The sequence below is a fragment of the Apodemus sylvaticus genome, chromosome 4, assembly GCF_947179515.1.
Source record: "Apodemus sylvaticus chromosome 4, mApoSyl1.1, whole genome shotgun sequence".
In the NCBI taxonomy this organism is placed as follows: Eukaryota; Metazoa; Chordata; class Mammalia; order Rodentia; family Muridae; genus Apodemus; species Apodemus sylvaticus.
In genome coordinates, this window is record NC_067475.1 from 131,031,581 (window position 1) to 131,175,759 (window position 144,179).

Consider the following 144,179-nt stretch of genomic DNA (forward strand, 5'->3'; position numbering starts at 1 on the left):
CCTACTTGGCCTTACGGGGCATGAGGACAGACACAGTGTAGGTAGGGCACAGTATAGCTTTAGACCCAAGGCCCCAGTGAAGTCACATCATGTGGCAGGGGCCAGCACTGCCAGAAATAGTCCAGATTCATTTTGCCTTTGGTTTTGAACCAACAGTGATTCTGTGATCATAGATCTTTTGCTGCTTGACAATTTTTTTTGTGAACCCTAAATTCAGCTCCATGACACCACAGTCTAGGAAGTTGTTACCGTTGTCATCTCCAGGTGAGGAAGTGGCTGACTTTCTTTTCCAAGGAGACTGATTCTCTTTGTGAGTCATTGTGTATTGCTAAGGGAGTCAGAGGGCAGCAGCAATGCAGCCCTCACCAAATTCCTCTCACTCCCAAGTGCCCAGGACTCTGTGTGGTCTGAGGTGTGCATTTCTCTGCAACCTTTGTTGTCAAATGTCTGAATTCCTTCTCTCTTGTTCCCAAACCCTAGGACACATTTATTGATAAAACAATGAATTAGAATTAGATAAGACAGAGATTTACTGATAAGACTAAACAAATCTTGTCTTGTGTGGCATTGGTGATCAAAGTCAGGGGTCGAAAATTGCAAGGTAAAAATTATACAAAGCTACACCCACAACCTCACTCCCCCTTTTAAAGTCTGTTTAATGCTAGGAACCCAACACTTCAGTTCTGTTCCTTATATGTTCTGCCGACAGCTTAACATCCTCTGATTTCCCAGATTAGTCTGTGGACAGCCAGACGCCAGTCACAGGCTGGGTTGGAGGGCCCACCCTCGGTAGATACTTGGTGCTGGTAGAGAATCAGCCTGAGTGCTCACTGTATTATGCACATGAATGTCCAGCACAGATGGAGAAGCTGTTAGATGTGGCGCCCGGTTAGATGATTCTGGTTGTACCTTGAAGGAGACTGGGACTTTGGCCCCTTCCTATAGCCCTTGTCTTTGCTTCCTAGCTACCATAATGTGAAGGCTCATTCTCGTCCATGTGCGTGCTGCCACCATAATAACATGTAGACACAAGCCCAAAGCAGTAGGGCTCAACAACAAGGGCCCCAAACCTTTTCCCTTGTTAAGTTGATTATCCCATATGTTTGTCACATGGTAGAGAGCAGGCTGATGCAGCCCTTTGCAACTTCCCTTTATAGTCTGGCATTATTGTGACCTTTCACAGATGGCTCTTGTGTGTGTGTGTGTGTGTGTGTGTGTGTGATAGAGAGAGAGAGAGAGAGAGAGAGAGAGAGAACGATGCGGTGAACAATTACCGTAAATGGAAGAGAATTTTAAGCCTGTCCTGCAGAATGGTTTATATTGATCCAATGCAATAAACTTATAAACTTGGCAGGCTTGTCTGCTTCAAGGCTACATATGTCTGTTCTGCTACATGTAAAGTTTCCTTGGTAGGACAACTAACTGACAGAGAGCCCTGAGGGACAGGGTGGCAGCTGCAGGTTCTTGAGGAAGGCTGGGGAAGAAGGGATTTGTCCACCTTCCCTTCATGGCTGGTAACCATCAGCCCAGCAGTGTGGGGGTCAGCATGCCATGCACATCATCAGGGAAGAGGCCGGAAGCACTGTGCTGATGCTTCGTCGTCCCACTCTCCTTGAGTATTCCATGTTACTGTTAGGAAGGTCAAAGGACTGGCTGCTTCCGCTGCCTCAGTAAATATGCTGCTTCTGTCTGAGCCAACAGACCACAGATTTTTACCACACAAAAGCAGTACACACTTACTCATCTCATCAGAGAACCCCCAGACCAGGGACTCCCCCAAAATTCCAAAGAGAATTCCTAGATAAAAAGAAAGGCACAAGTTTGGGGTTATTTATTCATGCAAATATCCTATGGAGGAGGGCCGCAAGCTGGGATGTCTGTGCAGGCCATGACAGGCAAAGCCGAGAGCTCGTCCTTACAGGGTGTGTGACCTGTCGGTGGAAACCTTCAGCGCGTCTAGCTGCAGTTCTGTGGAACTGTCTCAGGGAGTGGAATACAGTTCACAGGCCTGGAGTGTCAGGAGCACAGACAGCCTCTCGCCCCCATGTCTGAGTTCGCAGACCAGAGTTTTGGAACCCAGGTTAGGCTTCATATTCATATTATGAAGGACATAAAAAAAAGTGAAATTTTAAACTGAGGAAACATTATTCATTTTTTTGGTTTAAGAAATTAATTCCGATGGCAGAATGGGTAAGGTGTCAGGGGTAGAAAGAGTAAGGCTTCCATCTGTTCATCGCCAGACGGATGCGCAGGTGCCAGAGACTCAAGGCAGCTCCACTCAACTAGACCTGAAAACTAAACAGGTGCTTGTGCTGACAGGAATAAAGACCACTCAGCTAACCCCACGGACACAGACATGGTCTCACTGACACAGTCGGACATCACCCCTACCTGATGGCCCAGAGGGATGCAGGGAAAGTTTACATCTTCCCCCCTGCCACCCTGCTTTGATGATCCTTCTAGAACCTTCATCGTTCTTCTCCACCTTCTTACCTGTTTCCTCCTATTGCTCATGACAAGCTGTGGGACTTCCGAGCTTTCCCACGTACTTCTCTCCTGTCCCTTCTCTAGGTAATGGCATCCACCATCACGACCTTTAGTAGCTCAACATGCTGGCAATATCAGCTCCAGTTCCCTTCCTGACTTTAACTGACAATTTCTTACTATATTTCAACCAGGCCAAAATATAGCTTAAATCTGGCTTCATGTTTTATGCCATCATTTCAAAAGATTTAGTCTCTCTCTCTCCCTCCTTCTCTGTCTCTGTCTCTTCTGTCTCTGTCTCTGTCTCTCTCTCTCTCTCTCTCTCTCTCTCTCTCTCTCTCTCTCTCTGTGTGTGTGTGTGTGTGTGTATTTGCATATACACACCTAACTGAAGGTGCCCATGGAGCCAAGGGAAGGCACCAGATTTCTTAGAACTGATTTATAAGTGGTTGTGAAGTGTCAGACATATACCTAGGAGCTGGAAACCCAACCTGAATCCTCTGCAAGATCACCAGGTACTCCACACTGCTGAGCGGTCCCCCTAGCCCCACAGCATCATTTTAAGACACCACACCATCCCATATTGCTTCTCTACTGTCACCCATGCTCTAGGTTTTATTTCTGAAACAAACACATTCAGGCCATGCATGCCGTGTTTGAAGTCTGCTAGGCTGCTTCCGAGTGACATCCCAGATTCCTGCCGGGACCTACAGTCAAATAACTTTCTGCCCGCTGTGCCTCTGCCCTTTGGTTCTGTTTCTTTCACCCCATTCCAGCCTTTGCGGATTCCTCATCACTTCTGAACTGCTAAACAAGCCCGGTGGGGTTATGGGTAAAGTGCTCTCTGTGGGGAACGCCCAGCCAGAGGCTGACTGGCACATTTCTTCAAATACAATTGTATGAACATCCTACTGAGTGCTCTCTAGAGAGCACTGAGCCTCCCTTCTCTGTCTTCTCATTTGTTTTTCTTCGTGAAATTTGTCCCACTAGAATCTCCACCATGTACTGCAGATATATTTGCTTATTAGTTTCTTGTCTTTCATCTATGAAGATTTGACAATGAATGTTTTTATTATTACTATAAACAATAAACCTTACAGGCATGCAATATAAAATCTTTGAATAAATGAATAAATAAATAAAATTACATTTAAAATAAACTGCTGAGAATTTGAATATTTGCATACAGTACCTATCCAAAACATGATTAATTTCTAGTATTGATTTACCTATGTATGATTATGTATAATTCTCAATGTTTTCATCAGTTGAAAAACAGTGATCTATTCTGTACTTTATAAAATTATGAGACTGAAACATGTTTGCCAGTCCCCCCATAGGTTCCACAGACTAGAGGTGTGTGTAAGGAGTGCAATTTATGGCTTGAGGGGGCTGGAGAGATGGCTCAGCGGTTAAGAGCACTGACTGCTCTTCCAGAGGTCCTGAGTTCAATTCCCAGAAACCACATGGTGGCTCACAACCATCTGTAATAGAATCTGATGCTCTCTTCTGGTGTGTCTGGAGAGAGCTCATATACATAAAATAAATCTTATTAAAAAAAAAACTTATGATTAGAGACTCCTTTTTATAAGGTCTTCTGAAAACAATTTGAGGATACCAGGCAGTGCTTGACAGAGTTGTGTATTCATGTTGTTATAAAAGGCTTTTGGCACAACAATCAGATCCTGTCTTGGGGTATATGATATGAGTCAGAAGATTTATGCACCAGTCTGACTGAAGCAGAAACTCAGGCCATGACTTTGAATACATCCTTCACCTTTTCAGTGTTTGCCTTTGTAAACTAGCAGTCTTTAAGCATGCATCTGAAACAGTAGGATGCCAGTGATTAATGGTTACTGTCCACAAAGGATTGTCTACCTGCTAAATAATATTATCATTGCTACCACCCCTGGAATTCTGCTTCAGAACATTAGCTGTGGGTAGAAACCTAGTTTAAGTTGTTTGTGGCTCTGCCCTCTGCATGAGTGTCTCTGTGCAGAGGCTGTGTCAAAAGTCTCACAGAAAATGATCAGGTTATCCTTTGCTGCGCTATTTCTTGGCTGCTTACTGGATCACAAGGAATACATTAGACCCTGGAAGCAGAGTGGTAAAGACACACGCACAGACATAATGAAATACTGACAGAGCTCCTCCGAGGGGGCACAAGAAATACCCCAGTTGGAAGAGGACTTAGTTCCTTCTTGATTTAAAAAGTGTCAAGCATAGCGGCTAAGAAATAAGCTTAAATCAGACTGCCTCAGTCAAGCTCTATTGCTACCATTAGTTGTGTGGTTTGGGGCAGGTCACTTACTAGATTAATTTCCTCCTTATAAGATGGAGACCATAACGAAATCAAACCTGTTTGGTTGCCGGGAAGATTAAATTGTTTCATGTGTATAAAATGTCTAGAAGAAAAATATTAAATGACTATTAAATACCATATTTAAATTAGCTTGGTCTCTCCCTGGTGGTGACACAACCCAGTATTTTAGTGAAATCTAAGTTGGGATGAGTGTAGAATGTCTAAGGGTCGCTGACAGTATTAAGATCTTGCGCCTATTCCTGGGATCTCAGCTCTCTGGAGACAGGAAAATGGAGAGTTGACGGTAGCCCAGGCTGCATGGTGACCAAGGCCTCTGAGAGGTTCTTAGTGAGCTTAAATACTGCTGCTGAGGGTTTGGTCCAAAAATTTACTATTTGGAAGCTTCGTGAGCATGGACAGAGACTTGACCATTCTGCTCTCCTGCCCCCCTAGGTGGGGTGAGGGGGCCACAGCTGTGAGTACCTCCCACTCAGTGTTGAGACAAAGGATTAAGTCACTTAAATGCTTTCCAGAGAGACAGGTGCGAAGAATCGGTCAATCATTGGATAGCATCACTACTTCTAGTAGGAAAACAATAGTGCCAGAAGGGCCAAGCTTCTGAGTATTTAAGATCAGTCAGTTTTTATCATTTTAAAGTACAGAGTCTTTTCTCATCAGAAACTATAAATGATTATATGAGTAAATCAATTAAGCATTTTAGGTTGAGTGTTCTTACGTCCACAGCCAGTATGCCAGCAGACAGTGGGTGAACGGTGCTCACTTTCTGAGGTTTCTTTCATTTTGGTCAGGAACACTTTAACTTTGTGGAGCACCTGCAGACAAGCTCACAGCCTTCCCAAGTTGCGCCCTGGGATGAGTTGAAACTCCATGGACAGGAAGATGAACATAGACAGAAGATGGTTCTGTTCTGAGAGCCCCGCCTCAGGGGGCTGCATCTTGTCCACAGGGAAGTTAGATTGTCCATTGTCTCCCAGTGATCTGTCCCAATTTATGAATGTGCTGTTTACTGACAAGCAAGACCTAAGTTTGGGGAGATGGTTCTGTGGCCTCATAAGCACAGTTTCTAGAATGTTCCCTTCTCACCCTGGTGTCTATCACAGAAATGGAACTTACTTATCTCCTGTCCTATGTTGCTCTTTCTAAACTTGTTAAATTCTTGTTTACAGCCATCGTGTGACAGGACACAATGGCCACCTCCATCTGCCCTAGCACAGACCTGGGAACAGACATTGAGACAAACCTGGGGACAGAAATTAGGACAGACAGACCTGGAGACAGACGGACTCAGGGACAGACAGAACTGAGGATAGACAGACCTGGGGGCAGACCTGGGTCGGTGCTCCCTGCTCAGTCAGAAAAGACAACAAGAAAGTCAGCTGAAATTTACTAAGCTTGCTTTGTGACATCATGATACAGAACACACACACACTGGCATGGTTTGTTTGTTATGAGTCAGCCTCTAAACTGGATGTAATTTGGATGGTACCCTGGGAAGAACTCAATCAGAGGTCTTTGGAGGAAATAAAGTCCTGCTATACAGAAAGGGGTAAACACAGAAGACACTGAGAGAAACATCAGCACCAAAAATCTCAGAGACAAAGCTGACCATATGACCAGAGGGACAAGACCAGGCTTGGGACTGATTGACAGCCTTGGTTCGGAGTTCCTGTAAAGATGCTAGGTAGAGGTAGGACAGAGAAGGCGGATATATCTTCAGGTAAGAAGAAATTAACAATGTTTTGAATAAATGCCCAATATCTTTGTACACACACACACACACACACACACACACACACAAGTATCTAAGTGAGCAACTATAATCCATTTTCAACATTGTTTTGGTTTTGCTTTTCAGATTCAGGCAGAACGTAGATCCCTTCCAAGAAGGGCTCATATGAGACACTGTGTCTTCCTCAAGGTGTGGCCGTTACAAGGTTTTCTGAACAGGGTTTATTAATCGCTTTGAGTATCTAGAGAGTACTTCCCTACCCCATAGCGATTTGGACCAGAGACTCTGTGGCAATCATTGGACTATGAGTCACCTGATGGGCTTCAAGTCAACATGGCACCAGAGGAGGGTGAAGTCAGCATTTTGTCAAGTTCTGGATGCCTGGGGATTTCTAGTTAATGCTTTAATTTATTGTTTTTATATTCTGGCTTAAAGTTTCTCTGCTTCTATAGGAATTAGACGATCATTTAAAAATAACTGGATTCTTTTTGTGTTTATTAAAAATGTCTAAAATTTGATTTGGTAAGATACTACTGACTAGGTTTTTCTTGATCAAAGACTGTGGTTCATTGCTAGCTCAATCTGAACCCTGTGGTGGAGACTGTTTCCATCACAGAAGCAATGGAGAATTTGTATAATAACACGTGTTCAGCTTAATTATATTTCTATGATTCTCAAGATCTTTCCTTGAAGTCTCCTTTTGAAATCCGCATTACCGGGATGGGAAAGCTCCTGAACTCTTTGGGCAGATCTGAGATTGCATGCATCCATGACAGATGTTGCAATGGAAGCTGGCCTTGTGTACTCGGGTGGATGCGGCACGTTGGCACTACGTAGGCATTTGATCACAGATCTACACTGGCTGGCAGCATCTCCTCTAACTTCCATGATGTTTAGCTCTGTGATATCTGGAAACAAATAAAATTTAAAAATCAATACAGAATCCCCCAATTTCTTTAAACTCTGCTATGGGTGTACCCATCATGGTTGCAGGAGCACGGGATAACCACTGCCATACATCCACAGCCAGGAAGCAGAGAGCAGTGAATGATGGCGCTTAGCTCCAGGTCTCCTTTTTAGGCTCTAGAGCGCAAGCCCAGGGAACCATGGCAGCCACTTTTGAGGGAATCCTCTCCCCTCAAATGATCTAACGTAGATGAGTGCTCACAGGTCTTCGGTCAACCTGATCTAGACAATACCTTAGAGTTGTGCCCAGAGGTTTTTCTCCCGGGTAATTGTAGACCCCCATCAGGTTGATAATCAGTAATTACCACTGGACTCTACTGTTAATGTTGTCCTCTTCATTTTATCTTTCACACATGATTTCATTTATCTCTTCAAACATATTTAATATATTTGATTAAAAGTCTCCGTGGATACTCAATACCATGGCCAAGTCTCTTCAGAAATTTTTCCTATTGATTTCTTTTTCCCTGGGAAGGGAGAAACTTATTTTGTTGTTGCTGTTGTTGTACACTGAATAACTTTTAATGAAAGATAGATATTTTGGGTGCTGGAGATGGCTGGCACTTAAGAGCATTCCCTGCTCTTGCAGAGAACCCAGTACAGTTCCCAGAACTGAACCCACATAGTATGACTCACAACTGCCTATAATATGACCCCAGGGCATCTAGTGTTCTTTTCTGGCCTCCACTGGTACACACACACACACACACACACACACACACATCCACACACATGTGCCCATACACGTACATACACACACGAATAAAATTAAATCTATAAAAAAATAAATATTTTGCATTTTAGAGTGTGACATCTCTGAGAATCAGATATTTCTCACAGGTCAAGTCTTCTCAGAGTTGCCTGAGTTGCTCAAAGTTGTTGTTGTTGCTCTTGTCATAGTTGTTCATTTAATTACCTTTCTAAACTGTTTATAAAGCCTGTCTTCTTTTTGCAGTGCGGCTGCTGACAACCATGTTCTGTTTAGTCCAGTGAACTGCTAGTGTTTTAAGTGAGGATTTTTAAGCAATAGAAAAAAAACAAAAGATAAAAAAGTACATTTCCCCAGCCTTTGTACAGTACCTGTGTGGGGAGCTGCTTCCCATTGCAGACAGGTCTGGATTGGTTGACATGATGTAGGTCTTGAAGGGGCGGGGGAAGCCTGACCTCCCTCAGGAGTTTCATCCATGGTGCTCCTGGAAGCAGCCAAGCTACCAGGATAATAGTCCTCCCCTAAAAATAAAAATAAAATCTACTATTGGGACATAGGACACACACTAACACACATACACACACTAACACACACACACACACACACACACACAAATGATGATGCTTGCTGATCTAAGTATTCCTCCACTGATACAACTGGGCTCACCTAGATGTCAGTAGGAAGCTGGGGTGGGGATCTGAGGTGACTGGCAGATAGACTCCCTGGCCAGGGAGCCATGGCTGTACTCCAAAGGATTTACAGTTCTTCCCCAAGCTAGCTTAAACCTGTTTGGGAGGTAGGCAGAGCTAAAGAAGAGGGGGGGAAATAAGATAAAGACAGAGACAGAAGGACACAGGGAAAACTAGCATGGGTCAGAACGAGCCATAGACCCTCTCAGATCCCTGCAGTAGGAGTAAAGCTCTGTATCTGGAATTGTCTGCAGAGGGAGGCACCAGGGGAAACTGTGTTCCAAATGCTGCAGAGTGCAGCCGACCTTGCAGTTCACCAAACTCATGAACTTGAGAATGTTACCTACTGAGCCTGCCAAGTCCCTTGAATCTATGCTGACTGTCAACGATGTACGCTAATATCTAGAAACATTCTAGAAGACTCTTATATCCCTATAAAAGATACTGGGAAACTCATACTAGAGCATAAATACTGCTTGCTGTCTTTCTACATGTGTGTAAAATCGTGTGAATGTCTAGTCGCTTGGAAATGGCTGTTTGGGGGTTAATTTCCAAGTTCTCAGTATTAAAAGGACAGCAGATTTTTTTTTTTTGGCAATAAACTATTCTGTCTTTGATAACTCAGTCTGTCAGTTCTGCCAGGTTTTGCACTGGTGCATTCCATGTGGACAGGCAACGCCAGCAGGCTCGAGCAGGTGTTATTTATGAAAGCTAGCAGGACTAATCCTTTGGAGTTTAACTAACACAAGCCATATTCTGTATTAAGTCATCTCCGTGTCAGCCTCCTAGAAACTATTCATCTTAAGCAAACTATCAGCTATTGCTAAGAGAGTCCCAAATAATAAACCCTAGCCAGGGAGCGCAGTGTTCAGTCTTTTGTTGAACACCTCCCCGACACCCTGGCTTCTTCTACTAACTGAACATGTCACGTTTGTACAGACAGCATTTGCACAAAGTGTTGGAACAGAGTCCCGGAGCAAGGATATGTGCTCAGTGCTTATGCTAGGTTGCAACTGCAGTGCTGGTCCTGGTTCATTTTTTACTGTCCAAAATTCAAGAGTTTAAGAGACTACATTTTGTAATAGGACCTAAAACTGCTTTGTTTGTTTGTTTGTTTTCCCAGATTTAACCAGTATCAAAAATTTAACATACACAGGGGCTGGGAAGGCGGGGAAGAAGTTATGAAAGCGTACTTGTTCTTGAAGTTCAGTTCCCACCACAAAAATCAGGCAGCTAACAACTGCCTGTAACTCCAGCTCCAGGGATTCTGATATCTCTCACTTCCACGGGTACCTGCACTCACGTTTACTTAGCACTATTCATAAACACACCTGAGGTCCAGATACCCCAAATCAAAATAAATCACCCTTTAAAATATCAACAACAACGTGTCAAATTGATGAGAAGCTCCACAGTGTAACCGACAGAGCACGTGAATGGCAGCCTCCTCCTCCGTGTGCAGCACACAGGTGGCTCTTCTGATGATGTTTAAGCCAAGGGAACCTTTGTGAGTGTAACGTCATTGTGATGAACACAAGGACCCCTGGGCAAAGTCTAAGCCATTGGACTGCCATCAAGAATGGAATGTTTGAACTCTGATCCTTGCCCTGGCCAAACTCACGTTTGAATTCTATGCCAGTTGGGAGGGAGGATGGGTCAGTAAAAAACATGATGCTTCTACCAAAGGCAGATGGGAGAGGGGGCTCCCAAGGTTACAGAATTCCATTATTAATTTGATTATACTAATAGGCTCCCTATAACTGATATTTCCATATGTTGATTACTCCTCTACATATTTCTGCCAAATAACTAAATGGTCCCCTGGCTTAGACAATGCTGTTTTTCACAGTCTTGGCACAATCAGAAGCTATTGTATTTCCCTGTTAAATGCTAGACAGATTGTTTATAGCCACCATAACAGACGCGTTTTCCACCATTTAAGTAATTGTTCTACACTTTGATTTTCCCTAGTCTCCTTTCTGTTGATGGATAGATGTCAGAGTTAAACTACAAAGAGGCCAGGAAACCATAATAAAAGGGGTGTGTACCCGATAAATAGCTGAGGGCAGCAGAGGGTCTGTTTCACAGGCCCTGTCCTTCTAACATGTCTACTTTGATTTCCTGAGCAAATAACTAACATTTCCTTGCTGTAAACCTTATTGGAATTTGGATTCAGGCATCTATGATCATGAATAGTTGTCTCACCAAGAAGAACGGAGTAACCTCAGACTGCTTCTCTTTTCTCTAGGTCTTCAGTCCAAGGTTCCGACTACAAGCCCATCCTCTACAGTGTTCAAGTCCAAAAGGGAGTCCCAAGAGCCTGCTCTCTCATGTGAATTAGCTCATCCTTGACTGTGTGACTGGATTATCTAGTACATCACCTATAAACATCTAAAAATTGTATTTGTAATAAAAATCTATTCAAACAAAATATAAAGTTTTAAGACAGGGGATAAAGGGATGCCTCAGTGGTTAGGAGAGCTGTCTGCTCTTCCTGGAGACCCAATGTCATCTCTTACCTTCCATTCTGGCCAGCTTACCGCCAGGGAGGATTTCCAGGACCATTGTGAGTTATAGACTCTCCCATCTCACTTACTAAAAGGGCAAAGGGGGGATCCATAGAAATAATTTAAACAACACAACTTCAGAACACCAAAACATATAGTTCTTTATAATGATTTAAGTGCAGCTCCTCCTTCAGAAGACCTCAGCCAGCCCTACTTGAGTATGTAATATACTTCTCCCCACACCCCGTCTCTGTCTCTCTCTCTCTCTCTCTCTCTGTCTCTCTCTGTCTGTCTCTCTGTGTCTCTCTGTGTCTCTCTCTCTCTCTCTCTTTCTCTCTCACTACCCCATCTTCCTTAAGATCCATGTTTAAACCAGTGCTAATATATCTTCTTAATAAACCCCAGCACTGCTTCCTGAAAGTCTTTCCTGTCATGCAGTCAAGAATCCTGGCTTCACTGGAGTGGAGGTCTCGGCAAACATTCCAGAAGCAAACTAGGGCTCATGTAACACGGACCTGTGTCTCTGGTCTCTGGCTGACAAAGTTTGGCTTAGTCTCTAAGGGGATTTACAATAGAGATCTACAGCAGAAATAAATCACGGAATACGCATAAGATATTTTAAACAATAACAGGACAGTAAATATTTGTATTGCTATGGCAATATGAGCTTAATACTGTTGGTTTTGCATAGAAACTAGTTTCACGGGTCATATAAATTCTGGTGACTCTTCTATATAAATTAAATTGGGTTTTTGTTTTGTTTTGTTTTTGTTTTTTTTTCCTGGTCAGTTAATTTTTCTTTGAAACTTTAAAATAAGATGTGAAGAAAAATTGCAGCAGATTTTCTTTATAAAATCAAAGACTGGTTGCACTTATCACCCTTTGTCTGTTACCAGAAACCCGTCATTTAAAAAGGAATCTAGTTTAAACATGGTCAGAGTTATTGAATGGTCCAACTTAAAAAAAATGAAAACCCCATCCCGTAATTGATGGAAGTTCATGAACCTTGGCAAAACTCTGGATGACCTATTTGAACGTCAGGCTTATTTGGAAAGGCAGGTGAGACTCACCGCTCCACGTGAAGGTTTCACAAAGCTCAACAAATAAACATGATTTATGCAACAGAAGTATTTGATCCTTACCTGTTGCTAAGATTTCCGATTCTCTTGGCACTTGACCTGATTTCTGTGTTTGACAGCTGGAATTATATAATTTTCAGTCTGAATTACTTTTATTTATTTTGAAAGTTTACCACAGGGACACATATATTTCTTTCTTTTAAATGCTTACTTATCTTTTGCTTATGTGTTTGTGTTTATGTGAGTGTATGCACTGTGTGTGTGTGTGTGTGTGTGTGTGTGTGTGTGTGTGTGTGCAGTTACCCACAGAGATCAGAGGGTGACACTGGGTCCTCTGGAAAGGCAGTGAAAACCCCTCACTACTTAAGTGATCTCTCCAGCCACAACTCACATATCCTAATTTAATATATATATTTTTTGATAAGTCTTTGACAATTGTGATAAATTAACTCCTTTCATAAGAGGAGGATAAAGGAATAAGAATTTCTTCCTTTTAATCTCTTATAAAGAAAAGTTCAAGTTTTTGTGTTCAGTTTTCCCTTTTACAAGTGGGACTGAGTAGCTGGTTATTAGTCTTTCTCCTCCACCTTCATTCTGGATAAATTCTTACACATTTTCTAATCACAATGACTTCAAACATCCTTGTGGCTTAACGTTATTCAGTTTTACTTTCAGAGACAAAGTCTCACTGTGACTGTATAGTCATGCCTGGATTAGATATTTCCTATAGCCCAGGCTACCCTCAGGCTTTCAGCAATCCTCCTGCCTCTACATACTTTCTGGCATTGGCATTATGAGCGTGTAGTATCATATCTGATTTCAACTTTGTCCACTTTTTGTCTTTTTATTATTATTTTAAAGGATTTGTTTTATTTCTCTCTCTCTCTCTCTCTCTCTCTCTCTCTCTCTCTCTCTCTCTCTGTGTGTGTGTGTGTGTCTGTCTGTCTGTCTGTCTGTCTGTCTATGTGGCGTGTGTGTGAGAGCCAGTGAAAGCCAGAAGAACGTTGCCTGGAGCTGGAGTTGGAGGCAGATGTGAGCTACCAATGTGGGTGCTGGTGACCACACCTTGGCCTTCATGATTCTGGACTCTTAACCACTGAGCATCTCTCCAGCCCTGCATTTTCATTTCTGATAGGCATCATATGAATCATGTATCCCTTTTCTTTTTTTATTTTAACACAGGCAAAAGAGAAATAGCCACAAAAGTATCATAACACAATTTTAATTGGTTCCTTAATATTGTGAAACATAGTTTTCCATAATTAATCTCTCAGTAAGAACAATGACTAAGACCTTGAGAGTATAGATTTCTTAGCTGTGTTGGGTGTGCACCTAAATTTCCACGGGTTATAGAAATCTCCCTTTTCCATGAGATGCGGGTGGGAAAAGGGAGAGATTTGGCTAACTTGATAGCCACTACACAGGTGCTTCTCCTGATGTAAACACATGGTGGAAAACACAGAGAATCATGCAGAAGGCCCTTGAAAGGCTTGTGGTATACTGTATATGTAAAAACAACAAATCATTTGGAATGAGACAACATGGGTAAGGACTAAGGAAAGGCAAGCAGAAAATGCAAGTTCTCATGCACCTGTTAGGGTGTGGCTCTTTCCTCTGACCATCCCCACCTGGGAGCAGAGATTACTGTGAGTATCTGCACCCCACAGTCTTGGCTATGAAGCAAAGCACATAGGAAAGGCCTTGGTGCTGATCACACTAGTATAGAAGGAAAAGGAAGTTGGCTTTCCAGGACTTCATCTGGGATTCTGGACATTGCTCCTTCCTCCTAGCTCAGAATGGCCTTGGGAAATGCTAGAGTATATGCCTGACGCCATAGTGCAACTTGAAGATGGTCAGAACACACGGGGAACTGTCCTGGGATGAGGCTGCTTTTGAGTTCCCTGGAGACCTACAGGTCACCTCTCACCTATGACCCTGTAAGTGATCTCAATAGATCTACCAGTTTGTGAAGCTGTACATGGATGGAATTATTCCTCCTGAGGAAACAGACACTGCACTCACAGAGGGGTCAAAGGAGAGGCCACGTGAGTACTTAAAGCTCTGTCTCCTAAAGTGTACTGTCTCTACACACTTGAAATGACAACCTCAAAAATATCAGTTAAGGGAAATACAAAGATAGAAATGACAGCAGTCCTAGATGTGAAGTCCACAGAGTCTTCAGAAGTGAACACCCACACCCATGCTCCAGGCAGAGACAGAAACAGAGGGTTTCCAGCCAGCAGCCTAGTGCATTAGGTTTGCGTGAGCCTTCTGCTTTCTCTGGCTCACCTCCTTTTCAGAAGGAAGAACCTGCCTCTCTTTCACACTGAACACTACTTTTGTCCAGTTTCAGAAGTGCACGGGGATATCTCAGTTGGTGACTTTGCATCTGACGTTAGTCCCTGACCCTAATAGTTTTGAGATTTTAAGATTTCTTGTTGAATACAATTCTACAGCACACTCTTCCAGGTTACTGTTGATGAAAATTCGGTTTGTTCTTGGAGACCTATTTTTATATGGCTGCACACAGAACTACTGTCCCATAAAACATTTATGGGACCAGAGGATGAATTCTGCATCGAGTTACATAAAAGTGATTTTCACCGACACACTAACAGTGGGTGGCGTTCTTCTCCATGTTCCCCATTCTGTGGTCTCCAGAGATTGACTAGGGTGCTAATCTCAGCTCTCAGTACTTATGATTCTCTTTTGAGCTCCTTTCCCTCCACATTTTAGTCACTTCTCTGTCATCTATAACACTGGCTCATTGGTCATCTGCCTGCTTTATTTATTAGGCTGTCTGCCTCTTAAACGTCTGGAGACTTTCATAAAATGTAAATGAATCCTTTGATAGAAATATGAGCTACAAACACATTTCTTAATGTGATTTGGTGACTCATTCTATGAAAAGTTGTTTTCTGAACCATGGATGTATTTCAATTTTAATGTCATTTAAATCATCAACATTTTTCTTAAGGTGAAATCTTTTCTCTATCTTGAGTATTTAGCTCATACCAAACATCCAATAATGTCTTGATGTTTTGTTAAGCATAAAAATAGCTGTGGTGTGACTTTGTTAGACAATTAGTAAAGATACAGAAGCGTCTTTGAAGGGAGAGGCATAGAGTTCATGCTGTTTTACATAGAGTAGTAGTATTGGCTCGGGTGAATCCAGTAGGCAGAGAGAAGCTTACACCAGACAACTCAGGAACTGAGGGTGCTGCTTATGTGATCATAAAGAAGGATGCAAAGTAAACCTTAGCAGGAGGTAGGGAAGAAAGAGCAAATCCCAAAGAAGTTCAGACCATTTGATTAACAGGATTGATTCAGTGCTAAGTATAGTAGTTGCTATAAAAAGATAACCAACAAAAGTAACTTAAGAGAAGAAGAATGTGTGTCTGCTCTTGGTTCAGGAAATATGCAATGCATTCTGGAAGAAATGGTATGGCTACTGTTCAGATGCCAGTGCTTATACCCACCCCGCTTCAGCCCATCACTCCAGGTTTGTGCAGCCAATAGGATGGATGAGTCTTTGCTCTTCAGGTAAACCTCTCTGGAAACTCTTAGAGATATGCCTTGCCTGTAAGGAACCCTCATGTCGTCACTCACTCCCTGACACAAATCCTAACATTCTATGTGCATAGGGGTGGGATGGAGGTGACCATGTTTGAAATAAAAAGAGAACTGAGCATTATCCCATTGTGTGTTTGGGGGCTTCCTCACAGGTCACTTTAGACATATTTTCTTACTACTTTTTACTCAGCTATCTCTATGTAGACAATTCCCATTATTCTGAATCCTCTTACCTTTTCTTTGTGACTGCCCAAGCATAGAGAGTACACTCCAAATGGCACCTGGCTTCTGTGACCTTAAATTCTAACTAATGACATACTTCCTCCAAAGAAGCTAAGCCACTTAATCCACCCAAAAGTTGTCACAAAGAACATATCATATATTGTGATGCCTGGAATTAGACAGGCATTGCATTCAAACTATCACAACGTAACTCCCCCCCTCCCCACTCTCCTGCAAAAAATCACCAATTCAAGAAACCTTTGAAGTTATTAATGGGATTCACTAACAGTTATTCTGGCAACATAACAATTCTGAAATGTTACATTGCTTTAGTAGCTCCCCCATTCTTTGCAATATGTATGAAATGTTAACTTGATAAAATAAGTTGCAAAGATTTTGGTATCAGCGTAATTGTGGCTTCATAGAAGAAATTGGGTAGTGTTCCTTCTGTTTCTATTTTGTGGAATAGTTTGAAGAGTATTGGTGTTAGGTCTTCTTTGAAGGTCTGATAGAATTCTGCACTGAAGCCATCTGGTCCTGTTTTTTTTTTTTTTTTTTTTTTTTTTTTGTTTTGTTTTGTTTTGTTTTTTTGTTTTTTTGTTTTGTTTTTTGGTTGGAAGGCTTTCTATGACCCCTTCTATTTCTTTAGGGGTTATGGGACTGTTTAGGTGATCTATTTGGTCCTGATTTAATTTTGGTATTTGGTATCTGATTAGGAAATTGTCCATTTCCTCCAGATTCTCCAGTTGTGTTGAGTATAGGCTTTTGTAATAGGATCTGATGATTTTTTGAATTTCCTCACTTTCTGTTGTTATATCTCCCTTTTCATTTCTGATTTTGTTAATTTGGATATTTTCTCTCTGCCCTTTGGTCAGTCTGGCTAAGGGTCTATCTATCTTGTTGATTTTCTCAAAAAACCAACTCCTGGATTTGTTGATTCTTTGTATGGTTCTCTTTGTTTCCACTTAACTGATTTCAGCCCTGAGTCTGATGATTTCCTGTCTTCTACTCCTCCTGGGTGAATTGGCTTCTTTTTGTTCCAGGGCTTTCAGGTGTGTCCTTAAGCTGTTAGTGTATGCACTCTCCATTTTCTTTTTGGAGGCACTCAGGGATATGAGTTTTCCTCTTAGCACTGCTTTCATTGTGTCCCAACGATTTGGGTATGTTGTGCCTTTATTTTCAATAAATTCTAAAAAGTCTCTGATTTCTTTCTTTATTTCTTCTTTGACCAAGGCGTCATTGAGTAGATTATTGTTCAGCCTCCATGTGTATGTGGGCTTTCTGTTGCTTTTGTTCTGTTCTGTTGCCATTGAAAACCACTCTTACTCCATAGTGATCTGATAGGAGGCATGGGATCAGTTCGATCTTTTTATATTTGTTGAGGTCTGTCTTGTGACCAATTATATGGTCGATTTTGGAGAAGGTACCATGAGGTGCTGAGAAAAAGGTCTATTCTTTTGTTTTAGGGCGAAATGTTCTATAAATATCACTCAAGTCCAATTGGTCCAAAGCTTCAATTAGTTTTATTGTGTCCATGTTTAGTTTCTGTTTTCCTGATTGGTCCATTGAGGAGAGTGGAGTGTTGAAGTCAACCACAATTATTGTGTTAGGTGCAATGTGTGCTTTGAGCTTTAGTAAAGTTTCTTTTACAAATGAGGGTGCCCTTGCATTTGGTGCATAGATGTTCAGAATTGGAAGTTCTTCTTGGTGGATTTTTCCTTTGACCAGCAAGAAGTGTCCTTCTGTATCTCTTTTGATGACTTTAGGTTGAAAGTTAATTTTATCTGATATTAGAATTGCTACTCCGGCTCGTTTTCTGAGACAGACCAATTTCCCTTATGAACATTGATGCAAAAATACTCACTAAAATTCTTGCCAACCAAATCCAAGAACACATAAAATCGATCATCCACCATGATCAAGTAGGCTTTATTCTAGGGATGCAGGGTTGGTTCAATATACAAAAATCCATCAATGCAATCCACTACATAAACAAACTCAAAGAACAAAACCACATGGTCATTTCATTGGATGCTGAAAAAGCATTTGACAAAATTCAGCATCCTTTCATGCTTAAAGTCTTGGAGAGAACAGGAATTCAAGGCCCATACCTAAACATAGTAAAAGCAATATACAGCAAACCGGTAGCCAGCATCAAACGAAATGGAGAGAAACTTGAAGCAATCCCACTAAAATCAGGGACTAGATAGGGCTGCCCCCTTTCTCCTTATCTTTTCAATATTGTACTTGAGGTACTAGCTCGGGCAATTCGACAACATAAGGAGGTCAAAGGGACACAAATTGGAAAGGATGAAGTCAAACTATCATTATTTGCAGATGATATGATAGTCTAAGTGACCCAAAAAACTCCACTAGAGAACTCCTACAGCTGATAAACAACTTCAGCAAAGTGGCTGGTTATAAAATCAACTCAAGCAAATCAGTGGCCTTTCTATACTCAAAGGATAATCAGGCTGAGAAAGAAATTAGGGAACTGACACCATTCACAATAGCCCCCAAACAGTATAAAGTACCTTGGGGTGACTCTTACCAAACATGTGAAAGATCTGTATGACAAGAACTTCAAGACTCTGAAGAAGGAAATGGAAGAAGACCTCAAAAAATGGAAAAACCTCTCATGCTCATGGATCAGCAGGATTAATATAGTTAAAATGGCCATTTTGCCAAAAGCAATATACAAATTCAACACAATACCCATCAAAATCCCAACTCAATTCTTCATAGAGTTAGAAAGAGCAATTCTCAAATTCATCTGGAATAACAAAAAACCCAGGATATCTAAAACTATTCTCAACAACAAAAGAAATTCTGGGGGAATCATTATGCCTGACCTCAAGCAATACTAACAAGCAATAGTGTTAAAAACTGCATGGTATTGGTACAGTGACAGGCAGGCAGATCAATGGAACAGGATTGAAGATCCAGAAATGAACCCACACACCTATGGCCACTTGATCCTTGACAAAGGGGCTGAAAACATCCAATGGAAAAAAGATAGCCTTTTCAACAAATGGTGCTGGTTCAACTGGAGGTCAGCATGCAGAAGAATGCAAATTGATCCATCCTTGTCTCCTTGTACTAAGTTCAACTCCAAATTGACCAAGGGCCTCCACATAAAGCCAGACACTCTGAAGCTAATAGAAAAGAAACTGGGGAAAACCCTTGAGGACATCAGTACAGGGGGAAAGTTCCTGAACAGAACACTAATAGCTTATGCTCTAAGATCAAGAATTGACAAATGGGACCTCATAAAATTACAAAGTTTCTGTAAAGCAAAGGACACCATCAAAAGGACAAATCGGCAACCAACAAACTGGGAAAAGATCTTCACCAACCTTACATCAGATAGAGGGCTAATATCCAATATATACAAAGAACTCAAGAAGTTGGACCTCAGAAAACCAAATAACCCTATTAAAATATGGGGTACAGAGTTAAACAAAGAATTCTCACCTGAAGAACTTCAGATGCCGGAGAAACATCTTAAAAAATACTCAACTTCATTAGTCATCAGGGAAATGCAAATCAAAACAACCCTGAGATTTCACCTTACACCAGTCAGAATGGCTAAGATTAAAAACTCAGGAGACAGCAGGTGTTGGCGAGGATGTGGAGAAAGAGGAACACTCCTCCACTGCTATTGGGGTTGCAAATTGGTACAACCACTCTGTAAATCAGTTTGGCGGTTGCTCAGAAAATTGGGCATGTCACTTCCGAAAGATCCTGCTATACCACTCCTGGGCATATACCCAGAGGATTCCCCAGCATGTAATAAGGATATATGCTCCACTATGTTCATCACAGCCCTATTTATAATAGCCAGAAGCTGGAAAGAACCCAGGTATCCCTCAACAGAAGAATGGATGCAAAAATTGTGGTGTATATATACACTGGAGTACTATTCAGCCATTAGAAACAATTCATGAAATTCTTAGGCAAATAGATGGAGCTGGAGAACACCATACTAAGTGAGGTAACCCAGTCTCAAAAGATCATGGTATGCACTCACTAATAAGTGGATATTATCCTGGAAAACTGGAATACCCAAAACATAATCCACATATCAAACGAGGTACAAGAAGAACGGAGGAGTTGCCCCTTCTTCTGGAAAGACTCAGTGTAGCAGTATAAGGCAAAACCAGAACAGGGAAGTGGGAAGGGGTGGGTGGGAGAATAGGGGGAGAGAATGGGGCTGATGTGACTTTCGGGGATTGGGGGACCAGAAAAGGGAATATCATTTGGAATGTAAATAAAAAAATATTTCGAATGAAAAAAACATAAGTTGCAAAGAGCTTAAGTGTCTCCATTTCAGACAGAGATTTTATTTCACAAGTTCATATCTGCTAAAAGTAACTGATATTTTTATTGATTTCTGTAGAGTCCAGCTCACACATTTTAACCGTCAGTTTTCTGGAAGGAGAGATGGGTAAGGAAAGGGGGCAAGAGAAATCACATGGAGACACACAAAAACACATGGCTTTTCATTCAAGTCTCCATCTTTAATAATGCCTCTCTCCCAACAAACAAAGGCAGACCAAGCCCCTCCCCTGATGGCTGGAAACCGGTTCTTCTTGTTCTTCAGGAAGTGGGTGGTCAGGTTGCTGGCTGCTATTCTTGAGCGCAGTGGGCAGGGGGAAAGTCACAATTCCTCCCTTCTATTCTTGAGATAAGTGGGCAGGGGGAGGTCGCAATTCCTCCCCCCCTTTTTTTTTAATTTTAAGAAAAACCAGTGGATAACTATATTCATCAAAAGACAATGGGCATTGACCAGTGAGGGAAAGCATTGGTCTTGACCCCTTAAACATTAATTGACATCTTTTTCAGGGGAGGGGAAATAGACTGCCTTAATAATTTAAGGCCGATCTTTCTTTCTTTTTTTTTTTTTTATCATTTAGATATAACATTCTCAAGCAAATCAATATCAAAACCTGTAAGTGCATGTAATTTAAATACAATAACTATAAACCATGTGACAGTATGTAGAAGTGATGAATATATGAGCTTAAGAATTCTAAGAAAAATGTCGCAATTTAGGCCTATGGGTGCTTTTGAAATTTAAGGTATACATGTAAACATGTTGCATAAGTGTTTAAATAGCATGGATAAGCTAATTGAAGAATGAGCAAAAAGACAAGAACCTTAATATGTATTTCAGCAGACATCAGACCAACTATAAAAAATCAGGCAAACATCATATAAACATGAACAAGCATAAAATGATGCTATTTTTGAGATTACCATAAAAGAAAAGACAGTTGGAGAAATACTTTTTACATTCTCTTTCTATATTTATTTATATTTATTATATATATTTAACCCATCTCCTTGGTTGCTTGGGAAGCTGAAAAAATGAACAATACAATTTCATTATTTTACAGAAAAGACACATTTTTTCCACTGAAAAGTCTTTCCTTAACATAAAATTAACAGTAGATTATAGATCTTTTAATGCCAACCCCTATGCAGCCGGGCATTGTTAAATTAACAAACATGCATAGATCTAGTTCTATGCAGCCCTCTCTCTGGGGATCCACTGGTAAAGTAAATACCCTATGAATATGAGTTGGCTGGCTTTCATAACCCCCCATCTTCGAGTCCTGAAAGCCATTGTTGTAGCAGCCCACCTTTGAATGTTGTATCTGAAAGATATCTGCTTGAAACACAAAATAAGAGATTATAGGGAAAAACTGCTTGGACTGTTTCTTTGGAGGGCCCATGGCATTTAATTTGGTTGTAAATTAGTAGCTCAGGAATAAAACCTGACTTGCAAATTAATGGCTAGAAGAAAAACAGCCTGCCTTCCCAATATGGGAGAAGTAGCCTTAAGAACATTATTGAATTAGTCATACTTACCAGTTGATTTAGGGTCTCTATTTACCTACCACATCAATCTTTCTGGCAGCCATCGGGCTCCATCTTCTTTTTGAGAGAAAATATAAGTAGAACATCTTCTCCTTAATAAAACAGGGTCTGGACCGTTTCATGTATTGGTTAAGGAGTCCCACCATTTAACCATTTAACCATGGCAATCCCTTGGTATAAAAACTTGTGAACAATGATTGATTACATTTAGAGGCATCTCTCAGATGTAGAGAAGTGAAAAGAAATCTTTTTTCCAATTTTGTATAGTGAGTTACATCCATTTATCAAAAATGACTGGGCATAAGGCCACATGGATCAACCCCTAAATGAGGAGCTGGAGATAAGGAAAGGCAGTTAGGACATTGTTTTACAATAGTGAAAACAAAGATCCTGATGGCGTATTAAAATTAAACATGCCATAGTTTTCCAATAAGAGGATAAATTCTGCAACATATAAGCTAATTTTAAAAAATTAAAAGTATTATTTATAGGTTGAAAAACATTTAATATCATTGACAGCTCTGCTAACTGAGCTGAGCCCAGGTGTTTCTATAACCACCTGTTGATTATAAATAAGATATCTAGCTCTTCCTTCAGAAGAGCCATCTATGAAAATCAATAGTATTTTATGCAGAGCCTATAAAGATCATATTAGGAAATACAACCTCATGTATATCTAAGAAACATTATTAATCTATCTTAAGGACAATGGCCATGCCAATAAGTGAATTTTTCTATCTCATCTAGGCATTGGCATGCCTAGTGGTATGATGCCATATACATTTAGCAAGGATTTCTTTGGCATTCAAATTTTAAAATTTTCTTAAAAATATATATGCCTTAAAACATATATGCATAATTCAAATATATGCACGGGGATACCATTTCTCCTCTGTTTTTCTTTTTTAAGACGATACTGTTTTGTTTTGTAAAAATGTTTTATATTGTCTCATCTTTGACGATAATAAAGAATCAAATTGTCAAAGATATCTCAAATGAATAGCCTTTATTTATTAAATGGCCAGTTTTATTGTTTGTTCCAATCTAAGTTGGAACACCAAGCATATACCATAACATAGGCAATAACTATGTAATTTATAGAAAACGAACGTAGCATTCTCAGTTGCTTTTTGCTAGAGGGGTTGTAACTAGAATGCCCCAAAATGAATCATAGTTATATGTACATATTTTAATTTTCTAAATTAGAAATATGAGTATCAACTATCTGTAGAAGTAGAAATTGAGGACATCAAGAACAAATCTTTATAATTTGATGTACATAAAAATTTAAAATTATTTTTTAAGCCATTACCCTTTTGATGATATAAATAATAAATATGCTTGTACATCCGAATGTTTATATATCGCCTGTATGGGATACAAACTTTATGTGCCCTGGCCCAAGGGGTACTTTCCAGGCACCTTTATAAAGATTTAATTATAAATAAGTATACTTGTTACTAAAGACCACTTTTACTCCATAGTGATCTGATAGGAGGCATAGGATTATTTCAATCTTCTTATATTTGTTGAGGTCTGTCTTGTGACCAACTATATGATCTATTTTGGAGAGGGTACCATGAGGTGCTGAGAAAAAGGTATATTCTTTTGCTTTGGGATAAAAAGTTCTATATATATCTGTTAACTCCAATTGGTTCAAAGCTTCAATTAGTTTCATTGTCTCCCTGTTTAGTTTCTGTTTTCCTGATCGGTCGATTGGTGAAAGTGGAGTGTTGAAGTTACCCACAATTATTGTGTTAGGTGCAATATGTACTTTGAACTTTAGTAAAGTTTCTTTTATGAATGAGGGTGCCCTTATATTTGGGGCATAGATGTTCAGAATTGAGAGTTCTTCTTGTTGGATTTTTCCTTTGACCAGCAAGTAGTGACCTTCCATGTCTCTTTTGATGACATTAGGTTGAAAGTCAATTTTATCTGAAATTAGAATGGCAACGCCGGCTTGTTTCCTGGGACCATTTGCTTGTAAAATTGTCTTCCAGCCTTTTACTCTAAGGTAGTTTTTGTCTTTGACATTGAGGTGTGTTTCCTGTATGCAGCAAAATGTAGGGTCCTGTTTACGTAACCAGTCTGTTAGTCTATGTCTTTTTATTGGGGAATTGAGTCCATTGATATCAAGAGATTAAGAGATATCAAGGAGTAGTGGTTATTGCTTCCTAACATTTTTTATTTTAATTTTATACATGTGTGGTTATCCTCTTTGGGTTTGATGAAACTGAATATCCTGCTCTTTCCAGGGTATAGTTTCCCTCGTTGTAATGGTGCTTTCCCCCTCCTATCCTTTGTAGGGCTGGGCTTGTAGAAAGATATTGTGTAAATTTGGTTTTGACATGGAATATCTTGGTTTCTCCATCTATAGTAATTGAGAGTTTCACTGGGTATAGTAGTCTCAGCTGGCATTTGTGTTCTCTTAGAATCTGCATGAGATCTGCCCAGGATCTTCTAGCTTTCATGATCTCTGGTGAGAAATCTGGTGTAATTCTGATAGGTCTTCCTTTATATGTTACTTGCCCTTTTACTCTTACTGCCCTAAGTATTCTTTCTTTGTTTAGTACATTTGGGGTTTTGATTATTATGTGACGGGAGGTATTTCTGTTCTGGTCCAATCTGTTTGAAGTTCTGTAGCCTTCTTCTATATTCATGGGCATCTCTCTCTTTAGGTTAGGGAAGTTTTCTACCATAATTTTGTTGAAGGTATTTGCTGGCCCTTTAAGTTGTAAATCTTCACTCTCATCAATAACTATAATCCTTAGATTTGGCTTTCTCATTGTGTCCTGGATTTCCTGGATATTTTGGGTTACAAGCTTTTTGCATTTTGCATTTTCTTTAACTGTTGAGTCCATGGTTTCTATGGTATCTTCGGCATCTGAGATTCTTTCTTCTATCTCTTGTATTCTGTTGTTGATATTTGCATCTATGGTCCCTGATTTCTTCCCAAGGTTTTCTATCTCCAAAGTTAAGCCCACATACACATGGAAACTAAACAATACTCTACTCAATGATACCTTGGTCAAGGAAGAAATAAAGAAAGAAATCAAAGCTTTCTTAGAATTTAATGAAAATGAAGGCACAACATACACAAATCTATGGGACACAATGAAAGCAGTGCTAAGCTAATTCACCCAGGAGGAGGAGAAGACAGGAAATCATCAAACTCAGGGCTGAAATCAATCAAGAAGAAACCAAGAGAACCATACTAAGAATCAACAAGACCAAAAGCTGGTTCTTTGAAAAAATTAACAAGATAGATAAACCCTTAGCCAGACTAACCAAAGGGCACAGAGAAAGTATCCAAATTAACAAAACTAGGAATGAAAACGGACATATTACAACAGAAACCGAGGAAATTCAAAAAATCATTAGATCCTACTACAAAAACCTGTACTCAACGCAACTGGAGAATCTGGAGGAAATGGACATTTTCTTAGGAGATACCAATTACCAAAATTAAACCAGGATCAAACAGACCATCTAAACAGACCCATAACCCCAAAAGAAATTGAAGGGGTCATAGATAGGCTTCCAACCAAAAAAAGCACAAAACCAGATGGTTTCAGTGCAGAATTCTATCAGACCTTCAAAGAAGACTTAACACCAATACTCTTCAAACTTTTCCACAAATTAGAAACAGAAGGAACACTACCCAACTCCTTCTTCGAAGCCACTATTACACTGATACCAAAACCACACAAAGATCCAACTAAGAAAGAGAACTTCAAACCAATTTCCCTTATGAACATCGATGCAAAAATACTAAATAAAATTGTTGCCCATCGAATCCAAGAACACATCAAAACGATCATCCACCATGATCAAGTAGGCTTCATCCCAGGGATGCAGGGATGGTTCAATATAAGGAAATCCATAAATGCTATCCACTACATAAACAAACTCAAAGAAAAAAACCACATGACCATTTCATTAGATGCTGAAAAAGCATTTGACAAAATTGAGCATCCTTTCATGCTAAAAGTCTTGGAAAGGACAGGAATTCAAGGCCCATATCTAAACAAAGTAAAAGCAATATACAGCAAACCGGTAGCCAACATCAAACTAAATGGAGAGAAACTTGAAGCAATCCCACTAAAATCAGGGACTAGACAAAGTTGCCCCCTTTATCCATATCTTTTCAATATAGTTCTTGAAGTCCTAGCTAGAGCAATTAGACAACAGAAGGAAGTCAAAGGGATACAAATTGGAAAGGAAGAAGTCAAACTATCACTATTTGCAGATGCTATGATCGTATACTTAAGTGACCCTAAAAACTCTACTAGAGAGCTCCTATAGCTGATAAACAACTTCAGCAAAGTGGCTGGGTACAAAATCAATGCAAGCAAATCAGTAGCCTTTATATATTCAAAGGATAAGCAGACTGAGAAAGAAATTAGGGAAATCACCCCCTTCACAATAGCTGCAAACAGCAGAAAGTATCTTGGGGTGACTCTAACCAAACAAGTGAAAGACCTATATGACAAGAACTTCAGATCTCTGAAGAAGGAAGTCGAAGAAGATCTCAGAAAATGGAAAAACCTTCCATGCTCGTGGATTGGCAGGATTAATATAGTTAAAATGGCCATCTTGCCAAAGGCAATCTACAGATTCAATGCTATTCCCATAAAAATCCCAACCCAGTTCTTCATAGAGCTAGAAAAAGCAATTCTCAAATTCATCTGGAATAACAAAAAACCCAGGATAGCTAAAACTATTCTCAACAGTAAAAGAACTTCAGGAGGATTCAATATCCCAGACTTTAAACTCTACTACAGAGCAATAGTGATAAAAACTGCATGGTATTGTTACAATATCAGGCAAGCGGATCAATGGAATAGGATTGAAGACCTAGAAATGAACCAACACACTTATGGTCACTTGGTCTTCGACAAAGGAACTGAAAGCATCCAGTGGATAAAAGATAGTCTTTTCAACAAATGGTGCTGGTTCAATTGGAGGTCAGCATGCAGAAGAATGTGCATCGATCCATTCTTATCTCCTTGTACCAAGCTCAACTCCAAATGGATCAAGGACCTCCACATAAAACCTGACACACTGAAACTAATGGAAAAAACTGGGGAAGACCCTGCAGGATATGGGCACAGGGGAAAAGTTCCTGAATAGAACACCAATAGCTTATGCTCTAAGATCAAGAATTGACAAATGGGACCTCATAAAACTACAAAGTTTCTGTAAGGCAAAGGACACCATCAAAGGGGCAAAACGTCAACCAACAGACTGGGAAAGGATCTTCACCAACCCTAAATCTGACAGAGGGCTAATATCTAATATATACGAAGAAGTCAAGAAAGTAGAACCCAGAGAACCAAATAACCCCATTAAAAAGTGGGGTACGGAGCTAAACAAAGAATTTTCACATGAAGAACTTTGGAGAGCTGAGAAACACCTTAAGAAATGTTCAACATCATTAATCATTAGGGAAATGCAAATCAAAACAACCCTGAGATTTCACCTCACACCAGTCAGAATGGCTAAGGTAAAAAACTCAGGAGACAGCAGGTGTTGGCGAGGATGTGGAGAAAGAGGAACACTCCTCCACTGCTGGTGGGATTGCAAGATGGTGCAACCACTTTGGAAATCAGCCTGGCAGTTCCTCAGAAAACTGGGCATGTCACTTCCTGAGGACCCTGTTATACCACTACTGGGCATATATCCAGAGGATTCTTCAGCATGCAATAAGGACACATGCTCCACTATGTTCATAGCAGCCCTATTTGTAGTAGCCAGAAGCTGGAAAGAACCTAGGTGTCCTTCAACGGAGGAATGGATACAAAAAATGTGGTATATTTACACAATGGAGTACTATTCAACCATTAGAAACAATGAATTCATGAAATTCTTAGACAAATGGATGGAGCTGGAGAACATCATACTAAGTGAGGCAACCCAGTCTCAAAAGATCAATCATGGTATGCACTCACTGATAAGTGGATTTAGCCTAGAAACTTTGAATACCCAGGACATAATCCACAAATTAAATGATGTCCAAAAAGAATGGAGGAGTGGCCCCTGGTTCTGGAAAGACTCAGTGCAAGAGTATAGGGGAATTCCAGAACAGGGAAGTGGGAAGGGGTGGATGGAAGAATAGGGGGACGGAAGAGGGCTTATGGGACTTGTGGGGAGTGGGGACCCAGAAAAGGGGAAATCATTTGCAATGTAAATAAAAAATATATCAATAAAAATACTAAAAAAAAAAAAAAAACTTTAAAAAAAAAGTATATTGTAGTTGTCTTCAAACATACCAGAAGTGGGCGTTAGATCTCACCACAGGTGGTTGTGAGCCACCAAGTGGTTGCTGGGATTCGAGCTTTCATGCTCCATGAATGAGGACCTAGCCTTTAGCAGCTGAGCTATCTCTCCAGGCTTACAAACATAAAATACAAGAGTTCAGCTCTTAGCACCCATGGCTGTCTCTTCAGCCTTTGGTTAACCTTTAAATATCTAAAGGACAGTAATTTAGAGAACATATCCTTTGAAATTTGAATTACATTTGTATAAACAATTGTAAAAATTAAGAATTAGCAGTGTTAAAAATAGAACAATTTTAAGCAATTGTAAACCATGAGCTTTATATATATTTACTATTAATAAAAGATTGATTTTTAACATTTTAAAAATAACTGCTATAGCACCGAAGTGCTGAAGCAGGGAAAAACTTAAAGGAATAGACGTGTGATCTAATTATATAAACTTTAGTCCCATAGTTGATGTATTATTTATGGGATGTATATATAGAAATATAAAAGTAAATAGTAACAAATTATTTTTTGATAACAATAATTAATTTTGCCTAAAAAGGCCTGTCATGTAATAGGCCAGTTATTAATAATAATTAATTTGATTGCTGCTTGATGCAAGGAAGAAACATTTTATTAGGCTCTTAAAACATTTCTTTAAGAACAGACTAGGGCGGCGGTGGCGGCGGCGGCAGTGCAGCAGTGGCTGGTCCAGCTGAAGGGCCATCAGCAGTGGAACCAAGGCGACACAGGGTCCAGTTAGGCCCTGCGCCCACGACCACTGACCTTCGCTGGCCAGCCGGGCGGCAAGCAGCTGCAGTTGTGCAGCGCCTTTCCTGCACAGAAGCCACTTCAGAACTCGGCCTCCCACCAGTCAGGAGAGGTGCATACATCTTGGTTTCGGACTCCAGGGATCAGACAGACTGAGGTACACAAACATAATCCGAGGCCAACACCGCGGTGGTCTGAGCCCGACGGGCGTTGGCCTGCACCCAGGCCCTGGGCTGGTCGGGGGCCATCGGGGTGCCAACCCAGCCAGGAGGTTTTTTGCCCAGGCCTGCGCGCGCGCCGCCATTTTGCCTGCAGGACTACAGAGAGCTCTGGCGGGCAGACCTGTAACAGGCATAGCCTGAGGCTAACAAAGCTGGGGTCTAGGCCCCAAAAGGCACAGGACTGACCCCAAGAACTGGGCGGCTTGGTGGGTCATCAGTGAGTCAACCCGCCCAGGAGGTTGTTAGCACAGCAGACTCTCCTGGCACTTTCAGGGAGCACGGGCGCGCACGCCCACCATCCTAGTCACCTGGCGGACCCAATTAACAGTCATAGCACTAGGGGAACTTTGCTCGGACCTTGCCCTCCCAGGCTTTTGCCTGGACTCAGGGACTGGGCGGCCAGGCTAACCTTGTGTGCGCCAGCCCGGTTGGCGGATCGGCTGCCCAGCGGAGTGAGCAGAACACAGGGGAGGTCACAGCAGCATACACCGTTGGCATTCCCTGGGGGTGCACACGGGCTCCATCTGGTCCACAGACACAATCTGGGGCAAGGCCTCAGGCGGAAGCCCTCAGCTCTACTCTCTCCGCTTCCGGATCCAGATCAGCCTGGGCGGCAGCACCACATCTCCAAGTCCTGCAAGAGGCTAGCTGGGCTTCTGGGCAGCCAGCTGGGAGAAGTCAGTGTGCTCCAGTGAATCCAGCGGGCCCCAGCGGGAGCCTTCGGGTGCCTGATTTGGGATCTGAACAGCCTGGGCAGCAGCACCCTGTCTACAAGCAGTGCAGGAGGTAAGCTGTGCACCAGAGGCCAACTGGGAAGGGGCAGCTTGCACTGGTGAGTCCAGCACTGACAAGACAAACTAACACCAGTGAGAACTAGATGGCAAAAGGCAAACGCAGGAACGTCACTAACAGAAATCAAGGCAATATGGCAACATCTGAACCCAATTCTCCTCTACCAACATGTCCTGGATACCCCATCACACCAGTAAAACAAGATCTGGATTTAAAATCACTGGTCATGATGCTGGTACAGGAACACATGAAGGACATACTTAAAGAAATTCAGGAGAAAATGGATCAAAAGTTAGAAGCCCTTGCAAGGGAAACACAAAAATCATTGAAAGAAATCCAGGAGAATACAAAAGCCAACAAGGAGGAAATGCAAAAAACACTTAAAGAAATACAGGAGAACTTTGCTCAACAGGCTGAGGTCATGAAAGACGAAACACAAAAATCTCTTAAAGAAATACAGGAGAACTTTGGTCAACAGGCTGAGGTCATGAAAGAGGAAACACAAAAATCTCTTAAAGAAATACAGGAAAGCACAAACAAGCAAGTGAAGGAGCTAAGCAAAACCATCCAGGATCTAAAATCAGAAATAGAAACAACTAAGAAAACTCAAAGGGAGACAACTTTGGAGATAGAAAGCCTTGGGAAGAAATCAGGGGACAGAGATGCAAATATCAACAACAGAATACAAGAGATAGAAGAAAGAATCTCAGATGCTGAAGATTCCATAGAAACCATGGACTCAACAGTTAAAGAAAATGCAAAATGCAAAAAGCTTGTAACCCAAAATATCCAGGAAATCCAGGACACAATGAGAAGACCAAACCTAAGGATTATAGGCATAGAGGAGAGTGAAGATTTACAACTTAAAGGGCCAGCAAATATCTTCAATAAAATTATGGAAGAAAACTTCCCTAACCTAAAGAGAGAGATGCCCATGAATATACAAGAAGCCTACAGAACTCCAAACAGACTGGACCAGAACAGAAATACTTCCCGTCACATAATAATCAAAACACCAAATGTTCTAAACAAAGAAAGAATACTAAAGGCAGTAAGAGAAAAAGGCCAAGTAACATATAAAGGAAGACCTATCAGAATCACAGCAGACTTTTCACCTGAGACTATGAAGGCTAGAAGGTCCTGGGCAGATCTCATGCAGTCTCTAAGAGAACACAAATGCCAACCAAAACTACTATATCCAGCAAAACTCTCAATCACCATAGATGGAGAAACTAAGATATTTCATGACAAAACCAAGTTTACCCAATATCTATCCACAAACCCAGCCCTAAAAAGGATAATAGGAGGGCAACACCAATACAAGGAGGGAAACTTCACCCTGGAAAAAGCAAGATAGTAACCTTTCATCAAACCCAAAAGAAGTTAAGCATCCAAATTTAAAAAATAACGTCAAAAATGATAGGAAGTAACAATCACTATTCCTTAATATCTCTTAACATCAATGGACTTAATGCCCCAATAAAAAGACACAGACTAACTGAATGGATACGTAAACAGGACCCTACATTTTGCTGCTTACAGGAAACACACCTCAGGGTCAAAGACAAACACTACCTTAGAGTAAAAGGCTGGAAGACAATTTTACAAGCAAATGGTCTCAGGAAACAAGCTGGAGTAGCCATTTTAATATCAGATAAAATTGACTTTCAACCCAAAGTCATCAAAAGAGACCCTGAGGGACACTTCTTGCTGGTCAAAGGAAAAATACAAAAAGAAGAACTGTCAATCCTGAACATCTATGCCCCAAATGCAAGGGCACCCTCTTTCGTAAAAGAAACTTTATTAAAACTAAAAGCACACATTGCACCTAACACAATAATTGTGGGTGACTTCAACACTGCACTTTCCTCAATGGAGCGATCAGGAAAACAGAAACTAAACAGGGACACAATGAAACTAATTGAAGCTTTGGACCAATTAGATTTAACAGATATATATAGAACATACTATTCTAAAACAAAAGAATATACCTTTTTCTCAGCACCTCATGGTACCTTCTCCAAAATCGACCATATAATTGGTCACAAGACAGACCTCAACAAATATAAGAAGATAGAACTAATCCCATGCCTCCTATCTGATCACTATGGAGTAAAAGTGGTCTTCAATAGCAACAGAAACAACAGAAAACCCACATACACGTGGAAACTGAACAATACTCTACTCAATGATACCTTGGTCAAGGAAGAAATAAAGAAAGAAATTAAAGACTTTTTAGAACACAATGAAAATGAAAACACAACATACCCAAATCTATGGGACACAATGAAAGCAGTGCTAAGAGGAAAACTCATAGCCCTGAGTGCCTCCAAAAAGAAAATGGAGAGAGCATACATTACCAGCTTAATGACACACCTGAAAGCCCTAGAACAAAAAGAAGCTATTTCGCCCAGGAGGAGTAGAAGGCAGAAAATCATCAAACTCAGGGTCGAAATCGATCAAGTAGAAACAAAGAGAACCATACAAAAAATCAACAAAACCAGGAGCTGGTTCTTTGAGAAAATCAACAAGATAGATAAACCCTTAGCCAGACTGACCAAAGGGCACAGAGAAAGTATCCAAATTAACAAACTTAGAAATGAAAAGGGAGATATAACAATGGAAACTGAGGAAATCCAAAAAATTATCAGATACTACAAGAGCCTGTACTCAACACAACTGGAGAATCTGGAGGAAATGGACAATTTCCTTGACAGATACCAAATACCAAAATTAAATCAGGACCAACTAGACCATCTAAACAGTCCCATAATGCCTAAAGAAATAGAAGGAGTCATAGAAAGTCTTCCAACCAAAAAAAGCACAGGACCAGATGGCTTCAGTGCAGAATTCTACCAGACCTTCAAAGAAGAGTTAACACCAATACTCTTCAAACTATTCCACAAAATAGAAACAGAAGGAACACTACCCAATTCCTTCTACGAAGCCACAATTACGCTGATACCAAAGCCACAAAAAGATCCAACAAAGAAAGAGAACTTCAGACCAATTTCCCTTATGAACATTGATGCAAAAATACTCAATAAAATTCTTGCCCACCGAATCCAAGAACACATCAAAACGATCATCCACCATGATCAAGTAGGCTTTATCCCGGGAATGCAGGGTTGGTTCAATATATGGAAATCCATCAATACAATCCACTACATAAACAAACTCAAAGAACAAAACCACATGGTCATTTCATTGGATGCTGAAAAAGCATTTGACAAAATTCAGCATCCTTTCATGCTTAAAGTCTTGGAGAGAACAGGAATTCAAGGCCCATACCTAAACATAGTAAAAGCAATATACAGCAAACCGGTAGCCAGCATCAAACTAAATGGAGAGAAACTTGAAGCAATCCCACTGAAATCAGGGACCAGACAAGGCTGCCCCCTTTCTCCTTATCTTTTCAATATTGTACTTGAGGTACTAGCTCGGGCAATTCGACAACATAAGGAGGTCAAAGGGATACAAATTGGAAAGGAAGAAATCAAACTATCATTATTTGCAGACGACATGATAGTCTACCTAAGTGACCCAAAGAACTCCACTAGAGCGCTCCTACAGCTGATAAACAACTTCAGCAAAGTGGCAGGTTATAAAATCAACTCAAGCAAATCAGTGGCCTTCCTATACTCAAAGGATAAGCAGGCTGAGAAAGAAATTAGGGAAATGACCCCCTTCACAATAGCCACAAACAGTATAAAGTATCTTGGGGTGACTCTTACCAAACATGTGAAAGATCTGTATGACAAGAACTTCAAGACTCTGAAGAAGGAAATGGAAGAAGACCTCAAAAAATGGGAAAACCTCCCATGCTTATGGACCGGTAGAATCAATATAGTTAAAATGGCCATTTTGCCTAAAGCACTATACAGATTCAATGCAATACCCATCAAAATCCCAACTCAATTCTTCACAGAGTTAGAAAGAGCAATCATCAAATTCATCTGGAACAACAAAAAACCCAGGATAGCTAAAACTATTCTCAGCAACAAAAGAAAATCTGGGGGAATCAGTATCCCTGACCTCAAGCAATACTACAGAGCAATAGTGTTAAAAACTGCATGGTATTGGTACAGTGACAGGCAGGAGGATCAATGGAACAGGATTGAAGATCCAGAAATGAACCCACACACCTATGGCCACTTGATCCTCGACAAAGAGGCTGAAAACATCCAATGGAAAAAAGATAGCCTTTTCAACAAATGGTGCTGGTTCAACTGGAGGTCAGCATGCAGAAGAATGCGAATTGATCCATCCTTGTCTCCTTGTACTAAGCTCAAATCCAAATGGATCAAGGACCTCCACATAAAGCCAGACACTCTGAAGCTAATAGAAAAGAAACTGGGGAAGACCCTTGAGGACATCGGTACAGGGAGAAAGTTTCTGAACAGAACACCAATAGCGTATGCTCTAAGAGCAAGAATTGACAAATGGGACCTCATAAAATTACAAAGTTTCTGTAAGGCAAAGGACACCATCAAGAGGACAGATCGGCAACCAACAAATTGGGAAAAGATCTTCACCAATCCTACATCAGATAGAGGGCTAATATCCAATATATATAAAGAACTCAAGAAGTTAGACTCCAGAAAACCGAACAACCCTATTAAAAAATGGGGTACAGAGTTAAACAAAGAATTCTCACCCGAAGAACTTCGGATGGCGGAGAAGCATCTTAAAAAATGCTCAACTTCATTAGTCATTAGGGAAATGCAAATCAAAACAACCCTAAGATTTCATCTTACACCAGTCAGAATGGCTAAGATTAAAAATTCAGGAGACAGCAGGTGTTGGAGAGGGTGTGGAGAAAGAGGAACACTTCTCCACTGCTGGTGGGGTTGCAAATTGGTACAACCACTCTGGCAATCAGTCTGGCGGTTCCTCCGAACACTGGGCACCTCACTTCTAGAAGATCCTGCTATACCACTCCTGGGCATATACCCAGAAGACTCCCCACCATGTAATAAGGATACATGTTCTACTATGTTCATAGCAGCCCTATTTATAATTGCCAGATGCTGGAAAGAACCCAGGTATCCCTCAACAGAAGAGTGGATGCAAAAAATGTGGTATATCTACACAATGGAGTACTATTCAGCCATTAGAAACAATGAATTCATGAAATTCTTAGGCAGATGGATGGAGCTAGAGAATATCATACTAAGTGAGGTAACCCAGACTCAAAAGGTGAATCATGGTATGCACTCACTAATAAGTGGATATTAACCTAGAAAACTGGAATACCCAAAACATAATCCACACATCAAATGAGGTACAAGAAGAAAGGAGGAGTGGCCCCTGGTTCTGGAAAGACTCAGTGAAACAGTATTCGGCAAAAACAGAACAGAGAAGTGGGAAGGGGTGGGTGGGAGGACAGGGGAAGAGAAGGGGGCTTACGGGACTTTCGGGGAGTGGGGGGGCTAGAAAAGGGAAATCATTTGAAATGTAAATAAATTATATCGAATTAAAAAAACATTTCTTTAAAGTATCTCTATAATATTTTAACAATACATCAATATCTTTATTGAAGGATGTAAAAAATTTTGTTTCATGAGCTAAAATATAATCCTATATCAACATTATTTTTGCCTAGGAATGGCAGTGAATACATATCATAAACAGCTGATTATAGCAGCAGCGTTTATCTGTAAAATTATCTATCCTTTGCCAGTTGATTTATATCTGCCTTGAAAACGGAGGTTTAAGTTCTGTGGCAAGCTTAAAGAGATGTGTTAGCCAAATAACTTATTTTAATGACCTTTGAAAATTATTTATTTAAAAATTTTAAAAAACACATAAGCAAAGGCCTGTTTCTCTATAAGCAAAACATTTTTATAAACAAATATTTTTATAAAACAAAAACAAAAGAGATTTCTATAAATAAAATATATTAAAAATGCAAGATCTCAGTTTCTTTTATTGAAGCAAAGACAAAACACTCCTTCTCACATAAGGCAAGGCTATATTTGAATTGTATTTTGAATCATATCTGTATGAATTTGCCAAAATATTTTTTTGGCCAGAAACTCACGCTTTGTTTTAATTAAGTAGACGGATCCCCATGGTTTTCTCTCTCTCTCTCTTTTTTTTTTTAGTTTTTTTAAATATTTTTATTTTCTATATTCTTTGTTTACATTCCAAATGATTTCCTCTTTCCCAGATCCCCCCTCCCCATATGTCCCATAAACCTTCTTCTCTCCAACCATTCTCCAATCACCTCCCTACTTTTTCTCTGTCCTTATAATCCCCTCCAATGCTAGATCAATCCTTTCCAGGATCAGAACCCTCTCCATACTTCTTCATGGGAGTCATTTGTTATGTGATTTGTGCCTTGGGTATTCAGAGCTTCTGGGCTAATTAATATCCACTTATCAGAGATTTCATTCCATGTGTATTCTTTTGTGATTGGGTTACCTCACTTGGGATGATATTTTCCAGATCAAACCATTTGCCTAAAAATTTTGTGAATTCATTGTTTCTAATTGCTGAGTAGTATTCCATTATGTAAATATACCACATTTTCTGTATCCATTCCTCCTTTGAGGGACATCTGGGTCCTTTCCAGCTTCTGGCTATTATAAATAGGCCTGCTATGAACATAATGGAGCATGTGTCTTTATTGCATGCTGGGGAATCCTTTGGGTATATGCCCAGGAGAGGTATAGCAGGGTCCTCCGGAAGTGTCATGTCCAGTTTTCTGAGGAACCACCACACTGATTTCCAAAGTGGCTGTACCATCTTACAGCCCCACTGTTATCTTCATAGAAGACCTAACACCAATAGTCTTCAAACTATTCCACAAAATAGAAACAGAAGGAGCTCTACACAACTCATTCTATGAAGCCACTATTACGCTGATACCAAAACCACACAAAGATCCAACAAAGAAAGAGAACTTCAGGTTAATTTCCCTTATGAATATTGATGCAAAAATACTTAATAAAATTCTTGCCAACCGGATCCAAGAACACATCAAAACGATCATCCACCATGATCAAGTAAGCTTCATCCAAGGGATGCAGGGGTGGTTCAATATAAGGAAATCCATCAATGCTATCCACTACATAAACAAACTCAAAGAAAAAAAACCATATGATCATCTCATTAAATGCAGAAAAATTATTTGACAAAATTCAGCATCCTTTCATGCTAAAAGTCTTGGAAAGAACAGGAATTCAAGGCCCATACCTAAACATCGATAAAGCAATATACAGCAAACCGGTACCTAACATCAAACTAAACGGAGAGAAACTTGAAGCAATCCCACTAAAAGCAGGGACTAGACAAGGCTGTCCTCTCTCTCCATATCTTTTCAATATAGTACTTGAAGTTCTAGCTAGAGCAATTAGACAACATAAGGAGGTCAAGGGGATACAAATTGGAAAGAAAGAAGTCAAATTATCACTATTTGCAGATGACAAGATAGTCTACTTAAGTGACCGGAAAACCTCCACCAGAGAACTCCTACAGCTGATAAACAACTTCAGCAAAGTGGCTGGTTATTAAGTCAACTCAAGCAAATCAGTTGCCCTCCTATACTCAAAGGATAAGCAGGCTGAGAAAGAAGTTAGGGAAATGACACCCTTGACAATAGCCACAAACAATATAAAGTATCTTGGTGTGACTCTAACCAAACAAGTGAAAGATCTATATGACAAGAACTTCAGGTCTCTGAAGAAGGAAATCGAAGAAGACCTCAGAAAATGGAAAAATCTGCCATGGATTGGCAGGATTAATATAGTTAAAATGGCCATTTTGCCAAAAGCGATCTACAGATTCAATGCAATCCCCATCAAAATCCCAACTCAGTTTTTCACAGAGTTAGAAAAAGCAATTCTCAAATTCATCTGGAATAACAAGAGACCCAGGATAGCTAAAACTATTCTCAACAAGAGAAATTCTGGGGGAATCAGTATCCCTGACTTCAAGCAATACTACAGAGCAATAGTGTTAAAAACTGCATGGTATTGGCACAGTGACAGACAAGTGGACCAATGGAATAGAATTGAAGATCCAGAAATGAATCCACACACCTGTGGTCACTTGATCTTCGACAAAGGAGCCAAAAAAATCCAGCGGAAAAAAGATAGCCTTTTCAACAAATGGTGCTGGATCAATTGGAGGTCAGCATGCAGAAGAATGCGAATTGATCCATTCTTATCTCCATGTACTAAACTTCACTCCAAATGGATCAAGGACCTCCATGTAAAACCAGACACACTGAAACTAATAGAAAAGAAACTGGGGAAGACCCTTGAGGACATGGGCACAGGGGAAAAGTTCCTGAACAGATCACCAATAGCTTATGCATTAAGATCAAGAATTGACAAATGGGACCTCATAAAATTACAAAGTTTCAGTAAGGCAAAGGACACTGTTAAAAGGACAAAACAGCAACCATCAAATTGGGAAAGGATATTCACCAACCCCACATCTGATAGAGGGCTAATATCCAATATATACAAAGAACTCAAGAAGTTAGACCCCAGGGAAACAAATAAAATGGGGTACAGATCTTAACAAAGAATTTTCACCTGAAGAAATTTGGATGGCCGAGAGGCACCTTAAGAATTGCTCAACATCATTAGTCATTAGGGAAATGCAGATCAAAACAACCCTGAGATTTCACCTTACACCAGTCAGAATGGCTAAGGTCAAAAATTCAGGAGACAGCAGGTGTTGGCGAGGATGTGGAGAAAGAGGAACACTGCTGGTGTGGCTGTAAGATGGTACAACCACTGTGGAAATCAGTCTGGAGGTTCCTCAGAAAATTGGACATGACACTTCCAGAGGACCCTGCTATACCTCTCCTGGGCATATACCCAAAGGATTCCCCAGCATGCAATAAAGACACATGCTCCATTATGTTCATAGCAGCCTTATTTATAATAGCCAGAAGCTAGAAAGAACCCAGATGCCACTCAAAGGAAGAATGGATTCAGAAAATGTGGTATATTTACACAATGGAATAATACTCAGCAATTAGAAACAATGAATTCACAAAATCTTTAGGCAAATGGTTTGATCTGGAAAATATCATCCTAAGTGAGGTAACCCAATCACAAAAGAAAACACATGGAATGCAATCTCTGATAAGTGGATATTAATTAGCCCAGAAGCCCGGAATACCCAAGGCACAAATTGCATATCATATGACTCCCATGAAGAAGTATGGAGAGGGTCCTGATCGTGGAAAGGATCGATCTAGCATTGGAAGGGAATATAAGGACAGAGAAAAAGGAGGGAGGTGATTGCAGAAGGGATGGATAGAAGGTTTATGGGACATATGGGGAGGGGGGATCTGGGAAAGGGGAAATCATTTGGAATGTAAACAAATAATATAGAAAATAAAATTATTAAAAAAAATTCTTGCCAACCAAATCCAAGAACACATCAAAACGATCATCCACCATGATCAATTAGGCTTCATCTCAGAGATGCAGGGTTGGTTCAATATACGGAAATCCATCAATGCAATCCACTACATAAACAAACTCAAAGAAAAAAAGCCACATGGTCATTTCATTGGATGCTGAAAAAGTATTTGACAAAATTCAGCATCCTTTAATGCCTAAAGTCTTGGAAAGAACAGGAATTCAAGGCCCATACCTAAACATAGTAAAAGCAATATACAGCAAACTGGTAGCCAGCATCAAACTAAATGGAGAGAAACTTGAATCAATCCTACTAAAATCAGGGACTAAGCAAGGCTGCCCCCTTTCTCCTTATCTTTTCAATATTGTAATTGAGGTACTAGCTCGGGCAATTAGACAACATAAGGAGGTCAAAGGGATACAAATTGGAAAGGAAGAAGTCAAACTATCATTATTTGCAGATGATATGATAGTCTACCTAAGTCCCCCAAAAAGTTCCACTAGAGAACTCCTACAGCTGATAAACAATTTCAGCAAAGTGGCAGGTTATAAAGTCAACTCAAGCAAATCAGTAGCCTTCCTATACTCAAAGGATAAGCAGGCTGAGAAAGAAATTAGGAAAATGACACCCTTCACAATAGCCACAAATAGTATAAAGTACCTTGGGGTGACTCTTGCCAAGCATGTGAAAGATTTTTATGACAAGAACTTCAAGACTCTGAAGAAGGAAATGGAAGAAGACCTCAAAAAATGGGGAAAAAACCAATTCTCATGGATTGGCAGGATTAATATAGTTAAAATGGCCATTTTGCCAAAAGCAATACACAGATTCAACGCAATACCTATCAAAATCCCAACTCAATTCTTCATAGAGTTAGAAAGAGCAATTCTCAAATTCATCTGGAATAACAAAAAACCCCAGGATATCTAAAACTATTCGCAACAATAAAAGAAATTCTGGGAGAATCATTATCCCTGACCTCAAGCAATACTACAGAGCAATAGTGTTAAAAACTGCAAGATGTTGGTACAGTGACAGGCAGGCGGATCAATGGAACAGGATTGAAGATCCAGAAATGAACCCACACACCTATGGCCACTTGATCCTCGACAAAGGGGCTAAAAACATCCAATGGAAAAAAGATAGCCTTTTCAACAAATGGTGCTGGTTCAACTGGAGGTCAGCATGCAGAAGAATGCAAATTGATCCATCCTTGTCTCCTTGTACTAAGTTCAACTCCAAATGGATCAAGGACCTACACATAAAGCCAGACACTCTGAACCTAATAGAAGAAAAACTGGGGAAGACCCTTGAGGACATTGGTACAGGGGGAAAGTTTCTGAACAGATCACCAATAGCGTATGCTCTAAGAGCAAGAATTGAGAAATGGGACCTCATAAAATTACAAAGTTTCTGTAAGGCAAAGGACACCATCAAAAGGACAAATCGGCAACCAACAAATTGGGAAAAGATCTTCACCAATCCTACATCAGATACAGGGCTAATATCCAATATATACAAAGAACTCAAGAAGTTAGACCCCAGAAAACCAAATAACCCTATTAAAAATGGGGTACAGAGTTAAACAAAGAATTTTCACTTGAAGAACATCGGATGGCAGAGAAGCATCGTAAAAAATGCTCAACTTCATTAGTCATTAGGGAAAAGCAAATCAAAACAACCCTGAGATTTCACCTTACACCAGTCAGAATGGCTAAGATTAAAAATTCAGGAGACAGCAGGTGTTGGCAGGATGTGGAGAAAGAGGAACACTCCTCCACTGCTGGTGAGGTGGCAAATTGGTACAAACACTCTGGAAATCAGTCTGGCAGTTCCTCAGAAAACAGGGCACATCACTTCCCAAAGATCCTGCTATACCACTCCTGGGCATATACCCAGAGGATTCCCCAGCATGTAATAAGGATACATGCTCCACTATGTTCATAGCAGCGCTATTTGTAATTGTCAGAAGCTGGAAAGAACTCCCGTATCCCTCAACAGAAGAATGGGTGCAAAAAATGTGGTATATATACACAAAGGAGTACTATTCAGCCATTAGAAACAATGAATTCATGACATTCTTAGGCAAATGGATGGAGCTGGAGAACATCATACTAAGTGAGGTAACCCAGTCTCAAAAGATCAACCATGGTATGCACTCACTGAGAAGTGGATATTAACCTAGAAAACTGGAATACCCAAAACATAATCGACACATCAAATGATGTCCAAGAAGAATGGAGGAGTGGCCCCTTGTTCTGGAAAGACTCACTGTAGCGGTATAGGGCAAAACTAGAACTGGAAAGGGGGAAAGGGTGGGTGGGAGAAAAGGGGGCGAGAAGGGAGCTTATGGGACTTTCGGGGAGTGGGACAACAGAAAAGGGTAAATCATTTGAAATGTAAATAAAAATATATCAAATTTAAAAAAAAGAAACTTAAAAAAATAAAAAAACAAAATAAAAAAATGTTTTAAAAAAGTAAAAACAAAACAAAAAAAAAAAACAAAAAAGAAGCAGTACTATCTTTCAAAGTGATGACATGAGCATGGCTGCAGGAAGGTAGGACAACCAAACAGGAAGTACAGACCTGGTGGCTGTCATCTTAGGCAGCAAGCAGGAAGCATAGAGAGTATACTGCAAATGGCACCTGGCTTCTTTGACTTTAAATTCTAACCAATGATGTACTTCCTCCAGGGAAGCTAAGCCACAAACCACCCAAAAGGTGTCACAAAAATGGTATCTTACATTGCAATGCCTGTAATTAGACAGGCATTGCATTCAAACTATCACAGTGAAACTCCTCCCCACTCCCCTGCAAAAAAATCACCAGTTCAAGAAACTTTGAAGTCATTAATGGGATTCACTCACACTTATTCTGGCAGCATAGCAGTTCTGAAATGAAATAGTTCCCTCATTCTTTGCAATATGGATAAAATTTTAACTTGATAAAGTAAGTTGCAAAGAACTTAAGGGTCTCCATTTCAGACAGAGGCTTAATTTCACAAGTTCATATCTGCTCAGAGTAAATGATGTTTTCCTCTTCATTTTGGAATTCAATTTTTTTATTGATTCCAATTTTGTAAACTATGTAAAATGACAGCGGATCTTGTTTTTGCCTTGTGATGTTATAGATGTCTGTTATACAAATCATGATTGACAACTGTGTAGATATATTTAGAGAGTATGACCATAACATCTGTGACAATAGTCAGAAGAGGTCAGATGACATAAATACTTTAGTCAATAGTGCTGGTAAGTCACCTGCTTTGAAAAAAGCCATAGATGGCCACAGTGTGAAAACCGCTAACGCTTATACTGATGAATTAAAGATTTCATCTGCTTATATACATAACATATACATATATATAAGCACACATATATACATACTTTCATAAATGTATGACAGAGGAAATCCTTACTTAGGACAAATACTTGTACTTAGGACTGTACAAATTCCAGCATATTACCTGTTTTATTTCTCACCTTTCTTTAAGTCATGGAGGCTATCTTAGATATGAAATTATTTTTAAAAAGTTCACTTAGAAACAATTATTTGATATAAAAATTCATTAAACATAGTACAAGATTGAACAATATGCCAACAAGCTTTGCTATCCTTGCACAAACACACTGATGTTTGTTTAATTTCATTTGAGTGAAAATCTTTTGGCATCAATATAAAGTTGCACAGGACCCACTACAACACCTATGTGAGGAATATTAACAAATAACACATTCAGAATCAAATATATTGTTAACTCAAGTAGTTCTTTGTGTACAGTTCAGAAAACATACTGAAAACTAGTCTGATATGAAGTGGGGTGAATCTATCATCTGAGAATGTTTGTCTAATTAAGATATTTCTTGGCTTCTTTTAGCAGGGGACAATGAAACAACTTCAACATATGACTTTCCCCAATGGAAACTTCGTTATGACTGAAGAAGGTGCCGGTCATTCCATTTCAATGTTGCACCTTACCTCCTACTTATAACCATAGCTGAAGATATTATTACAAGAAACAACTTCAATTATATATTTAATCATATAATTTGTTACAAATAGATTCAATCACCACATTTATTTCATGTGATATATTACATATTCTTATCTATTATAATAAATCATATTAAATTGTTATTGCTTAGACTTCAATATGCCTGATTCATGATTCTCCATAGTCTTTGGAAAATGGCATTTTCTTTTTTTTTTTATTCGATATAATTTATTTACATTACAAATGATTTCCCCTTTTCTAGCCCCCCCACTCCCCGAAAGTCCCGTAAGCCCCCTTCTCTTCCCCTGTCCTCTCATCCACCCCTTCCCACTTCCCTGTTCTGGTTTTGCTGAATACTGTTACACTGAGTCTTTCCAGAACCAGGGGCCACTCCTCTTTTCTTCTTGTACCTCATTTGATGTGTGGATTATGTTTTGGGTATTCCAGTTTTCTAGGTTAATATCCACTTATTAGTGAGTGCATACCATGATTCACCTTTTGAGTCTGGGTTACCTCACTTAGTATGATATTCTCTAGTTCCATCCATTTGCCTAAGAATTTCATGAATTCATTGTTTCTAATGGCTGAATAGTACTCCATTGTGTAGATATACCACATTTTTTGCATCCACTCTTCTGTTGAGGGATACCTGGGTTCTTTCCAGCATCTGGCAATTATAAATAGGGCTGCTATGAACATAGTAGAACATGTATCCTTATTACATGGTGGGGAGTCTTCTGGGTATATGCCCAGGAGTGGTATAGCAGGATCTTCTGGAAGTGAGGTGCCCAGTTTTCGGAGGAACCGCCAGACTGATTTCCAGAGTGGTTGTACCAATTTGCAACCCCACCAGCAGTGGAGGAGTGTTCCTCTTTCTCCACACCCTCTCCAACACCTGCTATCTCCTGAATTTTTAATCTTAGCCATTCTGACTGGTGTAAGATGAAATCTTAGGGTTGTTTTGATTTGCATTTCCCTAATGACTAATGAAGTTGAGCATTTTTTAAGATGCTTCTCCGCCATCCGAAGTTCTTCAGGTGAGAATTCTTTGTTTAACTCTGTACCCCATTTTTTAATAGGGTTGTTTGGTTTTCTGGAGTCTAACTTCTTGAGTTCTTTATATATATTCTCCTCCACCTCTGTTACTCACACACCAATATTCATGTGACAGATCCACCAGAATCACGTCATTAATTTTATCTTCCAAACTACAATCAAACTGGCATTTTAAGTACTGCACAATAATATTGTTAATAGTAAATATATTTAATAGTAATATATATGAAATATTAACCTAAAATTTCATATAAATATTTCTATTTCTGTGAAAGTATAACTACAAAATTAATTATATTAGGAAAGAATTGCTCATTTTTTGAGGGCACAAAATATAATCATACAGTAGTTTTGATGTCAGGAGGTTGTAGTTAATGAAGTTGTTAACCCAGTTCAGAAGCAGAGAACACTGAATGTTCATATTCAGTAAACTTTTTCTTATTATACATTCCAGGAACCATGAAAGGAATAGCAGAGCTCAGTTATATAGTTAGTTTGCCCACATCAGTTACTTAAGCATAGACAGAAACTAAGGACTTTAAATATACCCTCAGAGTCATGTTCAGAATCCTTTGTCAGAGAGAGTTTTAAATAGAATTACATTAATGAACAACACTGATTATCACATATGATAAAATTAAAGGTGAATCACAGTTTTAAAAATAAAGAAATGGTCAAAGTCTTTAGTGATCAGAGAAATGCAAATCAAAATGACACCAGGATTCCTCTTTACACCAATCAGAATGCCTACATTCAAAACCACAGGTGACAACAAATGTTGTTGAAGATGTGGAGAAAGAGGAACACTCTGCCATTGCTTGTGATATTGCAAACTGTTACTACCACTCTGGAAATCATTCTGGATTTTCCTCTGAAAAATGGAAATAGGTTTACCTGAAGAACCCACAATACCACTCTTGAAAATATATCCATAAGATGCCCACCATGCCACAGAGGCACAGATTCCACTATGTTCATAGCAGCCTTGATTGTGGTACCTAAAAGCTGGAAATAACTCATATGTCGCACAACAAATGGATTCAGAAATTGTGGTTCATTTACACTATGAAATATTAGTCAGCTATTAAAGCACAAGGACATCCTGAATTTTGCAGGCAAATGGATGGAGATAGAAAATATCCTAGTAAGGTAATTCAGACACAAAAGGACACACTAAAGTACTCACTAATAAGTGGATGTCAGCCAAAAAAAGTAGATAATACCCAAGATACAGTCCACACAACTCAATAAAGTTCAACAAGCTGAAGTACACAAATGAGGACACCTCAGTCCCACCTGGGAGTGAGAAGAAAGCAATCACAAGTCGGGAGAAAGGTTGGGACTTGGGAGGGAAAGTGGGCAATGACTCAGGGAGTCTGGTGAGAGGGGACCCTGATCTGATATTGGGAGAGGGAAAAGAACTGAAGCCCTGAGGGCTAGCAGATAGAATGGAAACAGGCAACCTTGCAAAGTAGAAGATTAGGCGGACACTCCAGAATGTACCAGAGTCCTGGGAGGTGAGAGACTCTCAGGAATTACAGGGAGCAACCTTAGATGAAATGCCTGACAGTAGGGAGAGGGAACTTATAGAGCTCACCTACATCAGGAAGAAAGAGAGAGAATCAAATGAGGGAGGGGAGCATCCCACAATAACAACTCTGACCAGTAATTGTTCCTGTAGGAAGCTGGAGGGATGGATATGCAGGGAAGCCTGAGAAATAGAGTCAGGGATAGGCCCAGAGTGGGCTCTCGCTCAAGCAGAGGCCCTAAGGTCTGACACTATTACTGAGGCTATGGTAGTTTATACTAGGGGACCTATCATGATTCGCCTCTGAAAGATCCAACAAATAGCTGCAAGAGCCAGATACAGATATTTGCACCCAACTAATGGACAGAAGCAGTTGGCCCCTGTTCTTGAATTAGGGAAGGCTGAAATCAGCTAAAGAGGGAGACCCTGTAGGAGGACCAGCAGTCTCAATCTGGACCTCTCTGATCTCTCAAATAGTGGATCAACAAACAGGCATCATACACCAGCTGATATGAGGCTCTCAACACATGTACAATAGAAGACTGCCAGGTCTGTGTTCATTCAGAGATGATTCACCTAACCCTCAAGACATAGAAGACCCCAGGGAGTTTAGAGGTCAAGTGGGGTAGAGGATGAGGACATCCATGTGGACACAGAAGTGTAGGGAGGAGGTCTGGGATGTGGAAAAGTTTGAGAGTGGATGGGGTCAGGGGATAAAATATGGTGTGATAAAAAATAAATTAAAAAAATATTTAGAATGCTACAGATAGGAATTGAGCTGATCTAGTAAATCAGCATGATGAATTTTCAAGTCTATGGCCTCACTAGCTCCATTAATCTGTCTAAATTTCTAGCCACAGCCATGATGTCAATCCTGCTAAGATAAATCCTTGCTATTGTTAAATTATTTCACATGACTTTCTCCCAAATATCAATGTTTGAGATAGCCCTTGGCTTTATCTTAGGGTTGAGTGGTTGAGTGCTTATTCCCAAAGAAATCTTACAGGGATGTCTCTGAATTCAACTGATTCTACTGGGTTATGACTTAGAAGCCTCTACCTTGAAAATGATTTTCTATGGTACATAAAACAGTAGTCATGTTGACATGTTAGGGAAGTAATTGACAGTTGAACTCACTTGGAATACCTGTGAAGTATGACTGACAATAACCAGTACAGCCAGGTATCAGAATAGGTGCAATAACTGGTACTTACATGTCAGTAGTATCTGAGAAGTCTTTGATTAGTCTTAAGTTTATTTTCTTTAGTCACAATTGAACATAGTTTTGGGTCTTTCATTGGTTTCTCTGGAAAAAAAAGTTAGTCTGTAGACTCTTAAGAAGCCTGTTCTTTTCCAATGAGATAAAGAAATGGACTGAACCTATATGTGAGAGAAGGAGTGTATGTGTGTATGTTTGTGTGTCTGTGTGTGTGTGTGTGTGTCTGTGTGTGTGTCTGTATGTGTGTGCACATATATGTGTGTAGGGTAGTGAAGAGCTGAGGAGTATAGGGAGGGAAAACCATCAGAATGTGTTGTATGACAAAAGAATCTATTTAATAAAAAGGAGGAGGAAGAAAATGTGATTCATCAGAAAAAAGAAAAAAAAAAGACCTAGTTTTTAAACCTCAAAGTTTAATAGCAATAAAATAAAGTAGATTCATATTTTATACTCATTTTAACTCTTTTTATAGTGAAGATGTTAGAGGACAGAATGAATTCATTTAAAGAATGTATTTTATACGTGACTATGATTCTGATCTAGGCATCATTATGATGAGAAATACAGCATACTAATCTACAATACTGTCTGACCTCCCTGTAGAAGGTTTCTGACTCTATTCAGTAAAGCATATTTATTTTTCAAGTGTCCTGTGAGTTTTACATGTTGGTCTCTAAGGTTTGTAGTGTTTATGAATCTAAAATTTCACATATACCTTTGATAGGTTAAAAAAGAAGTAGGTATTGAGAATATTTGGGAATGAATATCCAGTTCACAATGTTTTGTAGAAACATTTTCTTTTTCTTGGTCGGATATTATGGCTAATATTTAACATCTGTCTGTCTATCCATCTATCCATCTCTATATCTTTCTATCATCTATCTTATCACTTATTTTTATGAAAATATGGTATTCAAGAAAGATATCTATGGTTCTATAATTGTTAATATGACATATTTTTAAAGCCAAAATATTGAAGGACATGAAATGCACTTGTCCCATTGTCAGTTACAGCATAAGCCTTTGATTATGTCATCACAATGGCCTGTCAACCTGACTACCAAAGAATCCTCAGACTTCAGAGGTTGGTTTACCAACTGCAGTCAGTCTTCAGTTTGGTAGTTAGTGCCGAGAAGAAGAAAGTGATAACTTCATAGCCATTGATTGGTTCTCAATTCCAGGCTCCTCTGTAAAGGTATGTATATAATAACTAATTTGATTCCTATGATAATCTAATGGAAACAGAAAGTGTCCTATCTTGATTTTCTGCCTCTTGTAAGCTAGCTTTTAACTTGGCATTGGCTTCATGAAAATGTACTCATTATCAATATTTAGTACCAATCCCCTAACGAAACAAAGTTGTCACTTAAGGAAAGATAAGTTTTGAGCTTCCAGGAGAATAGTTTCTAAAAGTCTTCAAAAAGTAGGGGAATACCAGGACATGGAAACGGGAGGGGGTTGATTGGGGAACAGGGTGAGGAAAGATGGCTTATGGTACTTTCAGGGAGGGGGAAGAAGGAAAGGAAAACATTTGAAATGTAAAGAAAGAATATGTCTAAAAAAAAAAGAAACTAAACTCTTAAATCATGAAAGAAAAGAAACATAACTCTACACAGTACTTGTTATACCAGTAATTTAATTGTATCTTGAAATTATATTACTTATAATTTAAGGGCTTCTTTCTTGTTATTCCCAGAATAGGTAAAGTTTTAGGTTTACTAGTTTTAGTCTATTGAAATTTATTTGTAAAACTAAAAAAAAATACATAACCTGGACAAGAGAGAGGATTATTTATTAGAATATCTAATTCTTTTACACACTATGAACACAAACTTTTGCTGTAAACTGGGCAGACTTCAACCTAAAATGTATGAATTCTTTGGTTTTCAGTAAATTATTATTTTCCCTAGATATATGGTCTTTTTTTAAGTTTTAAGTATTTTAATGTTCACTCAGATAGAAAGAAATTAATCTCCAAACATTCATTTCCAAGTATTTCATTTACTTTTAATTTTTAATAGCATGAAAATGAATTGGTATTATTTTTGTAAAATATCTTTACATGATTGGTTGATGAGTGTTATGATAACCACTGTTGTTCCTCCTAACTCTTTGAATCTCACAGGGCTTACATGGTTTCTTCATAAAAGCTGGCATCTCTCTACATATTCTTTGAAAGATATATGTTTTGGGCAGCATTATATTCACTTAATATGTGGAATTGTATGCAGTGTACAGCAAAGAAACCACCAAAGTAATAGCTATGAATCCATTTGTCCATTGATCCATCATCCATCTTTCTATACTGTCTGTCTCTTACCTATATGTTTCATATACCTAAGTGTAGTTGTGAAAATCGGTTATTCCTGACAAAGACTTACAGTTCATTAATGGTTTTAAAAAAATGAAGCCACTAAGTAGAAGTAAGGGAAATGCATGTGTCACTTTGTCAGATGGCATGAGCCATAGACTATTGACATCCTAATGGTCCTTCAGCCTGACTACTACAGAGGCCTGAGAATGCAATAGTTTGTCTACCAACGGTAGTCACCAGTTTGGTGTTCAAGAGCAGGAAAGAAAAATAACATTTCAAGTCCATTGAAAGATTTTCCCTTGCAGGCTCCACAGAAAAGATATTTTTATAACTAATTTGGTTCTCATGATAGATTAACTGAATCAGGAAGTGTTCTGTCTTGACTACTCCAGATCATATGAACTAACTCTCAAGTCAGCAGTGGTTTCCTGAAAAGGTAATCATTGGAGGAATATTCAGTACCAAGGTTCTGTAGAAACAACATCATTGTGTGAGAAGTATGCTTTGAACAGAGAGAACAGTTTCTTTAAATCTTTAAAAACCATCTGTCCAAGAAAGGAGTGAAGATATTTGTATTGCAACACAATTGTTTTGTTTGTTTGTTTGTTTGGTTGGTTGGTTCGTTTTGGGAACAGGGTTTCTCTGTATAGCCCTAGCTGTCCTGGAACTCACTCTGTAGACCAGACTGGCCTCAAACTCAGAAATCCACCTGCCTCTGCCTCCCAAGTGCTGGGATTAAAGGCTTGTGCCACCACTGCCCAGAGCAACCCAATTGTTTTAACTCCCATGAATACTAAGATGTTTAAAAAGAATTTGTTCTGACTTTCTTGATAATACTCCAAATCTCTGGTTTTCTTCAAATTGTTATAGATTCCAACACATGTTGTTCATGGAATCTATTTCTGTGTATTTGAACATAAATTCAGATTAGACAGGAACTACTTTACAGAAATGTTCATTTACTTTCAATTTGTTTATCACGAAACTGTGTTGGTATTATTTTTTAACATATCTCTCCATTATTGTTGGAAGTATGTGATGACAACCATTGGCTGCTCTTCCTCCTGACTTTACATCTCATGTGTCTTTCATCTTTCTTCATAGAAGCTGCTGTCTCTGAATGTTGTTTAAAAGATATATTTTGAGCAGAGTGATATTGACCTAATATATTTTAATATTTGTATTGTATGAGCAGTATAAAGAAACTACAAACAAGTGGTCACTCCCTTATTATAGGGAAGAAGGTTATTATGGATAAGATAAAAATGTTCAGAGGTATGTGGAAGTATTTAGAGCAGAGAGAAACTTCATTTTACCAATACTGTCTAAGAGGGAATGGAGACTATCAGCATAGAAAATTGGAGATAACTGAGGGAGGGAAAGATACATTCCCGTCCTAAAGAAAATGGAGCTTTTGTAACATTTTGGGAGTTAGCTTAGTGCAGAATTTGATGCAGATCTTTGGGAAGGAACAGAAATCCAAGTAAGTTATCTAACATTTTTACTTCCTGTTCAGACAGCAGGAACCTTCAGTGTGTCTACTGGCAATCCTAATAGAAGGCACAAGTCAGCGGATTGCCATGTTTCTTTTGCCACAGGCATTGGAAATGACTCTTTCTCCTTGAGTTTTTTCACTTAAGTATTTATCATTTTTGATAAATACTAATTTTGATTTTGAGCTTTATGTTTATTTGATTCTACCCACTAGGAATCCGTCTGTAATCTATCCTGAGCTGGGCCAAGCTTGGCATTGTAGAATATATGGACTCCCTGAGAATTAAGTAGGTTTAATGTTTAGGAAAAGCTGGTTATTTCCCTGACCTGAACATATATTAGCTTACAAAGAGTAAAGTAAATCATTTAAACACATTCATTTCACTCACATGTTTTCTTTACCATATTGTATCAGTCATTTGAAATCTGTGTTATGCACCAAAAAATCATTATGAAGAACTTTACAGTTTGGTAGACTTTTGCAATCTTAATTAGTACCATATACTTCCACATACCTGTGAAACTACACTGTTTGTAGAAGGCCCAATTTATAACTATTCTGAAAATTCAATCATTTCAGAAATTTAGGCGTTCTAATTTTATATGATCTTTCTCTATGATTGTTATGTATCTAAGGTATACTATGGATTTAATTTTTAGATTCACAGATTATCTCCCATGTTGTTACATTCCCAAATCTTTGTACCACTAGGCTTTAGTATAAAAATGTTATATGCTAATAAGCATGTAACCTCTTCTGTAGTCCTCAGTGCTGTCTGATTTTCCTATGCATGAAGCTCTCTGACTATTCCATACAAGCACCATTACCTTTAAGGACCCCTGCTATTTTGGCATGTTTTAGATTCTTAGGATCATAGTGTAAATGATATCTCAATACTGCCCTTTTTAACCTTAACCTTTCATTGGTTAACAGAAGTAGATATTGAGAATCTATGGGGTAGAATATACATTTCACAATACTTTACACAACTATTTCTCCTATTCTTGTACACATATGGATTTAATTTTTAGATTCACAGATTATCTCCCATGTTGTTACATTCCCAAATCTTTGTACCACTAGGCTTTAGTATAAAAATGTTATATGCTAATAAGCATGTAACCTCTTCTGTAGTCCTCAGTGCTGTCTGATTTTCCTATGCATGAAGCTCTCTGACTATTCCATACAAGCACCATTACCTTTAAGGACCCCTGCTATTTTGGCATGTTTTAGATTCTTAGGATCATAGTGTAAATGATATCTCAATACTGCCCTTTTTAACCTTAACCTTTCATTGGTTAACAGAAGTAGATATTGAGAATCTATGGGGTAGAATATACATTTCACAATACTTTACACAACTATTTCTCCTATTCTTGTACACATATTAGTGCAGATATGAATCCATATCTCTCCCATCTATTATCTACTGTCTATATAAATTCAAACAAATATATATGTAGATGTGAAAATTTTGTTGTTCTGTATAAATACGTGAGGAGCAACAATTATTCAAATTAAAAAAAGCCACAAAGCTGAAGGGAATGAGGTGTATGGGGTATTATCTCAGATATGAGATAGCCTTACACTATGGACATCACAGTTCTAATTTCCCAAGCTTATTATGTGATTATTTGATTTCCATGAGATGCTACATAATTAATTAATTATTAGATTTACTTAGAATCTCCCAAGCTCTTTTAGTCTTTATTGCGTTTTTCAGTTTTACTACATAAATTTTATTGTAACCTAACAAGTTTGTATCTTCCTCTAAAGTCTTCAAAATTTCCTCTGATTTTTGCTTTTATTAGACTCTAAGGTTCAGAGTGTTGAAGTTGTATTTTTCACATTCACTCTGGATAGTCTAAAAAATTAGGAACTGAGAATCTTTGGAGATGAATATACACTTCTTAATATTTTAAACAAATAGTTCTCACATTGTTATACACATATTATTGTGATCTATCTATCTATCTATCATTGTGAATATCTGTTATTCCTTACAATTATTCAACAATTATTAAAAATAAAATTTTTGAAGCCACTAAGGATAAGGAAAGGCAATGCATGTGTAACTGTTTCAGATGACATGATCCTTAGACTATTGACAATACAGTGATCCATTAACCTGAACTCTGCAGAGGCCTCAGACTTCCATAGTTTGTCTACCAACTGCAGTCACAAGTTGGGTGTTCGTGAGTAGGAAGGCAAAATAAAATTTCAAGTTTGTTTAAAGATTCTCCATTCTAGGTTCTGGGGAAAAGGTATTTTTATATCAAATTTGAATCTCATGATAGACTAATTGTGTCAGGAACTGTTTTTTCTTGATTCCTCTAGATCATATCAACTAACTCTCAATTCAACAGTGGTTTCTTGAAAAGATAGTCATTGAAGGAATATTCAGTACCAATCTTCTGTAGAAAGTGCATTATTACATCAGTTTAAGGAATCTTTGAGCATCCAGGAGAATGGGTTCAGTAAATCTTAACAAAAAATGTTTCCAAGTTATGAGTGAGGATTATTTTATGTTCCTTCCAATTGTTTTAATCACCACGACTACAAGGATTTTTAAAATGAATTTATTCTGAATTTGGTAGACTGCAAATCTCTGGTTTCCTTCAAATGGTTATAGTTTCCAATACATATTGTGTTCATGGAATCTATTTCAGGATATTTGAATGTTAATTCAGATTAGACAGGAACTACTTTCCACACATGTTCACTTACTTTCAATTTGTTTATCATGAAACTGCATTGGTTTTATCTTTTAACATATCTTTACATTATTCTTTAAGTGTGCAATGCAGCCATTGACTGCTGTATCTCTTTAATACTTTGATTCAAAGTGATCCCAAAGGCTTTCAAAGTAAAAGAGATCATGCATCTGTATACATTCTGTGAAAGATGTATTATGATTTGGTCAGAATTATGTTCCCTTACAGAAAATATATCTCATAAATAATCCATTTGTATGAGGATGTCACTGTATAGAAACCACTAGAAGATTAGTGACTCCAGTATTACAGAAAAGAATTTCATTATGGATAAGAGAGGAAACATGGTCATAATCAGGTGGAAGATTTTGGAGTAGACAGAAAACAGGAAGAGATTTGGTATGACCAAGGCGGGGAGAAAAATGGAGATGATTTGTGTAGGAGGAAGGCTGCATTCATTAAGATAAAGAGGGGGGTTCTATACTAAGCACAGTACAGGAGAGGTTTTGGAGTGGTAGAGGAATGTATGTTGAGACTTTAAGATGTACAAGTACAGCAGGTTCCACTGCTGATGGCCCTTCCTCTGGACCAGCTGCTGCTCCTGCCATGCAGCCCTATTTATAATAGCCAGAAGCTGGAAAGAACCCAGGTATCCCTCAAGAGAAGAATGGATGCAAAAAATGTGATATATATACACAATGGAGTACTATTCAGCCATTAGAAACAATGAATTCATGAAATTCTTAGGCAAATGGATGGAGCTGGAGAACATCACACTAAGTGAGGTAACCCAGTCTCAAAAGATCAATCATGGTATGCACTCACTAATAAGTGGATATTGGCCTGGAAAAGTGGAATACCCAAAACATAATCCACACACCAAATGAGGTACAAGAAGAATGGAGGCGTGGCCCCTGGTTCTGGAAAGACTCAGTGTAGCAGCATAAGGCAAAACCAGAACAGGGAAGTGGGAAGGGGTGGGTGGGAGAATAGGGGGAGGGAAGGGGGGCTTATGTGACTTTCGGGGAGTGGGGGACCAGAAAAGGGGAAATCATTTGAAATGTAAATAAAAAATATATCAAGTAAAATAAAAATACTTCGGAAAAAAAGAGATGTGCGTGTATTTTTATTTCCCAGAAACAATGTTGTTATCTTTAGAGGAGACACAGCAAGATACACGGGAAATGACTCCTTTTTCTGGACGAGAACAACTCACAAATATTTTTGAATGCTGGAGTGTTAGTTAGTTAGTTAGGTTGTTTTGTTTTTCTGATTTGATAGTGATCTAGTTTATTATAACAGTTTTGACAGCTCAACTGAACATAAGAATCTCAAAAGCAGAGGTCTTTGGCTTGAGTTCTTTAGATTAATGCAATTACACCTTCAGAAGACAATATGCCCCAGCTGCTCATTTCTAAGTTTTCACGGTTCAAGACAGTTTGAGGAAGGGACAATCACATTAAAAAGAAATTTCTGAAGGAAAAAGACATATAGGCTAATATAGGAAAGGCCAGGTTGTACACATGTGTAAGAAACAGTCTAAAAGTTTTATCTGTCGTTCAGTTTTTAATTTATTATTGTCTTTCCCGTTGGAATATCATTTCTGTTGTTACAATTATCTTTTAATATCAAATACTTATTTGTGAATTTCATACATGTATATAATATATTAACTGTTATCATTATAAATGTTGCTATAATATTCCTCAGATCTTCCCTTTAAACTTTATTTACTATGATTTCATATCATGAATCCTTTAAAAGTTAATATTTACATTGGTCTTATCCACTTAATACTTGTTTTGTTAGGTGGAGACCTGTACCAGGAGTACCTTATTTTTCTAAATGGACACCCCTGTGAAGGAAGACATGGGAGAAAGACATAGAATCTTGCTGTGCCAAGGCCCCGTGGAGCTCACAAGGGGCACAAAAATGAGTAAAAAACACCTGTACTTATTTAACGACATCTTGGTTGTGTCTAATAACCTGTGAGTATCTGCAACATGCATTCCTTATTATTAGAGACTACACTTTAACTAGGCCCTTTTTGTACAAATAAACAATGTTCTTTTACTTCTATTTTTAAAAAATATTGTTCTTACCTTACTACTTCATGATCGCAACTTCTTTTTACTCTACTTTGGTTGAGGTTTGGTGGTCACTCTCTCACACATTTCTCAATTCGTTTTGTCACAAGTTTTAGACACATCTTTAAATGAATGAGTTATTTAAGGTGCTATCCTCCTATTTGAATCTGGGAAAATAATAACAAACTTGAAAAGGAGGAAGATGTGCAAGCACATGCCAGTAATACTAGCATTGTTAAAGCTGACTTATGAATATTGAAATTTTGTGGGATTTGTGGACTATACAGTGAGACATGTTCCGAACACGAAATATTTAAAATATGAGAAGCAGGTGTCCTCTTGCTTGTAGTTTACAGATAACACTGTAGATGAAAGAGGGAGGAATCCCTGATTAGGATCCTTGTACACAAGTGGGAATCCATGTAAGCCTCTTGACCTCATATTTTCCAAATTAGTATGAAGAATCAAGAAGCAGCTACAATTCCTACTAATAGCAACTACTAATCAGGGGAAACTACAGGTATGGAGTACCTCCTGGTTGGTGATTCTGCACATCCTAGAGAAAAGTGCTGTGATTTAATGAAGTGGTATACAATGTTGCAATCTAACTTATTACCATGGAGGTGTTTTCTGGTGCCAAATCACATATAATCTCTACTGCCCATGATCATAGCTTTCATATTATTCTAGAAGGTACGAAGTTCATATTGACATTATCAAGTAAATAATTCATGATATGTTCTTATATGTTCTTACATGTTTTGAGGACAGAAATCAATAATAGAGTTTATTTAGTTTGGGGGTTAAACTTTCTGATCATTTTTAAATAGTATTCCTGAAGATTCACTTCAAAATTGGGAGAAAATGAAATGTTCAGAAGAGAATTCTGCAGTACATTGCAGTTACAACCAATCGGGTAAATTTGGTTTTCAACCCTGATCAGTCAGTGTAAGCTCCCAGCATAGAAAATGGTAGTTCGTGTCTGACTGATGCAGGTTCAAAATTAGTGAATGTCCTGACTGTTTATCCATCTCCCCACCCTTCTTGTCATTTCTACTCATCTCAACTTAAGTCCACACTTGGAAATAATTACATTTTTTAAAAGATAGTCATAGACTCATTGGAATTAAAAAAATGCTCTATACTGATAGTGTGCCTTTTAATGAAATTGCTGTAAGTGAAATTCATTTTGAGATTTGATAGTAGAAAGTATAATGAATCTTTTTCTTGAATGACCACATATTTTTCCACTTTTGCTGTGTAGTGATAGTAATTAAAACTATTTTGACATTGTCATTGATAGTATGGAATGAGCATTATTAGTCTCACTGTGGTGATTGTCATTATTTATATTTTCATGAAGATTATCTCTTATCAGACATTTAAACGAGAGGTTTTGGGATCATACATTTCTTCTAAAATGTGGTTCACATATATGCATATATATGTATATATCTATAATTAGATGACTTGAGGTGGAGAGAAAATATAAGTATAAATGTTTCATAAGAATGAGAAATGTGTTTATATGTTTGTGTGAGTGTGCATGTCTATCCTTTAGTAAGTATTACATAATATGCTTGTATTTTTCTATTACATGTTACATTAGGTAGAGTGGGATATCTTTATCTGTAGTATCATGTTTCAATAACGCCACCTGTTTGAAAGTGATATATATATATGATTTTTGAATCAGGATTTATTCTTGTGTCCTATTGTCTCCTGAATCTGAGAGAGGAAGAGTCACGATCTTCAGGTTTGGACCAACGCATTAGCTTAACAGTGTCCAATGCAGAGTTGCATACCCAAGTTCTCTCTCTCTCTCTCTCTCTCTCTCTCTCTCTCATACACACACACACACACACACACACACACATACACACACATGCATGAACACAGAGGTAGTATTCAGCCTATCATACCGTAATAGAACAGTCATAAATCTGGGAAGGATTCTGTCAAAAGATAGAAGGGAACATAGAGAGAGAAAAAATAACTGATCAGAACACGTTGTATATGTTTGTGAATTTTTCAAAAAACAAGCTCCATAGAAAAGGAATGATGAAGAAGGAAAGTAATGCTTCCAAGATTACTCTTTCTTACAAACACTTTGCTTACATCAGAATGTTTGATAGGAAGGCATTTCTAATTATTTGTTTAAATTATTGGGATATATAATCATCTTTTGGATACTTGTATGAGATGTGCTTTGTATGCTTACTAAAGGATCCATTGAAGTGTGCTGTAGTGACATCCTAGTATACAAAGAAGGACAATGTAAAATGAATTTTATTCAGTCAGATATTTCTATATTATTTAATTTTGAAAGATTATTAAATGTAACTAAGTAAAACAAAATTTTAAATAATATATTTTGTATGGAGAGTATGTAAATAAAGTAATATGGTTACTTATTAACAAAATCACACAGAGAAATCATGAAACACATGGCTTTATAAAAATGCCATATATATGCATACACACACACACACACACATTTATAGCATACTCATTCTAAACATTCTCCAATAGGAAAATGATCAGGCTATGTCTATTTGTGAGCACTGAGAAACTAGTATCCAGTAACTTCTTTCAACACAAGCTTTGTTGAATTCCATCTACCTTGGCTTGAACGGTGCCTAAGTGAAAAAGTGAAGAGCTCCTAAAAACAATTCCCAATGAAATGCAATTCAAACTAACAGAGATACTTGATTCTCTTTCTAGGAAGAAGAGAAAGGTTAATGTAAAACATATCATCCCACTGAATTACCTGTGTGCTGTGGATGATATGGACACAGTCAACCTGGTCAGGATAAACGAAATCTCTACGTTCAAGACACTTGCACTGTTTTGGCCCACTGGAAACTTTCTGGCTACCTTTCGGTAAGACCTTCAATTTGGGCTTATATTCACAGGCAGATAGCTACAGACATTGTGGGGCAACTTAATGCTTCCTAATTCACAGGATAAATAATTAACCAGAATATTTGCATTATAAGAATCCAGTTTGGTCTGGTTGTATACAGGTTGCCAACTCCAATTTCCCCCTTTTATGGTGTCCCTAGTTGGTCCACACTTTTCAAAACATACATTTCACATGGAATTATATTATTTAATTTTTGATCCAGGACTCCAGAAGATTCATCAGGACTCCAGAAGATTCTTGGGGTAGAATGGAGGGATATGGAATTCTAAGCAGGATGTGGACAAAACCAGGACTTGGCATAACTTCCACATTCTTTTCCCTATAATTTCTGGTATCTAGGTCCTGAAAATGCAAAAATTGATTTCTCTCCAATAATACTGCATATTTTACTTAAATTTGACCAATATCTCCAATACTGCCCAGTTTATTTCCACAAAAATAGTATTGAATAGAATACATAAAAACAGTTACTCATAGAATGCTCAAGTATTTGAATATCTGGTGTCTAAAGGTCAACTGGTAAGGATAAAGGCCAAGGAGTAAGGTTCCACTGGATCTGTAGATGACAGACATACACGTTAGCTTATTTGGATACGCTGGATCTCGATGTCCAGGCTTTTCTAAGCCTTCCTCTGTTCTCATTCCATTCTTTTCGCTCCCAGCTCATCACCTCTGCATCTGCACTCAAATTTGTTTGTTCAGTCACCTTAGTCCTATCTCAGCACCCTAAATCTACCATCAGCTTAATTGTGTTTCTAATCTCCTGGCTGCTACCCCAGGCCACTTAGGGAAGTAGCCAATGGCCAAAGCACCTTGGATCTCACATGGCTGGTGACTCTTTCTCCCTCTGTAGCATGGAGAATCTTTTTCTCCTCCCTTGCATCTGCTAGCCTTCCTGTGGTGAATCTGGAAGTCCTCCATATCCCACCCAGCTCATTGACCACTAGCAACTTTATTGAACTATCAAGAACCAATTGTGGAACAGGCCCTGCAGTATTCATGGGCAGACTCCTGATCAAAGCATCAGAACCAACCCCTACATATCACCAAGTACCTATGAGGTTTCCTGCTATGTCACTTTTTCTTTTAGTGATATTATATGTGACAGTATATATGTATGTGTATATGTACACATATATATGAATATGTATATATGTGGGGAGGTATGTATGTGTATGTAGGTTGTGTGCCACAGGTATACTCCATCCTTCTGATAAAAATGGTTGTAGACAGAGAATAGAGTAGGTGACCAGTTAATGGTAGAAACATGAATGTGCCCGTCTTTGGATAAGAATCAGCCCATAGTTCCAGAGGAATATAGCTTTTATTATCCATAATACACAGGAATTATGGATATTAGAATCCTGCCAAAAGGGAGAATAAAATTCTGTGAATGAAAGACCTTAGCAGCATAGATAATTATTTTCAGAAAGAGGAAACAATGTACCCATTAGCTTACAGATAGAAAAAACATACCTGACATAGATAGGTTTTTAGAATGGGCAAGAGGAATAGAGCACTGGGAAAAGTTGCTGTTTGAATCAGAAATACATTGATCAATAGGGTAATGTTGATGGCTATCAGACACTGAATGTGTCAAATATCATTGAGGTATAACTCATTCAACATATAATTATCAGTTATAGAATTTTAGCATTGTGAATTCATCTTTAATCCATCTTGAATTAGAGTATTTCATGCTACAGTGGAATAGTGGTGGGCTTATTATTAATTTGTACCAGGAGAGTTGATGTGATGACTCTCATAGATGAAGCACTAGTTTCTCGGGCCTCCTGTCTTGTATGCCAATTCTGTAATACACACAAGGAAATAAACAAATTTTTTTTTCATAAAAGGTGTTCTGCCTGGGTTAAGTGTATTATAACGAAAGGTCATATAACTTTCCCATGGTTTAGTGCAGATAAGGACACCTTTCTCTATGTCTTCATGGTAAGAGGACACTACCTTAACTATCCCTTTATACATAGGAAACTAAAGCTAGGAGTAATTGTTGGCCGTGACACAGTCATACAGCTCTTAGAACACAGTCAAATCTTGACATTCCCAACTAGCTTCCAAACTGTATTCAACTTCCTGTTAAAAGTGTTCCAGTGAAACATGTCATTCAGAAAAGCAGTCATGTGGAAAATACCATCTACAATATACCCTCAGGAGGGTCATTGGCTTATAATATGTTTTATGAACAATAACCTTAAAAGTTTTAACCATTGTCAAGACACTAATCTTCTTTTTCACTTTTATCTTTGCAGTTCGAAAGAACAGAAAGATCATTGGTACTATTTCCTCAAAAGGTATTTTATTTGTAATTATACTTTAATTCTGTGCTGATATGGGAATTGCAGTTTATTATTCATTTCTTTCTTAAAAATATATTTCATAGTCTATCTCCAAATATGTTGCTGATTAGATGGTCACTGGATACTGCTTTAGGTTCGCCCGTCTATTGTATATTTCATTTAAGGTTTCAGAAGTCCTGCATTCATTGTCCCTTCTTTATATTGGAGCAAACAGTACTCTTCAGTCTTTCTTTGTGTTCTACTCCTTAGATGTTACTGTGTCATGTCTAGTCAAACCCTCTGCTACTTCCTCCTTTGAGGTAAAGCAGATTTTTGCCTTTTCTTTGTATACCAGTCACAAAACTTTCTCTAGAGTCACAGAATTTATGGATTTTTTTCTGTATATTAAGGGAACTTACTGTAATGACTTACAGCTGTAGTCTAACTAACCCAACAATTGGCAGCTGTGAATAGGAAGTTGAAATATCTAGTACTTGTTCAGTCTATGAGGCTAATTTGTTTCACCTGGTCAAGTGTATATACTAGAATCTTGAAGATGTGCATATCAACAAATGTTCTGGCAGTAAGTGCAAGCAAGCGAAGGAGAGTGAGTCTTCTCTTTCTAATGTCCTTATGGAGGCCTCCATCAGAAGGTGTGACTCAGATTAAAGGTGTGTCCCACCCTGCCTATATTGGGACCTTGCTTTGTCCCAGGATGGCCTTTAACTCAGATCCACTTCCCCCAGTGTCTAGGGAGTAAAGGTGGGTGTGTTTTACCTTGCCTGGGCCTAAGCTTTTCATGGCCACTATGTCTCAAGTTATCCATGTTGAGTTCCAAGCCAGAAGCTTGTGTCTTCCAGCCTCCAGATCTGGTTCACAGGAGTGCTCTCCATTTCAGGCTTGTAGTTCATTCCAGATGAACTCAAGTTGACAACAACCTTGCAAACAAAAGGTTCTGAGGACTGGCTGTGCTTCATTTGCCTATGTGCTACTCCCTGACCATGTCTTTGGCTCTGAAACTCTTTTACATATTCCCTAATCTAATAATGAATATTGCTGATCTACTTATCTTATATTTAACACCAAGATGATAGTTATAAACTAATAACAGTGATAAGTTTAAAATGATCTACTAGCAAATTAATTTTATTATATTCTGTGTTTTATTGTATTTGATCAGATCCACTAATGAAGCCAAGATGGGTATCCAGAAAAATTTCTCAATGCAGATATTCACTGAGGACATCCCAAACTGTGACAGTGTATGTGAATACAAAGCCAAACCTGATATTTCAAGTTCATGACTTGCAGAGAGACAAGCAGTTTGTAGAGTAATGGAATTTGGAGACATAATAAGTGTGTGGAGGGGAGACATAAAGAGATTTTTGTATATAGAATATATGTATGGCATGCACACATGTGCCTTTTACATGTAATATACAGAAAGCACTATGGAGCAAGATTGATCCAGAAGCTAAAGCATAAAAAGAAGAAACATTTTTTCTTAAGTGACTGAAAATTATGTCAGGAAGTTGCATCAGCATACATTTCCAAGTCAAGTAGTATTATTCTAATTAAACTGTTTTTTTCTCATGAGTTATTATTGCTTATATAGTAACTCATGGGCTGTTCAAATATTATTTATTTTAAAATATTTCTGTCTAGTCATACATGTTATTATATAAGATAACCATAAAAAATCATAAACAGCAAAATACTATCAAGAATTAATTTGCTCTCCACATCCACATGTTCCATACCATTTTATCTCCTAACATCTGTCCTCTGCTCTTTCAGTATGTCTCTGTGCATCTTCACACCTGCTTTGGAAGACCAACTACATAATCACAGCTCTTTATCCTAGTATTTATTTGAATGTTCTAGGCATAGTGATATCTTTTCATGTAACTTCTATGTAGAAATCATTTTCACTAATTTACCCTTGGTGTTCTTGTGTGTGTGTGTGTGTGTGTGTGCATGTATACATGTGGCTTTGTGTATGACTGTGTGTGAATTTTATCATTGAGTTACACACATACCTAATAAATAATTGTCTGTTTTTTTAGTACTTCTACTATTATTCATTCTCACTGCTGTGTTCAGTGCAGATAAGAAATTTAACTGCTATGTAGCATGCAGAGCATTGAAGACCATCCCTACTGTAAAGTAGAAGACAATATAGCTCAGAGGATCACAATCTCTCTGACTTTTATAAATACAAATGGATACAAAATGTACCTAGAGTCGATATTCTAACATGTCACTGTTGAAATTGCACCACACTTACCAAATTGTGTATAATGATCACCACACAATTTGATATTCATATTTCCTAGGTCATAGAAAATAGTAACTAAAGAGAGAATTGTAGTATAAAAGTAAATACTAACCAGTGACATACATTAGGAGCACACTTACTAGTTTGGCTGGAACAGATGTGTCCTCAGGACAGAGAAGAGAAGAGCAGAGAGTCCTGTAGGGAAATGCTCTCTTGCCTCTGATGCTCGATTTCAGCTATGGCAAATGCTCAGTCTTGTACATGAGCAATCTCCTTGATGTCTTTCAACACCATGGTGACTTAGATCCAATTTCTGTAAAGTAAATATTTCTTACTGATTTTTATCCATGACTAGTATTTTCATATTTTACCCTGCCATAATTATTAACAACCTTTTGTGTTTGTGTTTCAGAAGATTGGTAACAGGTACCTTTTAGCTTTTCTTCACGTGATATGTTTATTTCCCTTTTATCCTTGAAGAGTTGTTTTCTTTTCTTTTTTCTTTTAGTATTAGATACAGTCTTTATTTACATTTCAAATGATTTCCCCTTTCTTGGTTCTCCTCTCCCACCATCACCTAAAGTCCCATAAGCCATCTCCCCTCAGCTCTTCCCCAATCAACCTCCTCCTGCTTCCCTGTGCTGGTAATTCCCTACACTGCTGCATCAAGCCTTACCAGGGCCATGGACCTCTCCTCCCTTTGATGTCCAACAAAGCCATCCTCTGCTGCCTATGCATCTGGAGCCATGGGTAACACTGTGTGTACTATTTGGTTGATGTTTTGGTCCCTGGGAGCTCTGGGAGTCCTGCATGGCTCATACTGTTGTTCCCACTATGGTGCTGGAAACACCTTCACCTCCTCAGGTCCTTTCTCTAGCTCCCCCACTGGGGGAGAAAGAAAAAAACCACATGTTCATTTCATTAGATGCTGAAAAATAATTGACAAAATTCAGCATTAGTTCATGTTAAAAGTCTGGGAATGAAGAGGAATTCAAGGCCCATACCTAAACATATTGAATGCAACATACAGCAAACCAGTAGCCAATATCAAACTAAATGGAATGAAACTTGAAGCAATCCCACTAAAATCAGGGACTAGTCAAGGCTGCCCTCTCTCTCAATATTTATTCAATATAGTACTTGAGGTTCTAGCTAGAGCAATTAGACAACAAAAGGAGGTCAAAGGGATACAAATTGGAACAGAAGATGTCAAATTATCACTATCTGCAGATGATATGATAGTATACTTAAGCAACCCAAAAAGCTCCACCACAGAACTTCTACAGCTGATAAGCAACTTCAGCAAAGTGGCCAGATATAAAATTAACTCAACAAATCAGTAACCTTCCTATACTATACTCAAAGGATGAAGAGAATGAGAAAGCAAGTAGGAAAAGGACACCTTTCCTGAGAGTTGAATTGTTTTCAGCACACAAAACTATTCTTTTAATTTAAATAAATATCCTCTATCACTTTTCATTCTTCACGTTCCCTCTTGAGTATTCAGCAATGATCCTTCATATTTTATCTGGTTGATTTATTTGACTTTATGTTTACAGTTTGGCTTTTTAGGTTTGAGAGTTCTTTTGAATCATCTATGTATTTCATTACACTTAAGATAAACTTGTACTTTTTACTGTGGATGAATTAGGAAAATATTTTTGATATTCTTACTTAATGATTTCTTTTTCTCCAAATTTTCCCTATTTTCTTATTCTTAGGATTGGATGTAGATCCCCTCAGACTCTGCTTCTATTTTAAAATACATCGATGCTGATGAATTTTCAATCATCTTTATTTGATAATTTCTTATAAGTATAGAAATCCCCTGTCAAATCATCTGCATGAATCCCAAGATATCCCCAAACCTCTCCCTAAGTTGCACATGCCTTCTTCTACTCTTGACCTCAAATACAAACATATAAAATTTTGACTTTTTTACTTAATATTGCAGAGATAACAATTAATTGCACTGTCCTCATGAGTCAATGCCTATGCCATGGCGTGAGGAGAGCATTTTACTACATGCCCAGGTGGTTTAAAGTAATGTGGTCTGAAATTCATACCTCATTAGTGATAGCAACACCTCACATCCAGGTTATTGACATGTAATTTCAATATTTACAGGGTTTGTATATTTATACTTTTAGGATAAAAAGGTACAATTCCTTTTTTCTACAATAAACATTTTTTGTATCATTGAACAAATATTAAAAGCCTATTTTTCCTCATAGTGGAAGCATGTGATCTAGTATAAGGCTAATATTATCTCTGAGAATTACTTACATATCCCTAGTTCTCCATGAGCCAAGAAATATATTAACATTTATTTATAACTCCCAGTTGATTTGGATTTTCATGCTTTGCAAACAGTAGTTTTAGAACTATCTTGTTTAAAATTATATCACCACCATCAGGAAGAAATGCACACATCTTTACAATCATTAGTTAGATCTTAATATGTTCCAAATGAATTCAGAATGCAATATTTTGCAATAATGTCAAATAAAATCTTGTCTGAAATTTTTTTCTATCTCATGTATAGTTTCTATAATACATTGTTTTAAAATTATATAGTAGTTTGCAGATATTCATCAAAATATCAAAAGTTTTACTTTTCTTTAAATTAATAATGCTTATGCTGCGTGAGAGAGAGAGAGAGAAAGAGAGAGAGAGAGAGAGAGAGAGAGAGAGAGAGAGAGAGAGAGAGAGAGAGAGAGACTTAATGCACACATATATTGTTTATGTGCTGTTGGAATTTGTTCTTCTAGCATATATGATTTTTGAGTGATGAGGTATATTTTTATCCAGAAGTGACTAACTCTACATTCTGAGCTTATATACACATTGGTTCCATACTATTTACATTGCAACCAGAATAACAGAGATGTTCTTCCTCATTCTCAGATGGTTTTGCATAATTCTTTGTCTATACATAGCAAGATATAGCATTAGTTAGTGTAAGGTATCCTTATTCACAACATTGAAGTAACCTGTCATGTTTCAATACAGACTTCAATGAATCTTCAGCAAAACACACACACACACACACACACACACACACACACACACACACAGCGGGTAGATGGGGAGCATGCCTTTAATCCCAGCACTTGCGAGGCAGAAGCAGGCAGATTTCTGTGTTTGCGGCCAGCCTGGTCTACAGAGTGAGCTCCTGGACAGACAGGACTACACAGAGAAACAGTGTCTCAAAAAAATCACACACACACACACACACACACACACACACACTTATTTTCAGGATAATAGGTTATGCCCAGCAGTTAGAAGAGAATAAGTAAAAACTCTTCAAATGAAATGGATTATGAAGTACTATCCTTTTTTCTTGGTTCAAGGTTGCTTATGGATAGCAAGAGGGCACTTGTGATATGTTTTTTAATTAAGGGACTGTTTTTTAGGCACTAACAATGCTTATTGCAGATAGTTGATACTTTAGAAACTATCTTCATTAAGATATAGCTATCTACACACAGTCATACACTATAGTAATGTATTAGAATTCCAGTATATCAGTGGTATCTTCTCAGAGTCCTATCATTTGATTTCATGCTATTTTCTTCTTGCTGTCTTCCAGGGTCTCTGTAGAAGATTCTAACTGTGAGAGGCAGTAGAGAGCAAAAACCACAAGCACCTTGCTTGTTTTGGGAGTTTTAAGCAATGGAGGAATTCTAAAATACTCCTTTGGTTTCATATTTCTATCACCATTACAGATTTCAGTACTGCATGTCTGCATAACATATAACTCTGTACAAAGCATGATATGGAGAGAATACTCACTCATCTTTTGTTTGTTTTGTTTTTCATTTTATTTTGTTTTGGTTTTTCTTTTCTTTTTATTGCAGCTGCTATTTATCCTGATTTTCCTAGAACTGTGCACATTCTGTACATGAAAGGAAGGATGGAAGTGATGGATGTCTAGACAGGGAGGAAGCAGAGGGTTGTGCTCTATTTCAACCACACTCCCTCCCTGCCTGTCTGCTGCCTTAATGAAAGAAAAATCAGGATGCTGAGCTCCTGCACCCATGGCTACTCAATCTTCCTTTACCATATATAACCTGGGACAGTCAATGTTTGAATAGCAAGTATCCATGTAGTCAATTTTGTGATAAATATTTTCGTTATGTCAAGCGAAGAAAACATGATGCTTGTTTTATATCAGACTTGCCATTACAGACTCTAGATTATTAGTAAAGATCAGACAATAACCACTATTATAATCATGAGCTTCAACACTATTTTATACCATTCTTCTCTGTACTTTTCATAGCCTTTATGCATAACAGCAACAAACATCGATACAGTGAATGACATCATTAAGAAGTTACTACCAATGATGAGAATGCCTGTAAGTTATTTTCAAGTTACTTGGGGTTAAAATTGAATTTTGTTTTTGAGATCCACATATCTGCAAATGTGTATGTATATAGATTATACAGATGAAATATCATCATGATAAATTTACAAATCATATTTTACAATCTTCTCCTTTGGCAAGTAAAGGCATCTAAAATATAATAGTTGACTTTCTTCTTGAATTTCTTGTCTACATTTCCATAGAAAGGAAACTCAGGGCCCTATGTAATTGAGTGTGTGTGGGATGTGTGTTGTGATGGGTGTATATATCTCTCTATCACTTCCCGTGGTTTTGTATGATGAGTATCTGAGAAACAGAGTATCATTCAGTTCCTCTGTCTCTTTCACTGTTTCTCTTTCTTACTATTTCTCCCTTTGTATGTTTTTGTGTGTAGAAGTTTGAGTGTGTGCTTGAACAGATTTTTGTCCCCTAGTTTAATACTTAAGAACTCTATGGTACAGTTCTTGGATTTATTCATCAATCAACAAGGCAAGTACAATTAATGATAACTCCAATTAGAGCATATTATCATTTTAGTCACTCCTGAGTTTGCTAGCAATTTCCACAAAATGTTCTATTTATACTATTGTTTCAATGGACCCATCACTCTGTGTGCAATATTTATGTTGTGGAACTTCTTTCCAGTATCTGGCCTATTTTCCAGGTTAAACACATCTTCATCCTCTCCACAGACTGGCTACAGCTAAATGAAAGCCAGTGGTTGTGTGTACTCCTTGGCACCCTCAAAGCCTCTCTGTTTCTTGTGTCTATTTTTCTCACTGTGGCTGAAATAACCATATCTTTCAAATGTTTTTATCAAGTCATCATAATCACAGTGAGTATATGACACTAATGGTTTTGGTTGTGTGTTCATGTGAAATCAACATTCAATATCCCACTGACAGACTGGAGAGACCCTTGTGAGTCATTTTGTAATAATATTGGTGTTGGTTAGGGTTGGTGGCTGAATACAATTTCTTATTCTACTGTGGATCAATAGACCAAGTTTACCTCAGAGAGCAAAGGCAAGTGCCTCATGGTTTTCTTCTGAAATCAGCCCTGATGAATCAAACCTGTGGTCAGAAGACATGCCATTCATACTAGTCCTAATCATTTCTATATTAGAGAGCTGGAAATTGTAAGTAAAGAAAATCACTAGATTCCTCAAAACTCTACTGTCAGATTATTTGTGACAGTTGGTTCTTTTTGGCTCTCAGAACAGTGCAGATTATCAGCTGTGGTTTCGTCCTGGCCCTGCGGAAGCTCTGAGACCACTCCAAGGTAAGTACCAGGGAAATCTGAGGAAGGACTGGCTGAGTTCATGGCTCTAGCCCTGAAATCGTAGGTTTTCATTATTTAGTCTTATATATAAGTACATACTAAAACAAAATTTGTAAATAGGATTTTATGCCTTAAATTTATAACTTTATTATAGCCTTTAGACACACTGATAACCTCATTAAGATAGAGCCTTTGATCTGACAAAAGAAAATAACAGATTCTTCTGTTTTCTACCTGGGAAACTTACTTTTCCTAAAAAGAGAAACAAAACAAAATTCTGAATATATTGTTTCTGAAGAAAATAACGGAAAACAATCTCTGGGTAATCATTACACAAAATCCTACTAGCTAAAGAAATTTTTCATTGATTCCAAACAGTCACATGATAGCTCATAGGCAACAAAACTCTAGTTTCAGGGGATCAAATTCCCAGGTATGACATGCTCAGTTATCAAGCTCAATATGGTACAACAGTATACATCTGAGCAAAACAATTCCAAACAGAAACAAGTCTAAAACTAAAATGAAAACACATTCATAAAATAATTCAGTGCCTTTAAAGAAACTGCGGTCACAAAATTTTTTGCATGTGTGTCTAAAGATTTCATGTATGGGGCAAGAAATGCAGCAACTTTAAATCCTATTCTATTTGTTTTGTTTTGGAGCTTTTGCTCAGGATATAAAATCTGGTACAGTGATAGCTTGGAGCAAACATCCTCCAAGGTTCTACAATGTGGCTGTGGACTTTGATTGTACATTGTTTTATTTTTCATGATTGTTCTTTTTAAAAGTCATTCCAATTATCCGTGAAATACATGGTTACAGGAAGTCCTTCACCCACTCCCCAAGCCACCCCACTCCTAAGAGGAGGATGCCCGAATCCATGGCCTGAGTCCACACTGGGAAGTTGACAGCTTTGCTTCTGTGTAAATTGTGCTGCATTTTTAAAAATCTTCTGCCTTCCTACTTTTTTATTTTTTAATTGAATTTATTCTTTATTTACATTTCAAAGTTTTACCCCTTCCCAATTTCTCCCTTTCCCCAAAGTCCCCAACCCATCCTCCCACACTCTGCCTCCAAAACTATGCTCCTCCACAGAACCCACTCCCTTGACCCACACTAGATTTCCCCACCCTGGCCTCTACTGAGCTTTCATCGAACCAAGGACCTCTCCTCTCACTGATGCCCAAAAAGGCATTCCTCTGCCACTCTTTTAGCTGGAACCATGCGTACACCTTGGTTGATGGCTTAGTACCTGGGTGTACTGGGTTGTCTTTTTGGCCAACATTGTCATTCTTCACATGGATGAGGAAACCCCCTTCCCAACCCCTACTCCCCCCTCTGCCCTCCAACTCCTGCACTGTGAATCTCACACTCAGTCCAATGGTTGGCTGCTACTATTCGCCTTTGTATCTGTAAGACTCTGGCAGGGCCCCTCCAAAAGACAACCATAACAGGCTCCTTTCGCTATGTACTTCTTGTCATCCAGAGTAGATTTGGAGTTTGTAATCACCAGTTTCTTACAATATCTGCACAACCAGCTGCAGCCCAAGATCTAGCCTTAGCCCAAACTCCACTGTCCAACACAGCTTTGGCAGCTGGGAATGAAGGCATATTTCATTCCTCAACACACTCTCACAGAAGTTGTTCAAGATCATACTGCCATGCAAGATTAACTGTTCCTTGAACATCTCAATGATTTGGATGCTGCCTCAGATGAATTGTTACACACTTCTCTGAGCACTTCTCACTCTTGGATACCGTCTAAGAACTGTTCATCAAAAGGTTTGGCATTACTGTCTTCATCTACCAAAGTGTATGGAGGACATTTGGAGATTGATTGTTTGAACACCTGATGTTGAAAATTTTCTGTGAGAATTTCTCAGTTAATGTAGTATTTTATATTTTCAATATATCCCAAATGTACAACCATTTATTTTTTATTTTTTTATATTTTTATTTTCTATATTCTTTTTTTACATTCCAAATGATTTCCCCTTTCCCAGATCCCCCCTCCCCATATGTTCCATAATCCTTCTTCTCTCTACCCATTCTCCAAACACCTCTCTCCTTTTTCTCTGTCCTGATACTCCCCTCCAATGCTACATCAATCCTTTCCAGGATCAGGACCCTCTCCAGACTTCTTCATGGGAGTCATTTGTTATGCTATTTGTGCCTTGGGTATTCAGAGCTTCTGGGCTAATTAATATCCACTTATCAGAGATTTCATTCCATGTGTATTCTTTTGTGATTGGGTTGCCTCACTTAGGATGATGTTTTCTTGATCAAACCATTTGCCTGAGGATTTTGGGAATTCATTGTTTCTAATTGCTGAGTAGTATTCCATTGTGTAAATATACCACATTTTCTGTAAAAAAAAAAAAAAAAAATAGAGCTGTGCTTGCCAAATCCCATTGAAAGGGTTGCTCACACTCATTATGATTAGTTTCAATTTATATTCTTATTTTCTTCTTCTAGGGTATGAGTATCCATATGAGGTCATAATGACCCATCTTCAATATACCTACACTAGATTAAATTCAAAAAATTCTACAGGTTTTCCCATCTTGCCTGGCTTGTTTGGGAAAGACATAAACTTGGATGAAGAGGGGCAATTCCTCTTAAAGCCCCGATACTCAGCTATAAGCCAGCAGCAAAGTAAGTCCTCCACCTTACTTCAAGTACCATCTGAGTTTCGGTATCAATTTTGCAAAAAAATATCAATCTATGTTGACATTTTCTTGCTTAGGGGAGGGGCACTGCAGAAAACAAACCTAAAACCAAACAATATGCCCCAGGTCCAGCCTGAGATCTCTATATTCTGACATCAAGTCTAAACTTGATTTTTGGGAGAATATTTTATTTGTTCCAGACTGATAGCCAACATAAACTGGAATACCAAGATACTATATGTATACAAGTGTGTGTACACACATCTTTTGTCCCATTAGAATATGATTTCATATAGTTTCATGATTAAAGCAGAGAATGACCTAAGAACTGCATTTAAAATATTGTCCTGTAAGAGGAACAGAAAGATATATGTATGGAATTGGAGATAGTCTGGTTCAGACTTACTTAGAAGCAACTTTGGTCTCTAAGCTCAGACTCTAATCACACTTTCAATCCACACAAACGGCATATTTTTTCTGTGCCTTCTACACTTGCAGTTGGACTTCAAAGAGACTTAATACTTAAGTTCTGGGGCTTTTGAAATTGTTTTAAGAACACTTTTTCCAAAAATGGAATAATTTCATTATTTTCCCTATTACACCTATGTATCCCCTTAATTGCTTTTAAGTTCTTGTTTTTCTAAAAAAAAAAATTGTGTGTATGGGTGTGTGACTGTGTTTGTGTCTCTCTGTGTGTGTGTGTACCTGAATAAATGTCAATACATACACATACATGCACTAAAACTGATACATCTTATTGAGTCTGTATTATATTATTTAGGTTTTTCATGCCTTATTATTTTGTTTTAGACAAATAGTCAATATTTTCTACATTGAGAAAGTGTTTAATTTATATTTTGTTATATGACTACTTTATTTACCTTTAATACATTTGTTTTAAGCACCATATATAAGTAAGTGTTCATATGATCCAGCTTTTGAAAAGATGTCTTTGAAGAGAAAAATAAACTTTGATCTCAGCTTTAAACTTACACTACAGGAACTAGGGTCCAGAGTTTGACAAAACAGGCAGTCATGTATGCATTCCCAAGAAGGGTACATAAGGGTGATGACAGAAATGTAACAATGGTTCTTCTAAAAGCTCATCAAGAAAACTAAGAATTAGAAATTTGGATTTTTAAAAGAGCAATATGACACGATTTCAGGAAATGATCTTATCTCGTCCTTAGATGGAAAGGAAATGCTTCAAAATAAACAAAGACCTTATAGTTCATCGCGTTTCCGCAGGGGCTCTGTGCCCCACCAACAGCAGGAGGGCACTGTCCCGACCATTAAAAAGAAAAGAAGACTGTATGGAAAAGAACTGATTTCGATTTCTAATGATGGAAAATGGCCCACCGGAATTCTGGTAGGACTCACATGATTCAATTCTGGCTTTCCTATGGAGAAATCTGATAAAAAGACCAGTGTTGCCTCAACTTTCTGAGTTAACATTAGGGTGGGACTTGTACAAGTCAAAATTGAGAGTCCAAATGAGTCTGCAGTCCTCCTTGTCCACGCCAGCCCTTGTACTGCATCTGTGCACACCATTGGTCTACTTCTCCTGAGTCAATAGTGCTCTGTGCTGCATAGAGTGACTGGTATTTCCCTTTTTTTCCTTTCAGGACATCCTGTCCCTCTTAAGGGAAAAGGGCCCTAAAACACAAGGCATTTTTAACGTAGCCCCCAACGAGACACTGTGCAAAAAAGTAAAAGAAAAATTGGATTCGGGACAAAAGATGGATATGAGAAAGCACTCAGTACATGTTTCAACATGGATTCTAAAGGTAGGGAACATCCTTGCATCATCCACCCTCAGGATTCCTCTGAGGCTACATGAGTAGTTTCCTTCATCATGCATTCCATTCCCTTGAGTGATAGTAGATACAGAAGAGGGAAATCTGGTATGCTAAATGGTTCTTCTGCTATTCATGACTTAAGGATTAGGGACTCAAACAAAAATCCATTCAGAATGAGCAGTAAAGTAACTAAAGTATCTTTCCTTTGATTTTCTCATGTGGCCATGTGGAGGGTCACTTCATACTTGCATAGGAATGTCACCTGGTATGTATGCCAATTCAGATGTATTGACTACCAGAATTCTTCATTCTCTGTCTTGCACTACTGTTTTTCTGAGAAGCAGTTTTCTCTTCCTCAGTATAGAGTATGTGACTCCTATATGTAACTCTTTGCTACACATATCAAGTAGGATGTCATGATCTGCTTGTCTATATCTCACAAAATATTGGTACAAAAATACAGGGAGTTATGGTTGTGAAAGAAGTATTCTCCATCACTCTGCCATACCTTTACCACCGTAAAATGATAATTTTTATTTTGTTATTAAACTTAAAATCCAATTCACCATTTCACTCCTTCCTTTCCCTTGATCTAAGTTTGTTTCCCCTTAAACTCCCACTTCTGTCAAAATACATGGCCCATTTTCATTTTCTGTTATTATTATATATATAAAAACGAGTCAATAATTATGTTCAAACAACCTCATGAGTCCATTTTCATTGGTAGTATATAGAATATTTCTGAAGTAACTATGATTGGCTTACACAGTAGGGGGTTCCCTTTGAGAAACACTAATTTTCTCACTCTTTGTAGAATTTATGTGCATGTAATTCTTTATCTAGAAGTTTATCTTTACAAGATTTATTCATTCCCAGTTAGGGTTACTAACGCTGGTGACATTTGTTCAGAAATTGTTTTGACAGGCATATTATATTGTTGAACTATCAAATGTGAAGCCTCTCCCACATTTCTAGGACTCCCAATGTCAAAGCAGATATCTTCATGCTCTAGTGCACAATCTTTCAGACTCTTTTGACCAATGTTTGGTGCCCATGGATTAGGAGTTAGTATTTAATATATATGCAGTATGTATGGAAGCCACAGGATATTTTGTTTTCTGTACCTTGAATAGCTGTGCTTTTCTGTAATAGTCTCCATGCATTGCCAAGAGAACCTTCTTTGAAGTATGGGTAAGGGCTACATCATCTGTAAAAATTACCTTTAATATTTAGAACAGAGTAGGGAATCGTGCTTGTTTAAAGAAACTGTGATAGGACCTTCTCTAAGAGCCATGACCTCATGTGATCCCATGCTTCCAATAGTAGACATGATTTTTTTGCACCTCAGAAATTAGATACTAACATGACTTTCTTTGTTATAGTTATCATAGTTGTATATTTCTGTCATTTAAAAATAGTATTTGGTCTGAGATATTAGTCTCTTAGGTATGCTAGTTTGCTCAGTTGTCCACTACAGGCACTTTGATCGAAAAAGAGATTTTTCTGCAATCCAAGAACATTTGAAAACCTGTTTTAGTTTTCAAGTGTTGTTGGATAATACCTATTGGCCCTATACATCAGTCAACATTCTACCTTGGGAAATGTTGTGAAGAAAGTTGGAACTAACCTAAATTTCAGAGTTGACTAAGTTTTCAGTAATCTCCATAATATGTTTTCTGCAAAATCTTTTTTCTCTATAAGGAGTTTCTTCAAACGATTAGAGGAAGTCTGCTGACCTCTGAGTTATATGAGCGCTGGCTAGCTGTTCCGCAAATGGTTAGTGATGAAGCGAAACTATCAGCAGTAAAGAGGTAATGGCTGGTGAATTGTGTGACCAACATCAACCAAACAGAAGAATATTTGCTTACACACATTAGAGAATATATATCCCAAAAATATTCAGTAAAAATACTGACAACAAAAGGTTTCAATTGCTTACAAACATGGAATACATTTTCAGAGGTGTGACTTAGGGAGTCACAGTGGACCACACTTTTGATTGTCAGTTTTGTATTAGAGTTAAATTTGTCATTTTGCTTCCCTTCCCTATGATGAATCTGGGAAAACATTTCATGCAATATTTTGAGTATAAATTCTTACTTTCCTTTTATATTATGGAGGTCTAGTCAAAAGATATAATTACTCTTTCCTCTTTTTTCATATTTACAAATTGAGTAAACTTGTTTTAACATAACTGTCTCTTTGTTCAGTCTTTTAGAAGAACTCCCAACATCAAATGCTGCTTTGCTGGAACAGCTGTTTAAAATCTTAAATAAAATAGCCAGAAACTCCTCGGTAAACCACATGACATCCTACACTCTCTCTGCTGTTCTCGCACCATTTCTCCTATGCCTTCCTTGGTCCCGAAATAAAGTTCTGGGTAATGATATTGCCAGAAAGGTAATTGGCCAGTTATTTTAAGCCTAGCTTTGATAAGCCTTTACAATGTGACAGGAAGACGGGGTTATGCTCAGAGTCTGGGTTACTTTGTTGTTGAAGATGACGGTTTTGTGTTCAGTTTTGTTTCATTTTGTAAAAGTACATGTTTGAATGGTGTTCACCTGGAGAGGAAGAATCATTGGTGCATTTTAAGTATGTAAAATATAAATGGGTTTCTGAGCTCAATGATGGAGACTTTTGTCAGTTGTGATTTAGAATATCCATAGACTAACCCAGTGAGAATAAATGTTGTCAAATGAAAAAAAAAATCTGGATACTGTGTTGAATTCTGATGTAATTGGTGTAGAATTTGTAAAATGCTACTAGTTTCCATGATGGTTTTCTCAACAAAATAAAGGTAATGCAATTTTAGATTGTTTTTATCAGGTATGGTTATTATGACTCCTGATTTCTGTAATAAAATATGGCCTTGACCTCTTGGTGCTGGTTATGAATGGTTTAGAGAATTATAGAGCAAAGTTTTCTATGGGACTTCCCTTTCAAATATTATAATAAAGCACCAGAATTTGTCCAATATTGGGATCAAATCTTTACTTTGATTCTCAGTATTTGAGTTTCTGATTCACTATTTAATTGACCAACTATCTTTGGACCAGAAAGGAATATATTATAGGACAGCCTAACTGAGAATAAATATTCCTCAGATTGCATAGTATTAAATATCCAAGGGTAAAAAAGTGTTACAAAGAACCAAACATCGGAGACCCATAACTATCCAGTTTCTTCCACATAGGCATTATTTCCTTACCTCCCAACATAATAAACCTGAGGATGAAGCTGTTACCATGGCATTTGCACTGAGCCATCAGTGAAATGTGACTGTTACCACACGGATGGGTTTGCCTGGCTCTTGCCTTTTAGTTAGTTCATGAGAACTTAGAGTAGGAAGTTCCCTCCTTAGTTGTGCCTTTCTTTAAGCATCCTTACAAATACGCACAGCCATGAATGTGTCAAAGACAAGTAGAGTTAATAAAGTTGACAATATATATAACATTCTGGCCCTCACAGGGTGAAAATTGGAAATCATCCTCTTAAAATATTTGACTGTGATGATTACACTTGAATATCTGATCTCACAATCATCTTTTATATTTCTAACAAGCCCGCCTCTATGCTTTATTAAAGATAACGTTATCTCAGAATTTTGAAGTACATACTTTTAGCCATCAAGACTCTTGAGTAAAATGTGATTTGTAAGTGTGCAAAATGACAGAGACCCTCTTTGTTTGCCCTCTTTTGTCACAGATTTCTCTCATAAAATTCCTAATAGATAATTCCCCAGAACTTTTTGGGCTAGATGTGGTTGCACGGTGGTATGAAACATCATTTTATAATCCACCCGGAGCAAATACCTCAACTGACCGCATGACTCCATCTAAAGAAACAGAACATGGAGTCAGCAGCTGCCCCAGGGCGAGGACATACACCCCTGGCCATGATGAAGCAACAATAATTCCAGCGGCTCCTCCTCTCTATGAGGGCATTATCGGTGTGTATACATGTTCTACTACCATATGTTAAACATTAGAATCATATAGCACTGAAACTATGAATTATAACAAACAATGAAGAATTTGCTAAACCATGTGAAGGGACACTTCACCTGTGTGTTGTAATTACCTATTGTAAGAGATTGCATCCAAATTTTGGTACCTCTTTCCACTGGTCCTATATTTATGTAAAAGTTAAATCCCAGAAATGAGAGTAATTAACTAAGTATATGACACTTGCTTTGATATAAAGAGTATTAATTTAGATGTGTATTACACATTGAATAGCAATTCAAAACCAAATTGGGTTTTCTCTACATGAGAGGTCTGGCTGACCTAAATCTTACTGTGTACACCAGGCTGAACTCAAACTCACAGAGATCAGCTTGGCTCAGCTTCTGAGGTCTGGGTATAAAGGCACATGCCACAATGCATTTCTCTTATGCAAGTTTTAAAATATAACCTAATATACCAGCATGGGATTCATTGACACTATGAACTAAGATTTGAGCTCTCAGATCTGTAAGTTGGGAGGGAAGACACCAAGGACTGTAATAGAAGTGCAGGCAGACAAATTATGTTGTGAAATGCAGATACTACTGTTAATTTACATTTGGCCATGGCTGTTCAGTCTGAAAGTCACACAGGTGGACTAAAATATTGGTACTATTTTATTGCTTGTCTCTAATACCTATATGCATAGCTTCCAAGACAAACCCCAAAATTACTTTATATACTAGAACTATGGGCATATAGAACTAGATATCCAATGCCCTATGAAGCCATGTCATTATTAGAAATGTTATAATACTGATTACTTTTCTGTGTCTTTGTGGTGATGCATAAGTCACGCAGGCTGTAAAATGTGAAAGTCATGAAAGACCTAAGTGAGATCAATTACAACAAATCATGATTTCACTTCTTTATTAGAATCAAAGAATCTGGAAGGCAATATGAATGAAGCCCAGCAAGCAACTTCTCAAACTCCTCCTGTGCCGATGAAAAAACAAGTATTTCGTTCACTTCCGCCGATTGTATGCTTGGACAAAATGCTACCTTCTATACTCGTGAGTTTCTTTCATTTTGGGTTTCTAAAACTGTCATATTTCACATAATTTCTGGGAAACCGTTTTCTAAGTAAATTATTTCACCAAACTGATGAATATATAGATAACCTATTCATGAGTTACTGTCCTTTTAAAATAGAAATAAATCCTACTGAATTTAGAGTCTTCGAATTTAAAGAAAAATGAGAAATTGAAAAGAAAGTATTCCCATGTTTTTCATTGATTTCAGCAAAGACCCAAATTTACCAGCTTGTTGTATGAAATGGATCTTTGGAATTGCCCCTCTGATTCTCCAACTATCAGTACTTTCAACTGTGTTATGACTCTATATTACTCAAGTCTTAATGTTATTGCCTCTGGTATTACTCAATCTTATAATCAAAAATATCTATAGAGTATTATCTGATATTTACAATGAATTAGATATACACATTGTTTTGCTGTATATTGATCTTTTTATACTACTGGACTATATAATATAAAATTGCCACCTAATAGGCTTGGTCTGTTTTAAATATGCTACTAGATTTCCATTGTAAATATTCATTTAATATCCAACATCTCTTTTAGCACTATTCCTGTGCCAGGAATTTATGCTGCAAGTGAACAAGTTTATCATGTTAGACACATGAAAATTACTGCATATTCCTTAGGTATTTTAGATGAGGATTTTTTTGTCATCAGTAACTGTAATCATGTAATTAATTGAAAAGAAAGAATACATGTAGTAAATCTGTGTATGCCCATCAGTTACAGAGTGAAGCCATGGTAGAACAACTGAAGCTTGCTTGGGTTCTTAAATGTGAGAGTATCTTTAGATATAGTTTAAAATAAGATGTCACAAATCAAAGGAAATAAAAGTCTCAGAAGTTTAGTGGAAAAAGAAATATTTCTTAAAAATGCAAACGCCAGGATTCACATAGAGGCCAAGTCAGACAGGAAGTCAAGAAATGATTTGATCTCTGAAAGAGAACTATCCCAATAGTAACTTGGAATGGCATGAATATGAAGTAAAAGTAAGAGGGCACCATTCACCAAAATGCTTTGGTGACTAGAAGTGTGATTAAATCTTGAGGATTATTTAATTACCAGAATCCTTGATGATTCAAATTGTGAAAAATGGATTAGGGAAGGAAATATATTTGGAAGCTAAAAAAGAAAAAAGTTCAATGTCTTCTTCATTCCTTTCAGTTGTAGCTATGCATCCATAATTGCCATGGCTCTGGTTTACCTTCAAAGACATATTTGGGCTTCAGCACTTTGGGTCTGTAATAATAGAAGCCTGTCCTTATCCCACACAGGAGATGTTATCAATAATTGAGGAAAAGGGACAAGAATCAGATCAAATATTCCGATACTTCTCAGAAAAATCACACTGGTCCCTGAGGGATAAAATTTACACTGAACAACCCATTACCTGGAAAGAAGAATCTGTTTTCACAGTAGCTTCTGTTTTAAAGGTGAGGAAGTATTTTGCATCTCTAACATTCAGCATTCCTCTAGAGATACATATGTGCTTTCTGTCCATGAGCTTACCAGATGAAGACAGTTTTCTTGAACTATGGGTCCATGACCTTCGAATAAGAGTCAAGGTAGGTAAAAGTCTGACAAGCTCAAAGATTCATCACCAAGACACAGATGAACACTTTATTTTATTTTTTTCTGTAGCCAGAACTCTGCTTCTTTGCTTCTATTCTTAGGTAAGAACATATAGACTTCTGCCTTTAGTTTCCACTTTTGAGTCAAGATTCTGGTGGGTAATAGGCTGGGAATCTCTCTTTTTTTTTTCCTGAAAAAGTATTTCAATTTAATTCTGTATAGCAACTTAGACATACAATTATTTAATTTCATGATCCTTCTACATGTTTCAGGTATTTTTTAAGTTCTCAACATGTCTGTGTCTTCTTCTTTTTTTATTTGATATATTTCTTATTTACATTTCAAATGATTTCCCCTTTTCTAGATCCCCACTCCCCGAAAGTCCCATCAGCCCCCTTCCCTCCCCCTGTTTTCCCACCCAACCCTTCCCAATTCCCTGTTCTGGTTTTGCCCTATACCGCTTCACTGAGTCTTTCCAGAACAAGGGCCCACTCCTCCATTCTTCTTGTACCTCATTTGATGTGTGGATTACGTTTTGGGTATTCCAGTTTTCTAGGTTACTATCCACTTATTGGTGAGTGCATACTATGATTCATCTTCTGAGTCTGGGTTACCTCACTTAGTATGATGTTCTCCAGCTCCATCCATTTGCCTAAGAATTTCATGAATTCATTGTTTCTAATGGCTGAATAGTACTCCATTGTGTAGATATACCACATTTTTTGCATCCACTCTTCTGTTGAGGGATACCTGGGTTCTTTCCAGCTTCTGGCAATTATAAGTAGGGCTGCTATGAACATAATGGAACATGTATCCTTATTACATGCTGGGGAATCTTCTGGGTATATTCCCAGCAGTGGTATAGCAGGATCTTCTGGAAGTGAGATTCCCAGTTTTCAGAGGAACTGCCAGACTGATTTCCAGAGTGGTTGTACTAATTTGCCACCCCACCAGCAGTGGAGGAGTGTTCCTATTTCTCCACATCCTAGCCAACACCTGCTGTCTCCTGAATTTTTAATCTTAGGCTGGGAATCTCTTAAGGAAGTAGGGTCTCAACCAACCGTTTTCAGCCTTCATAGTCATGTGACACTAATATAGTTCATCATACTGTGGTAATCCCAAACCATGACTTCATTTTGCTATTATTTCATAACTGAAAATTTTCTACTCTTATGAATTATAATGTGCAATGTATGGAATACCTGATATGCTGAATATTTGACTCCCAAACAAGGGATTGTGACACACAAGGTGGCAATGTGTGAGGAAACCTCTCATTTTTAAAGAATTTTTTTTCAAATACTTTCTACAATGTACATTGGCCATTAATATTGTTGTGGGTTTTTTTTTCATTATAAAAGGATCTTTTAAGAAACATACAAGGAAGCTTGCTTTCTTCAGATTTATATGAAAATTGGCTTAGTGTCCTTGATGAAGAGTCTCCGCTTGGAAAAATTTCTGCTATAAAAAGGTATTGACACACTATACACTTGAGTAAATGCCCAAAGATAGAAGAAATGCATTTTGGAGATACACAGCCTTGTTTTTACAGGATTATAAGCTGGAATGATGTCCCAAACCAAGAGGTTTCCTTGGCTAAGACATGTATAGTCACTTTATAAACAGGTGCATTTCTCACTCAAGTGTGTTGTGCCATGTCTGTAACCCCACCACGTGAGAGTCTTCTGCATTATTATGGTCATGGTGTAGAAGACAGCCTATGCTATGCAGTTGTGTGCACGTCAGATTAGAATATTGGTTTGAGCTCCTGAGTGAGACAAGTTAAAAGAAGTGTGTATGTATAATACCTGTGTGTTATTTGCATCTTAATATTATTACCATAGTATTGTGAATACTGAACATTTAAATATATATCATTAATTAGAACATGAAGCTATTACTGAGTTCTACTTTCTTAACCATAACTCTCTAGAGAAGTCTGGGTCAGGTATAGCTTTGACTTCTTTGGATCATTTTCCTGTATGACACATTTTAGAATGATTTCTTAAGTAACAGGAACTTTGAGCTCCCATTTTGACATAGGACTCCAGTATCTCTGCCTTACCTATAGAGCAGAAGCTTTTATACCTGCATCGTGTAGGGTTTCTAGAGTGCTTTTTGCTCCTAGTGTTCCAGAGGGTCACAAGAGTGTTACATGGATTCATAATACATTAGATATTAAATGTGTCCCCATGGGGGCTGGAAAGATGGTTCATTATTTAACAACACTATATTTCCATACAGAGAACGCACACAACCTGCAACAAGATTCATTCATTTTATTTCCAGAGAACCTGACACCTTCCTCTGGGTTCTGTGAGTAGCAGTTATACATCTAATACAGAGACATTCATACATAATTTTTAAAGATTTCTCAGAATTCCATAAGGGGACTTGATTTTCAAATAATGTTTTAGCCAACACTTTAGCTGTATATTCTTTTTTGGGAGGGGTCATTCATTTGTTTATTTTGGTGCACATGCACAAGCTACACATGCAGTCGATGGCATTACTATATCCAAGGTTTCATTTCTTTTATTTACATTTCAAATATTATTGTCTTTGTCATTTCCCTCTGATAACTCCCTATCCCATCTCACAGACCCCTTCTCACCCACCTGACCACTCCCACTTTCCTGTCCTGGCATTCCCCTCCTTGAGGCAGCACGCCTTCACAGGACAAATGTTCTCTTCTCTCATTGATTTCTGAAGAGTCCAGCCTCTGCTATCTATGTAGCTGGAGCCATGGGTCCCTCCATATGTTCTCTTTGGGTGGTGGGTTAGTTCCTTAGAGGTCTGTGGTTACTGGTTGTTTCATATCGTTGCTTCTCCTATGGTGCTGCCAAACCCTTCAGCTCTCTAGCTCCTCCATTGGGGACCCAGTGCTCAGTCCCTTGGTTGGCTGTGAGCATCAACTTCTGTATTTGTCAGGCACTGGCAGAGCCTCTCAGGAGACAGCTGTATCATGATCCTGTCAGCTAGCACTTGTTGGCATCCACAATAGTGACAGGTTTGGTAACAGTATAGGGGATGAATCCCCATGTGGGGCAGTCTCTAAATGGCCTTTCCTTTACTTACTACTCTACCCTTTGTCACTAAATTTCCTCCTATGGGTATTTTGTCTCCCTTCTAAGAAGAATGGAAGTATCAGCATGTGGTCTTCATTCTTGACCTTCATGTGGTCTGTGAATTGTATCTGGGCTAAGCTGAACTTTTGGGTTGATATTCACTTATCAATGAAATCATATCGTGTGTGTGTGTGTGTGTGTGTGTGTGTGTGTGTGTGTGTGTGTGTGTGTGTGGGTGTGGGTGTGGGTGTGTGTGTGTGTTTGGCTGGTTGGTTGGTTGGTTGGTTGGTTTTGGGTTACCTCACTCAGGATATTTTCTAGTTCCTCCCATTTGCCTAAAAACTTCATGAAATCATTGATATTAATAGCTGAGTAGTACTCCATCATATAAATGTACCACATCCATTACTCTGTTGAGAGACATTACTCTGTTGAGAGACATGTGGGTTCTTTACAGCTTCTGCCTATTATAAATACAGCTACTATGAACAAAGAAGAGCATGTGGCCTAATTGTCTGTTGGAGCTTCTTCTAGGTATAAAGCAAGGAGTGGTATAGCTGGGTCCTCAGTAGTACTATGCCCAATTTATTGAGGAACTGTAAACCTGATTTCCAGAGTGGTTTTACAAGATTGCAATCCCAATCGCAATGTAGGAGTTTTCCTCTTTGCCCACATCCTCGCCAGCATCTTTTGTCCCCCAAGTTTTTGGTCTTGGACATTCTGACTGGAGTGAGGTAGAATCTCAGGGTTTTTTTTTCCATTTGCACTTTCCTGATGATTAAGGGTGTTGACAATGTAATATTACTTGTCAGTCAATCAACAGTTAAATTCTCCATATTTATTTATAGTATTTTACTGAAGATGCCAGAAGCAAACTACCTCCTCCTTAAGCACCTCCTCCGTGTGCTATTAAAAATTAAAACCTCTGCCAAGAATCACCTAGACACCTACATCTTATCTGTCCGTATAGCCCCCCATGTGCTGTGGGAGCAGACTTTTGCAAACTCATTATTTGGATGTGACCTCTCAAAAAAGGTAAGGGGATCTGATTTTTCCCTTTTCAAACATAGTTGTCATTGTGATCAAGAAATGGGGAATACCTCAGAAAGGTCAGTGGTGTTAAAGGAAACACTAGGATTGCATTATTCTGGAGTGGGAGATATATTGATCTATTTCAGGAAACCGTGGAAGATCAGTTAATGTAGTTTGAAGAAAGTGAATCATTTGCTTTTTCTTTCCTTTTTTCTTTCTGTTCATATAAAAGGTCATTTCATAGAATTAAATATATGTATATATATGTACACACATATATACATATTGATATATATGTATATATATATGAATATATATACACACAATGTGTGACATAATGAATAATGATAAAAATGTAGTGTATGTTATGTAATATACTTTCTAATATTTTAGCCCTTACTCCTACTTATATAGAAAAGAATAGTGTATGTTAGCATTATTTCAGGTACATTTTTAGCTACCACAATCTTTTTATTCAACTCTTACTTTTCCTAGAAAGCTATATATATTTATATTTTTCAATACTTTAAGTTCTTATTACATGGCCCTAATCTATATCCCATCCTCAAAACTCCCTATTCCCTCAGTTTACTTTTAATTTAAATCTTTTTTTTCATCCTTTTTTTCATTCGATATATTCTTTATTTACATTTCAAATGATTTCCCCTTTCCTTGATCTGCCCTCCCTGTAAGTCCCATAAGCCCTCTAACCTCCCCCTGCTCCCCCATCCACCCATTCCCACTTCCCTGATCTGGTATGCTCCTATACTGCTGAACTGATCCTTTCCAGAACCAGGGGCCATTCCTTCCTTCTTCTTGGAAATCATTTGATATGTGGATTGTGTCTTGGGTATTCCAAGCTTCTAGGCTAATATCCACTTATCAGTGAGTGCATACCATGAGTGTTCTTTTGAGACTGGATTACCTCACTTGGGATGATGTTCTCTAGCTCCATCCATTTGTATTAGAATTTCATGAATTCATTGTTTCTTATGGCTGAATAGTTTCTATTGTGTTTATATACTACATTTTTTGTATCATTCCTCTGGTGAGGGACATCTGGGTTCTTTCTAGCTTCTGGATATTATAAATAGGGCTGATATGAAAACAAAAGAGCATGTATCCTTATTACATGCTGGGGAATCCTCTGGGTATATGCCCAGGGGTGGTACAGCAGGATCCTCCAGAAGTGTCATGTCCAGTTTTCTGAGGAACCACCAGGCTGATTTCCAGAGTGTTTGTACCAGCTTGCAATCCCACCAGCAGTAGAGGAGTGCTCCTCTTTCTCCACATCCTCGCCGGCACCTGCTGTCTCCTTATTTTTTTAAATTTTTTTTGGGAAGTTGCCAGGGGAGAAGGCAGATATGAACGGACTAGAAAATGAATGTTACTGTGTTGCATGATGAGAAATTCAGAGAATCCACTAAGAACCTACATTTTGGAAGGGAAAAAAGATAGATAACAAAAAGGTAACAACAAAAAAGAAAGGCAGGGTACTTTTTAAAAAGTAGTTTCCAGAAATAAGGTCCGCAGGAATGATGTCATGTTGGTATTACTCACAATGGAGTGGAATAGACCAATGAAGAGCTCCTAATGAGGTGCTTAAGGAGGAGGTAGTTTGCTTCTGGCATCTTCAGTAAAATACTATAAATAAATATGGAGAATTTTACTGTTGATTGACTGACAAGTAATATTGTCTGTTGTCCTAGTTTCTGAACTAAGATCCCTCTTCTCACCAAATTCTTCAATTAGTCATTTTTCTATTGCTTTATAAAATGCTGGGACTAAGGCAACTCATAGAAATAAATGTTTATTTGGGACTTAGAGATTTAGAGACAGTACTTTCCTTCAAAGTCATGACAGAGGAGCATGGCTGCAGGAAGATAGGACATCCAAACAGGAAGTAGAGACCTGGTGTCTCTCATCTTAGGCAGCAAACAGGAAGCATAGAGAGTACACTGCAAATGGCACCTGGCTTCTGTGACCTTAAATTCTAGCCAATGATGTACTTCCTCTAGGGAAACCAAGCCACTTAAACCACCCAAAAGGAGTCACAAAAATGGAATCTTACATTGCAATGCCTGGAAGCAGACAGGCACTGCATTCAAACTATCACAAAGAAACTCTAACTCCTCTCCACTCCCCTGCAAAAAATCACCAGTTCAAGAAACCTTTGAAGTCATTAATGGAATTCACTCACACTTATTCTGGCAGCATAGCAGTTCTGAAATGTTACATTGCTTTAATAGGTCCCTCATTCTTTACAATATGGATGAAATGTTAACTTGATAAAGTAAGTTTCAAAGAACTTAAGCGTCTCCGTTTCAGACAGAGACTTAATTTCACAAGTTCATATCTGCTCAGAGTAACTGATATTCTCCTCTTCATTTTGGAATTCAATTTTTTTATTGATTTCAATTTTGTAAACTATGTAAAATGACAGAGGATCTTTTTTTTGCCTTGTGGTTTTACAGATGTCTATTATACAAATCATGATTGACAACTGTGTAGATATATTTGGAGAGGATGATCATAACATTTGTGATGGCAATCAGAAGAGGTCACATGACAGAAAGACTTTAGTCAATACTGCTGGTAAGTCACCTGCTTTGAAAAAAGCCATAAATGGCCACAGTGTGAAAACCCCTAATGCTAATACTGGTGAATTAAAGATTTCATCTGCTTATATACATAACATATACATATATATAAGCACACATATATACATACTTTCATAAATGTATGACAGAGGAACTCCTTACTTAGGACAAATACTTGTACTTAGGACTGTACAAATTCCAGCATATTACCTGTTTTATTTCTCACCTTTCTTTCCAAGGTCTATAAGTCATGTAGGCTATCTTAGATATGAAATTATTTTTAAAAAGTTCACTTAGAAACAATTATTTGATTTAAAAATTCATTAAGCATACTACACAATTGAACAGTGTGCCTACAAGCTTTGCTATCCTTGCACAAAAACACTGATTTTTGTTTAATTTCATTTGAGAGATAATCTTGCCAAATGCTTGGTATCAATATAAACTTGCACAGGATCCACTACAACACCTATGTGAGGAATATTAGCAAATAACACATTAAGAATCAAATATAACACATTAAGAATCAAATATATATATACTCAAGTAGTTCTTTGTGTACAGTTCAGAAAATATACTGAAAGCTAGTCTGATCTGAAGTGGGGTGAATCTATCATCTGAGAATGTTTGTCTAATTAAGATATTTCTTGGCTTCGTTTAGCAGGGGACAATGAAACAACTTCAACGTATGACTTTCCCCAATGGAAACTTCCTCATGTCTAAAGAAGGTGCCAGTCATTCCATTTCAATGTTGCACCTTACCTCCTACTTAAACATAACTGAAGATATTATTACAAGAAACAACTTCAATTATATATTTAACCATATAATTTGTTACAAATAGATTCACTCACCACATTTCATGTTATATATTACATATTCTTATCTATTATAATAAATCGTATCAAATTGTTATTGCTTAGACTTCAATATGCCTGATTCATGATTCTCCATAGTCTTTGGAAAATGGCATTTCCAGTATTATCCTCCACCTCTGTTACTCACACACCAATATTCATGTGACAGATCCACTAGAATCATGTTATTAATTTTTTCTTCCAAACTACAATCAAAATGGCATTTTAAGTACTGCACAATAATTTTGTTAATAGTAAATACATTTACTATTAACATAATATATACTATATATTATACATTATGTATATGAAATATTAACATAATATTTCATAGAAATATTTCTATTTCTGTGAAAAGTATAACTACAAAATTTATTACATTAGGAAAGAACAGATCATTTTTTGAGGGCACAAGATATCATCATACAGAAGTTTTGATGTCAGAAGGTTGTAGCTAATGAAGTTGTTAACCCAGTTCAGAAGCAGAGAATTCTGAATGTTCATATTCAGTAAGCTTTTTCTTGTTATACATTCCAGGAACCATGAAAGGAATAGCAGAGCTCAGTTATATAGTTATTTTGCCACATCAGTTACGTAAGCATAGACAGAAACTAAGGACTTTAAATATACCCTCAGAGTCATGTTCATAATCCTTTGTCAGAGAGAGTTCTAAATAGAATTATATTAATGAACAACATTGATTATCACAGTTGATAAAATTAAAGGTGAATCACAGTTTTAAAAATAAAGGAATGGTCAAAGTCTTTAGTGATCAGAGAAATGCAAATCAAAATGACACCAGGATTCCTCTTTACACCAATCAGAATGCCTACATTCAAAACCACAGGTGACAACAAATGTTGTTGAGGATGTGGAGAAAGAGGAACACTCTGCCATTGCTTGCTTGCTGGATTGCAAATTGTTAAAAGTATTCTGAAAATCATTCTGGAGTTTCCTCTGAAAAATAGAAATAGGTTTACCTGAAGAATCCACAATACCACTCTTGAGAATATACCCATAAGATACCCACCATGCCACAGAAGCACAGATTCCATTATGTTCATAGCACCCTTGTTTGTGGTACCTAGAAGCTGAAAATAACTCATATGTCACACAACAAATGGATTCAGAAAATGTGTTTCATTTACACTAGGAAATATTCCTCAGCTATTAAAGTACAAGGACATCCTGAATTTTGCAGGCAAATGGAAGAAAACATTGTGGTAAGGTAATTCAGACACAAAAGGACACACTAAAGTACTCACTAATAAGTCGACATAAGCCAAAAAAAAAGTACAGAATACCCAAGATACACTCCACACAACTCAATGAAGGTCAACAAGGTGAAGTGCACAAATGAGGACACCTCAGTCCCACTTGGGAAGGAGAAGAAAGCAATCACAGGTGGGGAGAAAGGTTGGGACTTGGGAGGGAAAGTGGACAATGACTCGGGGAGGCTGGTGAGAGGGGACCCTGATCTGGTATTGGGAGAGGGAAAAGAACTGAAGCCCTGAGAGCTAGCAGATAGAATGGAAACAGGCTACCTTGCAAAGTAGAAGATTAGGGGAACACTCCAGATTATACCAGAGTCCTGGGAGGTGAGAGACTCTCAGGAATTAAAGGGAGCAACCTTAGATGAAATGCCTGACAGTAGGGAGAGGGAGCTTGTAGAACCCACCTCCAGCAGGAAGAAAGATATGGCATCAAATGAGGGAGGGGTCATCCCACAGACACAACTCTTACCAGTAATTGTTCCTGTCTGAAACAACTGCAGGGATGGAAATGCAGAAGAGCCTGAGAAATAGTCAGGGATAGGCCCAAAGTGGGCTCTAGCTCAAGGGGAGGCCCTAAAGTCTGACACTATTACTCATGCTATGTTGAGTTTACAATAAGAGGCCTATCATGACTGCCCTCTGAAAGATCCAACAAACAGTTGAAAGAGTCAGATACAGATATTTGCACCCAACTTCTCCATTGTTGGTGGGATTGCAAGCTGGTAAAACCACTCTGGAAATCAGTTTGGCGATTCCTCAGAGAATTAGACATAGTACTACCTGTGGACCCAGCTATACCACTCCTGGGCATATACCCAGAAAGTGCTCCTACATGTAATAAGGACACATGTGCAGTACGTTCATACCTGCCTTATTTATAATAGCCAGAAGCTGGAAAGAACCCAGATGTCCCTCAACAAAGGAATGGATACAGAAACTAGAATATATACACAATGGAGTACTATTCAGCAATTGAAAACAATGAATTCATGAAATTCTTAGGCAAATGGATGGAACTAGAAAGTGTCATCCTGAGCAAGGTAACCCAGTCACAAAGAACGCACAAGGTATGCACTCACTAATAAGTAGATGCTAGTTCAAAAGCTCAAAATAAACAAGTTACAATTCACCCAGCACAGGAAACTCAAGAAGAATGAGGACTTAAGTGAGGGTGCTATGGTTCCTCTGAGAAAGGGAACAAAATGCACAGAGGAGCAACAAGGGAGGCAATGTGTAGAGCAGGGTCTGCAGTAAAGGCCACCCAGTGAGTGCCCTACCTGGGGATTCATCCTATAAATATTCAACAAACCCCAACACTATGACTAGAAGCTTGTACCAAAAAGAGCATGCCATGGCTGTCTCCAGAGGGGCCCTGCCAGAGTCTTACAAATTCAGAGGTAGAAACTAGCAACCAACTAATGAACAGAAGCAGCTGACCCCTGTTCTTGAATTAGGGAAGGCTGAAATCAGCTAAAGAGGGAGACCCTGTAGGAGGACCAGCAGTCTCAATCTGGACCTCTCTGATCTCACAAATAGTGGATCAACAAACAGGCATCATACACCAGCTGATATGAGGCTCTCAACACATGTACAATAGAAGACTGCCAGGTCTGTGTTCATTCAGAGATGATTCACCTAACCCTCAAGACATAGAAGACCCCAGGGAGTTTAGAGGTCAAGTGGGGAGGAGGATGAGGACATCCATGTGGACACAGAAGGGTGGGGTGGAGGTATGGGATGTGGAGAATTTGAGAGTGGATGGGGTCAGGAGATAAAATATGGTGTGAAAAAAAATAAATTAAAAAAATATTTAGAATGCTACAGATAGGAAATGAGCTGATCTAGTAAATCAGTGTGATGAATTTTCAAGGGTATGGCCTCACTAGCTCCATAAATCTGTCTAAATTTCTAGCCTAGCCATGATGTCAATCCTGTTAAGAGAAATCCTTCCTATTGTTAAATTATTTCACATGACTTTCCCCAAAATACCCATGTTTGAGGTAGACCTAGGCTTTTTCTTAGGGTTGAGTGGTTGAGTGCTTGTTCCCAAAGAAATCTTACAGGGATGTCTCTGAACTCAACTGATTCTAACGAGTTATGACTTAGAAGCCTCTACCTTAAAAATGAATTTCTATGGTATATAAAACAGTAGGCATGTTGACATGTTAGGGAAGCAATTGACTGTTGAACTTGCAACACCTATGAAGTATGACAATAACCAGTACTGCCAGGTATCAGAATAGGTGCAACAAGTGGTACTTACATGTCAGTAGTATCTAAGAAGTCTTTGATTAGTCTTAAGTTTATTTTCTTTAATCACAATTGAAAATAATTTTGGAGAGGGGCACCCGGGAGGCCGACTGGGAGGAGTCAGTGTGCTCTGGTGAGTCCAGCAGGCCCTGGCAGGAGCCTTCAGGTGTCTGAACAGCCTGGGCCACAGCACTCAGTCTCAAGGAAGTGCAAGAGGCCTGGTGTGCACCCGGAGGCAAACTGGGAGTGCACAGCTTGCTCTGGAGGCACAGAGCTTAGGTTCCAGTCCTGAGGCCTCTGGCGGGAGCCTTCAGATCTCTGCTTCGGGATCCAGAACAGCCTGGGCTGCAATGCCACATCTCCAGGTCCTGCAAGAGGCCAGGGGGGCACCAGGGAGGCTGGCTGGGAGGAGTCAGTATGCTCTGGTGAGTCCAGCAGGCCTTGGCTGGACCCTTCAGGGGTCTGCTTCCGGATCTGAACATCCTGGGCCATAGCACCCTGTCTCCAGGCAGTGCAGGAGGTCAGCTGTGCACCAGAGGCCACCTGGGAAGAGGCAGCTTGCACTGGTAAGTCCAGCATTGACAAGACCAACTAACACCAGTGAGAACTAGATGGCAAAAGGCAAAGGCAGGAATGTCACTAACAGAAATCAAGGCAATATGGCAGCATCTGAACCCAATTCTCTTTTAATAGCATGCCCTGGATACCCCATCACACCAGAAAAACAAGATTTGGATTTAAAATCACTGGTCATGATGCTGGTAGAGGAATACATGAATAACATACATAAAGAAATTCAGGGGCTTCCGGGCGGCCAATGGGGAGAAGTCAGTGTGCTCTCATGAATCCAGTGGTCCTCTGCAGGAGCCTCCAGGTGTCTGCTTTGGGATCTGAACAGCCTGGGCCACAGCACTTGGTCTCCAGGAAGTGCGGGAGACCTGGTGTGCACCCAGAGGCAGTCTGGGAGCTCACAGCACAGTTTGTTCCTGTGGCACAGAGCTTAGGCTTCAGTCCTGAGGCCTCTGGCGGTAGCCCTCAGACCTCTCCGCTTCCAGATCCAGATCAGCCTGGGCAGCAGCACCACATCTCCAGGTCCTGAGAGAGGCAGGAGGGGCTTCCGGGCAGCCAGCAGGGAGAAGTCAGTGTGCTCGGGTGAATCCAGCTGGCCCCAGCAGGAGGCTTCAGGTGTCTGCTTCGGGGTCTGAGCAGCCTGGGCAACAGCACCCTGTCTCCAGGCAGTGCAGGAGGTAAGCTGTGCACCAGAGGCCACCTGGGAAGGGGCAGCTTGCACTGGTGAGTCCAGCATTGACAAGACCAACTAACACCAATGAGAACTAGATGGCAAAAGGCAAACGCAGGAACATCACTAACAAAAATCAATGCAATATGGCAACATCTGAACCCAATTCTCCTTTACCAGCATGTCATGGATACCCCATCACACCAGTAAAACAAGATTTGGATTTAAAATCACTGGTCATGATGCTGGTACAGGAACACATGAAGGACATACTTAAAGAAATTCAGGAGGAAATGGATCAAAAGTTAGAAGCCCCTGCAAGGGAAACACAAATATCATTGAAAGAAATCCAGGAGAACACAAAAGTCAATAATGAGGAAACACAAAAGACACTTAAAGAGATACAGGAGAACTTTGGTCAACAGGCTGAGGTCATGAAAGAGGAAACACAAAAATCTCTTAAAGAATTACAGGAAAGTACAAACAAGAAAGTGAAGGAGCTAAGCAAAACCATCCAGGATCTAAAATCAGAAGTAGAAAAAACTAAGAAAACTGAAAGGGAGACAACTTTGGAGATAGAAAGCCTTGGGAAGAAATCAGTGGACATAGATGCAAATATCAACAACAGAATACAAGAGATAGAAGAAAGAATCTCAGATGCTGAAGATACCATAGAAACCATGGACTCAACAGTTAAAGAAAATGCAAAAAGCAAAAAGCTTGTAACCCAAAATATCCAGGAAATCCAGGACACAATGAGAAGACCAAACCTAAGGATTATAGGCATAGATGAGAGTGAAGATTTACAACTTAAAGGGCCAGCAAATATCTTCAATAAAATTATGGAAGAAAACTTCCCTAACCTAAAGAGAGAGATGCCCATGAATATACAAGAAGCCTACAGAACTCCAAACAGACTAGACCAGAAGAGAAATACTTCCCGTCACAAAATAATCAAAACACCAAATGTACTAAACAAAGAAAGAATATTAAAGGCAGTAAGAGAAAAAGGCCAAGTAGCATATAAAGGAAGACCTACCAGAATCACAGTAGACTTTTCACCTGAGACTATGAAGGCTAGAAGATCCTGGGCTGATCTCATGCAGACTCTAAGAGAACACAAATGCCAGCCAAAACTACTATATCCAGCAAAACTCTCAATCACCGTAGATGGACAAACTAAGATATTCCATGACAAAACCAAGTTTACCCAATATCTATCCACAAACCCAGCCCTAGAAAGGATAATAGGAGGAAAACACCAATACAAGGAGGGAAACTTCACCCTGGAAAAAGCAAGATAGTAACCTTTCACCAAACCCAAAAGAAGTTAACCAATCAAATTTAAAAAATAACATCAAAAATGACAGGAAATAACAATCACTATTCCTTAATATCTCTTAACATCAATGGACTCAATGCCCCAATAAAAAGACATAGACTAACTGACTGGATACATAAACAGGACCCTACATTTTGCTGCTTACAGGAAACACACCTAAGGGTCAAAGACAAACACTATCTTAGAGTAAAAGGCTGGAAGTCAATTTTACAAGCAAATGGTCTCAGGAAACAAGCTGGAGTAGCCATTCTAAGATCAGATAAAAATGACTTTCAACCTAAAGACATCAAAAGAGATTCTGAGGGACACTTCTTGCTGGTCAAAGGAAAAATACAACAAGAAGAACTCTCAATCCTGAACATTTATGCTCCAAATGCAAGGGCACCCTCTTTCGTAAAAGAAACTTTATTAAAGCTCAAAGAACACATTGCACCTAACACAATAATTGTGGGTGACTTCAACACTGCACTTTCCTCAATGGACCAGGAAAACAAAAACTAAACAGGGACATAATGAAACTAATTGAAGCTTTGGACCAATTAGATTTAACAGATATATATAGAACATTCTATCCTAAAGCAAAAGAATATACCTTTTTCTCAGCACCTCATGGTACCTTCTCCAAAATCGACCATATAATTGGTCACAAGACAGACCTCAACAAATATAAGAAGATCGAACTAATCCCAGGCCTCCTATCAGATCACTATGGAGTAAAAGTGGTCTTCAATAGCAACAAAAACAACAGAAAACCCACATACACGTGGAAATTGAACAATATTCTACTCAATGATACCTTGGTCAAGGAAGAACTAAAGAAAGAAATTAAAGACTTTTTAGAACACAATGAAAATGAAAACACAACATACCCAAATCTATAGGACACAATGAAAGCAATGCTAAGAGGAAAACTCATAGCCCTGAGTGCCTCCAAAAAGAAAATGGAGAGAGCACACATTACCAGCTTAATGACACACCTGAAAGCCCTGGAACAAAAAGAAGCTATTTCACCCAGGAGGAGTAGAAGGCAGGAAATCATCAAACTCAGGGCTGAAATCAATCAAGTAGAAACAAAGAGAACCATACAAAGAATCAACAAAACCAGGAGCTGGTTCTTTGAGAAAATCAACAAGATAGATAAACCCTTAGCCAGACTGACCAAAGGGCACAGAGAAAGTATCCAAATTAACAAACTTAGAAATGAAAAGGGAGATATAACAACGGACACTGAGGAAATCCAAAAAATCATCACATCCTACTACAAGAGCCTGTACTCAACACAACTGGAGAATCTGGAGGAAATGGACAATTTCCTTGACAGATACCAAATACCAAAATTAAATCAGGACCCAATAGATCATCTAAACAGTCCCATAATGCCTAAAGAAATAGAAAGAGTCATAGAAAGTCTTCCAACCAAAAAAGGCACAGGACCAGATGGTTTCAGTGCAGAATTCTATCAGACCTTCAAAGAAGAGTTAACACCAATACTCTTCAAATTATTCCACAAAATAGAAACAGAAGGAACACTACCCAATTCCTTCTACGAAGCCACAATTACGCTGATACCAAAGCCACACAAAGATCCAACAAAGAAAGAGAACTTCAGACCAATTTCCCTTATGAACATCGATGCAAAAATACTCAATAAAATTCTTGCCAACCGAATCCAAGAACTCATCAAAACGATCATCCACCATGATCAAGTAGGCTTTATCCTGGGAATGCAGGGTTGGTTCAATATACGGAAAGCCATCAATGCAATCCACTACATAAACAAACTCAAAGAACAAAACCACATGGTCATTTCATTGGATGCTGAGAAAGCATTTGACAAAATTCAGCATCCTTTCATGCTTAAAGTCTTGGAGAGAACAGGAATTCAAGGCCCATACCTAAACATAGTAAAAGCAATATACAGCAAACCGGTAGCCAGCATCAAACTAAATGGAGAGAAACTTAAAGCAATCCCACTCAAATCAGGGACTAGACAGGGCTGCCCCCTTTCTCCTTATCTTTTCAATATTGTACTTGTGGTACTAGCTCGGGCAATTCGACAACATAAGGAGGTCAAAGGGATACAAATTGGAAAGGAAGAAGTCAAACTTTCATTATTTGCAGACGACATGATAGTCGTGACCCAAAAAACTCCACTAGAGAACTCCTACAGCTGATAAATAACTTCAGCAAAGTGGCAGGTTATAAAATCAACTCAAGCAAATCAGTGGCCTTCCTATACTCAAAGGATAAGCAGGCTGAGAAAGAAATTAGGGAAATGACCCTCTTCACAATAGCCACAAACAGTATAAAGTATCTTGGGGTGACTCTTATCAAACATGTGAAAGATCTGTATGACAAGAACTTCAAGACTCTGAAGAACGAAATGGAAGAAGACCTCAAAAAATGGGAAAACCTGCCATGCTCATGGATCGGTAGAATCAATATAGTTAAAATGGACATTTTGCCAAAAGCAATATACAGATTCAATGCAATACCCATCAAAATCCCAACTCAATTCTTCACAGAGTTAGAAAGAGCAATTATCAAATTCATCTGGAACAACAAAAAACCCAGGATAGCTAAAACTATTCTCAGCAACAAAAGAAAGTCTGGGGGAATCAGTATCCCTGACCTCAAGCAATACTACAGAGCAATAGTGTTAAAAACTGCATGGTATTGGTACAGTGACAGGCAGGAGGATCAATGGAACAGGATTGAAGATCCAGAAATGAACCCACACACCTATGCCCACTTGATCCTCGACAAAGAGGCTGAAAACATCCAATGGAAAAAAGATAGCCTTTTCAACAAATGGTGCTGGTTCAACTGGAGGGCAGCATGCAGAAGAATGCGAATTGATCCATCCTTGTCTCCTTGTACTAAGCTCAAATCCAAATGGATCATGGACCTCCACATAAATCCAGAAACTCTGAAGCTAATAGAAAAGAAACTGGGGAAGACCCTTGAGAACATCGGTACAGGGAGAAAGTTTCTGAACAGAACACCAATAGCATATGCTCTAAGAACAAGAATTGACAAATGGGACCTCATAAGGTTACAGACTTTCTGTAAGGCAAAATACACCATCAAGAGGACAGATCGGCAACCAACAAATTGGGAAAAGATCTTCACCAATCCTACATCAGATAGAGGGCTAATATCCAATATATATAAAGAACTCAAGAAGTTAGACTCCAGAAAACTGAACAACACTATTAAAAAATGGGGTACAGAGTTCAACAAAGAATTCTCACCTGAAGAACTTCGGATGGCGGAGAAGCATCTTAAAAAATGCTCAACTTCATTAGTCATTAGGGAAATGCAAATCAAAACAACCCTAAGATTTCATCTTACACCAGTCAGAATGGCTAAGATTAAAAATTCAGGAGACAGCAGGTGTTGGAGAGGGTGTGGAGAAAGAGGAACACTCCTCCACTGCTGGTGGGGTTGCAAATTGGTACAACCACTCTGGAAAGCAGTCTGGCGGTTCCTCCGAAAACTGGGCACCTCACTTCCAGAAGATCCTGCTATACCACTCCTGGGCATATACCCAGAGGATTCCCCACCATGTAATAAGGATACATGCTCTACTATGTTCATAGCAGCCCTATTTATAATTGCCAGATGCTGGAAAGAACCCAGGTATCCCTCAACAGAAGAGTGGATGCAAAAAATGTGGTATATCTACACAATAGAGTACTATTCAGCCATTAGAAACAATGAATGCATGAAATTCTTAGGCAAATGGATGGAGCTAGAGAACATCATACTAAGTGAGGTAACCCAGACTCAAAAGGTGAATCATGGTATGCACTCACTAATAAGTGGTTCTTAACCTAGAAAACTGGAATACCCAAAACATAATCCACACATCAAATGAGATACAAGAAGAAAGGAGGAGTGGCCCCTGGTTCTGGAAAGACTCAGTGAAACACTATTCGGCAAAACCAGAACGGGGAAGTGGGAAGGGGTGGGAGGGAGGACAGGGGAAGAGAAGGGGGCTTATGGGACTTTCGGGGAGTTGGGGGGCTAGAAAAGGGGAAATCATTTGAAATGTAAATAAATTATATCGAATAAAAAAATTTAAAAAAAAGAAAAAAAATGGACATTTTGCAAAAAATAATCTACAGATTCAATGCAATACCCATCAAAATCCCAACTCAATTCTTCACAGAGTTAGAAAGAGCAATTATCAAATTCATCTGGAATAACAAAAAACCCAGGATAGCTAAAACTATTCTCAGCAACAAAAGAAAGTCTGGGGGAATCAGCATCCCTGACCTCAAGCAATACTACAGAGCAATAGTGTTAAAAATTGCATGGTATTGGTACAGTGACAGGCAGGAGGATCAATGGAACAGGATTGAAGATCTAGAAATGAACCCACACACCTATGGCCACTTGATCCTCGACAAAGAGGCTGAAAACATCCAATGGAAAAAAGATAGCCTTTTCAACAAATGGTGCTGGTTCAACTGGAGGGCAGCATGCAGAAGAATGCGAATTGATCCATCCTTGTCTCCTTGTACTAAGCTCAAATCCAAATGGATCAAGGACCTCCACATAAATCCAGACACTCTGAAACTAATAGAAAAGAAACTGGGGAAGACCCTTGAGGACATCGGTACAGGGAGAAAGTTTCTGAACAGAACACCAATAGCGTATGTTCTAAGAGCAAGAATTGACAAATGGGACCTCATAAAATTACAGAGTTTCTGTAAGGCAAAGGACACCATCAAGAGGACAAATCGGCAACCAACAAATTGGGAAAAGATCTTCACCAATCCTACATCAGATAGAGGGCTAATATCCAATATATATATAAAGAACTCAAGAAGTTAGACTCCAGAAAATCAAACAACCCTATTAAAAAATGGGGTACAGAGTTAAACAAAGAATTCTCACCTGAAGAACTTCGGATGGTGGAGAAGCATTTTAAAAAATGCTCAACTTCATTAGTCATTAGGGAAATGCAAATCAAAACAACCCTGAGATTTCACCTTACACCAGTCAGAATGGCTAAGATTAAAAATTCAGAAGACAGCAGGTGTTGGAGAGGGTGTGGAGAAAGAGGAACACTCCTCCACTGCTGGTGGGGTTGCAAATTGGTACAATCACTCTGGAAATCAGTCTGGCGGTTCCTCTGAAAACTGGGCACCTCACTTCCAGAAGATCCTGCTATACCACTCCTGGGCATATACCCAGAGGATTCCCCACCATGTAATAAGGATACATGCTCTACTATGTTCATAGCAGCCCTATTTATAATTGCCAGATGCTGGAAAGAACCCAGGTATCCCTCAACAGAAGAGTGGATGCAAAAAATGTGGTATATCTACACAATGGAGTACTATTCAGCCATTAGAAACAATGAATTCATGAAATTCTTAGGCAAATGGATGGAGCTAGAGAACATCATACTAAGTGAGGTAACTCAGACTCAAAAGGTTAAGCATGGTATGCACTCACTAATAAGTGGTTCTTAACCTAGAAAACTGGAATACCCAAAACATAATCCACACATCAAATGAGGTACAAGAAGAAAGGAGGAGTGGCCCCTTGTTCTGGAAAGACTCAGTGAAGCAGTATTCGGCAAAACCAGAACGGGGAAGTGGGAAGGGGTGGGTGGGAGGACAGGGGGAGAGAAGGGGGCTTATTGGATTTTCGGGGAGTGGGGGGCTCGAAAATGGGAAATCATTTGAAATGTAAATAAAAAATTATATTGAATAAAAAAAAAGAAAGAATTACACAGGGAAGAAAGATGATGTTGACCAACCAGATGCCCCAAGGCATCTAGGGACTAAGCCATCAATAAAGGGGTACACATGGTTCCAGCCAAAAGAGTGACAGAGGAATGCTTTGATGGGCATCTGTGGGAGAAGTCCTTGGTCCTATGAAGGCTCAGTAGATGCCCCAGCATGGGGAAATCAAGGGGGAGTAGGTTGGAGTGGTTTGGGTGGAGGGTCATATTTTTGGAGGCAGAGGGTGGGAGGATTAGTTGGGGGTTTTCAGGGAGGGAGAAACTGGGAAAAGGTATAACATTTGAAATGTAAATGAAGAATATATTCAATAAAAATGTAAACATCTGCAAAGAAAGAAACAAAGAAAAGGGGGCAGATGTGCAAGCACATACCAGTGATACGAGCATTGTTAAAGCTGACTTATCCTGTGTGGGATACGTGGACTCTGCAGTAGACATGTTCTCAAAATAAAATATTTAAACTATGAGAAGCAGGTGTCCTCTTGCTTGTTTCCATATAAACTGCAGAGGAAGGAATCCCTGATTATGATCCTTATACACAAGAGGCAACCCATGTAAGCCTCTCAACCTCATAGTTTCCTAATTAGTAGGAAGAGATGAGAAGCAGCTCCTGTCCCTCCACTAATCAAGGAAAACTGCAGGCACTGGGTCTTGTTTTGGTGATTCTGCACATACTAGAGAAAACTGATGTGATTAAATGAAGCTGTATACAAGGTTGCACTGTAACTTATGACTGTGGAGATGTTTTCTGGAGCCACATCACATATAATCTAAACTGGCAATGATCATAGCCTCCATGTTATTCTAGAAGGTATGAAGTTGGTATTGACATTATCAAGTAAATAATTTAAGGTATGGTCTCATCAGTTTGTAAATGGATTTGGGGAAAGACATCAATAATACACTTTATTCACTTTAGGGGATAAACGTTCAGGTCATCTGTAAATAATATTCCTAAAGATCCACTTCAAAAAATGTGAGAAAATTTAATGTTAGAGAGAATTCTTCAATATATTGTAGATACAACCAATCGGGTAAATTTGGCTTTCAGCCCTGTCAGTCATTTGTAAACTCCCGCCACAGAAAATGGTAGTTAGTGTCTGACTGATGCAGGCTCAAAATAAGTGAATGTCCAGGCTGTCTATCAATCTGTCATCCTTCTTGTCATTTCAACTCAACTCACCTTTAGTCCACAATTGGAAATACTCACTTTCTTTTTTCTGAAAGATAGCAATCAACAGCGAGGCGGTGCGTCCAGGGTCTTGTAGCAAGTGCACGTGGATTAGACATTGGGTTCATTCTGGAGCTGGGGATGGAGATCGGTCCAGTCTGGTCCACCTGGGGACCTCCTCCATATTCCCCCTCCCTTCTCTGCATCCACTTCCGCTTCCGCCTCTGTCTCGGCCTCCGCCTCCAACTGCCGCTGCCTGCAACCGCAGAGGCTCATGGGAATCTGGATCTTTCCTGTCTCGCTTCTCTAAGTAACTGACTCATTTGAATTAAAAAAAAATACTTGTAAGTATAACTGGTGTAAGTGAAATTCACTTTGATTTTTGAGAGTAAAGGACACTAAAATGATATTCTTGAAAGACCATATATTTGTTCCACTTCTGCTGTGTGGTGACACTTATAACTATTTTGAGATTTATATTCATATTATGGAAAAAGCATTATTAGTCTTGTAAGAAATTATTGTCATTATTTTCATTTTCAAGGAATATTATCTGTTATCAGACATTGGAATTAGAGGTATTCCTCTAATCCATAGATAGGTTTATGTATTTCTTCTGAACTTTGGTTCATCTATATCTATCTACATATATATACACACACACACAACTAGATGTTTTCAGATGGAAACAAAATAAGTACAAATGTTTCATATGATTGAGACATGGGTATGTATGTTTGTGTGTGAGTGTGCATGTGAATCCTTTAGTAAATATTACATAATATTCTTGTATTTTGACTGTTACCAGTCACATTACATAATGTGGGAAATCTTTTTCTGTATTATCACGATTAGTATCAAACTAGCAGAGATTCTTGATTCTCTTTCTAGGAATAAGTAAAAGGTTAAGATAAAATGTATCATCTCACTGAATTACCCGTGGGACAAGGATGATGAGGACCTAGTCAGCATCAATGAAACCTGTACTTGCGAGACACTTGATTTGTTTTAGCCCAACAGAATTTTTTTGACCACCTTTCGGTAAGACCTACAGTTTGGACTTTGTATTCACCGGAGGATAGCTACAGAAATTGTGGGGCCACTTAAAGCTTTGTAATTCACAGGTTAAACCTATTAACCAGAATGTTTGCAACACAACAATCCAGTTTAGTCTGATTCTATACAGGTTGCCAACTCCAGTTTTACACTTCTATGATGACCCTAGTTTGTCTATACATGCCACAGCATACATTTCACATGTAAGTATATACCTTAGTCTTTCATCTGTGGATTTCATCAGGACTCCACAAGATTCTTGGGCCAGGATAGAGCTACACTGTCTTCTAAGAAAGATGTGGACAAAACAAAGACTTAACCATATCCTCCACATTCTTTTCCCCATAATTTCTGGTATTATTTAGGTTTTGAAAATACACAAATTGATTTCTTTCCAGTAATACTGCAGAGTATACTTAAATTTGACCAATACCTTCAATACTCCCCAGGTAATTTCCATAAAAAATATACATTTCATTGAACAGATAAAAATAGTTATTGTAGAATGCTCAACTATTTGGATGTCTGTGAAGCAGACTATCACTGGTGGTTAATGGTCAAGGGATAAGGTTCCATGGGATCCACAGATGATAGACACACAACTAGCTCATTTTGATATGCCTTAGCTCAGGGCCAGGCTCTTCTAAGCCTTCCTCATCTCTCTTACCCTTCTTTTCACCATCAGGTCAACATCTCTGAATCTGCTCTCAACTTTGTTTGCTCAGTCACCTTACTTCTAGCTCAGTGCCCTAAATCTACCCTCAGCTATATTATGTTTCTAATCTCTCTCCTGCTATTCCAGGACAGTTGTGGAAGCAGCCAATGGCCAAAACACCTTAGATCTCACATGGCTGGTGACTATTGCACCCTCTGTACCATGGGGAATCTTTTTCTCCTCCCCTGCAATTTCTAGCCTTCCTGTGGTAAAACTGGAAGTTCTGCCTGTTCCACCCAGCTCCTTGGCCACTAGAAACTTTATTGATCAACCAATCGGAGAAAAGGAACTTCAGTGTTCACATGCAGATTCCTGGTCAAAACATCAAAACAAGCCATTTCATATCACAAAGTACCTATAAGATTTCTTCCAAAGTCACTTATTACCTGCTATGTCACTTTTAATATTATCATATGTGTACATACATGTACACATACACACACACATACACGTGCGTGCGCGCGCGTGTGTGTATGTGTGTGTGTGTGTGTGTGTGTGTAGTTTTGAGGGTCACAGATATAATCCACCCTTCTGACAAAAATGGTTGTAGGCAGAGTATAGAGTGGGTGAATACAGTTCATGGTTGAAATATGAATGTGACAGTCTTTGGGCAAGAATCAGTCTATGGTTCCTTAGTAAGTCAGCTTGAGTTATGGATGTTAGAACCATGGCAGAAGTGAGAAGAATATTCTGTGATTGAAAGATTATTGCAGGATAGATAATTATTTTCAGAAAGAGGAAAACATGTACACCTTAGCTTACAGATGGAAAAACTCTACCTCACATAGGGTTGTAACCATGGAGAAGAATAATGGATTCATTAAGAGTTGCTTTTTAGATCAGAAAATCATTGATCAACAAGATGACTGTAACACACTGAATATATCAAATATCAATGAGATTTAACTCATTCAACATATAATTTGCAGACACAACTTACCCAACAATGTGCATCTGCGAATAGGAAATCAAAAAAAAAAATCTCCTAGTTGTTCAGTTCATGAAGCTAGTTTGTTTTACGTGGTCTTCTGTATAAACTGGAATCCTGAAGAAGTAGATATCTACAGGTCTGAAGGCAGTCTAAGAGTAAGCAGCAAAGAATGAGTCTTCCTTCTTCTAATGTCCTGATATAGGCCTCCAGCAGAAGGCGTGACTCAGATTAAAGGTGTGTACCAACAATCCTTGATTGGGAACTTGATTTGTCCCTAGAGACCTCAGATCTACTTCCCTCAGTCTCTAGGGATTAATTGAAGGTGTTGGCTGCATTTCCTGGGCCTGTCAAGTCAGAAGGCTTTGTCTTCCAGCCTCAAGATCTGGATCACAAGTGTGCCCTCCATTTCTGGATTGTAGTTCATTGAAGATGTAGGCAATTTGACAACAACCTTGCAAAAAAAAAGTTCTGAGAACTGGCTGTGTTTCCTAGGCCAATGTGTTATTACCTGAACATATCTTTGCTTCTAAAATATTTTTAAATATTGCCTAATCCAATAATACATGTTGTTTAATAATAAGTGTCTTGTATTTAACACTTAGATGGTACTTATAAACTATTAACAATGATTAGCTTAAAATAAGATATTAGAAAATTAACTTTTCTATATTGTTTGTTCTTCTTGCATTTGAGCAGAACCATTAATGAAGTTAAGAAGAGTATCAAGAAAAATTTATCACTGCAGATGTTCACTGAGGACATTCCAAGCTGTGACAGTGTATATAAATACAAATCAAAACTGACATTTCAAGTTCATGAGTAGCAGAGAGACAGGCAGTTTATAGAAGTAATGGAAGATGGAGACTTAAGAAGAAGGTAGACGGGAGAGATAATGAGGTTTACATATATAGAATAGATAAATATGAATGGCATGCACACATGTGTATTTTATAAGGAATATATAGAAAGCACTATGAACAAGATTGAACCACATGGCAAAGCAATAAAACAGAAGAACTACTTTTTAAATGACTGAAAACTATGTCAGCTAGTTGCAACAGCATATATTTCCAAGCCAAGTATTATTATTAGAAACAAACAGTATTCCTCCCGAGTTCTTATTTCTTATATACTAACTTATACATTGTTCAATTATTATTTGTTTTAAAATATTTCTCTATAATCAAAAATAATTGTTATTATATTAGATAAGTATAAACTATGCTTAAACAGAGTGAAATATTATCAAGAATTAATTTCTTCTCCACATGCACATGTTCTGGTACCATTTTATCTCTTACCTCTGTCCCCTTCTCTTTCAGTAAGTTTCTGTGCATCCTCACACCTGCTTTGGAAGGCCAGGTAATAATCATAGTTCTTTATCCTCATATTTATTTGAATGTTCTCTCCATAGGATTATCTTTTCATGTAACTTCTGTTTAGAAATAACTTCTATTAACTTATCATGTATGTGTGAGTGTGTGTGTGTGTGTGTGTGTGTGTGTGTGCGCGCGCGCGCGCGCGCGCGCGTGCGCATGTGTGGTCATGTGTGTATAGTGCTTAGGATAAAACTCATAACCTCACGTATAATACATAGTAATTTTATCACTGAGTTACATGCATACCTATTAAATAATTATTACACAACTATTTCAGGGTAATAAGGTATGTTTAGGAGACAATACATAAAAACCCTCTGAAAGAGATGGCTTATTGAGTGGTTTCCTTTGGTCTTGGTTCAAGGATCTTTCTGGATAGCAAGTGTTTCTTATTTAAGGGTTTGTTTCATAGACACACACAGTGCTTATATTATATGGAGCATTGTATGGAGAGAGTACTCACTCATCTTTTGTTTATTTTGCTTTTTAAATTTTATTTTGTTTTTGTCTTGTTTTCTTATTTAATATCTGCTGCTATTAATCCTTATTTACCTAAAACTGTGCACATGCTGTGCATGAAGGTAAGAGTGTCAAAAGATGGAAGTCTAGATCGGGAGGAAGCAAATAGTTGTGCTCTATTTCAACCACCCTCCCTACCTGTCTGCTGCCATAATGAAAGAAAAATCAGGATGCTGAGCTCCTGTAGCCATGGCTACTCAGTCTTCTGTTATCATACACAACCTGTGACAGTTATGTTTGTATACCAAGTACCCCCATAGTTAATTTGGTGATAAATATGATAGACAGACAGTCTTCCAGAGTTATCTCAAGGGAAGAAAACAAGATGTTTATTCTATATTAGAGTTGCCATTACAGACTGTAGATTATAAGTAATGATTAGACAATAACCAATATTATAATCATGAGCTTCAAAATTATTTTATACCATTCTTCTCTGTACTTTTCACAGCCTTTTTGTGTAACAGCAACAAACACCGATACAGTGAATGATATAATTGAGAAGTTACTATCAATGATAAGAATGCCTGTAAGTTATTTTCAAACAGCAACAAACATCGATACAGTGAATGATATAATTGAGAAGTTACTATCAATGATAAGAATGCCTGTAAGTTATTTTCAAGTAACTTGGGATTAAAATTGAATTTTGTTTTTGAGATCACATATGTGAAAATGTGTATGCATATAAATAATACAGATGAAACTTAATCATGATAAATTTACAAATCACATTTTATAGTCTTCTCGTGTTGGGATAAAAGGCATCTAAAATATAATAATAGTCTTGAGAAGGACTTTTGTCTTGAATTTCATGTCCATAGAAATGAAACTCATAGACCAATAGCATTGAGCTATACTTTTACTAATACTAGACAGTAAAGATGCAGTATAATGAAGTGAGGAGAATTGGTTATATGCACACAATTTATTTAAAATTTGCCAATCTTAGAGGCAATAAGATCTTTTCTTTTCTTTATTTATTGTCTTTCTTTCACTTTCTTTCTTTCTGTCTCTTCATTAAAATTTTATTATACTTCCTTTATAGTATATGATTCCTTTCCTCTCCTATTCCTTCTTATTTTCATTTCATGTGTGTGAAGGTATAAGTGTACAAGTTCTGGTGGGTTTTTTTTAAACTTTAATTAATGTGCCTATATATTTCTTTTTTTTTTTCTATGTTATTTCTCTCTGCATACATATCCCTATATTTGGTCTTTCTAATTTAAATGTGCAAAATTCTCTCTCTCTCTCTCTCTCTCTCTCTCTCTCTCTCTCTCTCTCTCTCTCTCTCGGGTAGGGTGTGTATGTGTGTGGAGGGGTGGGGGTGTTTCTCCGTTTTCCAGGTTAGACACATTGTCATCCTCTCCACAGACTGGCTATCGCTAAATGAAAGCTAATGGTTATATGTACCCTCAAAGTCTCTCTGTTTTCATCTATTTTTCTCACTGTTGCTGAAATAACCATATCTTTCAAATGTCCTTTATTAAGTCATCATTATCACTGTGAGTATATGACTCTCTAGGTACTAGGTTGTGTGCTCATGCCAAATCAACGTTCAATATTCCACTGACAGACTGGTGAGAACTATGTGAATCATTTTGTAATAATATTGGTCTTGGTTAGTGTTGATGGTTGAATGCAATTTCTTATTCTACAGTGGATCAATAGACCAAGGTTCCCTCGGGTTTCTCCTGAAATCAAGGAGGTCTCCTGAGGACTCCAATCTGTGGTCAGAAGACATGTCATTAATACTGGTCCTTATAATTTCCATGCTAGAGAGCTGGAAATTATAAATAAAGAAAACCACTAGATACTTCAAGACTTTACTGTCAGATTATTTGTGATGGTTGGTTCTTTTTGACTTTCAGAACAGTGAAGATTACTAACTGTGGTTCCGTCCTGGCAATGCAGAAGCTCCAAGAGCACTCCAAGGTAAGAACCAGGGAAATCTATGGAAGGACTACATATGTTCAGTGGTCTAACCCTGAATTCTCAATGTTTTAATTATTTAGAATTAAAAATGAATACACACTAAAATAAACAGTATTTTATTCATTAAATTAATAATTAATAATTTTATTATAGCCTTCTAGTACATGATAACCTCATTATAAAAGAGTCTGGATTTTGACATAAAATAACAGAAACTTCTGTGTTTTCCACTTGAAAAACATAATTTTCCTAAAAAGAGTAATAAAACAAGACTCTGGATATATTTTTTCTGAAGAAAATAACTGAAAAATACCATTTGTTCATCATTACAAAAAATCCCACTAGCAAAAAAAATTTTCAATGATTTCGAACACCCACATGATAGCTCATAGCCATCCATTCCTACAGTTTGAGGGGGATCAAATTTGTTCTCAGATATCAGGCTCAATACGGTACAAAGATATACATCAGATCAAAATAGTTACAAACAGAAACAAGTCTAAAATTAAAATGAAAACATCTTCAAAGAACAATTCAGTGTTTTAAAGAAACTGCTGTCACAAGAAAATTGGGATTAGTTCTACCGGAGGAGGACCATGCTATACCACTCCTCGGCATATACCTAGAGGTTTCTCCAATATGTAATAAGGACACATGCTCCACTATGTTCATAGCAGCCTTATTTATAATAGCCAAAAGCTGGAAAGAACCTAGAGTCCCTCAACAGAGGAAAGGATATAGAAAATGTGGTATATATACATAATGGAATACTACTCAGCTGTTAAAAACAATGAATTCATGACATTCTTAGGTGGATAGAACTTGAAAATATCATCTTGAGTGAGGTAACTCAATCACAAAAGAATACACGTGGTATGCACTCACTGAGAGTAGATATTAGCCCAAACTCTTGGAAAACACAAGATAAAATTCATAGACCAAATGAAGCAAAAGAAGAAAGAACAATGTCTGGATACTCTGGTCCTTCTTAGAAGCAGAACAAAATACTCACAGGAGGAGATATAGAGACAAAGTGTGGAGGAGACTGAGGGAAAGAACATCCAGAGACTGCACCACCTGGGGATCCATCCCATACACACTTATCAAACCCAGACACTATTGTGGATGCCACCAAGTGCTTGCTGACAAGATCCAGATACAGCTATCTCCTGAGAGGCTCTGCCAGTGTATGACAAATACAGAGGGGGAGACTCTCAGCCAACCATTGAACTGAGTACATGGTCCCCAATGGAGGAGCTAGAGAAAGGACCCAAGGAGCTGAAGGGGTTTGCAGCCCCATAGGAGGAACAACGATATGAACCACCCAATATCCCCAGAGCTCCCCGGAACTAAACCATTAACCAAAGAGTACACATGGAGGGAACCCATGGCTCAGGCTGCATATATAGCAGAGGATGGCCTTGTTGGATATCAAAGGGAGGAGAGGCCCTTGGTCCTGAGAAAGCTCAATGCCCTAGTATAGGAGAATGCCAGGACAGGGAAACAGGAGTGGGTGGATTGGTTACCAGGGGGAGGGAGAATGGGTTGGGAGCTTATTGGGTGGGGAGACAGCATTTGAAATGTAAATAAAGAATATATCTAATAAAGAAATAAAAGTAAGTTAAAATGAGAAAACTTTCAAAGAAAAAATTCAGCGTCTTTAAGGAACCTGTGGTCATAAGACCTTTTTCTTTTGTGTGTGTAAGATTTCTCTTAAGCAGTAAGAAATTCAGCAACATTAAAAAATATTCTGTCTTTTCAAAACTAAGTTGTTGCTGCTTGCAGAGACAGATGAGACCAAGGCCTGAAAGAGAATCCTGGGGATATATGGGGGAGGTGAAAGAGAACTGAGTCAGGACGACCTTTGCCAATCATGACCAAAACTTTAATAAATAGTAGTCAATATGTAGCTTAGGAAGAACCCTCCTCCCAGGCTTCAGGTGAAGTCCAAGAGCTGGCTGGCTCCAGTCTCAGCAGGTCGCCTGCTAAGATCCTCATACTTCAAGTCTAGCAGATTAACTTCTGTGTGGCTTCCAGGTGCTGTGAGCAGTGGCCTGTGTTGTTCTCTAGAGAACAAAGGCCAGGAATACCACAGGCTGAGAGCAGGGACTGGCATCCAGGAATGTCACACAGGCTGAGCACAGAGACTGAAAAGCACAGCTCAGTGCTGGAGGGGGAAGGGACACTAAGTAGATCCTGCTTTGTAATGAAAATTGTAAATGTAGCCATATCTCACAGTCCATGTAAAATATGCAGTTCCCTATGACCAGCAATTCCCCTACTGAATGAGAGATAATATTCAGTTTATTGGAGAATTCCTGACTGCCATTCCTTCTATTGCCTTTTTTTGTTTCTCTCTAAATAAATTATAACCAAATAAATAATAATAATGAAATGACCAGGAGCACTTTGATAAGTTTTAAAATTGTAAGATCATCAATTGTGCTTGCAAAGGTGATCTTTTAAAAGCTAGCAAAAAGGTTAAGTTCTAATGCATTAAGTGACCTTCAGACAAGTGACAATAACTATCATTTTTAGAGATCAGAGAACATAGTTATTCAAATTTTTTTCATGTATCATGAAAAAAATATGTGGTGATATTCTTGATTATTTGAAGGAAACTAAAACTGGACTACTTTTATTTTTCTTCTATACATATTTTCAGGATTTTGATACAAAACCAGGTCAAACTCAATGCACATATTTGACTTTATTTTCATTTATAAAACAGAGAGTTGCTATGTGAAGGAAGGTAAGGAACTTTCAATCCTTACTGTGCTGAAATTATAGGCATGTACCAAAATTGTCTGGCCTTTTTGGTTTGTTTTTTTTATAAGATGGACACAATAGCAGTAGTACTCAGTGAAAAGACAAATGTGAAGTGGCACATTCCAAAATAAGTTTATTGAGTGAAATGTGTCAACTTGATGATATTTTAAAATTAAAGTTTGGAAGGGTTTTGTACATTATGAATGTTTCAGAAATCCCAAGAACTTAATGCTCTTGTTACTTTCTTAGCAGCAATTTGAATGTGTATTTCCATACACAGGCCATATGCAAGTATGTGTCCCTTATGTGTAGATGTTTCTATATTGATCACTTGAATGGATCTGGAGTCCTTTTATCTCTATGTTGCTGTAAATCTTTCTCTGACTGTAGCACTGACATTCTATCTGTGTCAGAAGCAAAGGCAAATGAAGATTTTCATCACATTGGTCATTCATGAGAAAGGGACAAAGCCAAGGTTGCATACTTCCTAGAAAACCATATGCACAACAGAGCACATACTCTCTAAGATTTCTTTAGAGAAGAAATACCTGAAAACAGGGGAGAACACCTCCACCACCTGGATTTAATTCTACTTTTGTATTTGTTGTTCTGGCCCAGAGTCACTGTTTGTTGGAACAATCTAAAAATAATTTTGCAAGAAAGGAATTATTCTTAACTGCCTGTGAGAAATATTCACACACACAAGAAAAAAAGCCTTGAGACTGCAGTTTCCTTAGACACTGAATTGTTCATTGAATGTGCGTTGGTGCCCTCCCTAGGTGTAGCAGATAGGAGAGAGTTTACTCCAACTGTGGTTGCTCATATGCCTCCATGGAGAAACTTGTTTTTTCTCATCCAGCTTTTTGATTGTATACTTTCCTCTGGTGACTCTTATTTACCCTCAGATTATAAATTATCTGATTGCTGAGAAAAGTTGTCTATTGCATACAACTTCTACCTGTCTCATTGATAGACTACATTCTTGCAGGTCCATGTCCCTAACTAGAGTATTAAAAAGTCTTTTGTGTCCTGACAGACTCATGTGTTCTCTATAGCATACAGCATCAACCTGACCATTGTTAAGGAAAACAGAATGAGAGGAAGCAGAGGCCATTCCACTTCACTGATTCCAAGAAACTCTGTCCTTATACTGGGAATTGAAATGGACTCTATAAACGAGGCTGTCATCATGAACGAAAAGTAATTTTTTGACACAGAATTGCTTGGCATGGCTATTAGAATTACTTATATAGTGTTTGCCTCCAAATCATATGAAGATGTATATATATATACACAATGGGAGATAATTAAATTGACTAATATAAATCTAGATATTACAGGATTCACTGTTTAACAACACTATGTTTCCATATACAGAACACACATGACCTTCAACAAGCTTCATTCATTCTATTTCCAGGGAACCTGGCAATTTCTCCTCGGTTCTGTGGGTAGCAGGTATATATGTAGTACAGAGAAATTCATATATAATGTTTAATTTTTCCCATAATACTATAGCGAGAATTGATTTCCAGAAAATAGTTTAGACAATATTTTTGCTGTATATTCCTACTGCTTTTGGAATCCTAATTATACTATGAGCTGGTGTACAAAACATTTACCCTAATTCCTTTGTATTCAGCATTTTGTAAGTAAAATTACTTGTCAGACAATCAGTAGTAAAATTCTCCTTTTTCTGTGTATAGTATTCTAATGAAGATGCCACAAGCAAACTACCTCCTGCTAAAACAGCTCATCAGTGTGCTATTAAAAATACAACCTCTACCAGGAATCACCTACAGCTTATCTGTCCTTATAGCCCCTTATGTGCTATTGGATCCTACGTGCATGAATTCATTATCTGGGAGTGACCTCTCAAAAAAGGTAAGGAGGTCTGATTTTTTCCCTTTGTGAACAAAGCCCTAATTGTGAACTAGGAATTGGGAGTATCTCAGAAAGGTCACTGTCTTTAAAGGACACCCTAGGATTGCATTCTTCTGGAGTTGGAGATGCATTAGTCTGTTTCAGGAAGGATTGGGAAGGGAGATTGTTAATGTAGTTTGAAGGAATTTAATCATATATTTTTTTTCTTTCATTCTCTCCTTTTTACCTTCTTTCCTTCTAAATATTGATTTTAGATATTGATGTTTTAGCCAACAATATGCTGCATGCATAGTGGTAGTGCGTGAAAACTCCAGTGAAGTTGAAAAAACTCCTGATTACCTCGTGTGGTTTTTGTTTCTTTGTTTTCTATTATAGCTGTACTTTGGAGCATGTGATCATTGTGCTTAATAGTGGTTCATATTCACTCAAAATTCACTGCTAGTCATGTAAAAGCACATTGCTTACAAATATATATATACATATATATATATATATATATTTCACTATATCACATATTTTATGAATAATCATTAGTGAATAATGATAAAATTATACTGTATGTTATATAATATATTTTCTAATATTTTAGCATTAATTCCTACTTATATAAAATAGAATAGTTTTATAAAATAGAATGTTTGAATTATTATAGGTACAGTCTTATGTACCTCAGTCTTTTGTATTCTGTATTTCTTAGTTTTACGAATAGCCATATGCATTGATACTTTTCATTACTTTATTTACATCATACACTGATGGCAGTGCCCTCCTCTAAGTCCCAACCATACAACCCCTTCCTCCCATAGATATGGACAGACTGGAAAATGAGTTATCATACTGGGTTGCATGATGAGAAATTCACAGAGAATCAACAAAGAACATACATTTTGTAAAGAAAGAAGGTAGACAACAAAAAAGACATCAACAGTAAAAGAAAAGAAAGCAAAGGCACTTTTTAACAAGGGGTTTCCAGAAATAAGGTCCACAGGCAGGAAGTCATGGTGGTGTTACCACAATGAAGTAGAAAAGTCCTGGGAATTGCTTGTTCAATTTAAAAGTGTCTTAATGAGAATATTTGTCAAGTGATGAAATTTAATATTCATTTAGCAGAGAAAAATATCAACATAACTTTCCTCAATGGAAACTTCTTCATAACTGAAAAAGGTGCAAGTTATTCTACTTCAATGTTCCCTTCTTCCTTCCTCTTAAACAAAGCAGAAGAGATTATTACAAGAAACAACTTCAGTTTTATATTTAACTGTATTTTTCTACAAATAGTCTCACTCACGTATTACATATTATCATCTATTATATAGCTATAATAAATTATGTTATTATATAACATATAATAAATTATGTTATTGCTAAGTCTCCAAGGTATCTGAGTAATGATTCTACATAGATTCTGCCATTTGAAAATGGCATTTTCAGTATTCTCCTCCACTTCAGTTTCTCAGGCACCTATTTCTTCCAAACGACAATCAAAATGGCATTTTAAGTACTTGTCAATAAATAAAAGTTAAGAATTTATCTGACTAAATTCTTCCAGATTCTCACCATAAAACACTCCCATGGCTAAGAGTCTACTATTTAGTAGTACAACACAATCAGACTGTCTCCTGCTGTATTTCTCACCTTTCTTCCCTTGATCCATAATTTATGTATTTTATCTTGGATATGAAATCATTTTTACAAAGTTCACTTAGAAACAATTATATTTAAAAAGCCATGCTACAAGATTGAACCATATACCAACAATCTTTACTACCTGAGTTCAGAAACACTGTAGCACTGTAGAACAGTGTAGCAACACTTTTTTTAAAAAAACTAATTATATTTCTATTTATGTGAAAAGATACTGTAGAAAATTATTTTCATTAGGAAAATAGCTCATTATTTGAGGGCTTGGGATATCATCATACAGCAGTTCTGATGTCAGGAGTTTGTAGCTAGTGAAGTCATTCATGTAGTTGAGAAGCAGAAGACAAATGTTTATATTCAGTGAGCTTTTTCTTTTTTACCTCATAGGAACCATGCCTAAGAAATAGAACAGCCCAGTAATATTGTTACTTTGCCCACAACAGTTATTTAAGCATAGAAAGAAAAGAATGGCATTGAGTACTCCCTCTGTGTTGTGTCCAGAATCCTTTGACAGAGATAGTTCTCAATAAAATTCTATTAATGATCAACATTAATAATCACACATGAAAAAATAAGAGCTGTATCACAGTTTTAAGAATATAAGTAATGGCCTGAAATGATAGGTGTAAAGCAATTGAGATACAGGTTGTATAACATGAATTCAATGATATATGTTTAACATATGCAATATTCACAATACCATGGTAATTATATTACAATGTAAATAAACCACAAGTATTATACGTACATACTTCTCTTAATTTGTCTCACACCAATATTCTAGTCTGACCAGCACACAACTGTATAGCATTGGCTGTCGTCCACACCATGAGAGTTATAATGTAAAAGACCCTCAAGTGGTGGGATTAGAGAAATGGTACAACATTCTTGCTTGAGAAATGCACCTGTTTATAAAGTGGCTATACATGTCTGAGCAAAGGAAACCTCTTGGCTTGGGACACCATTTCAACTTACAATCCTGTAAATGCAAACCTATGTATACTCAAAATGCATAGCTTCTAACTCTCTGCAGTTCTTCAAGTGTTTACTGTATCATTACCTTTGTATAGCAGAAATTTTTCCAAGCAGAGATTCTTCATCAAGGACGCTAAGCCAATTTTCATATAAATCTGAAGAAAGCAAGCTTCCTTGTATATTTCCAATAAAATCCATTTATAATTTAAAAACACAAGAAAATTAATGGCCAATGTACATTGTAGAAAGTATTTGAGAAAATTTTTTGGTTAAAAATAAGGAGTTTAGACCAGTGATTCCCAACTTCTGTGTCACAATCCTTTTGGGGTACTCACACATCCTGCATGTCATGTATTCCGCACAGTATGCATTATAATTCATAACAGTAGCAATATTCCAGTTATGAAATAACTGCAAAATGATGTTGTGGTTAGGTGTGACCACAGCATGATGAACTATGTTAGTGTCACATGGAAGGCTGAGAACCACTGGTTGAGACCCTACTTCCTTAAGAGATTCCCAGCCTGTCACAAACCAGAATCTTGGCACAAAAGTACAAACTACAGGCAGGAACCTATGTGTTCTTACCTAGGACTAGAATCAGAGATGCAGCATTCTGGCTGCAATATCAATGAAATAGCCCTACTGACTGTTCTAATTGCCTTTCCTGGCTTTCAGTCCACACTGCTACCTACAATAAGAGATCTCTACTTCACATCACAACCCGAAGCTCTGTCTGTCTCAAAGGAGGCCAGCTTCTCTGTGGGCCATCCAGACAGCCTATCATAACTGCTCTCTGAAAGGCTTCACCCAGCAGCTGACTAAACAGATAAAGAGACCCACAACAAACATTGGATGGAACCAGGGACTCCTATGGAAGAGTTGAGGAAAGAATTCAGGATCCTGGTGGAGATAGGGACTCAACAAGAAGACAAACAGACTCAACTAACCTGGACCATTGGGAGCTATGAAGGACTGACCATAATACAGAAGCTGCATCGTGACATATGGCATATATGTAGCAAATGTGCAGCTTGGACTCCATGTGGGTCCCCCAGCATGTGCAACAGGGTCTATCCCTAAAGCTGTTGACTATCTGTGGAAACCCCCACCCAACTGCCTGAGTAGGAGATTTGCTAATCCTGAAGAGAGTTGATGTGCCAGTGTGCAAGGATAACCCATGGGGACCCTAACCCACTCAGAGGAGAAGGGAAGAGATTCTGTGAAGGGAGAAGAGATAGGGTGAGGCATTCAAGATGTAAAATGAATAAATAAATGACTGCATAAATAAATAAATAAATAAATAAATAAATAAATAAATAAATAAATAAATTAAATAGGTAATAATATTAGTAATAGTATAAGAAGAAAAAATAAGCAGTAACTACTTAAAACCAACAAAACAAACAAAAACCAAAGTGCTCTTCTTGAAAATAAACAACCAATAAAAAATGGCAGGGACAGAAAATACCTCATTCTGATTCTATGATTGGATGAATTTGTACTTTCAGTTCACAGAGAGTAAAGAGGTAATATACATGTACACCTGGGCATACAGCCCAATCTGGATTAGTAGTGAATTTCTTACTTAAGCACCCTGTATTACATGTGAGAACATCTCACAGTTTCATATTCATTCCTTAAAATGAATAAATATTCCACTATTTAAATTAATTGTAAGCAGCAGCTTGTTTGAAGAACAAGCTTTGTACATGAAATACCACAATTAACTTTCATATGGTACAAAGGATAGCAAATCAGAAAAATGGAAAATTCCCAGGTATTACTGTGCCTTTAAATTGCTCTGAGTACACAAAGCCACTTTCAGTTACTGATCTTCACTTTCGTCCCTGTGATGTGGTCCCACGTTTTTGGCAATGAGAGCCAGCTCAATGGGCAAGCTTGAGGGCCAAGAAGGATCATTCAGTAACTTTGCCTAGTGTTATTAACCATGCCTACTCTCAGAGCATTATCTTTTCTCTTAATGTCTAGGACCATAGCTCCACAGTCTACTGAGAAGCAATCTCAGATCATGGCCCAAATAAAATTAAAACAATGATATTTGCTCTAGAGTTAGCTGATGCTCAATAGTTAAGTGTGGTAGACTATTTAGAAGTAGGTTAGGCTAATTCTTCAGTATTTGACATGAGGTTATTATGGCAATATCTGGCAAAGACAAAAGTGCTGCTTTATTTTTTAGTAGGGAAAGAAAACAATTTCATGTATCGATTGAACAAAGGGCACCATCCAACTTTCTTGTAACTTCTTTTAAGTCTTTGATAGACCAGCTATTTTGTAGTGTTGTTACTTAGCAGGAATAGTTTTGTTGTTGTTGTTGTTAAGTATGATATAAGACATTTATTTTGTAAATCACACTTTTATCACTATTATTAATTGTTCTGCTATTATTTCACATGGTTTCATTACAGAGGTGAAGTCAATGGGAGCATTTGTAATGCCAAAACAAAGTCCAACTGATGTATGAGAAAGTTAACTTCCAACAGAAAGTGTCCACATGTCTTTGTGATGAATCTTTGACCTTGTCAGACTTTTACTTACCATGCCTCTTATCTAGAGGTCATGTGTTCATAGTTCAAGAAAACTGTCATCATCAGGCAATCTCAAGGACAGAAAGCACATATGCATTTCTTAGAGGGATGGCTGAATGTTGGTGATGCAAAATACTTCCTCACCTTTAAAACAGAAGTTACTGTGAGCACCGACTCTTCATTCCAGTTAATCTGTTGTTCATTGAAATCTTATCACTCAGGGACCAGTGTGATTTGCCTGGTATGAATCTCAACATTTGATAAGAATTTTGGACCCTTCGTGCAATTATGGATAACGTATCCTGTGTGGGATAAGGAGAAGCTTCTATTATTACAGATCCAAACAGCTGAAGCACAAATATGTCTTTGAAGGTAAACCAGAGCCGTGGCAATTATGGATGCGTAGCTACAACTGAAAAGAATGAAGAAGACATTGAACTTTTTTCTTTTTTAGCTTTCAAATATACTTTATTGCCGCATTGGTTTTCCAAAATTGAAACCTCAAGGTTTCTTGGAATTAGATAATCCTCACAATTGAGTCACACTTCTATTCACAAAAGCATTTTGGTGAATGGTGCCCTCTTACTTTTTCTTCTATGAGTATCTTTCTCAGGCATGACATTCCAAGTTAATATTGGGATAGTCCTCTTTCAGAGAACAAAAGAATCTGAATAGGCATGCGTACCAGGTGACACACCTATGCATGTATAAAGTGACCCTCAACATGGCCACATGAAAAATTCAAATGAAAGATACTTATTTACATTACTGCTCACTCTGACTTGATTTTTGTCTGAGTCCCTATCCCTTCTGTTCTTAGTAGCAGACAATCCTTTCATCTTTTGAGAGTCTCTCATTCTTATCTACTATCACTCAAGGGAATCCATGATGAAGAAAACTACTCATGTAGTCTCAAAGGAATCCTGAGAGTGGATGATGCAAGAATTTTTCCTGCCTTTAGGATCCATGCCACTACATACATTGATTGATTTTATTATACCCACCTCTTCCTCAGAATCCAACCTTTCCTTTAGTGTTTTGCAAAATTTACCATAGGGAGAAAGGATGATATGCCCTGTGTTGTGGTGCCTTTTCCCTTAAGTGGCACAGGATGTCCTGAGAGGAAGAAAGGGAAATACTCGTCACTCATCATGCAGCACGAAGCACTATTTCCTCCTGAGAAGCAGACCAATGGTGTGCACATGTACAGTGCAAGGTCTGGCACTGACAAGAGGACCATGAACTGGTTTGGGGCCTCAATCTTTTCTTGTACACATCCCACCCTAATGTTAAGATTGAAATATCGAGAAACACTCTTTTTTTTTTTTATCAGATTTTACTTAGGAAAGCCAGAAATGAACCATGCGAGGCCTACCTAATTGCTGTGGGCCATTTTCTGACATGACAAATGGAACTCAGCTCTTTTCCAAAGAGTTTTCCTCTCTTATTAACTGTCTGGACAATGCACACTTGGTCCTAGTGGAGCATAGAACCCCTATGGAAACATGACGTCATATAATGTCTTTCTTTCTTATGAAGTATTTCCTTTGCATCTAATGAGGAGATGTGATAATTACCTAGAATAGTGTAATTAATATGGATCTTTTAAAAAACAAATTTCAATTGAATAATGTCCCTGTTGTAATGGGTTAGGCATTCTGTAGTGTCTCTGTCTTCTTCCCTATGCTCTGCACTGTTATTAGTCTGTGAGACGTCTCTAAGACATAATCTAGTGTTCTCTAAGACATGATCCAGTGGGAATTCTCACAAGGTGATGCTGGCTAAGATGCATCCCATCCTATGATAATTGATATCTAATTGAACAAGTTCCTTGAACTATGTACAGGCAGTTGCTTCTGTAATAATATCTGTTCTCATCGCCACACTCACATTTATTAACATCAATCAGTTTTCTATTGTGTTCAGTTGGCATTGTGAAGCTCTTCCCATGCTTAGGTTTTTTTTTTTTTTTTTGGTTGAGCTTTTATAAGAACCATTGTTAAATTTTTCTCATCAGCATTATGTCCCCTTCACGAGAATGTATGCATGACTCTTTTGTCAAACTCTGGACCATGGTTACAGTAGTGAGACTTGAACAGTGAAATTAAAGTATATTTTTCTCCTAAGACTTGTTTTTATAAAAACCAATCCATAATGATATCTTGTGTATGCTACTTAATAAAAAAGTATTCAAAGCAAACAATGGAGTCATATAACAAGATATAAATTAAACAGTCTTTCTCATAGTAGAACATACTGGCTATTTGTCTAAAAAAATTGTAAGGCCTAAAAACAAAAGTAATATGTTACAGACTGATAAGATGTATGAATTTTTTTGTGTATGTATGTGTTTGTATTCACATGTATTCATCCTTATATGTATATATACATACATATATACACACAGAGAGACACACAAACACATACAGTTTTTAAGAGGAGAACTTATAAAGAATTAAGGGGGTATGTAGGAGTAAGGGGTAAGTAAAGAAATTCTGCAATTATCTGAAAAAATTGTTTAAATTTCAAAGTCTACAGAATGTATTAGCTCTGTTTGAAATCCAGATACAGGTGTGGATACACACAAAAATATGCTTTTTGTGTGAATTGAATGAGAATAGAGTCTGAGCTAGGAGACTAAGGTTACTTCTATTTCAGTCTGAAACAGACTTTCTTCAGTTCCATATATATAACTTTTCTGTGTCTCTTGCAATATCCTGGTTTAAATGCAGTTCTTAGGTCTTTTTCTGCTCTGATCATGAAACTATGTGAAATCACATTCTAATGGGACAAAAGATGTGTGTGCGCACACATGTGCATATAGCATCTTGGAATACCTGCTTATGTTGACTATCTGCCTGGAACAAATGGAATGTTCTCCCTATAATCAAGGGTAGTCTTGATATCAGAATACAGAGATCTCAAGCTGGACCTGGGGCATACTGTTTTATTTTGGAGTTGTTTTCTGCAGTGCCCCTCCCCTAAGCAAGAAAATGACAACATGTGTTGATATTTTATGCCAATTGAAATGGGAACTGAGATGGTACTTGAAGGAAGGTGGAGGACTCACTTTGCTTCCTGCTTCCAGCTGAGTCTCAGGTCCTTCAGATGAATTGCCCCTCTGCATCTAAGTTTAGGTTTTTCACAAACAAGCCAGGCAAGGAAAGGCAGGAAAAGCTGTGGAAATTTGTTAGTTTGACCTACTGAAGTATTTTGAAGGTTCACTCTAATGCCATGTGGATACTCATAGATTATGGAAAGAAAATAATATGAATTGAAACTACTAATAATAAGTGTGAGCAACCCTTCCAATGGGATTTAGCATACACTGCTCTATTTTATGTCTCATGCTTCTTCTAGAAAACGTAGACTGTACACCCTAAGCATTAGGAGACTTACATGGGTATTATGATAAAGTAAGGATGTGTAAGCAGAGGACTCTAAAATCAAGGAAAAGATGTTCAATTTATCATTTTATTTAGACCCATCAGAGCACTTTGTATGGTAGACTTTTCTTGTGTTCTACTTTGAATGTATTAAGACCTGCCTGTTTGATTCTTGATATCAATAAAATTTGTACACCATAAAAAACTTATGGTATTTGTCTAGCTTTATACTAATCAATTTAAATATTTCCCACTGCTCATATATCTATTTTCATATAATGTTAGGCTAACACTGTATACGTAATTCTATTAGCCATGTCAAGTACTTCTCTGTCCAAAATTATTTTTCTCTCATGATGACGGCCACATTTATAGAATCCATTTCCATTCCTAGTATGAGGACACATTTTCTTGGAATCAGTGAAGTGGAATAGCCTGTGCTTCTTCCCATTGCTGTTCTCCTTGATAATAATCACGTTGATGCTGTATGCTATAGAAAACACATGAGTCCTTCTGGACACACAATAGATTTTTAGTACTCAAGTTAGGGACATGGACCTGGAAGAATGTGTCCTAATAATGAGGCAGGAGGAAGTTGTATGCAATAGACAACTTTCTCAGCATATCAGATAATTCATAATCTGAGGAATAAGAAGAGTCACAAGAGGAAAGTATACAATCAAAGAGCTGGATAAGACAAAACATATTTCTCCATAGAGGCATATGAAAAAAGCAATAGAAGTAAACTTTCTCCTATATGCTACATATAGGGTCACCAAAACACATTCACAGAACAATTCAGTGTCTTTAAGATAACTGCAATCACAAGACATTTATCTTATTTGTGTGTGTTAAATGTGTGTGTGTGTGTGTGTGTGTGTGTGTGTGCATTTCTCACAAGCAGTAAGAATAATTCCTTTCTCACAACAATATTCTTAGACCTTTTCAAACAACAGTGATTCTGGGCCAGAACTACAAACACAAAATTAGAATTAAATCCAGGTTCTTGATGTGCTCTCCCCTGTTTTAAGGTATTTCTTCTCTTAAGAAATCTTAGAGAGTATGCTCTGTGTTGTGGATATGGTTTTCTAGGAAGCATGTAACCTTGGCTTTGTCCCTTTCTCATGAATCACCAATGTGATGAAAGTCTTGATTTGCCTTTGATTCTGACACAGATAGAATGTCAGTGCTACAATCAGAACAAGATTTAGAGCAACACTGAGATAAATCAACTCCAGATCTATCCAAGTGATCAATATAGAAACATCTAAACATAAGGCATACATACTTGCATATGGCCTGTGTGTTAAAATACACATTCAAAATGATGCTGAGAACTTAACAAGAGCATTAAGTTCGTGGGATTTCTGAAACATCCATAATGTACAAAACTCTTCCAAACCTTAATATTAAAATATTATCAAGTTGACACACTTCACTCAATAAATTTGTTTTGGAATGTGTCACTCCACATTTGTCTTTTCACTGAGTACTACTGTTATGGTCTTCACCTTATAAAAAACGAAGACCAGGTGATTTTGGTACATGCCTGTAATTTCAGCACTCATTTGATTGAAACAATAAGAGTTGAGAGTTCCTTACCTGCCTTGACTCAGTAGCAATTCTAGGTTGCACAAAGGAAAATAAAGTCAAATGTATGCATTGAGTTTGCCATGGTTATTATCTAGAGTATTATAACCCTGATAATAAGTGTTGAAGAAAAATAAAAGTAGTCCAGTTTTAGTTTCCTTCAAATAATCAAGGATATCACTACAGATTCTTTTCATGATACATGATAAATTTGGAATAGCCATGTACTCTGATCTCCAAAAGCCATTTTTACTCTCACTTGTCTGTATGTCACTTTATAAGCTAGCACATCACATTACTCGTTATCTTTCAAAAGATCACCTTTGCAATCACACTTGATGATTTCAGAATTTTACATCTTATCCAAATGATTCTGATCATTTCATTTTTATTATTCATTTGACAATTGTTTATTTAGAGAGAAACAAAATAATGGTAATAGAAGGAATAGCAGGTGAGTCCATCAAGAATTCTCCACTAATCTGAATATGATCTCATTCAGTGGGGGAAATGCTGATCATAAGGAGATGTGAACTGCATATTTCACATGGACTTGGAGATATGGTTACGTTTACAATTTTCCTTACAAAACAGAATCTCCATAATTTGAAATAAACAGAATATTTTTTAATGTTGCTGAATTTCTTACTGCTTAAGAGAAATCTTTACACACATAAGTCTTGTGACTACAGTTTCTTTAAAGACACTGAATTGTTCTTGGACAGAGTTTTTGTTTTACTTTTAGACGTGTTTCTGCTTGCAACTCTTTTGCCCTGATGTATATCTTTGTGCCATATTAAGCCTGATACCTGAGCATGTCAGAGCAGGGAGTTTAATACCCTGAAATCGGAGTAATGGGTGCCTATGAGCTACCACATGGGTGTTGGGAATCATTGAAAATTTTCTTTTGCTTTTAGGATTTTCTGTAATGATTACCAAATGATTTTTATTTCAGTTTTTTTTCAGAAAAAATATATCCATAATTTGTTTTTGTTTCTCTTTTTAGGAAAATTATGTTTCTCACATGGAAAACACAGAAGTTTCTTTTATATTTTTGTCAGAACTCAGATACTTTCATAATGAGGTTATCATGTGCCTGAATGTATAAGTTATTAATTATGAGTTAAATGATTGATATATTGTTTAGTTGTTTTGTTTTAGTGTGTTCTTATATTCAAGACTAAATAATGAAAGTCTGAGATTTCAGGGTTAGACCACTGAACTCAGTTAGTCCTTCCTTAGATTTCCCTGGTATTTAACTTGGAGTCCACTTGAAGCTTCCTCATGGCCACAACAGAACCACAGCTGGTAATCTACACTGTTCTGAGAGCCAAAAAGAACCAATTGTTACAAATAACCTGACAGTAGAGTCTTGAAGAATCTGGTAATTTTCTTTTTTTTTTCTCTGTTAAAATAAACTTTTTTTATTGATATATTTTTATTTACATTTCAAATTATTTCCACTTTTCTGGGTCCCCACTCCTCACAAATCCCATAAGCCCTTTTCCGTCCCCCTGTTCTTCCATCCACCCCTTTCCATTTCCCTGTTCTGGAATTCCCCTATACTCTTGCACTGAGTCTTTCCAGAACCAGGGGCCACTCCTCCTCTCTTTTTGGACATCATTTAATTTGTGAATTATGTCCTGGGTATTTAAAGTTTCTAGGCTAATATCCACTTATCAGTGAGTGCATACCATGATTGATCTTTTGAGACTAGGTTACCTCACTTAGTATGATGTTCTCCAGCTCCATCCATTTGTCTAAGAATTTCATGAATTCATTGTTTCTAATGGCTGAATAGTACTCCATTGTGTAAATATACCACATTTTTTGTATCCATTCCTCCGTTGAAGGACACCTAGGTTCTTTCCAGCTTCTGGCTACTACAAATAGGGCTGCTATGAACATAGTGGAGCATGTGTCCTTATTGCATGCTGAAGAATCCTCTGGATATATGCCCAGGAGTGGTATAACAGGGTCCTCAGGAAGTGACATGCCAAGTTTTCTGAGGAACTGCCAGACTGATTTCCAGAGTGGTTGTACCATCTTGCAATCCCACCAGCAGTGGAGGAGTGTTCCTCTTTCTCCACATCCTCGCCAACACCTGCTGCCTCCTGAGTTTTTGACCTTAGCCATTCTGACTGGTGTGAGGTGAAATCTCAGGGTTGTTTTGATTTGCATTTCCCTAATGATTATAATGATGTTGAACATTTCTTAAGGTGTTTCTCAGCTCTCCGAAGTTCTTCATGTGAAAATTCTTTGTTTAGCTCCGTACCCCACTTTTTGATTTTCTTTACATATAATTTCCAGCTCCCTAGCAGGAAAATTATTCAGACCAGTACTAATGGCATGTCTTCGTTTTGTAAATTTATTTATTTTTATTTTCTATATTCTTTGTTTACATTCCAAATGATTTCCCCTTTCCGAGTTCCCCTCTCCCCTATGTCCCATAAGCCTTCTTCTCTCCACCCATTCTCCAATCACCTCCCTCCTTTTTCTCTGTCCTGTTACTCCCCTACAATGCTAGATCAAGCCTTTCCAGGATCAGGGCTCTCTCATTACTTCTTCATGGGAGTCATTTGTTATACTAATTGTGCCTTGGGTATTCAGAGCTTCTGAGCTAATCAATATCCACTTGTCAGAGATTATATTCCATTTGTATTCTTTTGCTATTGGGTTACCTCACTTAGGATGATATTTTCCAGTTCAAACCATTTGCCTAAAAATTTCATGAATTCATTGTTTTTAATTGCTGAGTAGTATTCCATTGTGTAAATATACCACATTTTCTATATCCATTCCTCCATTGAGGGACATCTGGGTACTTTCCAGCTTCTGGCTATTATAAATAAGGCTGCCATGAACATAATGGAGCATCTGTCCTTATTGCATGCCGGGGAATCATCTGGGTATATGCCCAGGAAAGGTATAGCAGGGTCCTTCGGAAGTGTCATGTCCAGTTTTCTGAGGAACCTCTAGACTGAATTCCATAGTGGTTGTACCATCTTACCATCCCACCAGCAGCGGAGGAGTGTTCTTCTTTCTCCACATCCTCGAATGACATGTCTTCTGACCACAGGTTTGAGTCATCGGGAGACTCCTTTGATTTCAGGAGAAACCCCTGAGGTACTTGCCTTTCTTCTCTGAGGGAACCTTGGTCTTTTGATCCACTAAAACTAACCAGAACCAATATTATTATAAAATGACTCACATAGGCCTCTCCAGTCTGTCAATGGAATATTGAACATTGATTTGACATGAGCACAAAACCTAGTACACAGAGAGTCATATCTCACAGTGATTTTGATGACTTGATAAAGAGACATTTGAAAGTTATGATAATTTCAGAAACAATGAGGAAAAATAGACAAAAAACAGAGAGGCTTTGAGGGTGCCTAGGAGCACACTCAAGCATTGGCTTTCATTTCTCCAATCTGTAGAAAGGATGAAGATGTGTCTAACGTGGAAAATAGGCCAGATACTGAAAAAAGTTCTACAATATAATTATTGCATTCACATTTATGAATTTGAAACAATCACATAGATAGAACATTCTGTTGAAGTAGTTAGCATCCTCCAGGAGTGACAAAAATAATAATGTGTTCTAAGTGGAATTATCATTAATTCTACTTTCTTGTTAATTCATGATTAAAATCAAGAAATTGTGTCATAGAGTTCTTACGTATTAAGCTAGAGGACAAAAATTCATTCAAGTAGACACTCATACTTCCACCCACCCAAACATACACAAAGAGGAAAGAGTGATAAAGACAGAGAAAGTGTAATAGAGATAGAGAAAATGACTGACACTCAGAGAGTCATCATACAAACTCATAGGATGTAATATAGAGGGACATACACATATACAGAGAAATACTCCACTCCACACCCCCATACTCCAACAGACACACACACACACACATGCACATACACACACACACATACACACACAGAGAGAGAGAGAGAGCAAAATACACATGCACATTTAAAAATGGAAAGACTCAATATATAGATATTTATGCAGAAAGAACATAGAAAGAAATACACGAATACATTTATTAAAGATTAAAAAACCAACCGCACACTAGAACATGTAAACTTAAACCTCCACACACAGGAAATGAAAGCAAGAAGGAATGGGAGAGGAGAGGAAACATATACCATAAAAGAAGTGCAATAAAATTGTAATGGAGAGAGAGAGAGAGAGAGAGAGAGAGAGAGAATAAAGGAAGAGAAAAAAGATGTTATTACCTTTAAGATTAACATCCTCTAAAGAAGTTGTGTGCATATGACCAATTAATCTCACTTTATTCCAATGCATCTTTATTGTCTAGTGATAGTAAAAGTATAGCTCAATGCCATTGGTCTATGAGTTTCATTTTTATGGAAATGTAGACAAGAAATTCAAGACAAAATTCCCTCTCAAGACTATTATTATATTTTAGATGCCTTTAATTCTAAAAGGAGAAGACTGTAACACGTGATTTGTAAATTTATCATGATTAGGTTTCATCTGTATAACTTACATACATAAACATTTACACATATGTGGATCTCCAAAACAAATTTCAATTTTGGCCCCAAGTAACTTGAAAATAACTTACAGGCATTCTCATCATTGGTATCATTCACTGTATCGATGTATCTAATATAGAATAAACATCCTGTTTTCTTCCCTTGAAATAACTTTAGAAGACTGTCCGTCTACCATATTTATCACAAAATTAACTATGGGGTACTTGGTATAGAATCATAACTGTCACAGGTTGTGTATGATAAAGGAAGACTGCGTAGCCATGGCTACAGGAGCTCAGCATCCTGATTTTCCTTTCATTATGGCAGCAGACAGGCAGAGATGGTGGTTGAAATAGAGCACAACTATTTGCTTCCTCCCCATCTAGGCTTCCATCATTTCACACCCTTACTTTCATGCACAGCGTGTGCACAGTTTTAGGTAAATGAGGATTAATAGCAGCTATTAAAAAACAAAAGACAAAATTGGAAAATTAAAAAACAAAACAAACAAAAGATGAGTGAGTACTCTCTCCATACACTTTCATATAAGCATTGTCAGTATCTAGGAAACAATCCCTTAAATAAGAAATATTGCACAAATGCACACTTATTATCCAGAAACAACCTTGAACCAAGCCCAAACAAAACTACTTCATAAGCCATCTCTTTCCCAGAGCTTTTATGTATTGTCTTCTAGCCGCTAGACATAACCTATTATCCTGAAAATAATTGTTTAATAATTATTTAATACCTATGTGTGTAAGTCAATGGCAAAACTACTTTGTAGTATGTGTGGGTATGAGTTTTATCCTAAGCACAATACACACATGACTACACACACACATACAAACACACACAAATGTACACCAATGATAAATTAATAAAAGTGATTACAAAGCAGAAGTTACATGAAAAGATATCCCTTTGAAGAGAACCTTCAAATATGAGGATAAAGAACTAGGATTATGTAGCTGGCTCTCCAAAGCAGTTTTGAGGATGCACAGAGACATACTGAAAGTATAGGGGACAGAACATGTGCATGTGGAGAGCACATTAATTCTTGATAATTTGCTCTGTTTAAGACTTGTTAATGGTTATCTAATATAATAATTATTTTTGATTAGACAAATATTTTAAAATAAATAATAGCTGAGCAACACATAACTTACTATATAATCAGTAAGATCTCATGGGAAAAAGCTGTTTATTTCTAATAATAATATTGGCTTGGAAATGCAAGCTCTTGCAACTAGCTGATGTACTTTTCAGTCATTTAAAATAATTTCCTGTGCTTTGTTGCTTTACCATGTGGATCAGTCTTGGTCATAATGCTTTATATATGTCACATATAAAAGACACATGTGTGCATGCCATTCCCATGGATCTGCTCCATACATGTAAATCTCACTATCTCTCCCCTCCACCCTCTTCTTCTGTCTCCATCTTCCATTACTCTACAAACTGCCTGTGTCTCTGCTACTCATGAACTTGAAACATCAGTTTTAGTTTTGTATTTACATACACAGTCACAGCTTGGGATGTCCTCAGTGAACATCTGTGGATCCCGTGTAACTTCATCCCTTGACCTCTATCCTTATCAGCTGACCAGTAGACATTCAAATACTTGAGCATTCTAGGACCAACTGTTCTTATCTGTTCAATTAAATACTATTTTTTTTCTGGAAATTACCTGGGGAGTATTGGAGTTTTCAGGCAAATTTAAGTATACTATGCAGTATTACTGGAGAGAAATCAATTTGTGTATTTTCAAAACCTAGATAATACCAGACATTATGGGGAAAAGAATGTGGAGGATATGGTAAGTCCTTGTTTTGTCTTCATCCTTCATAGAAGACATTGTACCTCCATTCTAACCAAGGAATGTTGTGGCATCCTGATGAACATCACAGATCAACAACTAAGGTATATACTTACACGTGAAATGTATGTTGTGCAAATATAGACAAACTGGTGTCATCATAGAAAGGAAAAATTGGAGTTGGAAACCTGTATACACTCAGACTAAACTGGATTCTTATTTTTCCACACTCATTTAATCTCAGCCCTTGGGAGGCAAAGGCAGGGGGATTTCTGAGTTCGAGGCCAGCCTCGTGTACAGAGTGAGTTCCAGGGCAACCAGGGCTATACAGGGAAACCCTGTCTCAAAAAACAAACAAACCTAATTGCTCTAGCTAGGACTTCAAGAACTATATTGAAAAGATATGGAGAGAGGGGGCAGCCTTGTCTAGTCCCTGATTTTAGTGGGATTGCTTCAAGTCTCTCTCCATTTAGTTTGATGTTGGCTACCGGTTTGCTGTATATTGCTTTTACTATGTTTAGATATGGGCCTTGAATTTTTGTCCTTTCCAAGACTTTAAGCATGAAAGGATGCTGAATTTTGTCAAATGCTTCTTCAGCATCTAATGAAATGATCATGTGGTTTTTTTCTTTGAGTTTGTTTATGTAGTGGATAGCATTTATGGATTTCCATATATTGAACCATCCCTGCATCCCTGGGATGAAGCCTACTTGATCATGGTGGATGATTGTTTTGATGTGTTCTTGGATTCTGTGGGCAAGAATTTTATTTAGTATTTTTGCATCGATATTCATAAGGGAAATTGGCCTGAAATTCTCTTTCTTAGTTGGGTCTTTGTGTGGTTTTGGTATCAGCATAATAGTGGCTTCGAAGAAGGAGTTGGGTAGTGTTCCTTCTGTTTCTATTTGGTGGAAGAGTTTGAAGACTATTGGTATTAAGTCTTCTTTGAAGGTCTGATAGAATTCTGCACTGAAACCATCTGGTCCTGTGCTTTTTTTGGTTGGAAGCCTATCTATGACCCCTTCTATTTCTTTAGGGGTTGTGGGTGTGTTTAGATGGTCTATTTGATCCTGGTTTAATTTTGTTAATTGGTATCTGTCTAAGAAAATGTCCATTTCCTCCAGATTCTCCAGTTGTGTTGAGTACAGGTTTTTGTAGTAGGATCTGATGATTTTTTGAATTTCCTCGGTTTCTGTTGTGATATCTCCATTTTCATTCCTAATTTTGTTAATTTGGATACTTTCTCTGTGCCCTTTGGTTAGTCTGGCTAAGGGTTTATCTATCTTGTTGATTTTTTCAAAGAACCAGCTTTTGGTCTTGTTGATTCTTTGTATGGTTCTCTTGGTTTCTACTTGATTGATTTCAGCCCTGAGTTTGATGATTTCCTGTCTTCTCCTCCTCCTGGGTGAATTAGCTTCTTCTTGTTCCAGGGTTTTCAGTTGTTCCTTTAATCTTCTAGTGTAAGCTCTCTCGAATTTCTTTTTGAAGGCACTCAGAGCTATGATTTTTCCTCTTAGCACTGCTTTCAGTGTGTCCCATAGATTTGTGTATGTTGTGCCTTCATTTTCATTAAATTCTAAGAAATCTTTGATTTCCTTCTTTATTTCTTCCTTGACCAAGGTATCATTGAGTAGAGTATTATTCAGTTTCCATGTGTATGTGGGCTTTCTGTTGTTTTTACTGTTACTAAAGACCACTTTTACTCCATAGTGATCTGATAGGAGGCATGGGATTATTTCAATCTTCTTATATTTGTTGAGGTCTGTCTTGTGATCAACTATATGATCTATTTTGGAGAAGGTACCATGAGGTGCTGAGAAAAAGGTATATTCTTTTGCTTTGGGATAAAAAGTTCTATATATATATATATATATATATATCTGTTAACTCCAATTGGTTCAAAGCTTCAATTAGTTTCATTGTCTCCCTGTTTAGTTTCTGTTTCCTGATTGGTCCATTGGTGAAAGTGGAGTGAAGTCACCCACAATTATTGTGTTAGGTGCAATGTGTACTTTGAGCTTTAGTAAAGTTTCTTTTATGAATGAGGGCGTCCTTGTATTTGGGGCATAGATGTTCAGGATTGAGAGTTCTTCTTGTTGGATTTTTCCTTTGACCAGCAAGTAGTGACCTTCCATGTCTCTTTTGATGACTTTAGGTTGAAAGTCAATATTATCTGAAATTAGAATGGCAACTCCGGCTTGTTTCCTGGGACCATTTGCTTGTAGAATTGTCTTCCAGCCTTTTACTCTAAGGTAGTTTTTGTCTTTGACATTGAGGTGTGTTTCCTGTAAGCAGCAAAATGTAGGGTCCTGTTTACGTAACCAGTCTGTTAGTCTATGTCTTTTTATTGGGGAATTGAGTCCATTGATGTTAAGAGATATCAATGAGTAGTGGTTATTGCTTCCTAACATTTTTGATTTTAATTTTATATGTGTATGGTTATCCTCTTTGGGTTTGATGAAAGAAGCTTAATATCCTGCTCTTGCCAGGGTATAGTTTCCCTCATTGTACTGGTGCTTTCCCCCTATTAACCTTTGTAGGGCTGGGTTTGTAGAAAGATATTGTGTAAATTTGGTTTTGTCATGGAATATCTTGGTTTCTCCATCTATAGTAATTGAGAGTTTCGCTGGGTATAGTAGCCTTGGCTGGCATTTGTGTTCTCTTAGAGTCTGCATGAGCTCTGCCCAAGATCTTGTAGCTTTCATGGTCTCTGGTGAGAAATCTGGTGTAATTCTTATAGGTCTTCCTTTGTATGTTACTTGCCCTTTTTCTCTTACTGCCCTAAGTATTCTTTCTTTGTTTAGTACATTTGGGGTTTTGATTATCATGTGACGGGAGGTATTTCTGTTCTGGTCCAGTCTGTTTGGAGTTCTGTAGGCTTCTTGTATATTCATGGCATCTCTCTCTTTAGGTTAGGGAAGTTTTCTTCCATAATTTTGTTGAAGATATTTGCTGGCCCTTTAAGTTGTAAATCTTCACTCTCATCAATACCTATGATCCTTAGATTTGGCTTTCTCATTGTGTCCTGGATTTCCTGGATATTTTGGGTTACAAACTTTTTGCATTTTGCATTTTCTTTAACTGTTGAGTCCATGGTTTCTATGGTATCTTCGGCATCTGAGATTCTTTCTTCTATCTCTTGTATTCTGTAGAGCAATTAGACAACAGAAGGAAGTCAAAGGGATTCAAATTGGAAAGGAAGAAGTCAAATTATCACTATTTTCAGATGATATGATCATATACTTAAGTGACCCTAAAAACTCTACTAGAGAATTCCTACAGCTGATAAACAACTTCAGCAAAGTAGCTGGCTACAAAATCAACGCAAACAAATCAGTAGCCTTTATATATTCAAAGGATAAGCAGACTGAGAAAGAAATTAGGGAAATGACCCCCTTCACAATAGCTACAAACAACATAAAGTATCTTGGGGTGACTCTAACCAAACAAGTGAAAGACCTATGTGACAAGAACTTCAGATCTCTGAAGAAGGAAATCAAAGAAGATCTCAGAAAATGGAAAAACACTCCATGCTCGTGGATTGGCAGGATTAATATAGTTAAAATGGCCATCTTGCCAAAGGCAATCTACAGATTCAATGCTATTCCCATAAAAATCCCAACCCAGTTCTTCATAGAGCTAGAAAGAGCAATTCTCAAATTCATCTGGAATAACAAAAAACCCAGGATAGCTAAAACTATTCTCAACAGTAAAAGAACTTCAGGGGGATTCAATATCCCAGACTTTAAACTCTACTACAGAGCAATAGTGATAAAAACTGTATGGTATTGGTACAATATCAGGCAAGCAGATCAATGGAATAGGATTGAAGACCCAGAAATGAACCAATTCACCTATGGTCACTTGGTCTTCCACAAAGGTGCTGAAAGCATCCAGTGGAAAAAAGATAGTCTTTTCAACAAATGGTGCTGGTTCAATTGGAGGTCAGCATGCAGAAGAATGCGCATTGATCCATTCTTATCTCCTTGTACCAAGCTCAACTCCAAATGGATCAAGGACCTCCACATAAAACCTGACACACTGAAACTAATTGAAAAAAAACTGGGGAAGACCCTGGAGGACATGGGCACAGGGGAAAAGTTCCTGAATAGAACACCAATAGCTTATGCTCTAAGATCAAGAATTGACAAATGGGACCTCATAAAACTACAAAGTTTCTGTAAAGCAAAGGACACCGTCAAAAGGACAAAATGTCAACCAACAGACTGGGAAAGAATCTTCACGAACCCTAAATCCGACAGAGGGCTAATATCTAATATATACAAAGAACTCAAGAAAGTAGAACCCAGAGATCCAAATAACCCCATTAAAAAGTGGGGTACGGAGCTAAACAAAGAATTTTCACATGAAGAACTTCGGAGAGCTGAGAAACACCTTAAGAAATGTTCAACATCATTAATCATTAGGGAAATGCAAATCAAAACAACCCTGAGATTTCACCTCACACCAGTCAGAATGGCTAAGGTCAAAAAATCAGGAGACAGCAGGTGTTGGCGAGGATGTGGAGAAAGAGGAACACTCCTCCACTGCTGGTGGGATTGCAAGATGGTGCAACCACTTTGGAAATCAGTCTGGCGGTTCCTCAGAAAACTGGGCATGTCACTTCCTGAGGACCCTGTTATACCACTCCTGGGCATATATCCAGAGGATTCTTCAGCATGCAATAAGGACACATGCTCCACTATGTTCATAGCAGCCCTATTTGTAGTAGCCAGAAGCTGGAAAGAACCTAGATGTCCTTCAATGGAGGAATGGATACAAAAAATGTGGTATATTTATACAATGGAGTACTATTCAGCCATTAGAAACAATGAATTCATGAAATTCTTAGACAAATGGATGGAGCTGGAGAACATCATACTAAGTGAGGTAACCCAGTCTCAAAAGATCAATCATGGTATGCACTCACTGATAAGTGGATATTAGCCTAGAAACTTTGAATACCCAGGACATAATCCACAAATTAAATGATGTCCAAAAAGAATGGAGGAGTGAGCTCTGGTTCTGGAAAGATTCAGTTCAAGAGTATAGGGGAATTCCAGAACAGGGAAGTGGGAAGGGGTAGATGGAAGAATAGGGGGACGGAAGAGGGCTTATGGGACTTGCGGGGAGTGGGGACCCAGAAAAGGGGAAATCATTTGCAATGTAAATAAAAATAAATAAATTAAAAATAAAAAAGTAAAATAAACAAACCAAAAATAACAGAACAAAAAATGGTTTAACCTGTGAATTACCAAGCATTAAGTTGTCCCACAATTTCTGTTGCTATCCTGTGAATACAGGTCCAGCTGTAGGTCTTAACTAAAGGTGGCCAAAAATTTTCCAGTGGGCCGAAACAGATCAAGTGTCTTGCAAGTACAGATTTTGTTGATGCTGACTAGGTCCACATCTTCCATGAGATGGTACTTCAGCGGAATGATACATTTTATCTTAAACTTTTCCTTATTCCTAGAAAAGAACTTAAGTATCTCTGTTAGTTAGATACCATAATACAGAAAAAGATTCCCCACACTATGTAATGTAACATGTAACAGTCAAATACAAGAATATTATACAATATTTACTAAAGGACACACATGCACACTCAAACACAAACATACATGACTCAATCATATGAAACATTTGGACTTATATTTTCTTTCCATCTGAAAACACCATATATGCATATATATGAACCAAAATTCAGAGGAAATGCATAAACCTAAAACCTCTTAATTCCAGTATGTCTGATAACAGGTAATATTCCTTGAAAATAAAAATGACAATCATCTCTTATGAGACTAATAACTCTCTTTCCATAATGTGAATGTAAATCTCAAAATAGTTTTAAGTGTCACTACACAGCAGAAGTGAAACAAATATATGGTCTTTCAAGAAAATTATTCATTTTAGTTTTCTTTACTCTCAAAAATCAAAGTGAATTTCATTTACACCAACTACACTTACAAGCATGCTATCAGTGTGTGTGTGTGTGTGTGTGTGCGCGTGTGTGTATATATATATATATATATATCAGTATTAAATATTAAAATAGATATCAGTATTAAATATTAAAAAATATATATTTAATTCTAATGAGTCAATTAGTTAGAGGAGCCAGACAGGAAAGAGGCAGATTCCCATGAGCCTCTGCAGTGGCAGGGAGCTGCAGTTGGAGGAGAAAGCAGAGGTGAAGGCAGAGGCAGAGGTGGAGGTGGGGCAAAGGCGGAGACAAGAGGGGAAAAAATGGAGGAGATCCCCAGAACAACCAGACCCTATCCTCCTTCCCCAGCTCCAGAAAGACGCCAAGGCCAGGTCCACAGGCACTTGCTACGGGACCCTGGATGAACCACCTACGTGTTGATTACTATCTTTTAAAAAAAATGTGAGTATTTCCAAGTGCGGACAGAAGGTGAGTTAAGTAGAAATGACAAGAAGGATGACAGCCACGATATTCACTTGTTTTGAGCCGGCATCAGTCAGACACCTACTACCATTTTCTGTGCTGGGAGCTTACAGTGACTGATCAGGATTGCAAGAAAAAATTTACCCAATCCGGTGTATGTACAATGTATTGAAGAATTCTCTTCTGAGCATTTCATTTTCTCACATTTTTAAGAGTTTCTTCAGGAATATTATGTACTGATGACCAGTCCATAATCCCCCAAACTGAACAAATAACATTATTGATGTCTGTCCTCAAATCCAATTACAAACTTATAAAACGTACCTTGAATTATTTACTTGATAATGTCAATACCACTTTCATACCTTCTAGAATAATAATGAATAATATGATCATGGGCAGTGGAGATTATATGTGATGTGGTCCCTGAAAACACCTCTATGGTCATAAGTTACAGTGCAACCTTGTATACAGCTTCATTTAATCACAGCAGTTTTCTCTAGTATGTGCAGAAACAGCAAACCAGATCCAGTACTGAAGTTTTCCTTGATTAGTGGAGGGATAGGAGCTGCTTCTCATCTTTTCATACTAATTTGGAAGCTATAAGGTGGAGAGACTTACATGTGTTGCCACTTGTGTGCAAAGATTATAATCAGGGATTCCTCCCACTTGCTCCTACAGTTTATCTGGAAACAACAAGCAAGAGGACACCTACTTCTCATAGTTTAAATATCTTATTTTGAGAACATATCTCACTATATAGTACACATATCCCACAAAGTTTCAATACTCGTAAGCCAGTTTTAAGAATGCTGCTATTTCTTTATTGTTATTCAAGTTTGTTATTATTCTTTTCCCAAAGTCAAATAGCAGGATAGCACCTTAAAAAATCATTTTTTTAAAAAAAAATGTATCTAAGACTTTTTTCAGAACAAATTGAGAAATGTGTAGGAGACTATCCACCAAACCTCAATCAGAGCAGTAATAAGTATAATCATTTTTTAAGTAAAAGAACATTTTATTTTTGTATAAAACGGCCTTCATTATATTGCCTTCTGAAGGTGTAGTTGTATTAATCTAAACAACTGAAGCCAAATTCACATGCTTCAAAAATCCTTATGTTCAGCTGAGCTGTCAAAACTGTTATAATCAATTAGATAACTGTCAGATCAGAAAAACAGACAAAAAGTGTACAAACAAACGGACAAACAATGAACCCAGCACTCAGAAATTACTTGTGAAGTTGATCTTGTCCAGACAAAGGTGGCATTTCCCCTGCGTCTTTCCTGTGGTGCCTATTGATTCTGCAAAGTAAAAATACTAGTACATTTTAAAGTCTCTCCCTAGATTCCTGTACCTCTCAAACCTCTCCATCTCCTGTGCTATGTCAACAATAGAAGCCCCTCTCCCTCTTTATGAATGCAAAGTTTCTCCTACTCAAATGATGCCAATTTGTCTCTCCTGATATTCTTCCTTCTCTATTACCCAAACTTGGCCATACCAAACCTGTTTCCTTTATCTCTCTAAACTCCTCCAGCTGCCTCTCAACATGTTTACTTTCTAATCAAAAATAAAATTCTTCCCTGTAATAATGGAGTGGCTAATCTTCTGGTAGTTTCTTTACTGTGTAATATTTATAATATATGTTTTCTTTAAGGAAATATAATTCTGTCCAAAACCTGTTACATCATTTAAAAAATATATACTGAGCCACCATATCTTTTATGAAGCATTTTGGATCTCTGTGAATCAAAATGTAAATGTGATACAGCAGCCAATAGTTGTCATCACAAACTTCAAACATTAATGTAAAGATATATTAAAAACAACACCATGTGGTTTTTTTGAGTTTGTTTATGTAGTGATATGTATTGAAATCCATTTTTTTGTTTTTTATTCTTTTTTTTATTCGATATAATTTATTTACATTTCAAATGATTACCCCTTTTCTAGCACCCCCACTCCCCGATAGTCCTGTAAGCCCCCTCTCTTCCCCTGTTCTCCCTCCCACCCCTTCCCACTTCCCCGTTCTGGTTTTGCCGAATACTGTTTCACTGAGTCTTTCCAGAACCAGGGGCCACTCCTCCTTTCTTCTTGTATCTCATTTGATGTGTGGATTATGTTTTGGGTATTCCAGTTTTCTAGGTTAATAACCACTTATTAGTGAGTGCATACCATGATTCATCTTTTGAGTCTGGGTTACCTCACTTAGTATGATGTTCTCTAGCTCCATCCATTTGCCTAAGAATTTCATGAATTCATTGTTTCTAATGGCTGAATAGTACTCCATTGTGTAGATATACCACATTTTTTGCATCCACTCTTCTGTTGAGGGATACCTGGGTTCTTTCCAGCATCTGGCAATTATAAATAGGGCTGCTATGAACATAGTAGAACATGTATCCTTATTACATGGTGGGGAGTCTTCTGGGTATATGCCCAGGAGTGGTATAGCAGGATCTTCTGGAAGTGAGGTGCCCAGTTTTCGGAGGAACCGCCAGACTGATTTCCAGAGTGGTTGTACCAATTTGCAACCCCACCAGCAGTGGAGGAGTGTTCCTTTCTCCACACCCTCTCCAACACCTGCTGTCTCCTGAATTTTTAATCTTAGCCATTCTGACTGGTGTAAGATGAAATCTCAGGGTTGTTTTGATTTGCATTTCCCTAATGACTAATGAAGTTGAGCATTTTTAAGATGCTTCTCCGCCATCCGAAGTTCTTCAGGTGAGAATTCTTTGTTTAACTCTGTACCCCATTTTTTAATAGGGTTGTTCGGTTTTCTGGAGTCTCAATGCAATACCCATCAAAATCCCAACTCAATTCTTCACAGAGTTAGAAAGAGCAATTATCAAATTCATCTGGAACAACAAAAAACCCAGGATAGCTAAAACTATTCTCAGCAACAAAAGAAAATCTGGGGGAATCAGTATCCCTGACCTCAAGCAATACTACAGAGCAATAGTGTTAAAAACTGCATGGTATTGGTACAGTGACAGGCAGGAGGATCAATGGAACAGGATTGAAGATCCAGAAATGAACCCACACACCTATGGCCACTTGATCCTCGACAAAGAGGCTGAAAACATCCAATGGAAAAAAGATAGCCTTTTCAACAAATGGCGCTGGTTCAACTGGAGGGCAGCATGCAGAAGAATGCGAATTGATCCATCCTTGTCTCCTTGTACTAAGCTCAAATCCAAATGGATCAAGGACCTCCACATAAAGCCAGACACTCTGAAGCTAATAGAAAAGAAACTGGGGAAGACCCTTGAGGACATCGGTACAGGGAGAAAGTTTCTGAACAGAACACCAATAGCGTATGCTCTAAGAGCAAGAACTGACAAATGGGACCTCATAAGGTTACAGAGTTTCTGTAAGGCAAAGGACACCATCAAGAGGACAGATCAGTAACCAACAAATTGGGAAAAGATCTTCACCAATCCTACATCAGATAGAGGGCTAATATCCAATATATATAAAGAACTCATTTATTGATTTCAATATATTGAACCAACCCTGTATCCCTGTGATGAAGCCTACTTGATTTTTTTTTGAAGTGTTCTTGGATTCTGTTGGCAAGAATTTTTTTGAGTATTTTTTCATTGATAGTCATAAGGGAAATTGGTCTGAAGTTCTTTTTCTTTGTTGGATCTTTGTGTAGTTTTGGTATCAGCATAATTGTGGCTTCATAGAACAATTTGTGTAGTGTTCCTGCTGTTTTTATTTTGTGGAATAGTTTGAAGGGAGGTCTCAATCCAGACACAGATTGCAAGATATCTATCTGAGCAGGAACTTTTATCATTTAGATTCTCTATTCTCATTATTATGTGGTGGGGGGATTTTTTTTTTGGTCCAGTATAATTGGAGTTCAATAAGATTCTTCTAGGTATTTCTTACTTTAACTTGGGAATTTTGTTTATGACTCTGTTGAGGGTTTTTTCTGGCCCTTGGAGCTTACATTTTTCTCTTCTTTCTATTCCTAATATACTTTTTTTCCCTGAGGACAGTGCTTTTCTTTTCTTTTTTTTCATGCATTTATTTATTCGATGTATTTTTTATTTACATTCCCCCTCTTCTGGCCCCCCACTCCCCCAAAATCACATAAGCTCCCTTCCCTCCCTCTGTTCTCCCATCCACTCCTTCCCACTTCCCTGTTCTGGTTTTGCCATATACTGCTACACTGAGTCTTTCCAGAACCAGGGGCCACTCCTCGGTTCTTCTTGTACCTTATTTGATGTGTGGATTATGTTTTGGGTATTCCAGTTTTCTAGGTTAATATCCACTTATTAGTGAGTGCATACCATGATTCACCTTTTGAGTCTGGGTTACCTCACTGAGTATGATGTTCTCTAGCTCCATCCATTTTCCTAAGAATTTCATGAATTCATTGTTCCTAATGGCTGAATAGTACTCCATTGTGTATATATACCATATTTTTTGCATCCATTCTTCTGTTGAGGGATACCTGGGTTCTTTCCAGCTTAGGACTTTTTATGGTATCTCAGTTTTCCTGGATAATTTGTGTGAGGAATTTTTAGATTTAACGTCTTTGAGTGAGATACCAATTTTCTTCTACTATATCTTCTATGCTGCAGAGTCTCTCTTCCATTTTTTTGCATTAATTGGTGATGCTTGCATATATAGTTCCTGTGCTCTTTCCTATGTTTTCCACATCAAGGATTTCCTCAGTTTGTGTTTTTTTATTGTTTCTATTTGAATATTCAGGTTTTGCTCAGTTCTGTTTATTTACTAATATTTACTAGTATGGAGTACTGGAGAGATGGCTCAGTGGTTACGAGCACTAACTTCTCATCCAGTGATCCCTAGTTCAAATTTCAGCAACAACATGGTGGCTCACAACCATCCATAACGAGATCTGACACTCTCTTCTGGAGTGTCTGAAAATATGTATATGATGAATATATATGATACATGTAATATAAATATATTATTACTTATAATAAATAAATAAATCTTTTAAAAAGATACTAATATGGAAAACTGGGGTGAACAAAAGAGGATAAGCATGGATTTATAAAAAGATACCTGCGTGTCATTTTGACACAGGCTAGTTTTGCTGTTTTGTTTGTTTGTCTAAATGACTCACACTTCACTATACTGACAATCCCCTACACTGCTGCATCAAGCCTTTCCAGGACCAGGACCTTCTCCTTCCTTCTTCTTGGGTATGATTTGATATGTGAGTTGTGTCTTGGGTTGGAACTGGAAAATATCATACTAAGTGAGGTAACTCATTCACAAAAGAACAATGCTGTCATTGATAAGTGTATATTAGCCCAGAAGCTCTGAATACCCAAGACACAACTCACATATATATTCTCAATATATTTTCAGTATTATTTATCATTTCTTTTTTTACATTTTCTTATTAGATATTTTCTTTATTTACATTTCAAATGTTATCCCCCTTTCTCCTTTCCACTCCAAAAACCCTATCCAATCCTCCTTCCCCCTGCTCACAAACACACCCCTCCTGGTTCCCTGACCTGGCATTCCCCTAACCTGGGACAATGAGCATTCACAAGTCTCAGTGATGTCCGACCAGTCCATCCTCTGCTACCCATATGGCTGGAGCCATCGGTCCCATCATGTGTACTTTTTGGCTGATGGTTAAGTCCCTAGGAGCTCTGGAGATGCAGGATATTTCATATATTTGTTCCTCCTATGAGGCTGTAAACCCATTCAGCTCCTTGGGTTCTTTCTATAGCTCCTCCTTTAGGGATCCTGTGCTCACTGAATGGTTGGTTGAGAGCATCCTCCTATGTATTTGTCAGGCACTGTCAGGCCTTCTCTGGAAACAGCTATATCAAGCTCCTGTCAGCAAGCACTTTCAGGCATACACAATAGTGTCTGGGATTGGTAACTGTATGTAGGATGGAAATCCAGGAGACAGATTTTTTTTTATTAAATAAATGTCTAACCATAACTAGATGCTATGCATTTAGTTTGGTTTCAGTTCTTTTTTTTTTTTTTTTTTTTTTTTTTTTTTTTTTTTTTTTAGTGGAGTATTTTTTTTCGGTATATTTTTTATTTACATTTCAAATGATTTCCCCTTTCCTAGGCCCCCCACTCCCAAAAAGTCCCATAAGCCCCCTTCTCTCCCCCTGTCCTCCCACCCACCTCTTCCCATTTCCCCTTTCTGGTTTTGCTGAATACTGCTTCACTGAGTCTTTCCAGAACAAGGGGCCACTCTTCCTTTCTTCCTGTACCTCATTTGATGTGTGGATTATGTTTTGGGTATTCCAGTTTTCTAGGTTACTATCCACTTATTAGTGAGTGCATACCATGATTCATCTTTTGAGTCTGGGTTACCTCACTTAGTATGATGTTCTCTAGCTCCATCCATTTGCCTAAGAATTTCATGAATTCATTGTTTCTAATGGCTGAATAGTACTCCATTGTGTAGATATACCACATTTTTTGCATCCACTCTTCTGTTGAGGGATACCTGGGTTCTTTCCAGCATCTGGCAATTATAAATAGGGCTGCTATGAACATAGTAGAGCATGTATCCTTATTACATGGTGGGGAATCCTCTGGGTATATGCCCAGGAGTGGTATAGCAGGATCTTCTGGAAGTGAGGTGCCCAGTTTTCGGAGGAACCGCCAGACTGATTTCCAGAGTGGTTGTACCAATTTGCAACCCCACCAGCAGTGGAGGAGTGTTCCTCTTTCCAGGAGACAGATTCTTGATGGTCTTTTCTTCTGTCTCTACTCCAAACTGTGTCTCTGTATTTCCTCCCATGGTTATTTTGTACCCTATCTAAGAAGGACCAAAGTATCCACACTTTGGTCTTCCTTCTTAAGCTTCATGTAGTCTGTGAATTATATATTGGGTAATCTAACCTTCTGGGATAATATTCACTTTACAAGCAATACATACAATGTGTGTTATTTTGTGGTTGGGTTGCCTCAATAAGGATGATATTTTCTAGTTCTATTTTTTTATTATTATTTTATTTTGCTTCTTAAAGGGAAGTAAAAAGACTTTGTGATGAAATTGAGATTTACATGGAAAATATTTCAGATAAACACATTAAAATTGACAATTTTCATGGAAAATTAAGGAGTAAAGTGGTAGACATGTAAAACTGATAAATTAATTGAAATATGGGACAGAAACATTGTATGATAGAATTGAATATTTGCATGGAAAATATTTCTGATAAAATTATAGAAATATATACAAAAACATGTTAAAATTAAAGATTATCATGCAAATTATATAGTTAAAATGATAGGCATAAAGATGATACTAAGTTGATTGAAGGTGCAATTATAAAAATTTTCAGATAACACTGCAGATTCACATGGAAAATATTTCTGGTAAAGTTCAAGAAATAGACAAACATGATAAAATTGACTATTTCATGGAAAATTTTTATAAAAAATGGTTGATATAAAAACTCTTTCTAAATTAATTGAAGGTAGAATTAGAAACATTTGTGATAAAAATCAAAGATTTACATTGAAAGCATTTCTGATAAAACAGAGGAAGTATCAGACTTTCAAAGAAGAGTTAACACCAATACTCTTCAAACTATTCCACAAAATAGAAACAGAAGGAACACTACCCAATTCCTTCTACGAAGCCACAATGATGCTGATACCAAAGCCACACAAAGATCCAACAAAGAAAGAGAACTTCAGACCAATTTCCCTTATGAACATCGATGCAAAAATACTCAATAAAATTCTTGCCAACCGAATCCAAGAACACATCAAAACGATCATCCACCATGATCAAGTAGGCTTTATCCCAGGATTGCAGGGTTGGTTCAATATACGGAAATCCATCAATGCAATCCAGTACATAAACAAACTCAAAGAACAAAACCACATGGTCATTTCATTGGATGCTGAAAAAGCATTTGACAAAATTCAGCATCCTTTCATGCTTAAAGTCTTGGAGAGAACAGGAATTCAAGGCCCATACCTACACATAGTAAAAGCAATATACAGCAAACCGGTAGCCAGCATCAAACTAAATGGAGAGAAACTTGAAGCAATCCCACTGAAATCAGGGACCAGACAAGGCTGCCCCCTTTCTCCTTATCTTTTCAATATTGTACTTGAGGTACTAGCTCGGGCAATTCGACAACATAAGGAGGTCAAAGGGATACAAATTGGAAAGGAAGAAGTCAAACTTTCATTATTTGCAGAAGACATGATAGTCTACCTAAGTGACCCAAAAAACTCCACTAGAGAGATCCTACAGCTGATAAACAACTTCAGCAAAGTGGCAGGTTATAAAATCAACACAAGCAAATCAGTGGCCTTCCTATACTCAAAGGATAAGCAGGCTGAGAAAGAAATTAGGGAAATGACCCCCTTCACAATAGCCACAAACAGTATAAAGTATCTTGGGGTGACTCTTACCAAACATGTGAAAGATCTGTATGACAAGAACTTCAAGACTCTGAAGAAGGAAATGGAAGAAGACCTCAAAAAATGGGAAAACCTCCCATGCTCATGGATCGGTAGAATCAATATAGTTGAAATGGCCATTTTGCCAAAAGCAATATACAGATTCAATGCAATACCCATCAAAATCCCAACTCAATTCTTCACAGAATTAGAAAGAGCAATTATCAAATTCATCTGGAACAACAAAAAACCCAGGATAGCTAAAACTATTCTCAGCAACAAAAGAAATTCTGGGGGAATCAGTATCCCTGACCTCAAGCAATACTAGAGAGCAATAGTGTTAAAAACTGCATGGTATTGGTACAGTGACAGGCAGGAGGATCAATGGAACAGGATTGAAGATCCAGAAATCCTATGGATTCTGGATCCATATGGCCACTTAATCCTCGACAAAGAGGCTGAAAACATCCAATGGAAAAAAGATAGCCTTTTCAACAAATGGTGCTGGTTCAACTGGAGGGCAGCATGCAGAAGAATGCGAATTGATCCATCCTTGTCTCCTTGTACTAAGCTCAAATCCAAATGGATCAAGGACCTCCACATAAAGGCAGACACTCTGAAGCTAATTCAAAAGAAACTGGGGAAGACCCTTGAGGATATCGGTACAGGGAGAAAGTTTCTGAACAGAACACCAATAGCATATGCTCTAAGAGCAAGAATTGACAAATGGGACCTCATAAAATTACAAAGTTTCTGTAAGGCAAAGGATACCATCAAGAGGACAAATCGGCAACCAACAAATTGGGAAAAGATCTTCACCAATCCTACATCAGATAGAGGGCTAATATCCAATATATATAAAGAGCTCAAGAAGT

At 37.9% G+C, this 144,179-nt stretch overlaps 1 protein-coding gene across 1 annotated transcript; it reads left to right on the plus strand.

Moving 5' to 3' along the window:
* Positions 1-5,993: 5,993 nt before the first annotated feature.
* Positions 5,994-112,022, plus strand: LOC127683711 (rho GTPase-activating protein 20-like). The gene is made up of 17 exons (XM_052180972.1): positions 5,994-6,178; positions 58,733-58,891; positions 61,205-61,246; positions 62,412-62,493; positions 67,798-67,875; positions 69,102-69,165; positions 71,644-71,823; positions 73,004-73,206; positions 73,463-73,624; positions 75,338-75,447; positions 75,847-76,036; positions 77,342-77,585; positions 78,517-78,653; positions 79,955-80,245; positions 100,904-101,157; positions 107,319-107,382; positions 111,858-112,022. Exons 1-17 carry the CDS (start codon positions 5,994-5,996, stop codon positions 112,020-112,022), a joined length of 2,610 nt encoding a protein of 869 aa, XP_052036932.1.
* Positions 112,023-144,179: the final 32,157 nt, after the last annotated feature.

Coding starts and splice junctions, on each gene's coding strand:
- LOC127683711 (XM_052180972.1), top strand. CDS start 5,994: ATGGCCACCTCCATCTGCCCTAGCACAGACCTGGGAACAGACATTGAG. Junction 6,179..58,732: donor TCAGAAAAGACAACAAGAAA/GTCAGCTGAAAT, acceptor TTCTCTTTCTAG/GAAGAAGAGAAAGGTTAATG. Junction 69,166..71,643: donor AGCTCTGAGACCACTCCAAG/GTAAGTACCAGG, acceptor TTCTTCTTCTAG/GGTATGAGTATCCATATGAG.